The sequence below is a fragment of the Periplaneta americana genome, chromosome 3, assembly GCF_040183065.1.
Source record: "Periplaneta americana isolate PAMFEO1 chromosome 3, P.americana_PAMFEO1_priV1, whole genome shotgun sequence".
Lineage (NCBI taxonomy): Eukaryota > Metazoa > Arthropoda > Insecta > Blattodea > Blattidae > Periplaneta > Periplaneta americana.
This window is the reverse complement of record NC_091119.1, coordinates 60,279,186-60,398,750: the sequence shown is the minus strand read 5'-3', so window position 1 is coordinate 60,398,750 and position 119,565 is coordinate 60,279,186. Positions and strand designations below refer to the sequence as shown.

The 119,565-nt window shown below is 36.6% G+C and overlaps 1 protein-coding gene and 1 non-coding gene across 2 annotated transcripts; one reads left to right on the top strand and one right to left on the bottom strand.

The window, feature by feature from the left end:
- Window positions 1–8,949: 8,949 nt before the first annotated feature.
- Window positions 8,950–85,979, top strand: LOC138696071 (lipase 3-like). Its single transcript, XM_069820596.1, has 8 exons — window positions 8,950–9,428; window positions 13,197–13,395; window positions 19,731–19,845; window positions 24,559–24,805; window positions 26,684–26,836; window positions 33,876–33,960; window positions 43,538–43,680; window positions 84,463–85,979. Exons 1-8 carry the CDS (start codon window positions 9,303–9,305, stop codon window positions 84,610–84,612), a joined length of 1,218 nt encoding a protein of 405 aa, XP_069676697.1. The 5' UTR covers window positions 8,950–9,302; the 3' UTR covers window positions 84,613–85,979.
- Window positions 56,488–56,560, bottom strand: TRNAN-AUU (transfer RNA asparagine (anticodon AUU)). The gene has a single exon. It is a non-coding gene; the product is annotated as a tRNA-Asn (tRNA).
- Window positions 85,980–119,565: the final 33,586 nt, after the last annotated feature.

Below are 119,565 nucleotides of genomic sequence, written 5' to 3'. Positions count from 1 at the left end.
GATTCCAGCATATTACATCAGACATTTGTCCCGGGGCGACTCACAGTGTGCAAAAACGAAAATCTAGCTGGACAAAATTAATAACTTCTCTGCATTCTAACGGATTGTCATGAAACTTTGCACAGACCTTATACGTAACACATTTTTTTTGTGTACGAACTCTGATTACGTTTGTGTTAGAGGAATTACCCCTTTATAGGGGATGACTTTAAACAAAATTAATAACTTCTCTCCAATCTATCGATTTTTATGAAATTCCGTTTAGTAGTTATTGGTAGAATATATTTTTGTGTACAAACTCTGATTACATCTACACCCTATATGCTACCTATAATTCTTGTACAAAGTTTCTTAAAAATATACTATGAAGGACAGAGGTTATTAAATTTTTTTAAAGACATTATTGTAAAGGAGCAGTTTCTCTTATAGAAACATAATCAGACTTTGTAGACAAAAAATATATGCTACTTGTAACTTCTGTACAAAGTTTCATAAAAATGTGTTAGATGAGAGAGAAGTCATTAATATTTATTTATTTACTAGGTTATTTTACGACGCTTTATCAACAGCTTAGGTTATTTAGCGTCTGAATGAGATGAAGGTGATAATGACGGTGAAATGAGTCCGGGGTCCAGCACCGAAAGTTACCCAGCATTTGCTCATATTGGGTTGAGGGAAAACCCCGGAAAAAACCTCAACCAGGTAACTTGCCCCGACCGGGAATCGAACCCAGGCCACCTGGTTTCGCGGCCAGACGTGCTAGCCGTTACTCCACAGATGTGGACAAGAGAAGTCATTAACGTTGTCTAAATTCAAAGGGATAGTTTTCTTGAGCAAACATAATCAGAATTTGTACACTAAAAATATGTACCACCTGTAAGGTTGTACAAAGTTTCATAAGAATCCGTTAGAATGCAGAGCAGTTATTAATTTTGTCCAGATGCTGAATTTGCGTTCTGATCCACGATGCGTTCCTTAAGGTCAGACAAAAATGTGTCTAGTGTATTTTGAACCTGATGTTCGATGTCATGTGAATAATTTTGTAGGCTTAAAACACACACGCAGTGATTAAAAACTTCCTCATTCCATAATTCTTTTAAGTCAAATACGGAACAGTTGCCTCCACATTACCGTGTGCCCCACCACTACAAAAAAAAAATTACTGATAAATGCGCAAAAACGCGCAAACTTTAAAACAAGGATTCAACACTCTAAATGATGCTGCATTAAATGGTAAAAGAATTGTTGTAACCGGACGTGATCGACTATACTAATACTCAGATTATATTTGTAGAACTTTAAGGGTTAGGTACAGCTTACAGCAGTAAAATTTTGAAAATGTTCAACATTTTTTTCCTCCATTACTGTATCCTGTACAATAATGAAAATTAGTATGTGTAAAACATTGCGCTTCTGCTATACGAAAAAAAAAAATAATATTTTTACGATTTAAAAAAAATTATTTACATTTTTGTTTTCAAAATTCAGTTCACTGTGCACTGATTAAGCGTTTCCCACATAACTCAAAAACTATCCAACAATCTATGATGAAATATATTTTTATGTGTATTTATGCATATCGTATCTACAATATGATGCAAGATCACTTCTCTACCTTTGACAGATTGTCTGATAAAAATAAATTCATTTTTAAAAATGGTCAAATGTCAGTACTTTCTTCAAACAGAAAATAAAACAAAAATATTATTTATTAAGGAATGTAATTAAAAGAGCATGATATTGTAAACATGAGTTTCAGCAATAAAATAAAAGAGAGAGAACACGAAAAAGTTAACAAGTTTACGAGTTGAGAGGGAAACGCTTCATCACTGCACTGTCGGTGACTCAGGAGAAGACGAGAGCGGACTGAGGAGGAAGGGATATGAACAGATAACGTACGACAACACGTCAATATTTGTACTGCTTTAAGCGGAAACATTAGGTCTCCTTCTGTTCAACTTAGCTTTAATTTCCATACGCCTTGTTACTAATGTTTCCTGCACGAGTAATAACCTGGCTACTGGGATGCTTATCTGAGCGATGTTTATAATAATCAGCAGCGATAGTCAAGAATGTCACATTCTTTCCGCTCGTCTTCTCCTGAGTAACGGACAGTACAGTAAACTGCCACCATTTTGAATTTTGAAAAAAAAAAATATATATATAATTTTTGTATCGTAAAAATATGTTTAACATAGCAGATGGATAGTGTTTTACACATACCAATTTTCATTATTGTACAAGATACAGTAATGGAGGAAAAAAATGTTGGATATTTCCAAACCTTTTACTGCTGTGAGCTGTACCTAACTCCTTAAAAAATATTTCTGTCAATTGTATTAAACCATACTGTAATAAGAAAAATAATTTACGAACTTGAAATTGAAGTTAAATTAGTAGAAACGTACATATCCGAACACAATCCATGTCTCAGAACCCAATAAATTACTAACAATTTTAACTTTTTCGCCTGCATTTGTAAACCTCGCTGTCTACAACTGAATCGGAGCGAAAAGTATTAGAAACAACTCATTGTTCATACCCTTCTGAAAATAGTTCGCTGCTGATAAAACAGTAAAAGCTATCCCTCACAACATTATCCAAATGTTAAAGAATATGAATTTATATTCATCTAGCCTATGCCTAACTAAATCACCCGAAATTTGATTTTTGTCCACTGTGCGACTGTCCGATGTAGCATGCTGCAGCGTCATAAGAATGCGTGTAATCGCCGTCACATTGGACGGTCTGAGACAAAACCGTCCTGCTCGAAACAGAATGTCCGATGCAGTATGCTACCGACCTTGCTACAATACTCGTACGACTCCAATACAAAAGGGATTTGCTGTTATTTTGACAGTCCTCTATCACACAAATACCTATTTCTACTTGTTTCCGTAACAGCCTATACATTCAATGAATTATTTTAATTTTCCTGATTGGAGTGTAGGCCTAGGCCTACTTGCTTTACGTCACTCACCCAAGCATCCCCACTCTAGGAGGAACGTGCCGCAATTAGGTTATATACAATTTACTGCCACAGCATTGCCATTGATGCACCATGCAAGGTGATCTACAACGCACCAAATGGAGCAATGCTTTCACCAAACATCGTCTCTATCCACAACAAATTCTACTTGGATCAACTCTGTTACCAGCGAGGAAAGCCTACGCGCTAGAGCAGTCGTGTCAACTGATGCCCACAGGCGCAAGCGCGCGCTTTACAACGGAAAGGAAAGAGACAGACGAAAGAGGTAGTATATGCCGCTTGGTCGAACTATATGCAGGGATGGCCAGCACTGATTCAATGGATAATGGGAAGAGAACTTATTAAAACTATATCCATGTTAATTTTTATATTTGTCTGAGAAGTATAAGTGCATTATAAGAGTGTAAGTTTTAATTCTAATGGTCATTTTTCACAAGTTTGCTTTTTATTCAAAAGGAATATTACAGAAAAGTGAAATTTTCAGATATGTTTATTTAGTAGCGTTACAGGTACTGAAACAATGTTTTTGTGAATCTAATATATTGTAAATACGTAATATTGAAGATAGTATATTGAAAAGTTTGAAAATATTCGCATGGAAAATGTTTGTAAGGAAATGAATTAACAAAGCAACTACTGTTACATCATAAACAAAAGATATGTGCCCATGTGTTGTAAAAAGGTCAGTTCTATAGCTTCAGCAGATTTCGAGAAAATAATCTAATATTCTGATGATAGGAAGTTGCGCACCAATATCACATTAAAAGCATAATGCGATAAGAGTTTTGTTATGTAATATTAGTTACAGTTAAAACATATACTTAGATAACTTTGCTTTACGTATACTATAATATTGTTTTGATTAGTTTATTGATTACTTTTATAAGGCTAAATATACCGTCAATATCAATTCCATTACCATGACATACTTAATCTCTTTCTTTGGGATACTATTTTCTTTATTTTTCTTTATTTTTTTAGTTTGTTATTTAACGACGCTGTATCAACTATGAGGTTATTTAGCGTCGATGAGATTGGTGATAGCGATATGGTATTTGGAGAGATGAGGCCGAGGATTCGCCATAGATTACCTGGTAATTACCTTACGATTGTAGAAAAATCGGAAAAAACCCAACCAGGTAATCAGCCCAAGCGGGTATCGAACCCGCGCCCGAGCGCAACTTCAGACCGGCAGGCAAGCGCCTTAACAGACTGAGCCACGCCGGTGGCTCACTTTCTTTATGAATGATGTGTTTCATTCACTTAGTATAGTATAGTTGTACTACTATGGAATTTATGTGAATATTCCTCCTTAACTCTTTATTATGTTATCAACGTTTAAAATACAAGTGCAATATTAAGAAATTAGTGTTAGTACTTTTGTTTTACATACAATAAATAAAATATCAGACAGAAAGAAGCCATATAAAAATAACGACATAAAATTTCACGTTCCGTTTGAAGTTTGTGCACCACTGTTTTCTTAATCCAACAGGCTGCTTATTCATACACATAATTCTTCCTCCGTTCATACCTAGCGCTTGATGCCCGCGCACGACGTCAAGGTCAGAAAAATGTGCTTGCTTTGACATCACTGCGCTAGAGGCTAGTCATTCGGATAATGGCGAGTCTTATTTTGAATCCTAAAACTTCAGGGTTTTTATTTTACACTTGAACTTTCCATAGCCGAGTCTTTCTCTAGCTGATGTTATCAAAATGTTGCAGTTCGTCTGGCAGAAGGAGGTATTAAAGTCGAGATTTATATCTTAATGCGAAATAAACTATCTACTGCGTGTCCTTACGTACATCACAGTAAATATCATACGCTGTAATTCTGCTTGTTTTTGTAAGAATGTCAGGTTTAGTTCATGGTCGTCTACGTTCTAACTAGTCCCTGAACACACCTAAAACGGATTCTCTAACCTACTCGGTATATAAGTATAGTTAACATTTGAGTTGCTTTGTCGGTAAACTGAGAGAATGCGAAATGGATATTTCCTACTCAAAGTCAAGATGAAGACGAAGTTTTTCATACTTTGTCCACTGACAAAAAACGCGAATCATTACCGTAATCGCATCTGCAACTGAATTCTGTAATGAACATGTACTGCTAGAAAGAGTTTCAAGTCCTAACCAGCCAATTCAAAGTCATCCTGGACATTATATACACGTGCAACTTGTAAACATAGCCACGACAATACCGTCCCGTTACCATGGTTACGCATCTCTCGTGATTGGTTCATTTGAATGGTTGTCATGGTAACATGCTAAAGGCGCCATTTGTCAGGTCGGAAGTAGTTTTGGACACACCATACAACCTGTAGTACCCCACCCTCTACTTCACCTATACCGGCAGGGTTTGTTGACATGCTTCAATGTGCACACTACTTGGCTCAACACTTGGTCGCACTGAGTTGCTTGTCTTGCATCTTGATAATAATAATAATTATATCCATAAGCAGGCTTATGATAAGATGTGTAGTTCCTACGTGATTGATTGTTGTCAGATTGCCGGTGATAATACATCAATATCATTTTCTTTGCTTCTTTATACTTTAAAACGTATATTCGTATTAAAGTAATTATATTTTGTGAGGGGAGATAGAAGTTATCCCTGGTAGGGATGTTAATATGAATTTATGAGAGGGGGATAACTGTCCAACAGGTTGGGAAATCCCCCCATCCACCCGTTAATTCGCACCCTGCCGAGGCGTGCTCATAATTTCCTGATAAACTGACTGGTAGACAGTGGCGTAGCGTCAATGTAAGCTAAAAAGTTTAGCTTCCCCAGTTAATAATAATTTCATAATAAACCTGCAGTTTATGGACAAAGTTATTTATTAATTTTAATAGAATTTATATTTACGCGTTAAATATTGTGATGTGACAGCTCAGGTTGATTTGTGATGCAGCAGTAAACAAGAAGCCTGCACACACCAGCTTCCAAGCAGACTGGTTTCTTCTGTGTAATCCATCCCGCAGATTTTCCATCCCTTTCTAACTAAACTACCCTAGTCGCAAGACTCGCAAGAAACTAGCTTTAACATTTAAAATAAGTAATTTTAGAGTTATCCCTTTTCGTCAGTTGTGTTCAGTTGAAGTGTTAGTGTGCATTGTGGCTGATATAATAAATAATGAGCGAAATAACAGTTCCTGACACTAATTTACTTGAATTTTAGGACAATTGTATTATCAAGACTGACCTACGAACAAAAGTGCGAGTCCCTTGCTGTCAATGAAGGACACAACCAAAAGAAAGACGCATAGTTACGTAATGATACTAATATTGTGATTTCTCTAAGTATGACAGGGAGTGAGCTAATGTTATACTTATACGTGCCTATTTGTTAAGAGATATGTATAAACTGTGAAATCATACTTTACTACGTATCATTTGAGGTCATGCCTTATTGGTGTTACTTACGATCTTCCAACCAATCTTCGACTGCTGACTTGACATTGACTACTATTTATTTTAAGACTGTATTTTTGTAATACGTTTTCTCATATTGCATGAAAGACAACTTGAGTTAGCTTCCCCCGCTCAAAATTTCATGCTACGCCATTGCTGGTAGATACTGAATATCAACAAAATACGACCATAGTTTATGACAAAATTGATTTACATAAACGGGGAGACAGAAAAACGGTACATTTTTTACCGTAGGCTATATCAGGGATAGGGGAAAAATGTAATCGTAATCACTGGCAATAGTGAAATCGCAGAAGCAGCGCTGTAAACTGTCTTTGCTTCACCCCCTCCCTTCCACTCAACTCCCCAACAACTCCAGTACACCAGCATCTATCAGTGGCGGGTTACTTGCTTAGACTTAGATTGCTTCTTTCTCAAAATCTTCAACGTCTGTTCGGAAACGTGTGTTTAAGGAAGAATGGAAGAAACAGTATATTTCTTGTGCGTATTGTGACAATGTTTACGTCTTTTTATGTTCCAAAAATTCTAATAGGCACTTCTAAATCAAACATCGAGTGACATTACGACACATATCGTAATGATTATCAACGAAATCATAGGTAAACATGGACATATTCAACATAATTTTAAATGGAAATATATTCAGTAGAAAATAAAGATAAAAATAATTTTCTTTTCGGAGGACTGGACGGGGCGAAGTAACTAAACATTTAAAAAATACATTAAAATAACAGTTCCGGTACTAAAATATTATGAAACAAGATATGAGTCAAGGGGAATTCCATACAAGTTATGTTATTGCTTTGGAAATCCCAAAATCAGTGTAGTGTTATAACGAAGAAGAGTGCATTAAAACATGTCTGAGTAAAATTGCTAACTAAAGCCTTGTTTTTTTCTGAACCGACGCATGCGACATGCGAGGTGCGAGGACCGCCTCGCACATATCCGGACTACAGAAGAGATAAGGAGTGGTTTCTATAACTGCGAGGCACGCAGACCTCGCATCTCGCAGTTATAGAAACCACTCCTTATCTCTTATGTTGCCCGGATTTGTGCAAGGCGGGCCTCGCACCTCGCATCTCGCATGCGTCGATTAAGAAAAGACAAGGTTTTACATTGATCTCGAATAATCTGATGTTTTTGACAGTATGAAATTATTCACACGGATAATACAAAGGAGGATAGAAGATATTGAAACACTAGCTGAACGAGAAATAAACTCGAAGATGCATCAGACTGTGGTTTAATTTCTCGCTTTAGATGGAAACACAGATATTGATACGGTAGAAGTAGTAATGTTCCATCGCGGAATTACGAAGAATCTCTCTGTTTAAGAATAATTATTTTGCTCGATGTCACTGCACCTAAAGGAAATACAACAGGAGAGGAGTTATTCCAAGCATGAACAAAATATGTAGAAGAAATGAATCTGAACATAAAGCAACTTTTATCTCGAAATATCACTTCAAAAACATCTACTACTGTAGATGGACTAACGTGTTATTAAGAGAGCTGGAAATAAAATGTTGCCATTGCATAACACACCAGACTAGCTTGGATTTATTAAAAATACTCTCCATAGAAAAATATCTATAGTCCTGTCTTAGGTCACCTGCTGATACCCTACATAGCTGCTATGTTTGGCTCTACAATCGGTAGCGGATATTTACCCATTTGCAGTGTGAATACATACATACACACATGCATAAATGGGAAGTGAACTAGCTAATTATGAACCAGACCCAAAGAACAGTGAAGCCATATGTGACATTTATCTAATAGTGATTATCTAATAGTAATTTAGAATTGTATTGAATGATCAACAAGGCATGCAGTATTGCTAACCTTGTAATGGAATATGCTGTCCAATAAAAAAAAACACATACACACATACATACATACATACATACATACATACATACATACAGTCCACACCTGTGGAGTAACGGTCAGCGCTTCTGGGCGCGAAACCAGGTGGCCCGGGTTCGATTCCCGGTCGGGGCAAGTTACCTGGTTGAGGTTTTTTCCGGGGTTTTCCCTCAACCCAATGTGAGCAAATACTGGGTAACTTTCGGTGCTGGACCCCGGACTCATTTCACCGGCATTATCACCTTCATCTCATTCAGACGCTAAATAGGCTAACCTCAGCTGTTGATAAAGCGTCGTAAAACAACCTACTAAAATAAAAAATAAATACATACACACATAGATTTCCGAATGAAAACCTGTAAAATTAAAATCTAAACAAATATCGTGACTAGCAGACGAAAATTTACGAGTTGTATTAAGAGCGGCAAATTGTGACGTATTTTCCTAGGTTGTTGTGGCACAATAAAAATTAAGGTCAAATAAAATATAATTTGTCCATCAATAAATCATTAATGTGTAGTCTACGTCAGATGATTGAGTTGAGAGTCCGCCACTGGGATCCGAATGGAGTGCTCTATATTTCTCGACCGATATTACTTCATATGTATTGCGGCTTGCGTCCAGTGATGTCAAATTTGCCAATGACCGCCGTATATCACTGATTCTCAAGTATCGCGCGCACCTGTAACTACCACACGGGTTGGTTACACGGGCCACGCGTGCAAGGCTGCAGTCATATAGTTCGCGGAATCATAGACCTTTACAACAGCTTCACACTGCAATCCGTGCAAGCCGGTGGACAACGCAGGAGACGACAGCAATCCAGAGCGCTCGGTTGCCTGATCGTGTGTCGGCTACGATATGGCCCAAAACGCTCCCTGCCTATTAACAGGCAATTAAGAGCATTGCTATCAGATTCGTTTGCAGTATTTTATAAAGACAGTTTTCCTCCAACTTCAAGCGATACGTCCTCATTACATGCAGTGTTTTTAATGAGTTTGTGTATTTAGAATGACATCCGGATTTTTATTTGTGCTTTGCATTGGACACTTTATCTCATCGGAAGGAAGTTCTTTACTAACGCGCATTGAGCAGAAGCCTCCAGACGATTATCTGTCGGATGTTATTCTGTCAACAGTAAGTAACAAGAATTATCGTAAGTGAAGAGTAGAGAAAAAGATGTGGGCACAGAAAGATCCTTGAGCATTACAAACCTGATTATAATCACAGGTAAGAAGTTCGTACCAAAGCAGTAGATTTCAGTTGAGTACAGCGAGGAGCAAAAAATATCACCGCGCCTCGCCCTGCTGCCGTTCGCTACAGATGATGCACAGTATGTTCACAAACAACGTATAGTGGCATTCTGTGTAGAGTCGTGAATAGTTTGGAGAATATTGTTAATTTTTATTAATATTTTAGATTCTGAAGAAAGTGAGCTATTCTGTTGTTATTGTATTATTAACGTACCGTAATGTGAGTGTTATGCATGATTCCAAAAAAGTAAACTCATCTGTTATGAAATAATCATGCAAAACAAGAGTAACGCGTTAATTTTTGTTCTATTATTCTTCGTTAAATGTTGACGTCTCGTGCTGCTATGCATTCGGTTGCGTTACAATCCAAGTTCAACATAGGAATTACGATACGAACTTCCTAGCTGTCATTACAATAGAAACGAAAAAATTTCTTAAAAACAATTATTAATAGGTTTAATATTGTCACACATGCGAGATACACTATTAAATTCACAAAGTAGTTGTTCACCTGATGATAGTACGATATACTGCATCATATTTCAGATTTGCTCCAGTAACGTCTTGTGAAGTAAAACGAATATTTTCAGAGTACAAATATTGTTTTTTTTTTTTCTGGCCCTAAGAGGAATATTTCTGTTGATAAAACGAAACTGTTCATTATTATTTGTTATAATGAGGCTAGAATCATAATTGTACGCTTTGTATGTTATCTTTATATGTATGGGTAAATTAATTTAGATTGAAAGTTATGAACTTTATAATTACAAATAACTATTTTATTATATTATTTTCTTGTTCTATGGCTGTGGATGATTGGAGCACATGTTTGGTTACTAAAGGCTGTACATGTTAGTCATTCTGGTTCACTGACATTAAGAGACGCTCTATTACTTTTCATTCGGTAGAGATGAAGTCCAAGCTCCACAACTTATGAGTTTCGGTACCAACTTCCTAGTTCTAGTTATAATAATTAAATTTTCATCCTCTCTCTCTCTCTCTCTCTCTCTCTCTCTTTTTTCTGCAGGTAGACTTGGGTTCGATTCTCGACAGGCAATTGAAGATTTACCTCTTGGCCAAACCACTTTATCTGAGATAACCGCTTCGATGTTTGTGACAATGTTAGAGAGGGGTTACCAAGTGATAGGGTGAGGTCTGTGATGATAGTTTCGACGTCCGTGACAGCCTTGAGATCTGTGAAATAGTCCTGAGCTCTGCGACAGATAGCCCCGAGGTATGTGGCAGATAGTCCCGAGGTATGTGACATGTAGCCTCGAGGTATGTGACAGATAGCCCCGAGGTATGTGACATGTAGCCTCGAGGTATGTGACAGATAGCCCCGAGGTATGTGACATGTAGCCTCGAGGTATGTGACAGATAGCCCCGAGGTATGTGACATGTAGCCTCGAGGTATGTGGCAGATAGTCCCGAGGTATGTGACATGTAGCCTCGAGGTATGTGACATGTAGCCCCGAGGTATGTGACATGTAGCCTCGAGGTATGTGGCAGATAGCCCCGAGGTTTGTAACAGTCTTCAAGTCCGTGATAGGAGCCCCCATGTTTGTGACCGTCCTAAGGTTTATAACAGGCAGAGCTGAGTTCAGTGACAGATAGTTCCGAAGTCTATGACAGATAGCCCTGAGGTCTGTGACAGGTAGTAGTGATTTCATGGCATTTCTCGCGTGCTGCGAAAGTGCTTACTGCTATTAAAATTTCACCTATTTTTCTCCAATAACAACTGGTCTTGCGTCTTACCTGTGTTGTCTCAAACGTTAGCATTGTGAATGTGTAATCTTGGTTCATGACTCCCAAGAGAGAAGGCAGAACGGAAAGAGTCCAATCCTTTAAGAGCGATGGTGACTATGAAGGCCATCCTCTTTCTATATTTATCATTCTCTATCTATACATCCTCTCTTTATTTCCCGTAGTCTATCCCGTCTAAAATATAAAATTTAACTACACAAAATTTAAATTTCTTCTGTTACCTAGTGCCTAGTAATTTTCCCTCGATCTAGAATTCACATTCTCAGGTACAGTGAGGGCATGTACGACACACAATGGGCCAAGTATAGATTTATTTTTATTTTATTCGGTTATTTTACGACGCGTTACCAACATCTAGGTTATTTAGTGTCTGAATGAAATGAAGGTGATAATGCCGGTGAAATGAGTCCGGGGTCCAGCACCGAAAGTTACCCAGCATTTGCTCGTATTGGGTTGAGGGAAAACCCCGGAAATAACCTCAACCAGTCCAAGTATATATCCCTTCCAGATCCCTTTCACCATCGCAGATTCCGTCTATGGCTCCACATTCTTTATTGCAACAGGTTTCCACGGATTACAGTGAAGGTGGTAATAATCAGAAGCTTATATTGTTTATTCGTGGAAAAGCTATGTCTGGTGCTAGCCCTCAGAAGCCAACAGCCAGTCAGTCAGTTGCACGCTGTGTAATATGTAGGGAAGGAAGTTTTGACACTAAACTTATGAAGTTAACTACGTCGCGCCTTGTGCAAATCGTGTTTACATCAACTCAGGGTAGTATAGAGACTTGTACAGAGCATTACTATGCTTGAACCAAAACATTGCTCGGTATAATCAGGTGACTAAACAAATAGAATATAATACACATTTACTTGTTTCTCTTGTTTATATAAAATGGTGATACATTTTAGATAAAAATGAATTGTGTACTGTAGCCTAGTGTAACTAATTTTGTTGCAATATACAAATTCATACATTCGTAAACCTGTTTCGATTGTCACTCAAACAAGAAAGCGTTGTTTCGTCGGCACACGATGTTATTGTTGCGAATTTGAAATAGTTCTTATTTTATTATAACTTTGTTGTGTTTTATCTTGTGCCTGTTCACTATTTAGTTCTTGTTGCACTTCATAGAGTTTCGAATATGTAGGATCTTTTTCAAGAACATTCTTCAGTTTTGGTTTAACTCTTTTATTGTTTCCAACAACTGATCGTATAGAATTTGAAGTTATTTCATAGGACAAGGGTAAATACTGTGTACGCAATTTTATAAACGTATACCGTACTTTTCAATGCAGCGTTTGAAATAAGGATTCTTAAGTTTATGTAACGGAATATTCGCACTTATCAGCATCAGACACAAGTCATAATGAATAATAGACTGATCCAAAACAGAATCATTAGACAATTTCTGACGTTGAGAGACACAATGTTTTTGTAAATCACGACGCTTATTAACTTTTATGTCTAATTACGCAATTTACACCACACTATATTTTCGTCATTGACTGAAAAATAATCATCTCCTAAGTCTTTACAAGCACAGGCAAGTTGCAGATTTTATTGGTGGCATTTGAATACACCTTCACTAGATCGCAACTGAACTTCTTGCGTAAGGTTTATTTTTTAAACAGAAAATGGGCATGCTGTGTCGAAACAATCTATTAGAATGCAGTAAGCAATACAAAACTCGCACCCATTAAACTTCGAATGAACGGAACTCCCTTCATGTGACGTCTTCCATTTTGCATACGAACCTGAAGGTACACCAGTAAAGTAAACAACTAACGTCATCCTATATCCAGTGTTCCTTAAACCTGTAGCCGCATTAAGCAATGTTTTGGTGTCCAAACTTCGTTCCCTAGTAATATGATACGTATTCTCTCGTCAGCCCCAGCTGATCCAGAAGTACGGATACCCACTTGAAGAGCACACCGTGCAGACAGAAGATGGATATCTACTCACCCATTTCCGTATTCCGTATGGGCGAAACAATCCTGACTTGGCGGGTGGACCCCCGGTCATCTTGCAGCACGGACTGTTGCTAGCGTCTGATATATGGCTCCTTGAGGGTGAAGAGAAGTCTTTAGGTAAGGTGAGGCATGCATCTTCAAATGGAATTAAATCCAAATCAAAATCATATACGGTGATGGTCCCAACTTTATCCCTTATTCCCACGAGAATCTGCCCTGCAGTGTCATTGCTCAAATAAGAAATGGTACGTTCCGTACAACAGTCAACCAATTCGTATTACTCAGAGTATTTCAAAAAGGTGAAAACTTTGGTGGGACTGTAGAACAGGACATTTGAAGCAGTTTGAAATAGGGATTGCATGTCCGCTGCAGCTTCCTTTCAGAGCTACGGCATTGTAAAAGGGTAACCCCTGCAGGTAGTCCACCGCTGTGGTCTCGTGGTAGCGTCTTCGCTCCCGAAGCCAGCGGGTCGGTGTTCGATTCCCCGCTTGGGACGAGTTACCTGGGTGAGGTTTTTTCGAGGTTTTTTCCCCTCACTCCTATGGATGAATATCAGGTAACTTTATCCGGCATATGGAACGCCACTCATTCTCGCCACTTCCTTTCCTTCCTCATCATCCTTCCCTCATCATTCTGGTTGTCTTACTCAGAGCAGTGTATATTAGAGAGTGCCGCATTCTCGGCGGCGGCGGCCATATTTACTCCTTGCTCGGCACAGAAGCATATTCAATTCAATTCAATTTATTTGGCCATTAGACATACTGTTTTAGGCTTCGTCAGAATACATTGAAAAAACATATAAATAGCCTACATTAAAAAAAACACTAATAACAGAAACAGTAAAATTTAAGTAATACAATGAAAACATGAAATAATCTGAAACTTTCAAATTGAAGAAAACTAACTAAATTGCAATTAAATTTATTTATTAAAATACAATTTCGTACAAATTTGTGTTGAAAAACTCAGCAACAGAATAAAAAGGATTATTTAATAACCAATTGTAAAATCTAGTTTTGAAACTATTGATTGGTAATTTATAATAATGACTTGGGAGCTTATTATATAATTTCATCCCCATAATTAAAAAGTTTGTGTTGCTCTTGTGTAATCTACAATATGGAATATTAATTTGTTCACTATTTCTAATTTCATGATCATGTATATTGGCCACTAATGAGTAATTGTCAATATTTTGTCAAGTGTAAAGTACTAGATCATATATATACAAATTTATGATTGTTAAAATCCGTGATTGTCTGAAAAGTGGCCGACAATGTTCTAGATAGTTTGATTTACATAGAATTCTAATGGCCTTCTTTTCTAAAATCAAGACGCTTCCAATTTTGGTTCCATTTCCCCAGAAAATTAGGGCATATCGAATTATCGACTGAAAGAAAGAAAAGTAGGGACATCTTAAATAATTTTGAGAAACGCAAGTAGTGAATTTCTTTAGCAAATATAAAACTCTTGATAGCTTTGTGCATATGTATTCGATGTGCTTATCCCATGTTAAACTGGAGTCTATAAAAAGTCTCAGAAATTTTGTGTAGTTGACTCTGTTGTCCTTATTTATTTGATAGTTTAGGCTGAAAGTTAACTTGATAGTTTTTTTCTTGATTAAGCAAGAAACCAATAGATTCAAACCATAAAGCTATCTGTGATAGAGCAAACAGTAATGCTAGAAGGAAGATCATTAAAGGCGATATCATAATGTTGTTGTGGTTTATTGAATACAGGAGATAAGGATTAACAAAAATTATTGTCATAGTGAAATGACTCATTAGAGATAACACTTTATTATTTATGCTATGTCCATTTCAATAGGTATAACATAAGCAATTTTCTACTGCATTTCTCATGCCAACACTTCGACTGCCACATTTAGCAGATTGTTGTAATGCATTTGCTATAACAGACAATTTTCTTAACAATAAATACATTAAAGTCCTAAAATACAGTGATGAAACATTTTCAAAAATATTATAACATGTTGGGAACGCATGAGTTGAAGTGTTAATGAATAAAGACTTCAAATCCTTTAATTTCAACTCATTTTCTACCAACGTTTCACATTTTTCTGCATATAGAATTATATCAAATACGAATTTACAAGGGTATACAAGTGACATTACCTTATACTACTTGAGAGTCACTAATATAATAATAAAATTTATAGATTCATCCCTGTTATCAGTTATTAGAGATGAAAAACAGTTTCCACAAATAGTGTACTATATAACTTATTTTATTTTGAACAAAACTGTTCCCAACAAATAGTAAAGAGCTTGTTGTTCACTCAAGTCACTATTTATATTTTCAGTTAAATTACAATTTAGCCTAAGATCAATTTCCTTTTACTAACATTCATCTTCACTTGAACTTTCTGTTTCGGATTTACTTACATCTGTACCTAGAAACTCAATTAATTGTTCAGAATCGCAAACTGCGTAATTTGCATGCTTCGTTTTTTGAGAAAAACTGAGAAATCGTAATGCAGTTTTGAATTATTTTGCATCCGGGATTGGATTTATGGAACGGACAGTAGAAAATAAATTTTCTAATGCATCCTGCATGCATCTATCTGGCATAAGATATTTGAAGTTCGCTTTATTAAGACAATTTTCATGAAAATCAAGAACTGTTTTTGTTACCAATATTATACCAGTTCGGGATGACTTCCAACGTCTCCTTTTGCTCACCTGGATGTTTTCAATTATAAATATTTTGTCATTACTTACTTATGACTTTTAAGGAACCCGAAGGTTTACTGCCGCCCTCACATAAGCCCGCCATCGGTCCTTATCCTGTGCAAAATTAATCCAGTTTCTATCATAATATCCCACCTCCCTCAAATCCATTTTAATATTATCCTCCCATCTACGGCCTTCCAAAAGTCTTTTTTTCCTCCGGCTTCCCAACTAACACTCTATATGCATTTCTGGATTCGCCCATACGTGCTACAAGTCCTGCCCATCTCAAACGTCTGGATTTAGTGTTCCTAATTATGTCAGGTGAAGAATACAATGCGTGCAGCTCTGCGTTATGTAACTTTCTCAATTCTCCTGTCACTTCATCCCTCTTAGTCCCAAATATTTTCCTAATTACCTTAATCTCAAACACCCTTAACTCTCCGTTGGACACGTTAAAAATGTTACGTGTATTGGCAAATGGGTCATGTGGTCTCAAATGACCTCACATGCCCAGCGAAGGGTTAATCCTGTTCCTCTCTCAAAGTTAGAGTCCAAGTTTCACAACCATACAGAACAACCAGTAATATAACTGTTTTATAAATTCTAACTTTCAGATTTTTCGATAGCAGACTAGATGACAAAATCTTGTCAACCGAATAACAAACATTTCCCATATTTATTCTGCGTTCCATTTCTTCCCGATTGTCATTTACTGTATATCTGTTACTGATGCTCCAAGATATATGAATTTTTCCACCTCTTCAAAGGATAAATTTCCAATTTTTATATTTCCATTTCGTATAATATTCTGGTCACGAGACATAAATATATAAGTACTTTGTCTTTTCGGGAATTACTTCCAAACCTATCGCTTTACTTGCTTCAAGTATAATTTCCGTGCATTCCCTAATCGTTAGTGGATTTTCTCCTAACATATTCACGTCATCCGCATAGACAAGAAGCTGATGTAACCCGTTCAATTCCAAACCCTCTCTGTTAGCCTGAACTTTCCTAATGGCATATTCTAGAGCGAAGTTAAGAAGTAAATGTGACAGTGCATCTCCTTGCTTTAGCCCGCAGTGAAAGTATTATGTCGTTGAGAAAATTAATCATTGAAGTATAAACTATTCCTCGTCTTGTTTGTGACGTAATGCTAATTTTGTATAAAGACAATTGATTACACATTGATTAACTGCACAACAACACGGCATTCTTCAAGATAGCAAAAGAAATATCACATTAGAAACCTGTCTTCCTATGCAAGTCTTGCGTTGTAACGAGTCTCCGCAGGATATGGCCGCCGCGTCGGCATTTGCCGGATCAAAAGAATGCGGTACTCTCCAATATACACTGCTCTGGTCTTACTTGGTTTTCAGATCGCACCTGCGGTGGCCCTCCGAAGCCGCTAACTCTCTCGGCCGGCCTCCGTGGATATGTCAAGCATGGTAGTTGGTGGCCAGCAGTGGAAGCCACTCCCCTCCCGACGGGAGAGGGCTTACACTTCAGATTGTTGAGGAGACGGGAGAGGGGGTTTACACCTCAGACCGTTTGAGGGAGAATGTGGGGGGGCTGTTGGAGTGGAATGGTACACGAATTTGGATGGAGGGACTGATCGTTAGGGTGTTAGCGGTTGGGTCGGTTTGGCGTAGGTGGGGTCGGTGGGCTTGCAACTCGTCAGCCAGGGGCGTATAATAGACCTCAGATCGCGGTGCACAGGAATTTTCCCCTTCCACCCTCACAGAAAGAGAGGAAAAAAAACCCTGCAGGTAGGTATGTTGCTTGAAGGCTTTTCAGTGCTGGTAGTTGTGTCCATGTTTCAAAAAGGTTGCAAAGACCTTCGTGGGATTGTAGGGCAAGCCATTTGAAGTTGTCTGAGAATGCATGTCCGCTGAATCATCCTTTCAGATCTACGTCATTGTAAAAGTGCTAATCCCTGTAAGTAGGAAAGCCTCTTGGTGCCTAGTAACTGTGTCCGTGCAAAAAAAAAAAACAACAAGCATGCAATACTGTAGGCCAGAATATGGTGCATTTGGGTTGTTGCAGTAGGCAATAGCGCTCCTCGTGTGTCAACAGTATGGATGAGTACGCGTCGTTTCTTACCCTGAGTTGTAGTCTATGTTCACAGTGCACATTGAACGTACCAACATTGCTCGTTCCTACTTCAGGCCAATAAGTAATGGAGAGGCGAAAAAAGAAGAGCGCTACACAGTGAGTTGTTTATATTTCATTTATTACGATCTGAAAGTCTTTAAATGTGTTTAAAATAATTGGAAATGTTGGTTTTACAGCAGAAAAACACTGTACAGATGCTGTGGAAGAAGGCTTCGGCGGACATGCAACACTTGGCATTTCCTATTTCACACCGTTCCAAATGTCCTGTCCTACAGTCCCACGAAAGTCTTCACAACCTTTCTGAAACACACTGTATAATACGAATTGGTTGGCCCTACTGCCCCACAAAGATTTTACGATCTTTTTGGTACGCTCTGTGTATACATATTTTTTTTCCGAAGGTGGGTACTCGACTCTACGTCATTCATTCAAACATCCTCATCTACAAGTGAAATGGCGAATCTCTATAGTCCTTTTTGTCGCCACTTTAGCCTTGCCGTCGGTGTACGGACACGGATTATATAGCACCGCATGATGATTAATGTAGAAAAATCCCACTCAGACCCACACTGAATCGAATCCTGGTTCCTAGCATGGAAAGTCGACATATACAGAGTGTCCCAGAAATTCATAAATTACATTTAATGGATGGTAGAGGAAGCCAAAACAAACAGTTTTTATCTGACAATTTAGGGTCCACGTTGCGCCGTTAGTCCGCCAGATAGAGTTAGAATCCGGAGTGTTCTTTGTTTGGTTGGTCCCGTCATTCTTCCAGCCCGCCTCAACGACGAAACCTACCTTTACTGGAGGAGGTTCCCTTGAGGTTGCAGCATGATGGCCAACCTTTCACACAATGTTCGTGCGTTCCTGGACAATGTCTTTCCAGGCAGATGGATTGACCGTAGCGGACCTGTTGCTTGACCGTCAAGATCGCCTGAGCTCATCAGTCTGGAGTTATTTTTACGGAATAACATAGATATGTTACTGTATTTCACCCCTGTAAATGATGAGGATTAACTAAGAAACAGAATTTTGGCTGCAGCGGACTCCATAATACTATACCTGGAATCTTTGAGAGTCCGACAGGCGTTTCTGTGAGCTCTGTTCACAGTTCAATAGTGCTCTCTTTGAGAACCTCTAATGGTAGACAGGGTAGGCAGACAACAATTTTATTCAGCAGGGTGCCGTGCTTTATATCGGGATAAGGGCGCGACGCCGGCCGTCACTAAGTTGTCTGAAAAAAATGTTTGTTTTAGCCTTTAATGCATAAATTTCTGGTACAACCTGTACATTTATTCGAAGACAGTCATTGCTATCCGAGAGTTCATCTCATGCTCACTGTTAGACGAAAGGTTGCAGTATCAATTTTTCATGATGATGATCCGAGTTCAAATCCCGGTAACCAAAGTAGAATTTAAAATGGACGAAAACGGTGTTAAGGCAGGTTTTCACATTATTTTTCACCGTGTTTCCTTCCATCCCTTCATTACTATTAATAAAATTAAACATACAATGTAATAGTGTCACTATAATGTGTGAAGATGCAGAAACTACAAAATTAATGTAATTTTATTCACTTGTGGACTCGGTTCAAAGAAGCAAGTAATATGCCATATACATAGGAAGTAATCACACTCCTTATTTCAGGATTCGTCATGGCAGATGCTGGGTATGATGTATGGCTAACAAACTCCCGCGGAAACAGACATTCGAATAGACATGTTAACTTAACAACCAACACTGGCAAGTTCTGGAATTTCAGGTACGTATTTTCATACTGTAATCATTATTTTAATCAACTCCACAATCTATTTTAATATAAATTATTACAAAACTTCAGTTTCTAAATAAATTTGACGCACATTACACAATTTTTCGACGCTTTGTACTGTGTGAACTAGGCACGTTAATCCATTCACGTAAGAGTCGGTGCGCACGGTTAAGGCTGGTTCACAATAAACCGGGAACGGAAACGAGAATGAGAACGGAAATTATGTTAAAATAAATGTATTTAAATGTGAGCATTTACAATAGTTAATTGTGAATGCTTACATTTATAGTGCCGTCGCTCTAATTTCCGGCAGCCAATCGCGTTGCAGGTCGGCTACATTTGAACTTGTGCGTCTTGTGATTCGCTGACGAAGACGTTATTCATTTCTTAAGGCTCGATAAATACTTAATATAATCGCCCGCCCTTTTGGCTCTTTCGTTGGCGTTCGCAGAAAGCACACGAAGACGTTATTTGCCGCCCAATTATTTGCTGAATTACAGTGCGTTTGATTTATTAGCCTATCATTGGAGCTACAACATGATAATGTTTAACGGTGTGGCAAATAGATTCATCGTCTGGTAGCTCGGCAACGAAAGAACAAAAATGGCGAACGATACTACCTACCTAGACTTCATAGAGCCTTCACTTCCTATGACGTAAGCAAAGAGGAGGAGTAACGCCGGGAATAACAGCGTCGCGACTATAAATACATTTATTTTAACAATATTTCCGTTCTAGTTCTAGTTGTCGCTTCCGTTCCCGGTTTATTGTGAACCAGCCTTTAGAGCTTCAAGGGGCATGCATACTAGTCTCCTCTCCGAATAATCGCTCGATAAACTAGGTTGAGAACTGTACATAGGGAAGATTGCAGTAGTGTATATATACAGTATTATTATTAAAAGTAGAGCAGAACGAGCGGCAAACAGTTGTCACGATGATCCCATGTCAATCAGATCCCGAAACAGCATGCATCTCTTGTTTGCAAAATGCGGTGAACTATTCTATTAACAATATGCATACTTACATTTGAATGTTAAAAGCATAAAACAGTTATTTGAACACGTTAAAATGAAGTTAAAAATTGTAACATATTTTTTAAAAAATCTGATATATTATGGAGTTGCTTGCGTAGCGAAAATTGCTGCCTTATCTTCAACAGCTTGAACAACTCTGTTAGAGTAAAAAAATCTAAATGTTGCATTTTAAATTTATTGAAATTTTAAATGCAAATAAAATATTCATACTGAAGAATGAAATAACATATTACATCAACATAAATATAGAATAACATTTCAAAATGAAGAAGCTACAAACGTGGGCACTCGCCAAGAGTATGTCGCTGAATGGATTATGGCTGGATGTGTATAGCTTTTGCAGAAGGAAATGAGAATATTCCTCATTACGCGCTAGTTTGTATAACCGCTGTTACTACGATGGTCAAAAGTAAACTAATGAAGGCATCAATAAAATATTTAGGTCGAAAATCGCTTTATCATTGAGATCACAGCATATAAGAAATAACATTCGATTACATTTTTAAAGGGAAATCCGAATAACGATAAATGCAGAATTGTTTCTTTCGATGTCGTCAATACAGGGTGTATCAAAAGGTCAGGTCAATCCTCACGGAGGTGATTCAGGACCTTATTTGCAACAAAAAATCCTAATAGGGGAGACTCGACTAATTTCGCAATATTAAGAAGTGAATCTACCATATTTTTATCAAAATGTTTATTGAAAAATATTATCAAAGTACATAGACATGGATGAAACCTTTCATTACCAAATGAGATAAAGAGACCTATTAAAATGCAAATATATTTAGTTGTACATGCATTACAGTTGAGAAAGAACAACTCGGGTAATTCCGCAACAGTGCGGATAAATCCGCAATTGGTTAATTCCGCAGTAGTAAATAATTATGAAATACATTATGAAAGTAATATAAAAGGAACAATTTATATGTAACAATTTTCACTTTCTTCACAGCTGTGTAGCAAAACACGAAAAACAGCCAACTTTTGATGTTTCACTGTATTGCCCACAGAGATGTCGACCAATATCCTTAATTTTTTTCTATAGCACTGCAGAGGACATGCCTCCTGTTGACAGCCTCTCAAAACTTACGTTCACGCTATTGTAAAGACGCAGTAAAATCATATATGTACTACTGCGGAATTACCCGTACTGCGGAATTAGCCGAGTTTTCCCTACACTTTTTCAATATTCATCCCCGTTTTCGAGTTACACGAATATCACATACCGTATCTATCCCAATTTGATTCTACACCAATGGACCTGTCTGATTGAGAGAAGGTAGGCTAATTGTTATTCTATATTATCTTACTTATAAAACATCTCAGATTTCATACCCCAATTTCTGATGAGGCAGTCAAGTTTATTTAGTGTACAAGTCATCAATCAAGCAAGCATTTTCTTTCCAGTTTCTTTTTGAGGAACAGTGGAATGGACTACTGGCTTTCCACTTTGCTTTTAACACTGAATTTTTAAATGACTAACAAGTGATAAAACTTAAATATTAAGACGCAACAAGTTCAAACATACTTTTATAAATAAATGTAGGTAATCTAAAAGGTGCTGCACTCACTTATTTGAGCTCCAGTTTTTACTCCTTCAGAGAAGAATTACGTTTGTATTTTTGTACATGTTATTTTATTAACAATCTTCTTTTTCTTTTTCGTATCACGTATTAAGCCAGGTGGCCTGTTACGGTTACGGTTGAACACTGGCATTGCTCATTGTTAATGCCTCCTTTACATTTGTTTTAATACGCTTACCTATTGCAATATTTTAGGTCATTATATTTTTCATATAACTCGTAATGAAACTGCATTAGAACACTGCCTTCTTAATTCAGTGCTACACCGTGACGTCATAGGATGCTAGGATGGTCTTTTCCAAACGAACTTCCAATTCAAGAAATTAGATAAAATCTTCTCTCCCATTCTAAGACCATTGTGGGACGAACGTGCCAGATCAGTGTTTGTCTGCACGATAATTTTTTCATATTTTAAATGTATTTTTTATAGATTTTTTGGCATTTTTGATATCTTAGTACCGGTATTTTTATTTTATAAGAGAAATACTAAAAAGTCACTTTTCAGACATAAATATATGTAGTTTCTAGACATTTATAGGAGTTTTGTGTTTCATTTAGAAGTTTTAGGTCCTATAGAATTTTAACAGGAGGATCCTGTGTACAAGAAACGTAGATATATCTGAACAGTATACGTCCAGAACGTAGCAAACAAAATAAATACGGAAGTAGAAATTCTTCCCTAGTCATGAATGTCTTACCATACCGGTACACCTATCATTCTGGTGCGTTTATGTATATCATTAAACAGTGAGCTTTCATATTCACTCCATAACCTTGATTTATTATTATTATTATTATTGTTATTATTGTTGTTGTTATTATTATTATTATTATTATTATTATTATTATTATTATTTCTATCTGATGCTTTTCCAATTCACTGCGGGCTAAAGCAAGGAGATGCACTATCACCTTTGCTATTTAACATCGCTCTATAATATGCCATTAGGAAAGTTCAGGATAACAGAGAGGGTTTGGAATTGAACGGGTTACATCAGCTTCTTGTCTATGCGGATGACGTGAATATGTTAGGAGAAAATCCACTAACGATTAGGGAAAACACGGAAATTATACTTGAAGCAAGTAAAGCGATAGGTTTGGAAGTAATTCCCGAAAAGACAAAGTACTTATATATTTATGTCTCGTGACCAGAATATTGGACGCAACGGAACTACAAAAATTGGAGATTTATCCTTCGAAGAAGTGGAAAATTCAAATATCTTGGAGCAACAGTAACAAATATAAATGACACTCGAGAAGAAATTAAACGCAGAATAAATATGGGAAATGTCTGTTATTATTGGGTTGAGAAGCTTTTGTCATCTAGTCTGCTGTCAAAAAATTTGAAAGTTAGAATTTGTTCTGTATGGTTGTGAAACTTGGACTCTCACTTTGAGAGAAGAACAGAGTTTAAGGGTATTTGAAAATAAGGTTCTTAAGAAAATATTTGGGGCTAAGAGGGATGAAGTTACAGGAGAATGGAGAAAGTTACACAATGTAGAACTGCACGCATTGTATTCTTCACCTGACATAATTAGGAACATTAAATCCAGACGTTTGAGATGGGCAGGGCATATAGCATGTATGGGCTAATCCAGATATGCATATAGAGTTTAGTTGGGAGGCCGGAGGGAATAAAACCTTTGGGGAGGCCGAAACGTAGGTGGGAGGATAATATTAAAATGGATTTGAGAGAAGTAGGATATGATGCTATGGACTGGATTAATCTTGCTCAGGATAGGGACCGATGGCGGGCTTATGTGAGGGCGGCAATGAACCTCCGGGTTCCTTAAAAGCCATAAGTAAGTAAGTATTATTATTATTATTATTATTATTATTATTATTATTCCATTATAATAGAATTTCCATTATTTATACATATTCAGTGTTTATGGAAGAAATGAATTTGGAGTCTGAAGTCTTGTGTACTGACTTCACATCTCTGAAAAAATCCCGTTGTGTCAGCACGTTCCTCACCTTCCACGTCACGGACCAACTCAATTTTATAAAATTTGTATTTTTTATTTCGTATTTTAAAATACAAATAGTATATTATAGCAGATGATAAATAATGTATGTTACAGTTATCATGAAATGGGCTACTATGATATGCCGGCCACAATAGATTACATACGGGCTACTATAGGAGAGCAGAAGGTGCACTACATCGGCCACTCGATGGGCGCCACCATGCTCTTCGTGATGCTGAGCATGCGACCTGAATACAACGACAAAGTAAGGCTAGGAATTTCCCTCGCACCCGTCGTCTTCCTGTGGGAGCCGAAGAGTTTACTTATCAATTTTCTGGTCCCCAACATCAAACAATTGGAGGTACAGCTTATGCAATAAATACTTCTTTGATTTTGACAGTTGAGTCAGGAGATCTTCATCTTTGTGCATATACAGTAGAACCTCGCTAGTCCGAACTAACTGGGGCCAAGGTCTGTTGGGATCATTAACATTTTGGACTAAGTGGAGGACAGGAATATAAGCTGAGAAAGCAGGCCTTGCCCCCTCCCCAATCTTCACTGTCCACCGTTTTCTAGGTTAATAAAGCGTTGGCGGGACATTATCACTTCGTTAAGATTATTAGCTCTTCGTCAGAAGAAGCTGACAAATTATTATAGTAGTATAGAAAACAAACAGTAATTAATTCGCTAGTGATAAAGTTGTACTGTGTATTACATATTTTGAGTTTCTAAATACTGTGGCTTTGAACAGAATTGAGTTTCAGTTCAAATAGTTTTTTTTTTGTCTTCCTCTTCTCTCTTTTGCTCTTCTTGGCATGTTCGGATTATCCGGAATTTTGGATTAGTGAGGTTCAGACTATCGGGTTCTACTGTACATATCATACTCATGGGTTTTAGTTCGAACTTAGGGTTAAGATACAAATTAGATTTACTTTAAATGTTATTTTAAGTGATCGTGCTTCATGTAATTTAGGATGGTACTTATTATTATTATTATTATTATTATTATTATTATTATTATTATTATTATTAATTACTATTACTAGTATTATTATTAATTTATTATTAATTGTATTTTTTATTGATTGTGTTCATTATTAATTGTCATTATTGAGTGTAATTAGTTACCCCACCGGGTATTTACCCATTTGTAGTGTGAATAAATACATACACATACATAGTAGAGACTTGATTACAAATTCGGAAAACTACAGTCATCACTAGAGAATGGTTCTCTAGTCCGTACCTATTTTGTTTGTTATGTCCTAGATTATGTTCACGCATTCTTTGAAATTTGTTTTAATACGTTAATAAGGAAGTCCTGATAATGATCCCCAGTTAATCTCTATGGTAGCACGTATGATCCTATTAATCTATCACCATCTATCATCTATCTGCTCATAAGTTGATTGAGAATCGGTGCTGATGCCTTGTTTCTTCAACTGCATGGGAATTTTCATCAGCCCACACATGCTGATTACGAAAATTCACAACACTATCTCTGCTGAACCCCGCTCATATTCGCAACCAAACTTTTGTTTTCAGTATTCCTTGCGACGTATCAGTATTCCATGCCAAGAGTATCAACTACGGTATGATTTTCTGGTAGTCTACATTCTTTAGGGCAGAGAAATGCATTGCCATGAACGGACGTTACATTGAGCACTTCCTATGAACAAGTGTTCAGATCTCAGAAAGTATGTGTTATAGGACCCATGTTTATCAGACATTATTTTCTTGTTTTGATGCATATCATTATCTCCTACAATATTGGATACGTTTTTTTTAACACACTGTATAGACAACCACCATCATTGCAACTTAAACCATTAACATCAACGTAACATTATCATCATTATCAACACACCATCAAGAAAACTGTACCTCTATCATTACCATTACCATTATTGTAATCTCCGCCATCAGTATTACCCTAACCACCATCAATACCATCCCAGCCCTTTGCAACACTACCATCATCAGTACTATCATACCACTACCACCAGAATAACCAGCAGGCCTACCTCCACAATTACACCAATACCATCATCAATACGATTACCATCACTATCATCATAAGCACACCACCACCACCACCACCACCACCACCACCACCACCACGAGCTCTCGTGTTTTCCAGTCTTGGTAGTAAATTTATTGAAAGAAAGAATTGTAATTTATGTAAGTATTGCAGCATAGGCCAAAGTTAGTGGTACAAGACTTAATTTCTTTGCTTCAGGGTGTATTGAATCTAGCTAAAGTGTGGCAGCTGTTTCCATATAACCAAAAACTAGCAAGAGAGATTGCAAATTACTGTGAAGAATCGTCACATCAGGAAATTTGTCTTCAAGTCTACAAGCTGTACTATGGGGACAACACTCAGCTCAACAAGGTGAGCGGTGCCAGGTGTATGTGAGGTGAGTTTGTTGACACGAAATATTTTCATAGAATCGCAAATGCTAGGTCTCTTCAATTATTAAATAGGCCTAATTAGTCAATCAGACAACAGTCAGTCAATTAATTTGCTTAGTTTTCTTAATAAATATGTTCTGTTTATTTACTTAGTCAGGTAATCACAACTACAGATTCTACCAAAAAGTTTAAGGACGCCTCTTTAAAACAGATGTTTCACTCCTGACTTTATAGTTATGTGAAACCCGTGATCTTTAAACAGGGATCAAATGCCTGTGAAAAATGAAGTTTTTACTTTAAACTCTCTTTCCAGTGCTGTCATGGTATTTTTTTTCTTGACTATATGCTTCCTCCCCATATTTTTCTTCCTTCCGACCATCATTGTTTGTTTGTTATGTTTAGGAAGAAGTAAAGTAATTGTTTTGCTTCACCTTCTAATAATTATTGTAAGACAAGGTTGATATAAAGAAGACCCCATGAAGCTCTCATAGGAGCACACTTATCTTTATGAATTCTGTATGCGCAACACTATGGGGTTTTCAACCATCTTTTTGGTAATTCTCCAGAAAAGCGATTTAGTAATTCCCCAGAAGAACTACACCAAAGAAAACAATTTTCTATTGCTTCACTTGCTTCTGTGATATGGTATATAGTTATAAACACGTGGTTCTGGTTTGCAGCCACAAATACTTTCAACATAAAAATTGTTAAATACTTACGTATACGGTAGGCCTACTGTATATTCTGATGCATTGTTATAGCCCTCTCTCCCACTGTTCCAAAATAACACTCGAGTGGTCCAGGACGCAATGTTACTGAATCAGACTATTTCCCTAGTAATTCGGTCTGGACCTCTCGCATGTTATGTTGGTAATTACTAGCAAATGGGGGGGGGAGGTTTACAGCAGTGCATTAGAATAAACAGATAAGCACCAAACGATTTTATGTTGAAAGTATTTGTGGCTGGAAACTAAAAAAATTGTTGTATAACACTATATCACATAGAAGCCAGTGAAGCTAAAGAAAACTGTGCCTCCTGTGGCGTAGGTTTTCTGGAAAAAAATACCATTTCTTTTCATATGGTTATGGATTCCACCATTATAGAGGTAGACTTTTTATATTTATGAATAGGGACCGGATTTTTATGTAATTACATATTATATTCCTTTCAATCTAACCGTATACTAGTATAAATAACAAATCTTTGCGAATCTTGTAATTAAAATTTGATACTGCATATTTTTACATTTACTCCACATTACATATTATGGATCCGTATTATATAAATCTACATATTTAGGGGTTTTATTCATTTTTACTTCTCTAAAAGGAAAAAAAAAACTTCTGCTGGGAAAGTTTACAATTTCAAATACACAGATTTAAAAAACCTTTTTACCTACCCAAGAAAGGATATATTTCGGGACGAAACATAGCATTCTTAGTTCCAGGAAGTAATAGAGGCACTCACCCCATACCGCCCACTGTAAATATGAATGAACAAAAGGCAACCTTTCTCATACAACTATCTAGTATTGTAAAAATCACTCAGAAAGTAGCGTTGCCTTCATCCGGTGGAGTGGGACGAGGACGACATGATTTGTCTCGAACTATAATTATTCTGCACACGTCTTAACAAGGCATTCCCATACAATTTGCAACCTTACCCACCCTCTTCCTAATCCTTCCAGGGAAAAAAACCCGTGTCAAGTCTGACATGAGTCGCAATAAAGGAGCCGACTTTTGAAAAGAAGCAAGAGTAAAGAAACAAACTGTAATTCATTTCACTCAGTTCTCTAGTTTTAGTAGGCCTACTTACTGTACAGTATAAAGTGCAAGTGAGTTTATCTACTGCTTTTAACTAACTAAAATGGCCCCTGTATCTTCAACCCTAACGACAAAAAAAAATCATGAATTGCGATGGACGAAACTTTCGCTATAGATGGAAAAATAGTAATGTGTCACGTATACTCTATGAAATCACAACTGGAGAGTCTTACCTATCCTATACCTGCCAGATATTGATATTAAATATTTTCGTGATTTTACATATTTTGGTACATATTCAGCTTATTTTTCTTGCATAAATTTAATATGTACATATTTCACATCTTGATATTACCTTATTTATTAACGTCAAAGAAGATATAATGGTACAGCTAGAGAGTCTACAGTAAAATCAGAACAGCTCTCCGTATGAAAATATACAACTCAATGTACAAAGCGTAGGCACCCATACACTGTATGGTTCCGTATAGGCGAAATTTTCTGTTCCCCATACGCTTCATTAAAAAATTCTAGTTTCCTATACGCCGTATGGCCTCGTATGGTTCCCATGACAGGATTGCCTCTTTCTCTAGCTTTCAACTGTGGATTATATAAGAATTTTTCTGCTATGAAAACTTATTGACAAATTACATTTTTTATAGGAAAAAAATAATTACTCCAGAATGAGTGTACTTATATCAATGGATTTTGGGATAGAGTTAAAAATTATCCCAAGTAATTCTTCCACATTACAATAATCTGTTACTTCACGTTCATAACCATTTTTTCTCAAGGAATAAATCTAACCTTACCACACTTGTAACAAACTCCACAACTGTTTATTAAAAATGGAGGGAATAAGTTGACTGACAAGTTTTTATCAACTCTCAATGTTATGATGTAAATGGCAGTGGCAGTCCCTGATCAAATTTCCGCGAATTTCAAATTCAAGAGAATTAAAAAACTGACCATTTTTCTTAAATAAAAGAAAGAAAAAATCTAGATTACAATTCATGAATGAGCTGTAACAAATTTTTAAAATAAAAAGGGATAATTGCACAGAAAACATTTCAGATATGTCTAACTCTGTCCCAAAAAAAGACTCATTCTCGAGTAATTTTTTTCTACAAAAAATGTAATTTGACAATAAGTACCTATAACAGAAAAATTTGTTATATAATCCACAATTTTAAAAATAGAAAGATTGGGTTTAAAGAAAAAACTTCATTTTTCATAGACGTTTGTTTCCTGAATAAAGATCGGGGTTCCACATAAATATAAAGTCGGGAAAGGATGTCCAAACTTTTGGTAGAAACTGAATAATCGTCAATTTAGTTGTTCAGCATTCAATTCAATCGGTCCGGTCTGTCAATCAGTTAGTCAGTCAGTCGGGTTAATTAGTTCGCAAAGTCATTCAGCTTATTAATTCACTCAATTATGATCAAATAAAATAATATTGCAGTCCGAAATGGGAAGGAATAGCTAAGCAAGGAGACTCATATTGTGTTTGTAGCGATAAGGACGTCAGCAGTCGCAATAAAAGTTACAGTAAAACCTTGGATTATGGTTTGCGAGTGTTTTGCAAAACGAGTGAACAATGAGGAAACATTTTTGTTTGATAAACGAGCGATGTCTTGCAATACGAGCAACGCGATTTGTACGTAACTTGCTTTCGCTTGCCGTGCATCACGTGATCAAAACTTTCCCTCAACAGCACAGCGCAGCAGGACCGTGGGATATTATCGCGTTCTCTGTCTCAGTGTGTAAAAAGTGGGAAGCAGTACAAAATTTCGTTCAAATTGCGTGCGATAAATCTGTTTAACGACAACGCAATGTCACATTTCCGCAAAGTCTTCAAAACGAGGCAGAAGTAGGCGTCATTGGATAGGTTCTTAGTCAAAACAAAAGATTTCAGTCAGTCAAGCAGTCAGAAGTGATTGCGTTAGTGATAGTGAAAATATTTTCTTTAAATGTTAATGTTATGTTTTATTTAACGACGCTAGCAACTGCAAAGGTTATATCAGCGTCGCCGGATGTTCCGGAATTTTGTCCCGCAGGAGTTCTTTTACATGCCAGTAAATCTACTGGCATGAGCCTGTCACATTTAAGCACACTTAAATGCCATCGACCTGGCCCGGGATCGAACCCGCAACCTTGGGCATAGAAGGCCAGCGCTATACCAACTCGCCAACCAGGTCGACTTTTCTTTAAATGTTCAAGAAGTTTACTAAGCAGTAAAACAGGTGAAAGACACTCAAAAACAAAATACAGTAAAGTAATTTGTGTTGCAGTATTGTATTAAATTTTACCTAAATTATACTGTATTTTATATGAATAAAAGGTTGTGAAACGAATTAAACTAAGTTTGCATTGTTTTTTTATGGAGAAAGTCACTTTGATATGCGAGTGTTTTCGAAACGAATTATGCTCGTAATCCAAATAGCCTATATTCATTTCGAATGGCGGAAAGTATTGTGGAAGTGTCTATTTCTTTTCGTATTAACCCAATGCATCTTCAATATGTAGTCAACATGTAGAGGCCTCATATATATATACAGAATGGGCAAAATAAAACTGGCCCAGAAATCTGTAAATGAAAACTGAGGATCCAAAAGTCCTAATTTCACTTCACCCAGAAACCACCGGTAGAACTCAACACCCGAAGGTTCGTCTGAACCCTTTAACGCATGCGCAACAGTAAATTTGTAAGGATACAGATGCAGATCCTTTTTGATGTATCAACATGACGTTCTCTTAATTCCCAGTTGCACAGATAAACGACGTCGCGATTTCGTCGGCCTTTGTTCCAGGCTTTCCTGCACTCGAGCAATGTTTTCTGGTGTTCGAACTCTTTTCGGATAGTTACAGTTTTTATTCGCTGCAGAGCCCATTTCACGTCATTTTGCAACTAAGTTTTGCATTGCAGCTTTGCTGGAGGTTTTGCCAAAACACGTCCAGTCTGAAACTCTTGCACAAACAGTTCCCCACACCTTTTCCATGAATTGTGCTTCACATAACACTCGACAATGAACACGCGTTGTTTTATCGTGAGCACCATTTTGTGTTGCATTCAACTGGACACTAAACACGTCTGCTCCTCTCACTCACTCAAACGTAATGACACAGCCATGGATGAGCAACTCGTGCTCACAAAGTGCTAAAAAAAAACCTTGAAAGAGAGGAAGACAGACGGAGCCAGCCGCAGCAGTTACAAGTTGTTTGTAGTTTCGCTGCAAAAGCAGTTCATTGCCACGATGTGCTCTGGCGGCTCATGCAGGCGGTCGTGATATCTACTCCATGATTTGAATTTCAGAATGACGCATGGTACAATAGTTGTAGTAATTTTAGACAGACTGTACCTAAGCACACATAACGAAATTATATTATTTCCTAGCTTTGTAAATTAGTTTAGTACTGGAAAAACAAACTGAATACAACTTTTTCAAATACAACAAACATAACTGCAACACTTATTTATTATTACACTACATGTTAATATTTTTATTATGTCATATTTGAAACATAGAACGCGAGAATTTACAAGTGTTTATGCATTAAAGAGTATTCGCCGGCAGATGAAATAAACTTACTTCTAACACTTCTTTCTTGTACTAAACTCTGACTCAAGCACATAACTTACAGTATATATCGAAGCAAAGAGTATATTTAGAAATTCTGACTTAGACAGCATTACGAACAGTTCGATTCCTGATTTCGCTGGAATCTGAGTGGCGTGCTGCTCTGTAGATTTATCAATTCAAGCTATAAACTTTTAGGATCTTTTATCGGCTGTAAGCCAAAAGAATTTCAGAAAAATCTCGATTCCTTGTCAATTGTCACTGTTTCTCCAAACTTACCAGTGAATTCTGCTGTAGGGCTTGAAGTAGGGTCTTATATTTGATAAGAAGTTTTTCTTATCACTCTTCAAGATAGTTTGTAGTCAAGGAAAATGAAGTTGTCTATGTTCTACATGATACTGTCACATTCCAAATTTATCCATAAACGCTCTTAGCTAGTTGATCATATGTCGTGCAATTCTGTAACTCGCACGCACAACGTGCTAACGATATTTGATATCAGTCCCATCTTGCTGATATCTCATTTTTACCTGTAGCTATTCTAAAGCAGATCTAGACAGTATTTCTTTACTAAAACCTTCACTGTGTTTATTTGTAACATAAAATGTCATGTCCACACCTGTGGAGTAACGGTCAGCGCGTCTGCCCGCGAAACCAGGTGGCCCGGGTTCGAATCCCGGTCGGGGCAAGTTACCTGGTTGAGGTTTTTTTCCGGGGTTTTCCCTCAACCCAATACAAGCAAATGCTGGGTAACTTTCGGTGCTGGACCCCGGACTCATTTCACCGGCATTATCACCTTCATTTCATTCAGACGCTAAATAACCTAGATGTTGATACAGCGTCGTAAAATAACCCAATAAAATTTTAAAAATTAAAAAATTAAAATGTCATGCGTAAGAAAGTGTAATATAACATAATATAAGCTTTACCTCTCTTCTTAATAAAAAAGAATCTTTCTCTTTCGACCCATCACTAAAGGGAAATAATCTGGGGATTATATTGTTTTTCACTTAAAACGAGCCGCCACTTACTGCAGACGCGAGCAAACTTGCTTCCTGTAAGAACCGCATACAGATACAGAGTCCATTCTACCTGCACTAAGGTTGTGTTCACACTTTGAAAGCACGAGTTGCCCACCCATGGACACAGCGAAGCTCGGGACAGAGCATGCGGGAGATGCGCATGCTCGGACTTGTGACAGCAACCCATTGTTGCATCGAAATTATGATTTCCTGCAATGTCAGGGTCATTTCCGCGTCAGTCTTATACATATAAATTCATATTTTTTTTTCCCCGCGGGCCAGTTTTATTTTTCCCACCCCGTACATCTTCAATAGTCATGATTTTGTAACATGTTGAAGTTGTCAATTTCTTTTGCAATCACGGTATATTACGTTGTCTTAGGTAACAATGGTGACGGTAATAATAATAATAATAATAATACACTAAATTTTTTGGCAATAATTCAGTAATAGATACGTCACATTATTTTCACATCAGGAACCCATTCGAATACGTATTCTTTCATGGTAATATTTGTGGTGGACAAGAATGATGGGTTAGCACTAGTACTTCCCCACTTCTGAATTCAATAGCCTAGAAAGGAAATGTCCTGTATTGCACAAATTGCTAAAAATTTGTCTCAACTGAGAAGATATTCTTCTGTGCTCTTCGCAGACTCTCCTGCCTGCAATCGCTGCCCATCACAGTTCAGGAGGTTCTACGAAAACAGTTTTCCACTTCTTTCAGATGTTTGTGACAGGTAAGATTTATGTAGGCTATTATAATGAAATATGTACTAATGACAATAATGTCGTGGAATGGCGTGTGTGCAAGATGCTGCTCATGGTAACTATATTCCAGTAACTTACGTATAGGAAGTGTTATACAAAGTGATTCACGAGGATTTATCGTCCTTTACGGAGATATCCGAAAACATTCTGAGCAAAATATGTCATATAAACATGGGTCCTATTCTCAATATTTACAGAGTTACGTTTCGTTATGGGAACGCATTGCTGTGAACGCGTGATCTTGGTCAGCTTGCAGTCAGCAGCTAGCGCGAGCGCTACGGAAATCAAGTTACGTATGCAGTTACGTAGCGCGACGAGTGCCGTTCACAAGCGTGCGGCGAAGTGTACTCATGCGAACGGTTTTTCAAAATGTGTTGTAAACTCTCCAAGACTGTAAATTAGAATGCAAAATTGAACTCCAAATAATTAAGTCGGTGGAAGTGTTGTGATTTGTAATAATTGTTGTGGTAAGTGCGTAAGAATAATGTAATTTTCTAGTTAAAAATAGAAAAAGATGTCTGTCCGAAGAAACTAAGGAGTTCACAGCACAATTTTAGCTTCATAATACTTGCCGATTAAGGAAATGATACTTCTGAGTGGTTCATCCTCTATTTGTATTATTCTTTTACCTTCAAAAAAAAAAAAACGTATTTTACAAACAACTTTAAATTAGTGTAACTCTGAAAATATTGAGAATAGGAACTATGTTTATATAATATTTTTTGCTCAAAATGTCTTCAGAAATAAGCTCCGTAATGGACGGCAAATCCTCGTGTATATTATCATTACGAGTGATTGATGTACATCAATAGCTATGTCAATTTGAATTAAATTGAATTTTCGAGAGAGATAGTACGACCCCGCACAGCGATATTTCAAGATCTATTGCGCTAACCTTCAAGTTAGGCGCATTCCCAAGCCCACATTGGCTGACTACACTAAAATTCACTGCGTACTAACGTTTCGAGCAGGCACACCGACTCGTCCCTAGACCAGCCATCTCCGTCAGTGCCAATTTAGGCCTAGGCAACCTAGGCAGTTGCCTAGGGCGGTAATTTCCAGGAGAGGGGGCGGCATTTTCTCTCTCTTTTTTATTTCTTTTCCTCTTTTTTACGGTGAAATTTGCTTTTAAAACATTTGTTGGTAAATCTTTTCTAAAGTTTGTTCTTTAACATCTTGTGAAAGTCGGATACTGTTTCGTTATCACATTGTCGCGGTCGCGGCGGGAGTAAAAGGAAAGTGTGCAGCTGCATAGTGTTATATTGTAATGCCGGTATCGCGTTATTTACTATGAAGTTGCTTGTATAAACAAGAATGCATTGTTGAAAGTCAAATTGGGTGTGTTTATTATTTATCGCTATGAATAGTAACCACAGAACTCTCAGTTACATTTCCAATATAGTCGTATATCGTCAATAATACTATTTAATCACTTTCCAGCTTGTGCACTATATGATTCGATAAGCTTATGAAAGGTTTATTCCCCAGGAGTTGGAGTTTATTTTTCAATTTACTTTATATTTAGTTATCGAAGTAAGAAATATTTCTAATAATTATACCACCAACAAAACCAATGCTTAAAAATAGACCACAACCTGCCTTTCACAAATCAATTTTGTTTCAACAATGAATACGTTTGAATATACTCGTATTTCCTTGCATCGAATCTGATGTGCTTCGTCAGATCGACTTTGAAGGACATCATCAATGCTTTCTCTGTGAAGAAAGTGCGAAGGAAATCTTTATAATTCATAAGTAAGGTGCATGTATTTTCATTTCAGTAATTTATTGTTTTCTGAATTGTAACATTTCATTTAAAATTAGTTTAACTAAACAAGACCTGTACAATAGTTGCTCATAAACTGTTTGTGGGAGTTGGGGGCGGCAAATTTTAGCACTGGCTAGGGGCGGCATTATACCTAAATCCGGCCCTGACTTCCGTGTGTTGCCAGCCGGAGTTCGGTGAATGCTGTAGAATGATGACGAATGGAGAGACGTTGAGGGAATATGAGGAAAAGGGAAAATTCCCAATTGCAACCTTGTCCGCCACAAGTGTTACTGTGGATTTTTAAATGAAGAATTCCAGAAACCCGGACTGCTTGCGTGAATAATAGCTATGTGAATAAAAATGTAGCCTCCTTGGAGTACATGGAGTTATGTCAGTAGTTCAGCAGGACATCAATATCAAATGTCAAAGTTAGGTAAAGCAAAACATCACAGCCTTGCCGCATCCACCACTCTCCGCACCTCAGAAACTTGCGATTTCTTCATGTCTCTCAATGAGAAGTCCAGTTTCTCTTCAACACAGGAAGGTATCACAATTAAGACAAGTTCTTCTGTCGACTTGGAGAATGTTTTACAGGACTGCTTCCAGCAATTGCACAAGGCCAGAAAAAATGTAACGTGGTTGGAGAGAAGGTTAGGCCTATTCACGCGAACTGTACACATATTTCTTACATCTTCAGTAATAACTTTTTGTGTCTAACGTTACTCATATAAAATACTATGCTCCCGATTATGAACCAACATACTGTCACATGTCATGTCGCGGATTTTCCTGGTCAGGTATTTTTGATTTTAAACATGTATGTTCGATGTACGAAGAGAAGAATTACGACGTTTTCACATGAAATGTTTACTGTAACGTCAAACACGGTACCATGAAAATATAAGATCAACTTCGCGTCCATCAACTGTAGAGTAACGGTCAGCGCGTCTGACCGCGAAACCAGGTGGCCCGGGTGCGAATCCCGGTCGGGACAAGTTACCTGGTTGAGGTTTTTTCCGGGTTTTCCCTCAATCCAATATAAGCAAATGCTGGGTAACTTTCGGTGCTGAATCCAGGACTCATTTCACCGGCATTATCATCTTCATTTCATTCAGACGCTAAATAACCTGAGATGTTGATACAGCGTCGTAAAATAACCAAATAAAACAAAAAATGGACTTCGTGCTTCATCCTTTTCCATGCTGTCAGTCTCGCTCTATTCTCTAATGTGCCTCGAGATTCCCACCTGGCATCCAACACGACGGATGTTTCCATTAGCCAATATCCAAAATGAGGATGACAAACACGCCTAACCCCAACCAATCTAATATTGTAAAATTCCTTTGCACAACGAAAAGTTTTGATCATATTTGTGCACATTTAAAAGACAAAACTAAAACTGTTTCAATCATTCCTTATAAGCAGGGAACGGATTTATATGGACTAAAAATATATGAAATATGTAAATATATATGTAGTTATTTTTACCAAAATATGGAATTAAATATGGATTTTTACCAAAATATGGAATTAAATATGGACTTAAAATTATAAAAAAATGACTATGTACGTTAAATATTGGTACATTTTAATCAAACTAAACAAAAAATATAATGGACGTACCTTATCTTCCAATGTAGTTTCAACAAAACACAATTTTTATTGTCTGTTACCATAACAATAGGTTACAAACATTTCTTTCAAGTGCTGAAAAGTGAATCTTCTTCTATTGTCTCTGAGGATAGATTTATACTGACTAAAAGAGCGTTCGACGTCACAAGAAGTAACTGGTACATAATTCAATTTCACAATGTCTGCTGGGGATAAGTCCAAGTTAATCTTCACTGTTGATTCACCACTCATCACAGCAACAACCTTTTGTAGTTCTTCATATCCAGGGTTTTTTGAAAGTACAGTGTCCACCTTAGCTCTTACTGCATCTGCAACTTTACCTCTACCACGATTCAGTTGTTCCACAGTACTATTTATAATTTCAAAACTTTCAGATAGTGAAAGGTGCCTATTTTGGAGACTTTTGAGCGTTTTTATGATGCATGAAAATGTATGCTGAATGTGAGCTAAGTCATTCTTCACACTTATGTCACAGGTAACTGTTTTCGCAGTATCAATTGAGACTGCATCTTCAGAGTCCAATGCAAGGAGAACATTGTTAATAGAGTCTATATGTTCGGCATAATATTCAACTGCTTCTAGCCATGTACCCCATCTAGTTAAAATTGGCTTTGGTGGCAATGGAATTTCAGGGTACATTTCTTTCAACACGTTAACTCTACTGGGAGCTTTGAGAAATACTTTTTTCACTGATGAAATCAACAAATCTACTTTAGGGAAATTGTCTCTGACCACTTCTGCCACACGATGAAATGCATGCGCCACACAAGTAAAATGAGTCAATTTAGGATATACAACAGATAATGCTTGTCCAGCTTTGACCATATAAGGGGCAGCATCGCTAATAAAGAATAACACATTATCGTACATAATACCCTTTGGCCACAGGATACCCATAGCTTCGTTGAACAGTTTAACTATAGTTTTGTTATTGCACTTTTCTAGAACATCACAATGTAAAAGAATTCGTTCAGAATATTGTTCACTTAACAAACCGATAACTACATTACCAACAAGTCTACCTTCTTTGTCGGGAGTCTCATCAATGGAAACCCAAATTGAACTATCTTTAATTTCATCTCTTATCTTCTGTATTGTCTCATCGTAGATGGATGGAGCATACGTCTTCCTAAGTGTTGACTCATCCGGGATTGTATGTTGAGTATATTTTTCAAGGAATTCCCTGAAGACCTTATTCTTTAGTTTGTAGAGAGGAATATCAGCAGAGATGAGAGAACGGCACAGGTCGATGTTAAACTCAGATCTTACATTCGATGTTGTTGGTTGTGTTAAAAACAATTGTCTCTGCTTGGAATTTAGTTGTTTGTTGGCCTGATGTTTACTAGTTGTAATGTGTTGTTGCACCAGGAACTTTTGTGTAGATGATACTGCACACTGACACAAATTACAAAATAATATTTTATTGTCAGTTGATAAACCATCTTCTTTAAATTCTGAAATGTAACTTGTTAGTTTTGATTTTAAATTGACTGAATGACGTACTTTTGGCATATTTACCGTCTTTATAGTATGATTTACAAAACTGAACCTATGTGTACTCTGACTGGCATTTAACTGTTGAGCTGCACAACTGAAGTCTGTTAAAAATTTTAAATTAAATTAATACAGTTTTGTAACTTACTTTCCCATTGTTGATAGGACTGCTAATTTTCAAATAACTCTGATGTTAAAGGGATTACTGAACATGTGTTTAAATCTCTATTGTTGAAATGTATTTTTAAAAGTTAATGGAATTTTGTTTTGTTTTATTGTTAAACCTAATATAATATGGACTGTTTTATATGAAATATGGAAAATATATGGAAATTAACGAAAATATGTACTAAACTCTAAAATATGGAAAAATATGGAAAATAAAAGTAGGATTTTTCAACCCTACACATTGTGAAACATAAAGATAATGCAAAATATAAATTATATTAGCTTTATAAGTAAATATGTATTTACATATAAATCCTTTCCCTGCTTATAATTATACACTGCTCTCTTGAATTTACTTAGCATATTGGGAATTAAACCAATGACTTTTCGAAAACACGCTATGAAATATTTATATAAAACAGTTTTCATCTCGGAAAGGAAGCAAAAAGAGCAAAAATGTATTTAACTTTTTTGTTTGAAATGTCTCAAAGAATAACCCCCTGAAATTAATGACATTATTTACGATTCAACCTGTATATATACATTAACATCAAGTATTATTATTATTATTATTATTATTATTATTATTATTATTATTATTATTATTATTATTATTATTATTATTAAATCAATAACTAGTGAATAACTGATAATAGTCATCAAAAGATTAAAAAAGAAATTAAAATGGAGATATGGAATATAATTATTATTTTATCAATCAAGGGAAGATGTAGGCCTAAATATTCAGGCACGTATATAAGAATTATAGTAACACTTGCTGATAAATAATACCTGTTATGCCTGTGTATTCAGCGTAATGCCCTGTAATGTCGCTTCTATATACTACTACTACTAATTGAACCGTTGAGCAAAGCAACATATTACATTTTCTCCGACAGAACAGCGAATAAATTCATCTTCCCATTCTGTACGAAACTTTCTATTCCTGCTCGTAGAGACAGAGATTTTGTAGAGCGACATGGTACCGACACTGCTTACCTTCACTACCTACGTGAGAGAGACAGACAGCAATGTACAGGAAACTCCTCTTATTAGTATGAATATCTTTGATTACACGATGTAATCACGATACCCAGTTTGGTCACCGCTGCTCTAGAACAAATTTCGGAATTTTCTATTATTTATATTTTACTTTTCTTCAGTGCCTATCTTTCAGATCCGTATATGAGGAATGGAATGGCCACGACTTTATAAAATTTGTGTATAAATTTCCTTTCTTACATTTTTTAAAACTGTTTAAAGAAAATACATATTGCCTTTCATTACTTTCATTCGAGTACAAACGTTAATCTAATCATTTCCTTAAATCCCCTGTCAATGTTTAATAGGCTATTAAACGACGCTGTATCAACTCCAGGTTTATCTATCTTCGGTATAGCCGCAGACTGAGAGATGGTAATTGGCGATATGAGGCAGAGGACTAGCCATTCTCCTTACAGTTGGTGAAACCTCCAACCCCAAATCAAATAATGAACTTAAGTGGGATTCTCCTCGCCATGTTTTCAGCACAGCCGATGTCCACACAGTGCAAATAACAGACAGTTGACAGGCACAGCCTTAGAAAGGAGATAATTTTCTCCACTTTTCAGCCGGAAGTGGAATCCGGACCTACAGCATAGTATGTTGCTAAAGACGCTACCATTTGGGTCACTGTGGGGAACTCGGCATAATTTTTTTTTTTTTGTAGTTTTACCACAGTCTAGTATATACAGTCGCGAAGCTTGGGGTGATTTTTTGCATTTCTCGCGATAGTTGCTAGCCGCTTGGAGCGCTGTGTGTACTAGGAACAATAGACTGTCACTGGCATCGTGATCTAATACAGGCCGTAAGGCAGACCATGTGACTCGCTTAACCCGATCACGAAGGGCGGCGTTTCAACTATATAAATTTATTGGAATGCATAAAAAGTAACATATATTTCTCTAAAATGTAGTGTAATTGCATTAATAAAATTTAAAACAATGATTAGGAGACACTTCAGACATAATTCCTTGCGAGTTAAGGTGTAATATTATTTTTGGTGTGAAAATTACGTTGTTCGTATGTGTAATAGACCTACCTGCCTTTATTTCTATTAAATATTGCGAAATTATTGTACATTCATTTATGCAGATTCAATAATTTTCAGTTGCACCGCACGAATATTTAGATATGTTGAAATTATAGGTTATGTTTACTGTCCCAGTTGCCCCTTTCTGTCTTATTTTAGTGGTCTCCAATGCCCTGCCATTCATATGGAAATATTACAGGTTATGTTTACTATATCTTATATTCCTAAATTCGCAATTAAACATTATAATTAAGCATAATGTCATGTATGATACCCCGCACATTCATTTTGTCTGTATTTTAATACTACAATTAAGTATTGAATTATTCTATTTATCTACTACCTAAGAGACGAAGTTACAATCGTACATACACTAATTTCATAAGAGTGGTGTGATGAATTTTCTGTCTGTATCAAGGAAGGTAGATGTGCTATATTAAAATGATAATATAAATTCTTTTCTTATTAAACCTCAAAATAGCTTCCATTCTAAACTTAAAATGTTGATGCGAAAAGATTATTTTAACATGTAAAATTCTCTTCACATTAAAATAACACAGTTTTGTAATTATTTCTGCAACATATTATGCAACAAGAAGTAAAGGGAACTTATGGACACATTACACTAAATAAAACTTAGCTATGATACGCAATAAAGTTATAATATAATAATTCACTGAGCTCCATACACTGAAATAGAAAACCCGAACATATATTACGGCCTGGTCTAGATCGAAAAGGCATTGACTGTGCCGTATTTCGCATTGTTGTGAAAAGTTGTGTAAACTGTGAAATGTTCGTTATCGGTTGTAATAATTGTAAATGGCTAAAATACAATAATTTGAGTAATAATATGGGACAAGGAGACGTTTTTTGCACTATAAATTCTAAGAAAAAGAGGTCAGTGTTATCCTTCGAAAGATCCAGGAAGGTGAGTTTATAAAATATAATATATACTTTATGAAAATAATATATAAACCTTATGTATTTCGTATTTCAATAGTGGAAGGAAGGTGTTAATTTTTCAAAAGTACACGATATCAAACGTACAATACATTTCATCGTCTGCTAGGGAAAGAGTCTGTGATGAGGCGATAGTAGCGATCCTGGTGGCTAGCAACTATTTTTGGATGCATATTTCAACTGTCTATGTTTGCATATTTAGTAAGTATTGAGCTTCGCAACTGTATATACTAAACTGTGGTTTTACTACGCTTTCCTTGACTGACACGCTCTATACCTCACTTCGATTATTGCGACGTTTTGTTCAGTGATCTCAGGATTGATTCCGCTCAGAAACTACAGCGTGTTCATAACGCATGCGTCCGCTTCATTTGTAATGTTCGATACTACGATCATATCTCACCTTCTTTCGAGAAGTTATCATGGCTTAGGTTACATGAGAGGAGAAATCTGCACTCACTTTCTCTCTTATATCCAATTATGCACACTTCATCCCCCTCTTATTTATTCGCTCGTTTTCATACTCTCTCTCGCTATCATAATATTAATACTCGATCACAACGCGATAACACGCTAGAAATTCCACTTCACACATCATCTCTGTATTCCTCATCTTTGACTGTTGTTACCTCTCGTCACTGGAACTCTCTGCCGCCTGAAGTCAAGGGCTGCCAAACATTGAAATCTTTCAAATCCAAGTTAGAAAATTATCTTATGACGAGTTGCCAAACTAACTTACTATTATGACAAGTGTTGTATTGCACGTTTCCACGTATTCAATTTTTTATGTCCTAGTGATATTTAACTTATTTTATATTTTTGTTTTCATATTTTCCGATAATGGTATATCTATAATGTGATAAGTTGAGCTATATATAATCATAATTTTCCTTACTGTGTGTACTTAAAAATATTGTATTCATTGTATACTTTGTACTGCACTATTTTATTATTATTATTATTATTATTATTATTATTATTATTATTATTATTATTATTACTACTAGTGTTATTTATTATTATTATTATCATTATTATTATTACTAGTCTTATTTGTTATTATTATTACTATTAATATTATTATCATTATTATTATTACTATTATTATCAATAATTGTCTTATTTTTTAATACTTTATACTTTGTATGTCTCATTTATTTTGACCTGCTGTTCACATTTTATTATGCTTTTTTCTTTCTTTCTGTATGTTATATATTATGTCTGATTTCTACTTACTTGTTGTTTACATTTTATTATTATTATTATCTTATTCAGTTTCGTGTGTAAAATTGTAGTGTACTTTGTAAATTTGTAGTGTTTTTGTAATGCAGTTTTACTCCTGGTTGAGTGTTAGAGAAGGCCATATGGCCTTAACTCTGCCAAGTTAAATAAATCATTATTATTATTATTATTATTATTATTATTATTATTATTATTATTATACTTGCAGGGTTATTCCAGCAATATGACTATGGACCCCAGGAAAATATAAAACACTACGGGCATCCGGAACCCCCGGCGTACGATCTGCGGAACGTAACAGCGCCCATGTCCCTGCATTACGGAGAGAAGGACTTGTTTGTCAACCCAGAGGTGAGCGCAAACTTTGTGTATCGTATTAAAATACCATTGCTACTGACAGTGATTTCGTAGTTTCCGTAAACCAGACTCGTGCTCGCTTTGCCCGTACGAGCATGTTCTTGCCTCGCGGACAAGGTGAGTTCAGAGTTTGGCTCTCGGATCCAAACTCGCCGCATCAGTGGCGTGCATTGTAGAATTTTATGACACGGAGTATTTTAAATTTGAAGGAATATATCACTAACTTACAAATGTGATCAAACCAGAGCGACGAGATTTAATGCTAAATTCTTAATACATTTCAAAGATCCTCTGATTGAGGTTCTGGCTGATATGTATGTCTATTATCAGTAGGGCTCCGAAGTTGATGATCTTAAAATCATAGAAAAATGACCTATAAAATAACCTTAAATGTTTGAAAATGACATTAAAATTAAGAAAAAATGACCATGATCTTAATAGTAAAATTCTAACAAAATAATAGTATAATTTCATCTGTGGAAAGTGCATTCTCATCAAACTCAGTCGCTAACTGTCGCAAAAAACTTTCTCTGCTTTGTTTTTCTTTCGGCATTTTTACGTCTTCACTTGTGTGATACAATATGGTGACTGCAAGCAGTGCGGTTGCAGTATTTGTTGCGTGGAAGGGGGTGAAGCACGTAACACACGTGATCAGGAGTCAGAGCTTATGCAAAGGAAAATTCTTGTAAGACGAAATGGAATTGCGTAAGCAATCTGCAGTAGGTTCTTGAATATAGACTACAAGTAGCCTATTGTCCGCGCAACTTATCTAGGCACCTGGGTCCCCTAGTGCTCTCTCGCTGCCCCGTAGCTATCTGCTGGCTCCTGACCGTCGCTGCAGCAGTTGTACGTACAGTTACAAAAAGATCATTCAGTATTTAATTTCAGTGCACTCCATTGGATATGGTAGGTGGAAGTATATGGTTTCACAAAAAAACAAACATAAGTAAATTACATTTTTCTTCTTCTGTGTGCTATACAATATGATCACAACTCCAATTATTACAATATTCGTATCTGGCCGTGAGCTATTGATGGTAAGCGATGCATGAAGTCTTTCAACTAGAAGCACAGGTCTGTAGTTGTTGGGTTTCCAAAAAGTTCACTTTCAGTCATTATCAATATTCTTCTTCTTCCTCCTCCTCCTCTTCCCTTCTTCATTATTATTATCATCGTCGTCATCATCATCATCATAGTCATCACTGCCGGTGTCGTCTAGACGTATTATAAAATCCATAAATTATTAGGGAAAACACTTGAAGCAAGTAAAGAGATACGTTTCTAAATAAATCCCGAAAAGACACAGTATATGATTATGTCTCGCGACTAGAACATAGTGCAGAAACAGTAACAAATGTAAATGACACTCGGAGGAAATTAAAAGCAGAATAAATAGGGGAAATGCCTGCTATTATTAGGCTGAGAAGCTTTTGTCATCCAGTCAGCTCTCAAAAAAGCTGAAAGTCAGAATTTATAAAACAGTTAGTATCGGTTGTTCTGTATGGTTGTGAAACTTGGAATCTCACTTTGAGAGAGGAACATAGGTTAAGGGTGTTTGAGAATAAGGTGCTTAGGAAAATATTTGGAGCGAACAGGGGTGAAGTTACAGGAGAGTAGAGAAAGTTACACAACGCAGAACTGGACGCATTGTATTCTTCACCTGACATAATTAGAAACATTAAATCCAGACGTTTGAGATGGGCAGGACATATAGCACCTTTGGGCGAATTCAGAAATGTATATAGACTGTTAGTTGGGATGCTGGAGGGAAAAGATCTTTGGGGAAGCCGAGACATTGATGGGAGGATAATATTAAAATGGATTTGAAGGAGATGGTACATGATTACTGTAGAGACTGGATTAATCTTGCTCAGGATAGGGACCGATGGCGGGCTTATGTGAGGGCGGCAATGAACCTCCGGGTTTCTTGAAAGTTGTAAGTAAGACATTTCTCTTTTGCCTCTTAATCGCAACAAACAACCACTGACCTTATTATCTCCCTCTCCTTACTGTGTACGCTATATTAAAATTAAATTATGGTGTATTTAACGACGCTCGCAACTGCAGGGGTTATATCAGCGTCGCCGGTGTGCCGGAATTTTGTCCCGCAGGAGTTCTTTTACATGCCAGTAAATCTACTGACATGAGCTTGTCGCATTTACACACACTTAAATGCCATCGACCTCGGCCGGGATCGAACCGGCAATCTCGAGTATAGAAGGCGCATATAACCTTGTTGCATCTCGTATTACTACCGGCCATTGCATAAATATGTCTTCACAGAACGCAAAATTACTGTAAGTACAGACCACACTAAGCAAGCAAATGTATTTTACCCGCCTATCAGAACATCCTTCCCTCTCCTGCCCCGCTACCTCTAGAAGCGACCCTCTACACCCCGCGCCTCTCTCTTTTAGCTGCCCAGATAAGTTGCGCGGACAGAACACTGTAAAAAAAGTCCGTTCATAAACAGAAAAGGGCAAAAATGCAATGAATAGTATAATATTTCCTAAGAAATGACCAATATAAAATATAAGACCGAAAAAAAGCAAAATAAAAGTAAGCTATAGGCCTATTAGTTCGTGTTGAAGTGAAACGATTGTATTGCACCCTGCATTGTCTGTGATATCTCAGAAAAAAGATGATATTTCATCAACTTCCGAGCCCTAATTATCAGGCAGTACATCTCACTTGACGATATGTGTCAGAGGAAGAACAATATTGTTTGTATGCATCTGATGTCCCGAAGCCTGACTATTGTAATACGAGTATATACTGTAGCTAGACGGCGATGTATGCAATGGCGGGGGAAAGGAACAGCCCGTCTACTTTAGACAGTTAATATTAATTTTGTGAGAATGGATTTGTGATAACTCATATCGACATTCTAAACATATCACGAATATCGGTTCATGATTTTATATTTCACTTCTGCCTGAATTAACAAACAATCAACATCTCGATAAGGAATTGTGCACTAATTTCTAGCGCATACATTAATACTAGCCAATAAGAAAACACGTATGATTTGGTAAGATGATGTGGAAAATGGCAAAACTCCACCCTTTTGTTTGCCTCAATATTTTTCTTATCTGAGATTCAGTTATAGTTACGTCTTTTTTCGCAGTTTTAAAGTTTTAGAGCATTATTTAACTTATGAGGGTATTTTTCGATCATTTTTAGAATAATAAGGCAAGTTAATTGCTTTTGTCATTTTAAGAAATTGATAATATTTTTTAAAATGTTTTTTTTTAATCTTGAATGTGGGAGTCAAATATAGTTCCGCTCTTTTCCCAGCACAGCCAACGGTTGCACTCGCGACAAATTGAGTCATTTCTGCGTTCATGTCGATAAGGCGTCGGGGCTTCACTGCTCCAGTTGCCTTGCGGACATCACAGCGGGGAAGTCCATAAGCTGTGTTATGTAACATGTGATTGTGTAAGCCTGCATCTCGATGCCTGTTACTAATAAGTGACGTTACAGGGCAGGCAAGGAATACACATCCCTCCTCCCAAGCAACCCTTTGCAAGTACACTGTACAAGCAGCTACGAATGGCGTATCATATAGATAGTTAAGCATGGCTCTGTCCGAAGCTAGGAAACGTGTATTAAGAGAAGAATGGGAGGAGACATATTTTCTAATGCTTATTGAAACAATAGTGTATGTTTATTGTGCTCGAAAGTTTTAAAGGACATTCAACATAATATTTTAATGTCGTTATAATGTAGCCTATGTCATAAAGACCATCAGAAGATCACAGGTATTTATAAACGTTTTAAATCCAAATTGCAGTACGAAGGGCAATAGCAAAACGTAGTAGATATATATGATATGGAGCGATCATTCATTACAATGACATATCTGGAAACCAATTATGAGGGAAAAACAGTTCCATCATTTCCCATGCTACAATCTCTTTCTCATATTTCTGAATCAAATTTAAATAATTATGCTCATTTGTTAGAAAATCTAAAAACAGAATTTCAACAATGGAGATTCGGTGATTTTTAAAATATGGCAAATGATGTCTTACGTTTTGCGAATCCTTTGACCATAGACATAAACAAGATTAAGACAGAAATGCAGTAAGTAGTAGTTGATTTACAGAGTAATACATATATTTACAAACACGATGCAAAGACATGCGTGGTTTAAATTTCTTTAAAATTCTGTCTACGGAAAAATATGCTTCCCTTAGGTTATTTGCCGCCAATATAGCGGCTATGTTTGGTTCCACTTACAGTTGCGAACAATTTTTTTTCAAAATTCAAACTTGCAAAATCAAAACAAAGATCGCGGCTGATAGATGAAAGTTTATTCTCTATCTTGAGATTGGCAACTTGAAAGTTACGGTACAGTAAATAATGAAGTTTGCTACGGCTGCACGCCACTGCTGCCTGAGCGGGTCATCTACCCTACTATACTCAATCATGCGACGTCACGTGTATTGCTGGTTGCATGATTAAGTCGATTTACACTTTGGAGAGAACAATATGAGGAGCTTTTCAGAGCAATAAACTCAATATGCAAATTTTGTGGTTTGGGCCTTTTGTGCGCTGAGTGCCTCAATTATGAAGTAGTAGAAAAAATGATAATGTTACATTTCATGTAAAGTAGTGTTAACATATCAAATGAAATGCAACTCTTTCTTCCTTGTCCAGCTGACCCCAGTTTTGTACAATAGCTTTGTGTACATCCGTCTATAATTTTTCTTTCTTATTTCCGTCACTGTATTCTTTCAAATGTGTGTTATAGAGAGATGACCTCCTCTCAGTTTCGATTATCAGTCTTTCACTGTCAAATAAATCACCCATTGTCTTCGGATATGTCATAACTGCATTACTAGGCGGTTTTTTTGCAGCTCGCGTGCACACATGACACGTGTTTCATAATGCTGCGAAGGTTGGTACTCCGCTCAAAAAACAAAACAGGTTACGTTTTTAAAACCGCTGCTGTAAAATATGCGCTCGTTAGTTCAAATCAATTTCAAGCAATGTGCTTTATCAAAGCGGTTTTGTAACCGCGGGGGATAAGAGGACGGAAAACCGTTCGTGCGCGCAAGGCCTTACAACAGTCATCGCCAGAATTTTACTCACGATGACATCAGGCAATTCTTTTTTTGAATGTTATCTGCTAGACTGAGAACAGCGGTTTTCGTGGACTCACTCAAATCGTATGGGTTATTTTCTGACCGCCGCGGCTAAATAATCAGACGCACAGAAATTCGCGCGCGCAAGGAATAAATGGTCACACGTCACTACTCTTGCAGCGCTGCAGTATAAAATACTCCGCAACTCTCGTACTGTGACGTGTGGACAACGGTGCAACCCAAAAAGAAGCTACTGTCGAACCAGCTGCTCGCTACTTTTTCATGCTGCTCGTAGCTTAAAAGTGGCGACGTATGGACAGGATTCTTAGAGTTGCAGTCGCAGTACTTTTTGTTGAAACTATTGCAGCGGTTGCGAACAGTGCTGCCGCCCAAATGTGCTAATGATACTTCATGTTATTTTAATATAGTTTAATGTTTGTCGTGATGAAAATAAATGATTTATAACAGTAACTAAATATACAGCACAGTGATGATACTGCGTAATTCATTTTTTTTTTCCGTAGCATAGTTTCTAACAGGAGGGTTATCTACATTGCTTACGAGAATATGCTATTGGTTATCATTGAAATATCTTTATAATAAAAATACTATCAAATTCTGAATACTATTTAGGACAGAAAATAAATACTAGACCTATTTGAACCATGAGAATGCCGATTCCCACAACAAAAAGTAAAACACTTTAGAAGAAATTGCTAGTGCTATGCAAATTTGAGAAGACGATGTTATAAATAATTTACTATCCTCGGGAGCAATATAATAAAGAAGGGTTAAAAATAATGATCTCCTTAATACTTGCAAAAAGTTCGTAGGGTGCTTCGTAACGTTAGGGCCTATTCATCCCCTTCTTCGTAGTGCTCAGAGATCGTAATGGTGGATGCAGGAAAGGCGTGAGTAAAGCTTACGCCCTTTTTGCATAAATGAATTAAAATTAATCCTTATAGCAAGGAATAGACCTAAAGTCCAGTTCGCTGAGTTAGCTCTGTGGTAGCGTGTCTACCTCCAGACTAGCCGGCGGGGTCAGAAATTTTAATATAAAATTTCTACCTCGGGACTAGGAGAGATGGCGGTGCATAACTTCTAATCACTAGATTGTGCACCAATATGCTTGGGTTAAATCCCAAACCTCTCCGCAGTGCATATGAAGAGAAGGCATATGTATCTGTTGATAGTGATTCGTCCGTCGGATGGGGACGTTAAGCCTGGCGGCCCCCTTGGTGCTATTCGACAGGAGTAGGCTATGTGCCGGCACCGGGTTTTCCCTTCTCCCGTCCTCATCTTCATCATCACATACACTCCACACGACATAACTCTCCACATATACACATCATGTATATTGTGACCCGCCGAAGTGGTGTACAACTAGAAAATGGGGTCACAGTTCTGCCATCTATCCGCAACATGCGGAACACGAATCACGCAAGTGAAGTGGGTGGGCATTGGATACATACACACACAGACCTGAAGTTCCACCAATTTTTTAAAATCGACATCTCACTTGATGTGAAATTTAAAGATGGAGTAACCTTCCAGTTCACACAGGGATTCTACATGCACAAAAAATATAGTTTGAAAGTAAAAAACACCAGTTAAACTTCACAAAGGAAAGCCACAAATTACAACCCTGAAAAAGAAAACCTGTAAAAAGTGTCCAGTCGCCTTGACTCATGCAGAACGAAAAGACGTACGTGAATTATTACATATGTTACTCGACTCCGAACCTCACGGAATGCAGAAAGAAGAACAATATACTGTTCTCCAACCATGAGATAAACCGTGAAAGGAATGTGCTTACTATTGCATCATCTATTGAAGCGAAGTAGATAGATAATATTAGAGTTATAACGTCAGTTTAAAAATAATGGGCTTTCCTGTATATGTTATTTCCTGTATGGAGGGATTAAAAGACCAGGAGATTAACCGTGATCGAATTTTGTAAGTAGGGTAGTATAAAAATGTGTATATCAGTGTTATTGTTTGTGCTGTGAGAGCTAGAGATACGAGTACCCACGTATGTGGGTACATCTTATGACATCAACATTCATTCACAGCATCACCCCGCTCCGTTTCATTTCCTGGAGACTTTCTCGTGGTTGGAGTACAGTAATGACAACAGTGACCATGACATCGCTGACTACGAATAAATACCATAATTTTATTTGTTTGTAATAGAAGAAAATTTTGTTGGGGAAAAAGTGTTTTATAGCTGGGTCATTTGTAAAATTTGTATAACAAATAGACGATTGAGAACGTCAAAATTAAAGTCCTATTTATTGCATATTTTGCATGTATTAATATAGTGCAATGTCTCTGCCATAGTAATCAGCCACTGTTCATTCACCTTGCTTTACAGCATTCTCTACAAGTATCAATGAATCTTTGATGGTGTGTTATGGGACAAGACAATTAATCTTTTATGGAAATAGAATTCCTTTATTCTTTATATCATATATTCTTTAAACAGTGCATAGGTCTTAAAATAGTAACAGAACTAACTTCAGATCAAAAATGAACAAATATTTTAAATATCTTAATATCAGAACTGTTACCTAATATAAAGATAATTTCTTCAGTAACTAACAAAAAAACCATTCTTTCATTAACAATTATCTTAGTAGATTGCCCTTAAGGCGAAGATATTTGAGCCTTAGTTTCTTTAATGATATATAATTACAAAAAATTAAGACACTGTTTTGAATTATGTAACAGGCATGACATGGAGTAACAGATCTGACAGGTAACAGACATGACAAAGCAAATATAAGCATGTGCTAACCTAAAATTTTTTTGCTTAAAAATCTTCAAAATAGCAACTTACCTACTGCACACGTGTACTATTATGTTCTCTTGATCTTGACTTTATATGTTGTTATTTGTGGAAAACACAACACAAACAGATCTGACAGAGTAAAAATGCACGCTTAGACTAAAACACAAAACAAGAGTATGACACACAAACTCGAGAAATCAAAATGGGTGAACATAGCAGTACAATCAAGATGGCTTTTTGTACATCATCCTGGCTTGTGCTGACATTTTTTGATTTCTTTTTCAACTGTGTATCCACAGGAACAGAATGGTGTAACAGACCTGACTGATTTACTTCACTAGAGTAATTATGCAATCATATATAAACTAAAACATACAGTAAATGAAGAAGTTTTGATAATATCAAATGTTTCTTTAATTTTTTTCTCAATTTACATTATTAAACAAACCTTTATCTGGACATAATCATGTTCCATTTTAAATACTTAACTAGTATGGACACGGCATTTTAGCTATTACAATGAGAATTTTATTTTATTCTTGTGAAGTATTTCACATGAAGGAAATAATTCTTGTGACGTTTCCTACATTAGTATTGAAACTACTCACTGTTAGAAATTGATAACTTTATGGTTATAAATGTAATAATGGGAAGAGTATGACTTGATGGACGTCATTGTTATATAAATTCTGCAAATGACCCAGCTCCATTGAGTCTTTGAAAATATTTAAACACTGATGTGGAATACAAAAAGTATAACAAGATTCAGATGATTTTTTAATAATATTTCTATCCGAAAAAATGCAAATCAGTGTAAGTCCTTTTCTTGTTGTGGAGTACGGCCGAATGAAATAATTTAAAATACATTTTCATCAAAGCACGTATTTGAGTTAGCTCCCATATGATTTCTTATGCATAAGTCATTACTGTATCTAAACACACCTACCAGAAATCACTACGTTAACGCTGAACCAGAGTGTTAAAACTTAACTGTGCCGTCAAGCTTGTTCTCAACAGCGATGTTAAACTTGCAGAGCGTTTTACAACGGTTTTATTACTACTTTAAAACTTCTACTTGCAAAAAAAGCAGAACTGCCTTTAAAATGAATCTTAATGCGCATACATAAACTGGTTAAGCCTTAAAGAAATCAAATGGACTCATTTCCTGATGTAATGACAATTTACTTAAGAACTTTAAAATTACAATAAAATTGTGACATAAAGATCTGCTCAAGTTGGACTGTAAAAGACATAAGACGTTGAAATGAACATCATATAAATAGAAGACGCATCAATGAGACGTTCTTGTAAGCAACTGACTTATATAAACGTGCACTTAATATTCATGTTTATAGTGCAAAATCATTAAATTATCTAGTACAGTGAATAATCATTTAAAACTAAACGTGCACTTTGTCTATCATCTAGGATTAGTCAGCCTACAAATGATCATTTAATTAATATTTTCTGCTAATCTGTATCAATATAACTTGTACGTATGTATTTATTTACACTGCAAGTGGGCAAACACCCGGTAGCAGTAGTACACACAATAAAAACAATATACAATAAAATTACAAATACATAATAGAATTACAAATACACAATAAAATTACAACAATAAAATTACAAAAACAATAAAATTACAATAGGGCCATTCCATGCAAAAAGTATGTTTTTAACCATGAAGTCTCAAAAGTTAAAAATATTGTAGTAGGTTATTTTTTATGTTCTAAATATGAATTTCAAGCAATACTATATTTATATCTTTCATAGTTTGGCAGCAATCAGAATTAAAATTATTGGTTTAACAAAGAACACGGTTTCATTCATTGAAGTTTTCTTACTATGTAAAGGAAGACGGAAAAGTGATTTTAATGCAATTCGAAAAAGGAGAGTCTTGTTTATAAATTCCCTTAAAATGAAAAAAAATATATATAATTTTTTAAATAGTTATCCACCGTAAAATAATTTAAAAAATATAGAACACAAAATGCAATTCATTTTTACAGACGAAAAAATGTGTTTAATTCTTTAGGGTACATTAATTCCACTGTGAAAATTTCAGAAAATTGACTTAAATATCATGTCAGTTTTTAATAAAAATAACTCACCGGAACAAAGGAGCTCAGCATGTAAGCTCTCCCGTTGTACAGAATGTTGCGCGATCAAGGTCAGGGAGACGGATGTTTCAGATTACTCATCGTTACGAAGTCTCGCGAACGCTGCGACCGCCACTCACAGCAAGCGATTTTCAACCGTCGGAACAAAAATTAATAATTTTATTAATTTAATTATTCACAGGTTTTTTGAGATAAAGTCATAAAACTTGGGAGATCGATTAGGAATAAGATTTTCTTTAATACGAATGAAATTCGCATGAATTTAATTTGTTGCATTTGAATATAAAACCATTTTTTTTTCAACGAGGTGTTTTTATGAGCATCCCTTAATATTATTCGGATTAGTCTTAAAGGTATTAAAATATGGTTATTCAGGTTTACAATGACGTCTGTTCAGTTTCGAGGACACTTCATATAGGGTGTCTAGAATATTTTAAATGATGGATAACATATAACTGCCACTCATTTTTCAGTCATCCGTACGACTAAAATATTAATGATATGGCGGTCATAGCTGGCAGTTTAATTTATTTTCATAATAACATTATTATATTAAAAACCTAAAAAAATTCATGACATCGCTGGCATATTCTTAAAATTTTGTATGCAATACACAATGCAATTAATAATAATAATACATAAAATAACCTAATTAATAAGTGAACCTAATTTTACTTTACAACCTACATATGTATAGGCCCTACATGAGTTTCACATTGGTACTGATAATAATCTTTCACTTTACTCTCATCTCACTCATTGTACTGGCACTTTGACACATTTCACTGACACTTTAGAACTTATTTCACTGACACTATAGAACACATTTTATTGACACTATAAATCGGTGGTCCCTAACTCAGAGTACTGTGTCGTCTTCAAGCCTTGCTCGCTCGCCCGCGGAAAGTCGTAACAGGGCAGGTAAGACGTTCAGACCACAATATGAATTTACTGCATAGGTTTATGATTGTTTTCTGATGAAAAAAGATACTGGCTGAATAGAAATAACTAAATAAACTATCTTAAGCGATTTGAAAAAAAAACATTGTAGCCCATTTTCAACAAAGTTAGAAGTTAATAAATTTATAATTACTTTTAGAAATGTAATACACATTTCATGTTAATTATTCGGGTAATGCATGACAATTACTGTAAATGTGTAAACTGCTTCTGTTAAGGAAAATGTTGAACAAAACACATAAAAACCCTAGGAATAGTAATGCAGAAATTTAACTCCATTCAGTTCACTCAACACTGGCATTAGCACTGATTTTTCGGGATTTGTTTAATTCTCTTTTCCCTCAGCAATTTCTCAACGTTTGGAACTATTGTTTGTTTAGTGCATAATGTGACAACACATTTTAAGTTGTGATCCGATACTTGGCTTCCATGACATGGCTTGTTTATCTTCATCATAGGAAAAACATTACTGTTCGCACAGATGTGTGAATCCGAAAATGGATGTCTGAACAATCAGGGAAATCTAAGACATGGAAAGTTCATATAAAAGTCAGATAACTTCTTTTGTTTTGATATTTGTCCTTCAATTCACTATTGTAAAGTAAATCAATAAGTTCTAATTACAAATAATAATAATCGAAAATCAAATTGAAAATTTTCCTAGTCTTTAAATCTCGAATCAAATTCCTGGCGCAGATTGTCATGATGTGTGAATATATTCTTCGAAATCCAAAGTCTTAAGAAACTAGTATGCCTATATCGTTGTTAATTTTGAAAAATGTGCTGTAACTTATCCTTTTAGTTAAGCTAATGTTCCATAATTAGAGGTGGTTTCATTTTAAACGCCTTCACTCTGTCATATAACTATGTAATAATATTGTTGTTACCTTGTAGAAAACAATTTAAAGCATTCAGATAATTCCATTAAGAAGGCAAGTTCACAAATCCATTTTTTTCATTTTTCACTTATGATTCAATCTTTCCTTCTTCCTCCGTGAACGATGATGTTTCCTCCCTCAGTTCAAAGAACCTATTCAATAATTTGCCACGACTTAGTTACCGTACTTTACTATAATATGACAGATCGCCATACTCGCTGTTGCATTCATCAAGAAAGACTTAAATTGACAATGAGCCAGACTTTTCGATATAATTGTGTTCGTGGTTTTTCCAACTGGGCTACTTCTATAACAACATTTTGAATTGTTTTGCACATGAATTCTGTTGGTGTATAATGCAGTGAATAGAAATAACTTCATGGGATACATTAACGCTTTTCACTTCGTCCCTTAGATTCCTTATTACACCCGTTTTACTTCAAACTATGGAAGGAGCACCATTCGTTGCCAAGGATATAAGTTTATTCCAAGGAAGTCCAAAATAATTTCTACAGCCTCTACATGAAAATATCGGAATCAGTAGTAGTATCCTTTATGAGAACAATATATAAGAGCTCTCCTTAATCTGAAGGTTTTTCAATAACGCCTCTTACAAAAATCACCAGTTGGGGATTATCGCTTAGATAAATATTTTCATCTACTGCCAAAGAACAACAAATTACAGACCGACAAATAATTACTAGTTGTACCTGAACGTCCTCGGCTACACCTCGGATGGGATGCATCACGGTGAAAGGAGACAAACTGATAGATTGAAACTCCTACACTTGAGAAAAGTTCTTCAGTTGTAATTAAACAGTCTTCAAATTTTCAATCTTTAAAAGGTTTATAATGTCGTACTATTACAAGTGAAATTTTATAACTGAGTCGCACAGCCGATTTACTAACATTGTGATCTTAAACAATTTCTAGCTCGAATAATTTCGAGAGAAAAATTGTTCCGGGGCCGGGCATCGAACCCGGGACCTTTGGTTTAATGTACCAACGCTCTACCAACTGAGCTACCCGGGAACTCTACCCGACACCGATCCAATTTTTCCCTCTATATCCACAGACCTCAAAGTGGGCTGACAACCGTCAAGCAACCAACTTCGAGTGCACACTAACTCCGCGTGACTTACAGAACTACATTTAAACTAATATCGACTTCAGAAGAAGAAGGTCCTTATTTCAAATTGCGTTTCTTTAATCAGCGTGTATTTATTAGTTTAGGTGGTTTTAAAACCTCACTTGGTATTATATAGGCTGTATCAGGATCTAATACACAAACCTCGAGGAATGGTTTCGGAGGCCAAGACAAACATTTTTGTCCAATAGCATGAGGTCGATGACGCATCGTTATTCAGACAGGAGACCATCAATTTGTTAGCCAGCGCTTAGACTGCGAAAAACAAATGATGCTAGGCATTGCGACTTGCGTAAGTGCTAGATTTTGATTGATCCCATCTTTCTACTGCTGCAGGGACAAATGCTTTCACTTCCTCCAGTAAATGCTCCCTACATTGCCTTAGAATGTGCTTTTCACGTTCAGATGACGCATGCTGTAAAAGCATGATGCAAATCCAGTGGATTTCAGCATTAATATTGGTAATGAGCACCTAACGTATCTCAGACGGTAGACGCGCTTGCCTCCTGCGCTCGGGCTTGAGTACAATACCGACTTTTGCTATCTGGCCGGGTTTTTATCCGAGGTTTTCCCAACTGTGAAGCGAATGTCAGGTAACTATATTGCAAATTCTCGGTCTCGTGTCATCAAATACCATCTCGGAATCACAAATTCAAACGACGCTAAATAAACTAGTAGATGACACAGCTTCGTTAAATAAAGAAGTAATAATAATAATAATAATAATAATAATAATAATAATAATAACAACAACAACAATAATAATAATAATAATAATAATCTGTGGCACTACAGCCCATGAAGAGCCCAGACCGATTAACCGGCTGCTGGTCTCACGTTCACATGCTGATGCAGTGGTGAACGATCATCCAACCAGAATGGAGGTATCGTGTGGTTAGCACAATGATCCCCCCAGCCGTTATACTTGGTTTTCGCAACCGGATCTCGCTACCTATCATAGCTCCCCAGTGCATCACGATGCTGGGTAGGCACCGGTCCCATACACTAGCTGAAATTTCTTCCCCCATGACGATTCAAACCAGCGCGCATTCCGTAACGCGAGTCTTAGGCAGGATGCCTTAGACCACGATGCCACGGCGCGAGACGAAGAAAGGGCATATCGTCAGAAAAATACATTTGTCCTTGAAGTGGATGCAGGGGCACTGGCTGGCTGTGGGCGAGGTAGGTAACATTAGTTGGAGGGTGAAAATTTACAACCGTGTTGATCCGGAGGGTAATAAACTCTCTCACTTCAACTGAGAGAAAGTTTGTAACTGAAAAAGGGATTAGTTGAGTTCGTGCTTTTGGTCTGTGCGGTAGTGCGTGTAGCGACTTCAATTTACAATATAAAAATAAATATATTACATTAGGAAATTGTTTGTCAGTAAAGTTCAGAAGTGTAGTTTATATATTTTTGTTTCTTAAATGAGTTCCGTGTCTATAACTTGCGATCTTATATTGGAAGATTATTTAGTGTTTTATAATAAATGGAATTAAGTATTTACAATCTAAATATTTAACACACGCGGACAGAATTGCTGCCGAAAAACAACAGTCGAAAATGAGCGTTGTTTTTCAACCTTAATCGTATTAAAACATGTTTAAGAAATTCAATTGGAAATGAAAGACTGAATACGTTAGCTGTGGTCTCTCTGGAGAAGAAAGTGACTCGTGACGTTCCTGAATCCAACAACAATGTTATTGAAGAATTTGCTACATGTATAGAAAGGCGAGTTCATCTGATATACAAGCATTAAGTTTTCAGGTACATGTATTAAGATATTTTTGTGTTATTTTCTGCTTATACAGTGTGTTACATGAGGTTTTCTTCGTTTATGTGCTTTTTACGACCCAATACTATGCGATCCTCCAATTTCACTCTTCACGAACCGCCACTGTTCCCGATCACAAATGAATGTGCACTAACCCCTGATATACAAGACACTCGCTTCTCCTCCTACACACAACCATGAGAAGGAAAGTAAATTGTGTGCTAAGAAGCAAGAAATTGCTGTAGGGAGCAAATGTGTACAGGGAGAACTCATTGACATGGTTGTTTCAGAGTAGGGGAGAAGTGGGTACAGTGAGACAGGGAGAACAGTGAGACATTTTTTATTAGATGGTAAATTTTGATGTTGAAATATTTGTAACAGTGGAGTTGAATGTTGCATGAGTAAAGTAACAGTATTTTAATACTCGATTTGATTCTAGTTATAAAGGTGAGTGATGAAAAAATAATTCGTAATTTTTCATTCTAGAAGTAAAATTTTGGTTTGTGTTTAATGAAGGTTATATTGGATATACGAATGAAATAGGAATATGAATGTTTTGTTACGGGTAGCTAATACTATGGTATTTGACGTTATGTTTGGCAAAGTTTTGTCTTTCTTGTCTTGATTTTGAAGTGATGGCGCCATTTTTAAACGAACTATGCGTAAAGGGAACAGTGAGACATGCCATTGAAGGGTACACTGAGACGTCTCACTGTTCCCATTTACCAATGCTTTGCAAAAATAAACTGTAACTATATTGCATTTGCCGATAACTAACATTAAAAATGAACATACTAGTAACCAATTTAGGAACTATAGCTTAAAATAATGGATACATTACATTTTAATGGTTTCTTAAATAAAAAATTATTCACCAAATTTAAGAAAATATTTAAAAAAATAAAGAATTAAATTAAATTCTTATAATTATAAGCTTTGTTGTCACCAAAAATTCATTTTATTTTTTCGCAAAAGTTTGAAAAGTCATGGAAAATTCACTTTTCCAAATGTTCCAGATGTTTCAATGGTTTCGAAGTCAGACATCAAAATGATTGTCCACACCTGTGGAGTAACGGTTAGCGCGTCTGGGCGTGAAACCAGGTGGCCCGAGTTCGATTCCCGGTCGGGGCAAGTTACCTGGTTGAGGTTTTTTCCGGGGTTTTCCCTCAACCCAATACGAGCAAATGGTGGCAAATGGTGGGTAACTTTCGGTGCTGGACCCCGGACTCATTTCACCGGCATTATCACCTCCATCTCATTCAGACGCTAAATAACCTAAGATGTTGATAAAGCGTCGTAAAATAACCTACTAAAATAAAAAAATTAAAATGATTCTAAATAAGTCTACAGAACATGGCAAGATAAAGAGACAGCAAGCTTTATTTTCTTTTGAAATAAATGTAAATCATTTCAATGTCCGTTAATAGACACTGTGGTGTCTCACTGTACCCTCCTGAATGGGAACAGTGAGACATTTGCATTTTTTTGACAAACACGCATTGTATATTATGTCCTTTATCTATTAACATTTCTGCTTATGTATTATTGTACTCCATGTTTTAATGTATATTTCTATTGCATTTGATTTTAAAAAATACTTGAAATTTCACTTTCCGTTAATACATATGTCTTAATATTTTGTGTCTCACTGTACCCACTACTCCCCTATCTTGTTGCAGCGAAATGAAAATATAGTAGAAAGAACGAAGATACAGTGCTCTCATTTCTGAGCTGAGTGACGCGGTCATACACAGCCCGTGGCAATGCTACCTCAAGGTCACTTGGCTAGCCCTCTTCCCTCTGTACAGTAGGCCAAGTAGGGCAAAGTCTCAGTGTGCTGGGTAACTTGCTATTCGACTTCACACCTAGGCCGAGAGTACACACTGTTGTGTCGCGCAGCCCCAAGAAGTGTGTCGCGAAATTTTGGAATTGAAATATAAATTTTATGCCATCCATAAAGTCTCTTTACAACGCATTTTTATTTACAACGAAGTCTTTGATATGGTATGGTACGTTTTATTTTGAGACAGACTTTACCCATGAAACGTGAACACCAGAAATAATGCTCAGTTTCATTTTTCTGCCTGACGATAATTCGAATGAAAGTGAACACCTGCAACAAAGTTAGTAATTAGTTTACTCTTCCCACTTAGTAACAGACAGAGTTTAGAATCGTCAGAACATATTGGTCAGTTCCAGTAAATGCATGTGAGCGGGTGATAGTATGACTATTTTATCAAAAGTGCTTTATTTAGATTTCATCATGGACAAATTTTTCATTCGAAAAAGACGATCTGAATCAAGTTCTGGGTATAGGTGACAGCAGTGCTAATTCAAGTAATGTGAGCGAAAATTTCCTTCAGGGTTCACAAAAGAGCACTGCGTTTCATAAATATAGTGATGAATACTTGCAATATGGTTTTACGTGGCGTGGAGATGAATATAAATGAAATCCCAAGTGTCTTATATCGTCGCTAAAAAGACGAAGTGGCGTAAGCGACAAATGTGTAATTTTACAGGAGAGCAGTTGAAAGAAAAGTGTGTTTATATGCGGACCTACAACTCAGAGTAATAAATTGACACGTCAAAGATAATACATTGATTCAGTTCGTTTATTGTTCCTCTTAATAAGGACTAATGGCAAACTCTAAAATTTTGATACCTTATAGGCCAAGAAAGCCTTAATTAGAGATACGTCTGTTCGAAAGATTTCACTCATAATAGGAAAGCACTTACGCCATACACATGACTGATCGTATAATACTAATTTATGCTATTGCTTTGAGTTGTATTATTCTTTATTTATTTTTTGACTAATTTTATTTATTTTTTATTTTTATTATACATTATAATTATTTGAAAGTCTAGGAAATAAAGAGGATTATAAACTTATTTTAATAACAATAATTTTTTTAATTACATAAAATTAATGAATAATGTATTTATTTGTTTACAAACAATTTTAAGGAACACAAACAAGTATTGAAAATGTTCATGGGTTAATAATAATAATTGTACCCTAGAATTAATGTGGGAGTTCCTTGTAGAACGTTTTATAAACAACATCTCTTATTACTGGTGTTGAGCCTTTGCATAGCTGCTAGAAATCGTTGTACTTCTCAACCGAAATCTTTGGAGAGGTGACATTAAGAAGAGGCAGAGGAAGTTTCAGAATTTCATAAATATTCCGTGATTTCAGAGATAGCTGCTCATAATGTTCGTCCAAATGACTGGTTTTTACAAAAATGCAGTTAGGGTCGTCTTTGGTCACTCTGACTTCTCTGACTGTAGTCCAATCAATCTTATTTCCAGACTGAAATTCTCTCAGAGATCGGATCCGAAGGCTGTCTGAAATACTTTTGTAGTCAAAGAAATATTCTACCCTCATAGAGTGTACTTCATACGGAGCAGCATGTCGAGCAAGTCGCACAATAGGTACCAGCTGGCAAGGTATGAATATGTCTCCTGCCTGAGCCAGAGCTGTTGAGATAGTGCTGTGTGCAGAATCACCTTCGTTTTGACCATGGTTAGGTTCAAAGAAGCACAAATTGATAGACAGTAAATTCTTAGAGTTGCTTGGAATGTACAAAAGCATGGTCACTACAATGGTATTCTTATTCTGGCCACTGCAACCATCAGCAAACAGCCTGACATTCTTTACACCTTTGGCATCTAGTTCTTGGAGGTAGATTCCCACACAGGTTGCAATCTCAGAAGATACCCTCTTGCTGATAGTCTCGTTCCACAGGAAGCAATGGCAGTCTTTGTTGGCAATGTTGTACACTGTGAAGTTATGCACTGACAAACGCCTTCGATAGAAGACTGCACTTTCTTTGGAAATAGGCAGTTGAATAACTTGCTGAAGATCAAATACCGCAGATGCAAATTCCATAGGATTTTCTTTGGCAGCCATTTTTGCATCGTTTTTCTTATTTCTTATAGCATTCTTTTCTTCTGTATGTTTATCGTACATACCCTGCAACTCAATTTTCTTTACATCATCAGCATTACGGTAAGTTGCACACAAACTGCACTGGTCCTTCTTAGGATGGTGGAACGATAGATTTGAAAACTCTGTAATAAGTCTGATAACTAGCCTTGGGCTATGAGATGGTTTCTTCATTATACATAGCATGCATTTTAGACAGTGTCAGGTCTGTGTGTAAGTATTCACGAGACGTGCACTTGCGGCAATAATGGGATTCCATTCGTGGAAACTTATTTATATGAGCGACAACAGAATCTCTGAGCAGCTTATCTTGTAGTTTGAGTCTTTCATTTCGGCCTCCGCGGTTGACGGGAGCAATCATCCTTCGGGAGTCTTCTTTTCAAGTGACGTGCACATTGTCCTCTCTGAAATACCCAGAGAGTTTAGAAACATTGTTTTGCATACGTTAACAGTATCATTATTGTGAGGTAGACTGTAGATCAATGTACTAGACCGTTTTACGGATTTGACTTTCACATGCCGCACAATGAACTCTCGTTGCAACTGTAGGCTTTTCGTTCCGTAGAAACTTGAAAAAATATTTACTCTCTCATCATCTGTTACTTGCTTACATTGCTTACTACACTTTTCATTGCACCGAGATTTTAATTGGCGAGCTGTTACGAGTTTCTTTGTTTTAGTACTGGTGTATGCTTCACCTACAGTTCTTTTCTTGTGTGCCACGTTCTTTTTGTTTTCACGACGAATCTTCTTTAATGGAACTTCTCTCCTTTAGCCCTCCACTGCATAGAGATTTGAAAGATGTGGTGACATAGATGTACTTGGAAGTTCACTATTCCTAACTACCTTAAACAATTTTTTACGTGATGACTGTTGAAGTTGTTGTTCTTCTTCTTCAGAAGATTCATCTGGACGATGGAAAGTGCATTCATTATTGTCACTTGAATGCTTAACACATAGTAAACATTTACAAAGTTTGCAAATATCAGAAGCTTCACTTTTGCATTTGAGAAACTGACACTTTTCAGAATATTGTGGATCACAGTCACTGTCATCATAGTCACTAATTGGCAAGTCCAGCACGCGTCTTTTATTTTCTTCATGACAACACTGCTCCTTTGTAATAGTACTATCAGCAGTTTTAGCTTCTACATCGGCTTCAAAATTGTTTTGTGTGTGGCTTTTCAAAATACTGAGAGGAGCATCCATAGACTCCGATTCTGATTCTTCGTTCGCAGAATTTTCTTTTGAATAATCCACCTGAATCACTTTCCCTTAATAATATTTTTTCTCCGGTAACCAGTACATTTTAATTTCAACTCCTACCTTCAATGTGTCACAATCAATACTTTCAATCTCATTAGATGATACCACTTTAGTAGATCCATCTCTCCATTTTACTATTACGTCCGTGTTTGATATAATGCAATGCCGCTTTAATGAGACTGATATACACTATTGCTTTGCAGATACTGTTTCTTTTTGTGCCAATTTCATACTCCAGACAGCTTAATAATGTTGAAAAAGTTTGTTTGCTCGAATTTATAAATAAATGTTCATTTTTGGCATCACGTGGCAATCCATGGATTATAGGGAGCCTAGAAATACACTGCACACATAGACGTAACGACCAATTTTAAAAATGGTAATACCTAACGAAGAGACGTAAGCGACTTGCGAGTCTGATACTCCAGTTCGTCTGAAAAAGAATGAAAGAGCAATGGCGTTTACGACGATAACACGATGTTCACTGCCAAGTAACCATTAGAGATGGATGTACGCCAGTTCGTCAGAATATAGATATGGTCCAACGAAGTGTGCTGGCGAAGTATCTCCAAATTTTTTGTTTTGGCGCTTATGTCACTTCGTCAGATAAGCGACGATATGTGCAAATTTTTTGTCAAATCAGTCGATGATCCCGAATAAACTAAAAATACATTTAGAACTGCCGTTTTCAACGTCTACTTGTGTGAATCAGTGTTTTCTACCATAAAAAACTGTTGTATTGGCCTGTCAACCATAAGGCCACCCGCTTCTGCTCACCTCTCTGTAAAGGCTAGTGGCTGGGCTGTCTTAACTCTTTTCTGAAAACATTAATGTTATGAAGTGGACGTCTACGTAATATTATACAACTGTTTAAAATAACTCAAATAAAAGGGCCTCTTTAAGTAATTAACTGACACGCGATTTCCCCCCCCCTTTCCACGACCCTGCGACAAAACCATTGGACGGACAGTAGGTAGCATGTCTGAGTAATTTTATCTTTTCGGATCGGGCAGAAGTTAAGACTGAATTTACAGTACGTAAGGTACTCTTTTATAGAGTAGGTACAGAATTATTTCAACATGAGTTACTAGGACGAAGGACGAAACTGGTAATTGGAATTAGGTACAATAGTCTACAGTGCGATAAAATGCACAAAATAACTGAAGCCTGTATCGAAATGAATGGCCAACATTTTCAAAAATGTGTTTAAATATCCATATTATGATTATTTTCCAATTTAACTTCATTCTCTATATTGTACGCTAATGTACTGTAGACAGTATAATATAGATTGCATAATGAATATGTCCGCATGGACAGCTCAGTTCGTGCATAAAAACACCCACTATTAATACTGTACTGTATTTTGATTAAACAAAAACCTAATGAAAGTTATAAAACTCAAAATCGCGATATTTCCTAGTTTACGTAAATGGATGAACTACTTTTCTTCCCTTCTGTACCTAGTAAAGTCATTTGTTTGTATTTTACTCCAGTATCATCGATCTACAGTCGTGGAAGGTGGTAGCAAACGGTGTTTCCGGTTCTCAACCGTTAATCCAAAGGTTAATATTAGAAATGTTAGTAAAAATAAAATGATGTCCCTGTACATACCTTTGGTTTTTTCTAACGCCACTCAAGTTGCTGCTTGGTCCCCCCCCCCCCCGATTGCGTGTTAACATCGACCTATCTACAACACTGAATGTCCGACACTACAAAGAAGTTATCAGTGCTTTTTTTCTGGCGGAACGTGCTAGAACTATGTTTTAATATAATTTTTCTTTGAATTTCGATTAGACCTTGAAAGTCTTAGCTGGACGAAAAAGAGATTATTATTATTATCATTATCATTATTATTATTATTATTATTATTATTATTATTATTATTATTATTATTATTATTACAGCAAATGTGTCGCGATATCGTCGGCGTTCAATAAAGTGTGTCGTCAGGGAAAAAGGTTGGGAACCACTGTAACTTACTGCCTATCCGTTTAATAATATTTGATCGATATTACCCAGCTTAAATCTCGTCACACAGGAAGTTCGGCTTGCAGGAGGACGCATGTTTTTGATCTGTCATTATTCTCCTGTTCCTTTTGCTTCTTATATTTTGCTCCAGTAGATGGCGTAATTCTCGCCAAATTCTTGTACTCTATATTCTCCTGATTAATGGACAGTAGTCCGGCGCGACGAAGTACGAACACGATTCTCTTAGTCATAGGGCGAATTGCGGAGAGTAGTAGGTTACTAATTAAGTTTATTTTTATTGGTCTGAATGTCAAACAAGTTGAAAAATGTACACGTTTTCGTAGATCAGCGGTGACCAAAACTCGAACGGCAGTGATTACACGCGAGAGACAGTCTAAGAAGTAAGGAGACGGGGGAGAGGTACATGGCATGAAAACTACGACCAGTGGTGGTTCATGCACTAACATTGATTTTTTCATCAACCACGCGAATAAAAATAGCACGCTTTGCTGTATCAGTAATGTCACTACTATCATCAAGAGCCCATAAAAAATATAGTCTATACAAATTTTCTTGCTTTTTTAAAATATTCCTCAATGAACACAATCAGAAATTTTCTGAATTCTCGCATTTTTTTTTAATTAATTAACAACTTTCATTGGACAAATTATTTCAGCCATCTTGATCATTACGCTTTTATAAAACATTCCTTCGTTGGAAGGTTTAAGAGAACGAGCTATTTCGTTCGCTACCAGATAGCTGGCTTCCTTACATTTACTTATGTCATCTTTCTCTTCATGACGATGATTGAAGACTTATTTTAGTTCTTGGAGTTTAATAGCTCACTTCATTACTAAACTAGCATGTAATATTCAATGACTTTCCCTATAGTATTATTATTATTATTATTATTATTATTACTATTACTATTACTACTACTACTATTACTACTACTACTATTACTACTACTACTACTACTACTACTACTACTACTACGACTACTACTACTACTGTTGCTAATGATTAAGCTATCAGCAGGCCTACTGTTATTAATATTACTATTTTTAGTATCAGTATTAAATCAATAGCTAGTAAACAACTGATAATAGTTATCACCAGGGAAAGGATTTATATGTAAATACATATTTACTTATAAAGCTAATATAATTTATATTTTGCATTATCTTTATGTTTCACAATGTGTAGGGTTGAAAAATCCTACTTTTATTTTCCATATTTTTCCATATTTTAGAGTTTAGTACACATTTTCGTTAATTTCCATATATTTTCCACATTTCATATAAAACAGTCCATATTATATTAGGTTTAACAATAAAACAAAACAAAATTCCATTAACTTTTAAAAATACATTTCAACAATAGAGATTTAAACACATGTTCAGTAATCCCTTTAACATCAGAGTTATTTGAAAATTAGCAGTCCTATCAACAATGGGAAAGTAAGTTACAAAACTGTATTAATTTAATTTAAAATTTTTAACAGACTTCAGTTGTGCAGCTCAACAGTTAAATGCCAGTCAGAGTACACATAGGTTCAGTTTTGTAAATCATACTATAAAGACGGTAAATATGCCAAAAGTACGTCATTCAGTCAATTTAAAATCAAAACTAACAAGTTACATTTCAGAATTTAAAGAAGATGGTTTATCAACTGACAATAAAATATTATTTTGTAATTTGTGTCAGTGTGCAGTATCATCTACACAAAAGTTCCTGGTGCAACAACACATTACAACTAGTAAACATCAGGCCAACAAACAACTAAATTCCAAGCAGAGACAATTGTTTTTAACACAACCAACAACATCGAATGTAAGATCTGAGTTTAACATCGACCTGTGCCGTTCTCTCATCTCTGCTGATATTCCTCTCTACAAACTAAAGAATAAGGTCTTCAGGGAATTCCTTGAAAAATATACTTAACATACAATCCCGGATGAGTCAACACTTAGGAAGACGTATGCTCCATCCATCTACGATGAGACAATACAGAAGATAAGAGATGAAATTAAAGATAGTTCAATTTGGGTTTCCATTGATGAGACTCCCGACAAAGAAGGTAGACTTGTTGGTAATGTAGTTATCGGTTTGTTAAGTGAACAATATTCTGAACGAATTCTTTTACATTGTGATGTTCTAGAAAAGTGCAATAACAAAACTATAGTTAAACTGTTCAACGAAGCTATGGGTATCCTGTGGCCAAAGGGTATTATGTACGATAATGTGTTATTCTTTATTAGCGATGCTGCCCCTTATATGGTCAAAGCTGGACAAGCATTATCTGTTGTATATCCTAAATTGACTCATTTTACTTGTGTGGCGCATGCATTTCATCGTGTGGCAGAAGTGGTCAGAGACAATTTCCCTAAAGTAGATTTGTTGATTTCATCAGTGAAAAAAGTATTTCTCAAAGCTCCCAGTAGAGTTAACGTGTTGAAAGAAATGTACCCTGAAATTCCATTGCCACCAAAGCCAATTTTAACTAGATGGGGTACATGGCTAGAAGCAGTTGAATATTATGCCGAACATATAGACTCTATTAACAATGTTCTCCTTGCATTGGACTCTGAAGATGCAGTCTCAATTGATACTGCGAAAACAGTTACCTGTGACATAAGTGTGAAGAATGACTTAGCTCACATTCAGCATACATTTTCATGCATCATAAAAACGCTCAAAAGTCTCCAAAATAGGCACCTTTCACTATCTGAAAGTTTTGAAATTATAAATAGTACTGTGGAACAACTGAATCGTGGTAGAGGTAAAGTTGCAGATGCAGTAAGAGCTAAGGTGGACACTGTACTTTCAAAAAACCCTGGATATGAAGAACTACAAAAGGTTGTTGCTGTGATGAGTGGTGAATCAACAGTGAAGATTAACTTGGACTTATCCCCAGCAGACATTGTGAAATTGAATTATGTACCAGTTACTTCTTGTGACGTCGAACGCTCTTTTAGTCAGTATAAATCTATCCTCAGAGACAATAGAAGAAGATTCACTTTTCAGCACTTGAAAGAAATGTTTGTAACCTATTGTTATGGTAACAGACAATAAAAATTGTGTTTTGTTGAAACTACATTGGAAGATAAGGTACGTCCATTATATTTTTTGTTTAGTTTGATTAAAATGTACCAATATTTAACGTACATAGTCATTTTTTTATAATTTTAAGTCCATATTTAATTCCATATTTTGGTAAAAATCCATATTTAATTCCATATTTTGGTAAAAATAACTACATATATATTTACATATTTCATATATTTTTAGTCCATATAAATCCGTTCCCTGGTTATCACAATATTGAAAAAAGAAATTAAAATGGGAAGATGTAGACCTAAATATTAAGGCACGTATATAAGAATTATGGTAACACTGATTATTAATAATAATAATAATAATAATAATAATAATAATAATACCTGTTATGCCTGTGTATTCGGCGTAATGCCCTGTAATGTCGTTTCTATATACTACTACTAATTGAACCGTTGAGCAAAGCAACATATTACATTTTCTCCGACAGAACAGCGAATAAATTCCTCTTCCCATTCTGTATGAAACCTTCTGTTCTTCCTCGTAGAGACAGGGTTTGTAGAGCGACATGGTACCGACACTGCTTACCTTCAGTACATGAGCGAGACAGAGAGCAATGTACAGGAAACTCCCCTTACTAGTATGAATGTCTTTGATTACACGATGTAATAACGATACCCAGTTTGTCACCGCTGTCGTAGATGAAGGAATAGAAGGCCAAAAATAAGTTTCAAAAATTTTCCAACGTCAGAATCCTGTTTTTACTTTGTGAGACAGATTGTACTACTTTCCTGTATAAGCTCTGCCCAAAAATGAAATCGCTAAGCCTTTATTTTAGACTATAATCAAATATTATTGATTTCCCCATGAATCACTTGTTCAAAATCAAGAAAAACAGGACGAGCCGTGAGATTGATTTTAGTCGGTCAGCGCTTTGGATTTTCCCGGTTACCTGTTTACTAGCCCGGTGGAAGACATAATGCGTGGGTTTTCCTTGTTCATTGTTTACACCAGAGTTCTCCAAAAAGTATATCGTCATTCGTGCTCCCGATGCTGCCCACTAGAGTGCTGTAAGGCTAGAGAAGGGGAGAAACTCGTACCTCAACAGATGGGAGCGTTCAGTGGGGAATCGAGGCAACCGTCTGCTTATGTTTACAAATAATATCGAAAGAATAAGAAATATCAAGTGTTTGTATATTATTTTGACATACTATGTAGGCCTAAATAAACAACATTTACGTTACCAAGCTCTCAAGATTAGGGGTGGTTTCATAAGCAGCCAATATTAACTGCGCACGAAGGCTTTCATCTGCCATACGAGATCTTTTACATGATTATATGTTGGTTACTTTCGGGGAAAAAAAACTATTCACAAATAAATGTGGATCCAAACGAAGCTGAGATTCTCAAAGCAAAGGATCTAAAACACGAGTATTTACATGCACCTAAATATCTACCGTATTAAATCTAAATACTGTAACTAAGCATTGCTTTAAAACGATATTGCTCATAAATAGATCTACGTATTAGTTTATTTCTATTTCCAATGACCGAATACATGGGCTATTTTTACTAACGGTATTTTATATAGGCCTACGTTAGAAAATACGTAAATAATTTGTTATACAGTCAGCGTATTCCGAATGTCATCGAACCGGTGGACAACAATGACGTCACGCTGCAGCGAAGTAGGAACAAAACTGCTGGAAGGTTCGATGGCTATCATGGCGGCTGTACAAGTTGTTGTCTGTGCTACGCTAGCAAGAATTTGCGAAATTTCCGTACTGTCATCTCGTTCAAAGAAAAGAGAGCTTAAACAATTTATTTCTTGAACCAGTAGTAATAACTGGTCCGTTGACATGTTCGCTCATAAGTCATTAACATTTTGTTTTTACGTTGTGCTCATTACAAACAATACAGCAGAACACACCGCCATGACACAACAGTGCACGATGTTATTCGTCTGCTAATTCCCGCCTTATACAAGAACCAATCAGATTCACTGATGGATACTGCCGCACCTCTGCAAGCTGATGGAACCGTTGCGACACCGGTGGAGCGTCGTGACATCATCGCTGAAATTCGGAACACCGTGATGCTATCAGATTGCTCAGCGCTGTGATTCAGAATACGCTCAGTATTACAAAGAGGGGGATGTCCCCTAAGAAGATGCCTATATATCCAATGGTACGGTATTTTGCAAACTCCTGACCCATTGTAATAATAATCCTGTGCTTTGAGAATCAGAGGCGATATGACTCTTTAGAACTTTCAACTGGAGGCAATCATTACAGCCATCTCTTTCTTATATCATTCCCTGACAGAATATTCTGAAAATGTGATCGTATGCATTGCTGGCTTTGTTGTTAAATCATTAAGAAAATATTCAGTAGACAATTGCCTTCGGGATTTTATAAATCAAAAAGAATCAACTTAAAAGTGAGACGATAAAGTTATTATGAGAACAGAAAAATATTTAGCTAAGAAGAAACGATTATAAAAACAGATTTACCTATATTTCTCGTTGAAATTTTCAATTGACCGCCTCCGACTAGAAGTAGAGAATGAAGAGCTCCTTACTGTTAAACAACTGCCGCTGCTAGTACGTATTTATGTACGTATATACAATGAAACTAGAGCTGTGCGTTTTCCCTTTCAAGCCTGCCTGCCCTGTGTCATTCAGAATACGTCTGACATTTCCGCTCTTGACCAAGTAAACAGGCCGAGAGCAAGCTTGCCTGGCAGTACCCGCTACTTCTCATACAAGCATAATATGACCCAAGCGAGCCCAATGGGTTGTTACGAAGCCCGTGTGTAGTTTAACTGTACGCTATGGATTCTCAACAAGTGCAAGACAAGTTAAGATGAGGAGAGGAGACTATGTTTTGGTTAATGGAAATAGGAATGGATCTGAAGCCTGGAAAAAATTATCTTGTGTAAATGAAAAAGAAACACTAAAACCAGAGGGTGCTGCGAAATGTAATACGTGTGGAAAGATTTTAAAAGTGAAAACAGGTACCTCAGGCATGTTGCGTCATATATTATGTGAAGTGGAAAGAAATGTTCAAGATAGCTAAATTATTTTGAAAACTGATAAAGAGTTTTTAGTGGAAGGGTGTGTGGAAATGTGCGCGAAAGACTTGAGACCATTTTCTACTGTGGAAGGGAAAAGGATTCTTAAAGTTAGGACAGGACCTATTTTTTTTCTCCTTAAAAACAGCATTTATTTAGACCTATTTAAAAAATTGAAGTTTTACGACAAATAAACGTGGGAATTAACAATAAAATAAAAGGTTAATAGTTATCATAGACACAACTTTTATATTTATTGAATCCAGTACTGACTGTGAAAGCTAACTACACGTAAAACAAAACAGAAGAGGCACGATAAGAGCCTGCCATCCTAGGAGCAAGCTCACGTGGAACTCGATTTACACACAACACAACTCATAAACTTGCTTCTACTGTTGAGTTAAATACACTCTTGCCTGTTCATCAGTCCAAGCAGGTCAGGCAGGCTGAATGTCGCTGTATGCACAGCTCTAAGTGAAACCCCTCTAAGCTCGACACGTACGGTTCAATAAAAAATTGTCCAAGGTAGAAGGACGTACAAGTTATTTTAGCGTGCAATGGAAAGGGAATTACTGTACATAATGTTAAAGACCTCTAGTATTCAAAGATTTTGTCATTTATACAGTTCGCCATTAGCAGTTTTGCGACCTTTTTTTCATCCCTGCTGAAATTTTTTCCCATACATTTAATATTGAGGTCCTATTGTTGCTAATTGTTGATTTAGAAATTCCAAACTCTTCTGCAATTTTCCTACAACTAACACCATAACGCAAATGATCAATAACTTCTCTCTTCCTTTCGGTGGTTAATTTCACCAACTTATGCTTACTCATATTGAGGCACTATACAAACTGCACATAGTGACTCTCACAGGTAAACATCTCAACAGAGACTGAATTCTACACTGCAGGCCCACTGAAATAACTTCGATTCATAAAATTATTTTACTGATATGAAAAATAATGCCCGGTAACTCCATACTCAAATGTAGCCACAGTACACTTACAAAAAGGATAAAGTGGGTAATTCCACAAAAGTAGAAAGAGGTTTACAGTTGCTGTACTATACAAAAAAAGATCTCCTGACATTTCACTTTGTTGATGGTCCTCGTAAAACACAAGGGTTCAATGAAACAACTCCAAACAGGTAGCAGAAATATATAATGGAACAAAAGAATTGTTCTCTAGCTTCCAGGGGCAAGGGGTGTTCAACATAGAGGATATATTGAACATTTAAGAGGCATAGAAATTTGTCCGGTTCCAAGAAAATATGTCTAATATAATGAAATATCTAACATACAGAGGTTTCACTGTATGTATGTATGTATGTATGTATGTATGTATGTATATTCATTTAGTGTTCTGCCCAAGGGCAGGTCTTTCATTGCAAACCCAACTTTCTCCAGTCTTTCCCGTTTTCTGCCTTCCTCTTTATTTCCTCATATGGTCGTCTATCATCTGATATCTTCTTCTATCCCGAACTCTTCTCCGTTTCACCATTCCTTTCAGTGCATCCTTCAGTAGTCAGTTTCTTCTCAGCCAGTGATCCAACCAATTCCTTGTCCTCTTCCTGATCATTTTCAGCATCATTCTTTCTTCACCCACTCTTTTCAGCACAACTTCATTTCTTATTCTGTCTGTCCACTTCATACGTTCCATTCTTCTCCATATCCACATTTAAAATGCTTCTAATCGTTTCTCTTCACTTCGTCGTAATGTCCATGTTTCTGCCCCATACAATGCCACACTCCATACAAAGCACTTCACTAGTCTCTTCCTTAGTTCTTTTGCCAGAGGTCCGCAGAAGATGCTCCTTTTTCTATTAAAAGCTTCCTTTGCCATTGCTATCCTCCTTTTGACTTCTTGGCAGCAGCTCATGTTACTGCTTATAGTACACCTCAAGAATTTGAAGCTGTCCACTTGTTCTACTGCATGTAAGCGCATAGTATGTATGCATTGTGACTTTTAAATTCAAAACAATAATGTTACTTTTATTGTCAGAACAATAATGGCTTTCTATTTCTGAATTTAAACACTCCCGTCAACAATAGGTACTTCACTCCACACAACAACACAGTATTCGTTATTGCACTCCACAGACGACAATGGCAATTCACTTGGATTATTGAGAACAACAATGTACACATAATCTCAACTAATGTTCACAAAGCACTATTTACAAAACAAAACTGTCAGTTCACAGTTCGTTTGCCTTGGCTAGTTCTTCTAGCTCATTCACTCAAATTCACACTATATCGAACCCAAGACTTCCAGAGACAGTCCACTGAATTTCGAACTCAGGTTCCCCAACTGCGGTCCACTGCACGTCGAAACAGAGACTCCGGATACGCCGCACTCGCCTGGACGCTCCAACAGTTGCAGACCCACTCAAGTCAAACCCAAGACTTCTGGGTACGCCGCACTCGCCTGGTCGCTGCCACAGTTTCGGTCCTCCTCGCGTCGAACTCCGGTCTCGAAGGCTGACTTCGTGCTCGTTCACTGCTGCTTCACAAGACTGACTCGCTGTTCTAAACTGAATTGAGCTGAACTTGGCTCTTCTCCGTGTCTTCTATTTATTGCTAAGTAACACTTCGCGAGCCTTCGATTCTGGATGTTTCGTTACAACAATCGGCTCGCGTAGCTTTTCGAAACTTCCAGCTTCCGCCTTTTGCTTCGCGCCACACCGCACCTTCGGCCAGCGTTTCGCAGCTTCCCTCTCACCCCGCGCGCCGCGTCCAGTGCTCACCGACGCTGGCCTTCATCTCTCCCCGCGCGCCTCGTTCCTTCCACGCGCGCCCAACCCTTCTGCGGGACGCGTGCTCGACTCTCGACGCGGCTGTCACAGTATGTATGTATGTATGTATGTATGTTGCCTACTATATATTGTATATTGATGGATGCATGTATAGGCTACATGTTTACTTGTATGCATACGCACAGTCATTTAGACTTTTGACTCACCTAAAAGAAGTTATTCCTCAGGTAAAACTTTAGTTTATGAGAACTAATTTTTAATAAGTATCGTTTTATAAGAATTTCAGTCTTTAAAAAATCGTAGTAATAGTATAAAGTAGGGCAGAAAATAAATATAAAACCCACGAACAAACAGGACGGTGTATAATATTCATTAAGTGGTATGTGCCAGTTTGTAACACGTAATTTTGAAATTTTTCTGAAGCTATACATTCGTATGTGTTTAACTTTGAACAAGTTTATTCTATTACATAATCGTAGGCTATTTTCAGAATAAAATAACTTTTATCTATAAGATATCTCGACTTCGGCGCTAACTGCAGTTTTAGAACTGAGGTAGATTTACAATATATATATATATATATATATATATATATATATATATTTTTTTCTATTAGACGTAGCTACAAGTGTGAGTCGCGCTTGCCAAGTAACTAGTCCCAGAATATGTCCACTCCAGCAATTTCAGTTAAGCGGAGAAAACTGAAGGTCTACGTAATTGCAATCATCGCGTCGCTAGAATTTATACGTCACAGTGTGGTATAATTATTATTTTCTAGTATGTAAGAATAAAAAGATACCTATTCATTCTTTCCTTCGGTAACTAAACATGATTGACCTTAAGAAGCCTTTTTTTAAAGTGGTGCTCTTCTCAGTTGTCTGAAATATATGTGTAGATATTCGAAATCATACACATATTCACACAAAGTCTTTAACTTAAAATGAACGTAAGGAATAAGAACCTCATGTCCTGATTAAAAGCTGTGAATTATTTTGCCTATACAAAGGACATTTGGGAATAACAGTTGGAAATAACCGACGGTTAATAAAATTGATCCCAACAAGTTCGCGCATGTGCAGTCATAGAGAGAGACATGTGTTATTTTGTGAGCTCATATGATTGTCGTTTTCTGTTACTGGTTAAAATGAACAATAAGATCGAGAATTCCACTAGCCGTGATGTGATTCGCGGGCATTCAGAAACAAAACACGTGATCTGTTAACTTCTGGTCTGGCACTGTCCCACGCCCAGTGAGCTCTTGTCCTCGCAACATAGCTCAATCTTGGACTAAGACAGGGGTCGTCAGCGCAGAGCACCCTGGGGCTAGCGTCTCTTAAACGCGGAAAACGCAGTGCACCATGGTGCACTCGTAGCTACTAGCGGGTATGCTCTCTTTCTCTTCCTATTGCACGTCGGTGCACACGGGACGGCATCGCTTACCCTTTGCACATTTCAGCGAGTGCTAACGACCACTGCACTGGTCTAAGCATTTCTACTGGAACTTGTTCGACAACTCAACGTACATAAACTATATGAATTGTAGAAATGACTACTGGTAGGCCTACCTTCTTCTTGCACCTCGAACAGGTTCTGCTGTAACTACTAACTAGCAAGGTCGCAGCTTTTCTTCGACTAGGAAAGACTTCAGAGCAACGATGAGGAATACTGGTCGTAGTCTTTGGCAGCAAATACCTTTCATGAAGATGTTCAAAAACTCGTGCCTTAGTATGACAAATTTCTCAGTTGGCATGATAGTAGCTTCCCTTCACTTCGTCACAATGTCCATGTTTCTACCCCATACAATGCGACAATCGACAGAAAGAACTTCACTAGTTTCTTCTTTAGTTCTTTTTCCAGAGGTCCGCAGAAGATGCTCCTTTTTCTATTAAAAGCTTCTCTTTGCCATTGCTGTTCTCCTTTTGACTTTCCTAGCATCTGCTCATGTTACGGCTTATATCACACTCTGAGTATATGAAGTTGTCCACTTCCTCTACTGCCTCATTTAGAATTCGGCCGTTTACCTTTTTTATTTTTCTTCCGATAACCATGGTCTTCGTCTTATTTACATTTATCTTCATTCTATATTGCTCACAGCTGTCATTTAGCTACAGCAGCATATCCCTTATCTCAGTATTTAAAAATATGTTCGCATTATAGAGGCTGTGACAAGAACATACATTTTTAAATGACACCTCACATATTTTTTTTTTTTTTTTTTTTAACTTTTGGAATCAGTGTTAAATTATAAGTACGAAAAAAAATCCTTTTACCAAATTGTATCAATTTTAAACGGAAAGAGTATTGGGTTTATTAGATCCACATTTTAAAAGAGTTTATATTACAATTACTATCACATTGTGTCCCGCGCCGTGGTGTCGTGATCTAAGGCATCCTGCCTAGGACTCGCGTAATGGAATGCGCACTGGTTCGAGTCCGCATGGGGGAAGAAATTTTCTCATGAAATTTCGGCCAGTGTATGGGACCGGTGCCCACCCAGCATCGTGATGCACGTGGGGAGCCAAATTCGGTTGCGAAAGCCAGCTACAACGGCTGGGGGGATTATCGTGCTAACCACACGATACCTCCATTCTGGTTGGATTGTCGTCCACCTCTGCTTCAACATGTGAATGTGAGGCCAGTAGCTGGCGGGTCGGTCTAGGCCCTTCAAGGACTGTAACGCCACGAATTATTATTACTATCAACAGTAATCTCACTAGAGGTTTTGATTTATCTAGAGAAAATCAAAACTCGAGTGGGATTTAATTGACTATTACAAGATTAGAAGAAAGTATATAAAGATTAGAAGTAACAAAGTACTCCAATACAATAAAATATTAATTGACTTAAGAAAATACAACTGTCTTCAAATGTATTATTGTACCACCTGAACATTACGCTAGATGGCAGTAGTGTATTATGATTAGCTGTTTTCTTGTTATCAGTTGTGCCAACTATGGAATCTTCATTGAACTCTGTGGACCGTTACTAGTCAAGAAGGCTTAGTTGATTCAGTTTTATTTTTATTAAAACATTTGCATTCCACTTCAATCATCCGGATCCCAGTAATCAACGTCACTTGACAGATGAATTTCAATAAATCTTAGTATTAAACAATCTCAGATACGTGACTATCCATAATATCATATAGCAGAGGCTATAACAAACATAACCTAAATAATGTAAACAAGTGTTAGAAAATGTTTAATTAAGGATGATGAAATAAACAAGAAACGTTTTAATTAACGACGATGAAATAAAAAAATAAACATGAATAATTTTAAAAGAAACCATTATAGAAAGTACAATTTTCAAATTTGAATGTTTTAGTGGTTGGTGGTTCAATTGATGTTATATTGGATGTGTGCGTAAAAGAAGTGAACTCGTTGATGTACATGGTGTATCCCTCAACATATTCAGGATTTCCGAATGGTGCTCTTCATTTATTTGTAAATATTTGTTTCAGGGAAGATGCATAGCTATGACCAGTCATCTTTATTAATTCTTGTTCTTGAATGCCAATGCGAGTCATATTTGAAAGTGCTGTGCATCGACTGGAGTGGTTTGTAATTTTCTGTTTTTTGACGTCCCGACCAGTGCAGTTTGAAATGTTGGCAAACAAAGAAACAAATGCTAGGGTAGTGATAAAAATAAACAAATGCTAGGGATACGATAATATTAAACAAATGCAAGGGACGCGATAAAATTGTGCGATAAGCAGCCATGACTGGTTGAAAGACGTCCTTTCGTACCGGTTTATTGGTCAAAAGTAGTGTGACGTAATAAAAGTGTAATAGTTACATAAAAAAAATAAAATCACATTACAATCTTTACAAAAGGTTCTTGAAATAAGTAGGCTGCCGTTCACAGAGAAATAATGTACCAATCTATTTCGAAAACTGAGCGTTTTCTTTCTTACACTCACAGAATTGATTTGTTGCATCTTATCTCAGATTCTTTTCATGAGATATTCAACTTTTTTTAGTTTATCCCGATACGTCCTGCACTTCCCTCCCGCAAGAAACCACGCTAAGGATTTTATCTCCTTTAAATTTCGTTGTCGTCTTTGGTCATGTTCGAACCCGCGAACTTCGGATACGGAGGCTAACATGGCAACCGCTAGCCCACCTAGGAAGACAACAAAGCGTAGAAACTGTTCACACAAAGAGGTCAATGGACAATAATTAGTGGCGCGTTGAGGGTTGTCCTTCGTTACACTGGCGTAACATACCTCAACTTTTATTTTATTGTGCAAGAACTGACTGAACAAGGACAAGGTTGGGTCTCCAAGCATTTCCTGCCCTTCTCAAACTCGCTAACCACTCGAACACGTGGATAACTGGGCCGGTATTATAAAGAAAAGTTAACCGTTCATCAATTTAACTTAATTGAACATTCTTGTAGTTCGCAATATGAACAAAGCGTGTCTTGTTAACAAAATGTCGGAAACAAAAGAAAGCGCTATTTCTGAGAGGCCGAAAATAAGTTGTTTGGTGAAGAAAATTTTATGCATCCACTTCGAAACAAAAAAGGAACATGAAATAGCTGCACCATGTGAGGAATTCAAGGATAGAACCGGTTGTATGCAACGATCAACAAAAAAATCTTAATGCAAGTACATGATAACTTCAAGAAGTGTGCGGAGAAGAAGTTAGCTTTAAGAAAATTGAGACTTACAAAACAGGAGATGGTGTTGCTAAACTATCAACGTACCGTAATACAGATTTCTTTGATAATAAATGGTCGCATAGGTTAAACGGGCTTCGGAGCAGTAAACGTTAGTGATGCAATGTATTATCAACCTGAAAAAATAGTGTATCATTTTATCAACAGCAATCTCACTAGACGTTTTGATTTATCTAGAGAAAATCAAAACTCGAGTGGGATTTAATTGACTATTACACGATTAGAAGAAAGGTATATAAAGATTAGAAGTAACGAAGTACTCCAATACAATAAAATATTAATTGACTTACGAAAATACAACTGTCTTCAAATGTAGACTATTATTGTACCATCTCAACATTACAAATATTACGCTAGATGCAGGCTAGATGGCAGTAGTGAGCAATGCCTTCTCATCGAGAAGTTCTCGATCTATTATACACGATGGCAATGTTACTAGTCAAGAAGGCTTTGTTGATTCAGTTTCATTTTTATTAAAATGCAACATTCCACTTCAATTATCCGAATCCCAGTAATCAACGTCACTTGGCAGATGATTTTCAATAAATCTTAATATTAAACAATCTCTGATACGTGACTATCCATAATATCATATAGCAGAAGCTATAACATAACCTAACTAATATACACAAGTGTTAGAAAAGTTTTAATTAACGACGATGACATAAAAAATGAACATGAATAATTTTAGAAAGAATAATTATTGAATGTACAATTTTCAAATTTGAATGTGGTTGGTGGTTCAATTGATGTTATATTGGATGTGTGCGTAATAGAAGTGGAACTCGTTGATTTAGGCCTACATGGTGTATTCAACTTATTCAGAATTTCCGAATGAATAATTTTAAAAGGAATAATTATTGAATGTACAATTTTCAAATTTGAATGTGGTTGGTGGTTCAATTGATGTTATATTGGACGTGTGCATAATAGAAGTGGAACTCGTTGATTTAGGCCTACATGGTGTATTCAATTTATTCAGGATTTCCGAATGAATAATTTTAAAAGGAATAATTACTGAATGTACAATTTTCAAATTTGAATGTGGTTGGTGGTTCAATTGATGTTATATTGGGCGTGTGCATAATAGAAGTGGAACTCGTTGATTTAGGCCTACATGGTGCATTCAATTTATTCAGGATTTCCGAATGAATAATTTTAAAAGGAATAATTATTGAATGTACAATTTTCAAATTTGAATGTGGTTGGTGGTTCAATTGATGTTATATTGGACGTGTGCGTAATAGAAGTGGAACTCGTTGATTTAGGCCTACATGGTGTATTCAACTTATTCAGAATTTCCGAATGAATAATTTTAAAAGGAATAATTATTGAATGTACAATTTTCAAATTTGAATGTGGTTGGTGGTTCAATTGATGTTATATTGGACGTGTGCGTAATAGAAGTGGAACTCGTTGATTTAGGCCTACATGGTGTATTCAACTTATTCAGAATTTCCGAATGAATAATTTTAAAAGGAATAATTATTGAATGTACAATTTTCAAATTTGAATGTGGTTGGTGGTTCAATTGATGTTATATTGGACGTGTGCATAATAGAAGTGGAACTCGTTGATTTAGGCCTACATGGTGTATTCAATTTATTCAGGATTTCCGAATGGTGCTCTTCATTTATTTGTAAATCGGATTTCAGAAGATGCATAGGTATGATCAGTGATTTTTATTAATTCTTGTTCTTGAATGCCAATGCGAGTCATATTTTGTGCATCGACTGGAGTGGTTTGTAATTATATATATATATTTTTTTTTTTGACGTCCAGACCAGCGCAGTTTCAAATGCTGGCAAACAAAGAAACAAATGCTAGGGACGCGATAAAATTAAACAAATGCTAGGGGCGCGATCAAAGTAAACAAATGTTAGGGACGCGATAAAATTGTGCGATAAGCAGCCATGATTGGTTGAAATACGTCCTTTCGTACCGTTTTATTGATCAAAAGTAGTATGACGTAGTAAGAGTGTAATAGTCAATGATAATGTGTTATATTAAAATTTTCAGCAGCTATATTATTAAGAGAATAAAATGAATAAATATTGAATTCTAAATAAGATAACATCAAATCATTGAAGGTCCATTATTGAAATTATGAATTGTTTTAAGATTAGTTGACTTCAACTTAAATAAGATTAGATAGTGCTACAGTGACGATAATAAGCCTACGACATTGTTACCAGAAAATATACAGTATACATTTCTCTTAATTCTATGTGTGTTTACTTTTAAGATATGAAATAAACATTTAGTTCTACAATAACTTCAGCACATACATACATACACACATAAATACTGTTCTACCCAATCGCAGGTATTTCACTGCAAACCCAGCATTCTCCAATCTTTCCTCTTTTCTGCCTTCTTCTTAGTCTCCGCCTATGATCCATTTATCTTAATGTCGTCTATCATCTGATATCTTCTTCTGCCCTAACTTTGCCGGTTCAAGTCACCTCGCTTCCCAAAAGGTAAATTATCACAAAATTAAAAAAAAAATACATATTAAGGTACGATCATACGTTGCAGCGCTGCAGTATAAAAAAAAACTGCGCAACTCTCGTACTGCGACGTGTGAACAACGGTGCAACCCGAAAAGCAGCGGCTGCCGAACCTGCTGCTCGCTACTTTTTCAGGCTGCGCGCAGCTTAAAAGTAGCGACGTGTGAACAGGGTTCTCAGGGTTGCAGCCGCAGCATTTTCGATATCGGTTTTGTTTAAACTTTTGCAGCGGTTATGACCAGTGTTGCCACCCGAATGTGCCAATGATACTTTTATTGTTTGGATGTATTTTAATGTTAGATATGATGAAAATAAATTATTTGTAACAGTCACTAAATGTATAACACAGTCTGAGTATATTTGCTGACGATATAATTTTTTTTTTTTTTTTTTAAATTTTCCGTAGCGTATTTTCAAACAGGAGGGTTGCCAACATTGATTACATGAATATACTGTTTTTTTTTTAATTTCAGTTGGTTATTTAACGACTCTGTATCAACTACTAGGTTATTTAGCGTTGATGAGATTGGTGATAGCGAGATGGTATTTGGCGAGATGAGGCCGAGGATTCGCCATAGATTACCTTGCATTCGCATTACGGTTGGGGAAAACCTCGGAAAAAACCCAATCAGGTAATCAGCCAAGCGGGGATCGAACCCGCGCCCGAACGCAAGTTCAGACCGGCAGGCAAGCGCCTTAACCGACTGAGCCACGCCGGTGGCTAATATGCTGTTTTTTATTATTTAAGTATATAGACCAGGCCTGCACAAAGTTTGCGCTCTCCGAGCCAGCTCACAGCTCATGAGGGGAATGCAGATATTAGCTGTGCTCTGTATAAGGGTGGACTGGAAAAAGGGGTGATCTCGTACAAAATGTACACTAAAGGAAGTACTATTGCGAATGTTTATGAAATGAATTCCCGTTCAGTGTTTGCGAAACTATCTTGGACTATTATTAATTAATAAAGAAATATTTATTTTACAGAAATAATAGAAATCCTATACCTACTTAAATGTACAATATCATTTTGTTATATTTTTATTTATCAGTACATCAAGACGGGGTTTTATGCTGTTGGCAGCTGAAAGGAACAGTAGCCTACTGATCGTAATGAAACATCAGTTACAGATGTTCGATGTCTGCCTTTATTAAAGTTGATTATAGAAAACAGTTGCTCACAAATATAAATGTTGAGCCAAACATAGCAATCATTTTCACAGCCAGCCTGTGTAGTCGTGTATATTATTGCTAATGTTTAGTCTTGTAAAACTCAACCAGGCTAGTAGTATTATTCAAATTATCTTTAGCCCTTAGGTCACATTGAAGATCAATAAGTTCGAACTGTAAATCGTTACATGTTATGTTCCGCCTTTTAGATTCCTTCATACTGTACTGTAGCAGTAGGTAAGCAACGTGAAACAGTTACTGAGAATAGGCCTACACACTGCACTCCACTAGATAACTGAGTGGTCGTTTCCCTCTCCTCTGCCTGTAGCAAGTCTATGTCATTCTGACGTATCTTCCTCTCCGTTTCGGCGAGCGGTAAACACGGCTCTCCCGCTCCGAAGGAGCGCGCGCACTCGTTGAGCGTTGTTTGTGCAGGTATGATATAGACGTTTTAATAGCGTTATAGTAAAAATAATGCAAATTTCTGAATACTAGTTGAGACAGAAAAGCAAATAATAGATAAGTAAGCTATCACATGAGTTTCATAATAATGCGAACATAGCACAAAATGTATATTGAGAAGTCAACACGGAGTTGGAAACCTGCAGCATGACTGCGGCTGCAAAAGTAGCGCCTTGTGTGTGAACAGACTCGCAACCTCCAGTTGCAAGTTTTGCAGCACTCGGGTTGCGCAGCACGAAAAGTAGAGTGCAGCGCGCTACTTTTGCAGTTGCAGTACAAAAGTTGCGCAGCAAAAGTAGCGACGTGTGACCGTACCTTTACATATGGATGCAATGCACAAATTACGATGAGAGAAAGAAGGAGACTGCGTGTACGGAGATAATATAAGAAATGGTAATAAAGAAGTAGAGGTATAGTGATATCTAGTAACTAATATATTAACTTCTTGAGTAATAGTTGAATGGAAATGAGGTATGTGTGCGGTTCCGGGTACTAGGAAAATACTAATGAACTCTAATGAACTGTGAGATAAAGTAAAGTTTATTTCACAAGTGAAATAAAGTAATGTTGAATAAAAGTCTACTTTAGAAACGTGAAAGTATTTAGTAAACTCATGTTTTCTATGATCATGGATAAAGATTATAATGCTGGAGTACAAAAAAAATATAATTATTATGTTAGCTTTTTTTTTAGACTAGAAGCCATTGATTACAATTTCTATATTCATAGTTGGCGACGTGTTGATATTGGAATGTGATAGTTTTCATAAGGTTTCGTTATAGCTGCCTATATTACTATGATAACTTTGCGGTATTAGTACGGAAAAGTGAATCGTAACAATATTTTTGCCGTACGTGTACAGCAAAGAAGAACTTTCTAACCAATTATGTGTTATGAAAACAGCAGTTTCCATGTATGTGTGTCAAAAAGTAACTTCATTCAATATTTTGTTTAGAAAAGGCTTACTTTTCACAGGTAATACTGTTTAGACCCAGGCTTTTAGTTATGGCAGTGAATAAAAGTAGTTTAACATTCACATGTTCTAAAAATCAGAACTGTTGTTTCATAGAAAGCAGCAATCCTGTGAATATTCTAAAAAATCAATGTAATTGTTTATATTACAGGGTGTGCGGCATTTAGCTGAACAGTTATTCAACGTGGCGGCTATGAGTATGGGTTCGCCGATTTCCTTCAACCACATCGACTTCATTTTGGGCAAAGACGCCAAGGGAAGAGTCTTTGAAGACGTTGTTGCGCGCATGGCTGTATACTAATTGTTACATCACCATTCACAGTCATTAATTGCAATACATATACATATTTTTTTATTTCATACACGTACCCATTGTCTTTCCTTTGAATGTCGACCACCTTTCCAACAGCCCATCTACTGGCATCAAATGGTAGCTTTACTGAAAATTAACCATTACTTAATTCTACTAGTTGAAATAGTTCCAGTGAACGAAATTACATTCAGCTCATTCCCTGATCATACAAGGGAGCGACAAAATAAAATATAAGAATTGAATTAATTATTAATTTCTTTTATGTGAATATACGTAAATGAAAGAAAGACTGATCTTGAAAATAATATAATTTGAAGAGCACAGGGAGAAAAACTTGATAAGTCCAAAATTATCGATTTTCTGTTTTAGATGTCATGTAATAGCTCAGGAAGTGTAGATTTGTGTTGTTTAACTGTACAGAATAACAACCTCATTAGTCCAAAGAAATTTGAAGAATGATAACCTAGAGATAATACAGTGCGATCGAGAAGTCTCTCCTCAGTGCTTGTGTAGCCGAGAATCCTCTAAGCAGAGAATTAAAGTGTATTTGGTAGAGAATTCATGTGGTAGCACTGGGCGTTAAGCATATGCACTGGAGCTGTGAGGAGGTCAAACTGGAATGAATGGGGGAGTGCCAACTTTTTACAGGGGTTTGTTCTAGCGTTGCGGTCGAACTTTTCGATCTCACAGTATAATATAATGGATCTTGAAACTTTTAGCTTGCTGTTCTGTAAAAACAGTGAAACGTTATCAGGTTTTTTCCCCTATACTCTTCATTTATCTTGTAACTACAACGCGCTTAAAAAGTTGTTCTTTATTATGTTCAAATAATAACAATAATAATACTAACGAAATCATTATCATTATTATTATTATTATTATTATTATTATTATTATTATTACTATTATGTAGTAATAGCACCAGTAGCAACCTAGTAATTTATTTTATTCAAAAAGCGTTCAAGATTGCAACTTACTGTTCACAAAAATTTAGAAAAACCTTCATTTTCCACATTATAACATTGAATACAAAAGGAATTTGTATAAATCCAGAAAGACATCAAACAACAAGATTTACTTAAAGTACCTACTTCAAGGAAATATGATAGTTTCAGATAAGATGATGATTTTAATATTCAATGCCTTTGTCCTTCATTTCATGGAATGGTCCTAATCACATTTGTGTATTTCACTTTAGACTGAATTTCTAGGATTTTCAAGTAACGTTTCGTATGTTTTCCTCTGAAGTGTGTTACTAAGTTTTTGTATATTTACTAACATTTCATTTTCCTTCTCATGATTATGTTTCAAGTTACTTTACACTGATTTAAATTATTTAATTTTAAGTAAGACTTACATGAATAATTTCAAGGGAAAAATTGTTCCGGGGCCGGGTATCGATCCCGGGACCTCTGGTTGAACGTACCAGCGCTCTGCCAACTGAGCTACCCGGGAACTCCACCCGACACCGTCTCAACTTTTCCCTTTATATCCACACAACTCGCGTGGGCTGACGAAACGCCAGAGATCCACATCGAGTGCACACAATCTCTGTGTGACTTAGAAATGTGGCTTTCTGAGTAGAGGGTTAACGTACACAGTGACGTATATATTGTGCAAATCTAGTCTTTCAGGTAAAGCTCCCTGTAAAGCAGATTTGAATAATTTCAAGAGAAAAATTGTTCCGGGGCCGGGTATCGATCCCGGGACCTCTGGTACGTTCAAAAGGGAAAAGTTGAGACAGTGTCGGGTGGAGTTCCCGGGTAGCTCAGTTGGCAGAGCGCTGGTACGTTCAACCAGAGGTCCCGGGATCGATACCCGGCCCCGGAACAATTTTTCCCTTGAAATTATTCAAATCTGCTTTACAGGGAGCTTTACCTGAAAGACTAGATTTGCATAAGACTTACATGATTTCCTGCTACTCTATAAACCAATCTTGAAAGTCCATTCTGATGATCTTTGTGATGGCAAAACTTGTAACTATCCTTCACGATTAAATGCCTCCCCTTTTGACTTTCCATCAAATCCATGCACTACGGACATTAACTGCGAACTGAATAGCGACGAGAGTGTGTGTTCTCCGAGTCTGCACCACGTGACTTGCACTTATCCATAAGGTTCTCTATAGATCTCATAGATGACGACAATAATGTAAAGAAATAGGGAGAAGATTAAAGTGGTTGGTTCAAAAACGACCACCCATTTGAATTAAAGTAATTACCATTTAATGGCAAAATAGCAAACCACAGGAACATCATTTTATTCTAACTTCAATTTTTATTGTACCTTCTACCAGTAAACTTCCAACCGTTCTCCACACCGAATCAAGGCTGCGTATGCGGTCATAGTAAGCAGTACTGAGTTAGTGAGTATAGTATGTTCCAGAAATATGTTCGTGTTTTCCAGTGACGAAAAAGCTTTCAATATTGAATCATATTTTCTCACAGGGACTGTCGTCCGTTTACCTATGTCGCACCCCGGTTTCCCCCACTCGCTTCTGCTCGCCCCTCTGTAAAGGTTAGTGGCTGGGCTCTCTTAGCTCTTTTCTTAAAACATTAATTTATTTCTTATTCTAAAACCGTGGACGATTGCAGCATAAGTTTGGTTACCACCCGGCTGTACATGTTTGTCGTTCTGGTTCATTGAGAATGAGAGCTGCGCTACTTCTTTTCATTCGGTAGAGATATAGTCTACGTTCACACAACTTAACAGTTTCGGTACCAACTTCCTAGCTCTGATGATTACGAAATGAAGAAATGGTGACTAAATGATGTAGATGCCTAATATGGGGTAAAACGGGAGAACTCCGGAAAAAAAAAACCCAACTGCGACCTTGTCCGCCACAAGTGTCACTATGGATTTTTCAATTAAATATCCCACACCTGACTGGGACTCGAACTAGGGCCGCCTGCGTGATAGGTTGGAGGTCTGACCACACAGCCACGTCAGGGGTTGTATACGAGTAACATTAAGAAGGGCGGTGAACTTCAGTCTCTCATCAGTGGTTTCAAAAACAAGTCAACCATTTGTCTCATAGTACAGTACGCCTCTGCAGTTCCTTTATTTGAATACATCAAATGCATTTATTTGAAGATAAATGTCGCGCTCCACGTGTTAACACAGGGTTGCAGAACTGGGGAAGAGAGGGGTGGAAACATGGGGAAAGAGTTCTTTCTCCCTTTCACAAGGCCGGAGCCTTCAATGACGTTTGTGTGACGTTTGGCATACACACTGTTCTCTCTTCTCCTCTCCCCATACCGTACAATGACGCGAGAGTTGAAGGGAAGGGATGAGTTACGTGTTCCGGGTTATGACGCGTGCTTCAATTAGAGCACAGTTTTGCATCCCTGTGTTAGCATGTTCCGTGTTTTATCATGCTATCTCCAAAACCTCCAAATCGAATTTTTGGAGTTTTTATTACTCTTTCTGTAAAGAGAAAGTAAAATTGAACGATTACAGAGAACAAAGACTGGATCGACCACCTATGCGATATAGAGTTCAGCATGCTGGTCTCTTACGCAGAGGGCCCTGGTTCGATTCCCGGTCGTGTTGAATTCCCTGGTTGAGGTTTTCCAGGGTTTTTCTTCAAACGTAAGGCAAATGCAAGGAAATTCCGGACACAACATCCCTGAATATCACCGGCCTCATTCATCACCGAAATCATATTCATAACAAACCAGTAATACATATACAGTCGCCATCTAGTTCACAACAAAAGAACCAGTCTCAACAATAGTACACAGGCCTTCGGATTTCACCCAAAAAATTAACCTGAGATATGACCAAAGATGTTAAAGCGAGTATAAATAATACTTACTTACTGGCTTTTCAGGAACCTGGAGGTTCATTGCCGCCCTCACATAAGCCTGCCATTGCTCCCTATCCTGAGCAAAATTAATCCATTCTCTATCATCATATCCCACCTCTCTCAAATACATTTTAATATTATCCTCCCATCTACGTCTCGGCCTCCCTAAAGGTCTTTTTCCCTCCGGCCTCCCAACTAACACTCTATATGCATTTCTGGATTCGCCCATACTTGCTATATGCCCTGCCCATCTCAAACGTCTGGATTTAATGTTCCTAATTATGTCAGGTGAAGAATACAATGCGTGCAGTTCTGTGTTGTGTAACTTTCTCCATTCTCCTGTAACTTCACCCCTCTTATCCCCAAATATTTCCCTAAGCACCCAAGTACCAAATCTCAAAACATTATTCCTTTGCTGTGGTCGTGCGAGAGAATCAGTCCCATTCCGAGGCTTATTTGAAGGATTCGTAACAAGCTGTTTTTTACGGTGAAGGGTTGTTATCCCTTCGCCCAACCCCCAAGCTGGAGGACCACCCTTCATCGGCTGTCCGCGACTGCTTATTCAATATATTCACAGCTATCCTCCATATCTGGAGGCCGTTTACTCGATCCGCAACCTGAGGACGCGCCATGCCGTGGTGATAGGGACCCACAATACATGGAAAAAAAACTGGATCGTGTACAAAAAATGGATGTAATTATAGAACAAAAGGAAATTAATATTTGATATCCAAGAGATACAAGTTTCCAAAAATTAAGACATTACGGACTTTCGGACTCCAATGTATGAAAAAGGGAGAGGAGTTTGTGATAATTATATTCTAGCACTGTTTCGTAGCACTGAATTAACTGAGCACCCTTGATGTCAGCAAGGTTATTACGAACTTTGAATATAAAAAGTAATCTTGGACCATCTAACGAAGTAAATTCCACAGATGTTACGCAAAGAGAAATAGAAAAGACAGAAAGACATTTTATTAACTAAAGAATTCTTACACACAAATGAATTTTGATATTTATTCCCATATCTGGAAGACATAACACCTGTATCTCGGATAACATCAGCATCTTTTTGTCGTTACTCACGAGCGCAGAACGAAGTCTGAAAATGGCGGGCTGACAGTTAATTGCGCCCTTGGGCCTCTGTTTTGTTTATTCACTAACCTCATCACCTCTTCTGTTGAACTTGATGAGAGACAACACAGCAAGATCCTTGTAAGATACCACAGTGAGTATTTATAGTTTAACAAAAAATAATTGCGTAATGAAGCCATTTCTGTAGAACCCTCACCCATAACCTAGCGAAACATACGACGTTGCTTTGTTAGGGAAATAATCTTTTTACATCGCATACCATTTTAATGCAAAGATAGGTTCTATGTAGATAGAAAAGATGTAGTTCGGAGGTTTTCCATTACTGGTGATGGCCATAGATAGGAAGTTTGTACCAAAGCTGCAGATTTCAGTTGAGTACAGCGAGGAATATATACAGATCTCACCTCACACGCGCCTCGCCCTGCTCCCGCTCGCCGCAGACGATACACAGTTCACTTAAACAACGCATAGTATCATTCTGTGGAGCTGTGTAGAGTCGTGAATAGTTTGAAGAATATTGTTAATTTATTTCAATATTTTAAGTTCTGAACAGAGTGAGCTATTCTGTTATTACTGTATTATTTACGTAGTGTTAATATTATGCATGATTCCAAAAAGTAAACTCATCTGTTATTAAATAATTATGCGACCAGAAGTATGTAACACGTTTATTTTTTTCCCTGATTATTCTTCGTTAAATGTTGACGTCTCGTGCTGCTATGTATTCGATTGCGTTACAGTCCAAGTTCATTCAACATCAGAAGTACGATACGAAGTTCTTAGTTGTCATTACATTATAAATGAAAAATATTCTTGAAAATAATTATGGGTTTAATATTATGTGCTACATACGAGATACACTATTAGATTCACAAAGTAGTTGTTCACCTCATGATAGTAAGAAATAATGTATCACATTTCAGATATGCTCCAGTAACGTCTTGTGACGTAGAACCAATATGTTCAGTGTACAAATATTGTTTTCTTTTTTCTGAACATAAAACGAGTATTTCTTTTGATAAAATGAAAATGTTCATTGTTATTTATTATAATGAGGCTAGAATTATAATTGTGTATTTGTATGTTACTTGTATATGTATGTATAAATTATTTTAGATTGGAGTTACACAAGTTTAACTACGAAGATTAACTCCGTACGTCGATGAAGTTGTAGGGGAACATCCGTGCGGTTTTAGGCAAAATAGATCAACTCAATTTTCAGATTTTTTGTATCCGACAGATATTGGATAAAAAATGGTAGTATAAGGGTACAGTACATGAGTTATTAATATATTTTAAAAAGGCATATGACTCGCTTAAGAGGGAAGTTTTATATAATATTCTTATTTAATTTGGTATTGCCAAGAAACTAGTTCGATTAATTAAGATGTATCTCAGTGGAAACTTACAGCAGAGTCCGTAAAGGCCAGTTTCTATCTGATGCTTTTCCAATTCAATGCGGGCTAAAGCAAGAAGATGAACTATCACCTTTACTTTTTAACTTTGCTCTAGATTCTAGAATATGCCTTCAGGAAAGTTCAGGATAACAAACAGGGTTTGGAATTGAACGGGTTATATCAGCTTCTTGTCTATGCGGATGACATGAATATGTTAGGAGAAAATCCACAAACGATTAGGGAAAACACGGAAATTTTACTTTAAGCAAGTAAAACAATAGGTTTAGAAGTAAATCCCGAAAAGACAAAGTGTATAATTATATCTCGTGACCAGAATATTGTACGAAATGGAAACATAAAAATTGGAGATTTATCTTTCGAAGAGGTGGAAAAATTCAAATATCTTGGAGCAACATTAAAAAATATAAATGATATTCCGGAGGAAAGTAAACGGAGAATAAATATGGGATATGCCTGTTATTATTCGGTTGAGAAGCTTTTGTCTTCTAGTCTGCTGTCAAAAAATATGAAAGTTAGAATTTATAAAACAATTATATACCGGTTGTTCTGTATGGTTGTGAAACTTGGACTCTCACTTTGAGAGAGGAACAGAGATTAAGGGTTTTTGAGAATAAGGTTTTTAGGAAAATATTTGGGGCTAAGAGGGCTGAAGTTACAGGAGAATGGAGAAAGTTACACAACACAGAACTGCACGCATTGTATTCTTCACCTGGCATAATTAGGAACATTAAATCCAGACGTTTGAGATGGGCAGGGCATATAGCACGTATGGGCGAACCCAGAAATGCATATAGGGTGTTAGTTGGGAGGCCGGAGGGAAAAAGACCTTTGGGAAGGCCGAGACGTAGATGGGAAGATAATATTAAAATGGATTTGAGGGAGGTGGGATATGATGATAGAGACTGGATTAATCTTGCTCAGGATAGGGACCAATGGCGGGCTTATGTGGGGGCGGCAATGAACCTCCGGGTTCTTTAAAAGCCAGTAAGTAAGTAAGCATAATTAGGAACATTAAATTCAGGTTTTTTAGATTGGCAGAGCATGTAACACGTATGAGTGAATCCAGCATTGCATATAGAAAGTTAGTTGGGGACCTGAGGGAAAAAGACCTTTGGGGAGGCCGAGACGTAGATGGGAGGATAATATTAAAATGGATTTGAGAGAGGTGGGATATGATGTTAGGGACTAAATTAATCTTGCTCAGGACAGGGATCGATGACGGGCTGATGTGAGGGCGGTAATGAACCTCCGGTTCTTTAAAACCTATTTGTAGATAAATAAATAATAAAATTGATAGTGGGGATGGCATGGTGATAGTGGTTATCATTGTGATAGGCCAATGATGAACAAGATAATGGAGATGTGATGGATTTGGTAAGGATAGTAATGACTGTTACATAGAACAGTGGTTCCCAACCGGTGTGTCGCCTCATGGAGTGCGTCGCGAAATTTTGGAATTGAAAAATAAATTTTATACTATCTAGTGAGTCTCTTTAGAACGCATTTTTTTTATTTACAACGAAGTCTTTGATATGGTACATTTTATTTTGAAACAGACTTTATCAATGAAACGTGAACACCTGCAACAATGCTCAGTTTAATTTATCTGTCTGGCGATAATTCGAATAAAAGTGAACACCTGCAACAATGCTTAGTAATTCGTTTACTCTTCCCACTAAGTAGTAAACAGAGTTTAGAATCGTCAGAACATATTGGTCAGTTTCAATACGTGTGAACGGGTGATAATGCGACTATTTTATCAAAAGTGCTTATTCGAAAAAGACTGTAGGAATCAAGTTCTGGGTTAGATGATAGCAGTGCTAATTCAAATCATGTGAGCGAAAATTCCCTTCAGAGTTCACAAAAACGCACCGCGTTTCGTAAATATAGTGATTAATACTTGGAATATAGTTTTACGTGGCGTGGAGATGAATATGAACAAAATCCCGAGTGTCTTATATGCGGAAATGTTTTGTAAAATCAGTCGGTGGTGCCGAATAAACTAAAAATACATCTACCAATCCGTTTAAAATATTCTACACAGAGTTCCACTATTTTTTCTCCAGAAGAAAAGCACTGGTTATTATTATTATTATTATTATTATTATTATTATTATTATTATTATTATTATTATTAACCCATTAAGAACTAGCATACTTTTTTTTTTAAACTGTGGTCGAAACTTTGTATTTATGATGTGGAATACGTACAAATCACTTACATATATTTACATTGCCCAAAAAAAATTGTTTGAGTCGTTTATGGGCCCGTCCTCATTTGAGGACAGTGGGTTCTAATGATAATTTTATGACACATACTACCGTAATTTGGTACAGATATTATTATAGTATGACTGTGATGAGCAAGACTCTTATACAACAACACTACTGTGTTTTTAACTGTCTTTTGTGCAATTTGGCGCTACTGACTGTTAATTTTGCTTGTTTCGAAGATGAAATTCAGAAGAACATAGATCGCATGATGTAGTGTTTTATTTCACACGTGGAGCCTTTCCTCTGACATCATCTCTGTAGATCTCTGTTGCTAAGGAAGTGATGTTTGCCATCGTATTTCACATTCTTGATCGCAGTTGCCACCTGAAATTTTCGAATTATTGTACATGATGAGTAGACATCGGATTTTTAGGCACTAAAAATTGCAGTTTTAGGCGCCTAAAATAAGCTCAAAATTTGTAAAATTAGGCTCTATTTTAATTAAAATAGGCATTTTAGGCACATCAAGGTGTCATACTTATTTCTTTCACTGAAATTTTTAGTTATACACTAAAATACGCACAAAAAAGTATGTTTAAACATTAAAAAAGAATACTATATTATATTTATCAACAGAGCTGCACAAATTTAATATATTGAAACTAATGAAATAATGATTATTGATTTCAAGATTACTCATTTTAAGTTATTGAAATTCACTTCCATGCTCAGACTTTATTATAATTATCTGCACAGTACACCACCAGAATTTTTTCTAAATTCTCCACAGTTAACCTTTGCCTTTTGTCACTGAGAATCATTTTGAAAGCAGAAAAACTTCTTTCAACCGAAACTGATGTGAGAGGCGCAAATTTTAAATTAGGTACAATAGAAACATCAATACTTACTGGAACATTTACACTTTCCCCCGATATCACTCTTGATACTTTTTCCAACAATGAAAATCCTACATTCTTATTTAATACGTTGTCCCACTTATTTTTAACTTTTTTCCCAGTTTCGCCCAAAGCAGAATGTATGTTCACTTGAGCTTCCTTTACTATTGCTATTTGGCTACAAAGAGATTGTTTTTCACGTTCTAATTGTTCAATGCTTGCAGGTATGAAAGAAAAGTTTGATGTTATGTAGGCAATATCGTTTTTCACTCGTGAGTCATTCAGACAATCTTTCACTGCTTTCACACACGCTGCACTATCAGTTTCAGGTAATTTATCAATAACTGTGACCACTTCTTTAAAATAGCTACTTAGAATAATACACCACTGACTGAATCCAGGTTCCCCATCGTGTAACAACCGGCTGAGGTGGGAGTGGGATATCTGGAAAGTTCTCTCTGAATATTGAAATCCTGGATGGGGCTTTACAAAAACATTTTTTTGTGTTAGAAATAAACGAATTGACAAGAGGAAATTCATTCCGGATTGTTTCAGAAACCCTGTGAAGGCCATGTGCTAGACAGGTTACATGCGTGAGGTTAGGATAAAATGTTTTAAGAAGTGGAGCTGCAGCAACCATGTATGAGGCAGCATCAGTACAAAACAACAGAACTTTAGAATCGTCTATATTACCTGAGTATAAAGACTGTAGGCCTTTATTTACAAAATAAGCAATGGCTTGGCTATTCACTTTCGAAAGTTCCTTAACACATACGAGGTGTGGAATCGAAGGTCCATCAGGACTAAGTTTTCCTACTACCATATTTGCTATATACCTATTCATAGGATCTGAGGTTTCATCCACAGAGACCCATATGTAAGAATCACCTATATCCTCCCGAATGGAAGCTAAAGTTTCATTGTATATTCTGTCTAAGTAATTTTTTCTTAGGGTCGACTCAGATGGGATATTTTGTTTGCAGTATTTTTGTAAAAACTGTCTTTAAAACCGGATTTTCAATTGCATTCCAGGGAATGTTAGCAGCAACAAACGCTCTGGTTAAATCAGCATAGAAATTGCTGCTGAGATTGGATGAAGTAGGCTGTGTTAGTAAAGTTTGTTGCAGTTGATTTTTCTGCTGAGCTTTAGCCTTATGAGCCGCTCCTTGCACATGCTGCTTTAGGTGGCACTTCTTTTCTTGCGAAATCTAAAAATGTAAAGTAAACTGAATTAAAATAAAATCCTAATTGTTGTATTGCCGTATTTCTATCACAAAGTTAGTGGGTTCGAACAATCAAAATTTTAATGACCTGCAAATACTTTAACTATCAGAATTTAAAAGGTTAAAGTGTAGTGGTCTTAAAAAGAATTATACCTCAGGATAGCTCAGTCAATGTATAAATATTATAGGCCTACTCATTAAAATTAATAGAATTTATATATTTCAACTATTGTTACATACCTGTTTGCTACAAATCTTGCAGAATATTATTTTTCCATCATAAGTGAATTCTGAATATTCCGTTAGCCATTGCCGGATCAATGTAGATTTTGCACTTATATTTTTCGGCATTATCGCGTTAAACTTCACAGGAAAACACAAATAAGGTGAGGGAAAGAGCAACTGTTAACGAGCATTCAAATGAACCGTTGTTATTGAGATTCAAATGGACAAAAATACAAAGTTCCACTTATTGTTGCATTTCCTGGTAGTGTTAACACTAGGAGGGCCATTCTTTTAAATATTTTGTAACGGTTTACCCTACTAATTCGCAGTTTTACGACTTTTCATAAATATTTCAAAAACACTCTTTCTCCAAAAAATTGTGATTTTGTCACTCTGAAGGGCAGTACAGCTAATCGGTTTCAGACCGAAAACAGTCATTTTTATAGTATAGTATATCTCTGAATCGGTAGCAGCACATGTTGTGATTGTTGCCTGCTTCAAAACTAAGGTTGGTTCTTTGTCGGCATTTATGCCTCCAAACATGTTAAATTCGGTGAAATCTATTGCGAGTGTCGTGAGATTCAAAACATTTTGTTTCCTTTATCAATGGTTTCATGGCCGGTGTGAAGCAAACTTTCCACTTTTTAATGCCTTAAATTTCGCAGTGAATGCATGTATAAATTATAAAAAGTAAGAGTAAAATGCGAAACTTTACAGTGAGTTAGGCATTTTTAGGCGAATATTAACAAATTAGGCTCTAATAACCATTTTAGGGCATTTTAGGGCACTATAAAACTCTTTGAATACCTTTCAATTTCCATGAAACACAAATATTAATAATTATTTTTACTTTTCTCCTAAAGAAACAAAATAGGCATTTGCCCTAGAATCCGATGTCTGATGATGAGATAGATGGTGGTTTCGACTTGATGAACGAAACTGTATATCTCTTCGAAAAGTCAACAAGGACAGTGAATCATTAGGAAGAATCCTCTTACAGAGACACCAAGCATTCACTACAGCCATGTCAAGGATTCTCTTGAGGACCGGAAAGTACCACATTCTACCTCGAACATAGTCATTCTACTTCGAAACTAAAAGTTCATTGGTAGTCAAATCTGAAATCACAAGTTCCCCTTCTTTTCTTCTGAGCCTCTTTATTGCCCTCTAGAGCAGTGTTCCACAACCTTTTTTTACTCACGGTACACCCTAGACCAGGAATGCACAAGGTTTCCGCTCTCCGAGCCGGCTCACAGCTCATGAGCGGAATGCAGATATTATAGTCCCGACGCTGTTATTTCCGGCGTGACTCCGCCTCTTTGCTTACGTCTTAGAAAGTGAAGGCTCTATAAAGTCTAGGTAGGTAGTATCCTTGGCCATTTTTGTTCTTACGTTGCCGAGCTACCATACGAGGAATCTATTTGCCACACCGTTAAACATTATCATGTCGTAGCTCCTATGATAATAAATCAAACGCAATGTAATTCAGCAAATAATTGAGCGGCAAATTGCTTTCTGCGAACACCACCGAAAGAGCTAAAATGGCGGGCGATTATATTAATTGTTTATCGAGCCTTAAGAAATGAATCAGCGAATCACAAGACGTACACGTTTAAATGTAGCCGACCTGCAACGCGATTGGCTGCCAGAAATTAGAGCGACGGGACTATAGCTGCGCTCAGTATAGAGTGGACTGGAAAAAGGGGTGATCTCGTACAAAATATACACAAAAGGGAAGTAGCCTACTAGTACGAGTGTTTATGAAATGAATTCCCGTTCAGTGCTTGCAAAACTATCTTGGACTTATTAATCAATACAGAAATATTTATTTTACAGAAATAATAGAAATTTTATACCTCTTTAAATGCACAATATCATTTTGTTATATTTTTATTTATCAGTACATGAAAACGAGGTTTTATGCTGTTGGCACCTGAAAGGAACAGTAGCCTACTGATAGTAATGAAACATCAGTTACAGATGTTCGATGTCTGCCTTAATTAAAGTTGATTATAGAAAACAGTTGCTCACAAATATAAATGTTGAGCCAAACATGGCAATCATTTTCACAGCCAGTCTGTGTAGTCGTAGATATTATTGCTAATGTTTAGTTTTGTAAAACTCAACCAGGCTAGTAGTATTATTCAAACGATCTTTAGCCCTTAGGTCACATTGAAGATCAATAAGTGGGAGCTGTAAATCGTTAAATGTTGTTTTATTTAACGACGCTCACAACTGCCGAGGTTATATGAGCACACTTAAATGCAATCGACCTGGCCCGGAATCGAACCCGCAGCCTCGGGTATAGAAGGTCAACGCTATACCAACTGCGCCAACCAGGCCCACCTGTAACTTATATGGCATTGTTTCAATTGGTGTTGAAGAATTTATTATGATAACTTTAAACTTCTTTCCAATTAAGACAAGATTTTTAGTAGGTTTATCAACAGCTTATGTTATTTAGCGTCTGAATGACAAGAAGGTGATAATGCCGGTGAAATGAGTCTGGGGTCCAACACCGAAAGTTACTCAGGGTTTGCTCATACTGAGTTGAGGGAAAACCCCGGAAAAACCTCAACCAGATAACTTGATCCGGGAATCGAACCCGGGCCACCTGGTTTCGCGGCTAGACGCGCTAACCGTTACTCCACAGGTGTGGATCTTAAGACAAGATCTTGAACCTTAGAATTAAATTCATATTGAATTTCAATTAATATTTGCACATAATCGTTTAACATGGCTTCATCACGAGCAGTTTCTATCGTTCGAAAGTAAGCCATATTACCTTCCCGAAACGACTTACGAAAAGTGTAAGTTTACGATTGAAATCCCGTAATTTATTCAACATATCAACACTGAGCTGGCTTTTTCCCTGAAGAGAGATATTAAAATTGTTGAAGATTAATATCTTTAGTATCTTTATGTCTGGACTCGTAATGACACATTATGTTATGTTTCTTTTTACCTTTCAAAATGTTGTGGCAGACAAAGCACTGAGCATTTACTCCAGCAGCTATGAAAAAATAAGCATTTTCCCATGCAACATTGAAAGAATTTTCCTGATCACTACTTTTCCGTCTTTTAGATTCCTCCATACCGTACTGTAGCAGCAGGTAAGCAACGTGAAACAGTTACTGATTATATGCACTGCACTCCACTAGATAACTGAGTGGTCGTTTCTCTCTCCTCTATCTATAGCAGGTCTATGTCATTCTAACGTATCTTCCTCTCCGATTCGGCGAGCGGTAAACACAGCTCTCCCACTCGGAAAGAGCGTTGAGCGCTGTTTGTGCAGGTATGCCCTAGACAGACCTAGACTCAACAGAGCACACCAAAATATTAATCCTCTCAAAAATATATGATGTGACTCTCTTAATATAATTACGTAATGTAATCAAATGTATTATTATTATTATTATTATTATTATTATTATTGTCAAACAGAAATCGACTCTCGCATTTATTAACAATTTAAGAACTTTAATTCACTGTAGAAAGGACACATTTCTATTGCCAATATTAAAGTAAATAACTCTACTCACACTTTCAATATGATACTTGAACCTGCTTAGCTGCACACAGGTGGCTGATCCGAGGCGGAATTGTTGACAGTGCAGGTCTAATTTCTTCATCGATGGATTTGAGTCTCTCCCTCTTCAATGTTTTAATTTCAGTTAACGTTGAGAAACCCAGTTTACACATATATGTACTTGAAAATGACAATAACATATTAACTTTTACTACTTCGTGCACCACAATTTTCAGAGGAGATGGCAAAGATTTAGCAACAATGGCTTCGCGTTGAATGAGACAATGGTCGCTCCGTATGTTAGGATATACTTCGCGTACTTTAGCCACGAAACCTTTCATAGAAGCGGCTCCATCTGTAAAACGCTAACGCAATTCTCCCATGTTAATTCATTACGGACCATGGTGGAGAGGTGTGGGACAAGCTGTGCGCGTTTTCGTTCAGTCTGCGCATGACGTCACCTTCACTGCAGGCCGCACTCGAATGACACAGTCAACACAACAGATTGTTGATGGTTAGATCAGCGTCCATAGATTTAAATGAGTAAATAAAAAACATGGTTCGTGTATTCAGTAAATATTTACACTATAGGCTATAATAGGGTCTACCTTGAAGTGATAACATTATAAAATAGTGAACAATAAATTAAATTCAAGAGTCAAGAAATAATGTAATATGTTAGTGCATCGTTAATAATTACCTTCTGTAATATACACGTACTTTTATAATACTTTTATTCTATAAATATGCACAAACTTAGGCCCCTATAACACACACATTAGGCTATATTATACATGAATTCAAGTACAATAGGGACTACCTTGAAATGATAACGTAATAAAATTGTGATCTATTACATATTAAAACAAGTTTCAAAAACAATGTGATATGGCAGCGTGTCATGCCTTCTGTAATATACACATGCTTTTATAATAATTACAATACAATGTGTAATAAATATATACATACTTAGATCTATACAGTGATTTATAACATACATTATTTTATACATGAATTCAAATACTTTTGAAACTTCATTAACATATGTATATGCATTTCTTGGAATAATTTGTCATTATATAGTAAACAAATATTTTTATATATTTAGGCTATTGGAGACATAATATAGTCTACTACGTATATTATTTACCTTACTATTCCACACACGACATAATATAATTTCACAATCTAAATCCCACTCTGTTAAGTAAATACTTCTTCTTATGCAATCTTTTTCACTTTCTTTATAATATTCCTCTTTGAAATTCCAGACATTTTTATTGTTTTATTAATTTCTTTAATTCTAATAAACGTTCTTGTTCTAACTAATGACGTAATTACTTCTGGCGGAAAAGGAGAACTGATTTCTGCTTCGTTTTTCATGGCAGACTTAACCAAATTTACAGTCTTTTTTATTATAAATTTCTCATGACAAACGGAATCTCCGTGTACATCTGAGAATATAATGTCAACATGCATGGCAACGAATTGTAAATCCTCAGAAGGGAGAATTAAGTTTCCACGCGACACTGTAGTAATCCAGTCTTTTTGATTAGCAGAAGCTGACAATTTTATGGGAATTCCAAGATTCGGGTATTGCTCCATATGTTTTGATACAGCATATCCTGCAATATATTTTAATCCTTCCTGGGATGTCTGTTGTCTTGCAGAGATTTCATATATTTTTTCTGGGAGACCTAGGGCTATATTTTCTTCAGGATCTCGATAGTGGGTAAATTTAACCGGTTTCAGAATGCCTTTAAGAAATTCTGCCGTTGCACACAGTTCTTTCTGCAGATTATCATTGACTTCTGATTGGCTAGGACCCACTATTAATGTCTCTTCTTCCGAAAGCAAATTGGAGGTGTTTTTGTTCTCACAAAACTGAGATAATAGATTTCGACCTAGTATGTACCACTTCAGTCTATGTTTAAAATCTAAAGCAGAGGGATTATCGTTTGTTCTACCCATGTTTCTAATTTCCGAAAAAAAGTTTTCTACCAGATCTTGGTTAAGTTTTCTTGTGATGATGTATTCAATTTTGTACTTGCACTTCATTACCTCATACAACACTGTTAATAATTTATTATTTATTAGAATCCCTTCCTGATAAGGTGATTTCCTCTTTGCTCCTCCTACTTTAACTGTGGTCATGAAGTCATTCATTTCTGAGGGTATAATATTCTGATCTTGAAGATTATTTTGTCGCTCCATTCTAGTTGACGCATTTGCTGAATGTTTGCCTCCAGGTATATTTATTGTAGGTATAGCATCAGGTTTAAGTTTCCGTGCACGAACTGGTGAATAGCCTAGCAGTCTCTGCTGCATTGTTTTATCAAAGTCATCATCTTTAAAATTCTGTGAGCATATACATGCTGAAAAGACATAGATATTATAATAATTGAGTGTTACATTTAGCGTCAGTTCTTATAAATAAGCATAGTATGGTAGACTGTACTGAAAACTTAATATCCTTTATTGACATTGTTATGAATCCGATAAGTTAAGAAGTTTCAATATATTTACGATTGGTTTCAGTCTATAACTTAGTAGCTAGGTAAACCCACTCACAAATATATTGAAACATACTATTCTATCAATATCAAGATATAAAGAATATGAACTTACGTGATTTTGGTAGAGGGTCTTGGCGTTTGCAGCAATTCTCCCATTTTTCACGAAGATATTTATCTTTCGGTAATGAAAAATATTTAATATTATTGCCTCTGGTATTTCTATGATGATTACTGCAACCGTACACTGCACAATGACTCATTATGTATTGTAATTAATGTCTAGTTAGTTAGGCTATATTAAAGAAAATGTACTCAACGCAATGAGCTGCGATCGCTGTCTGCAGTGAAGATGACGTCACACGCCTCAGCCGCTATCGCAACACATGCGCAATCCCACACCTTTACTACGTTTCCGCCATGTTACGGACCACATATTTATTAGTTGTACGAAATATTTTTCACTGGTTGCTCGCTCGGGCACTTCTTTGCACAAAGAAAATGCAATTACATCCCCATGAATGTACCGAATCTATACTAATAATAAATCTGTAGCCGAAATTTTTCTGGTAATTTTCGATTTTCCAAAAATAATTGGTCCTAACATATATAATTAACCACCCTGAAACCGAAAATCGCATTTTTGAAATTTTTGTTTGTATGTCTGTCTGTATGTTTGTTACCTTTTCACGCAATAATGGCTGAACCGATTTATATGAAAATTGGAATATAAATTAAGTTCGTTGTAACTTAGATTTTAGGCTATATGGCATTCAAAATACTTTATTTGAAAGGGGGGTTGTAAGGGGGCCTGAATTAAATAAATCGAAATATCTCGCTTATTATTGATTTTTCTGAGAAATGTTACATAACAAAAGTTTCTTTAACAATGATTTCCGATAAGTTTTATTCTTTACAAAATTTTGATAGGACTGATATTTAATGAGATAAGTGAGTTTTAAAATTAAAATAACGGCTTCTAAGACGGTGCAATGAAATAACAAATGACTTCGTCTATAAGGGGCCTTGGGCAACAACAATCGAAAAAGGGGCCTTGGACAGCAACAATCGAAAGCTATTAAACTATTCCTATGCACAGAAAATTTGATAGGCTTTTTTGTACATTCTTTTTCTGTATTTCTTAAAATAATATTTATGTGCACACTCATTTTAATCTCAGAGAATTAATGAACAACGAGAGTGTATTGATTTAGTATGCAGTAATAGTACGTTAGCTTAGCAATCCATTATTTTATAATTCAGATTTTAACTATGCTCAATTGAATCGTGTTAAAATACATAAAATAGACTATATATGCAATAAATGCAATGCAAAAAAAAATTGGGTAATGAGCCAAGCAGATTATGTTGCCCTGTTGTAAAAGTTGTTGCTTCTGAGATTCAAGAGCCCCCACAACAAATTAAAAACTTTCTTATCGGAGTACATCCGTTATCAACGCACTTTTTATATAATATAATATAATATAATATAATATAATATAATATAATATAATATAATATAATATAATATAATATAATATAAAATATACTAATAATAAATATGTAGCCGAAAATTTTCTGGTAATTTTCCCTTTTCCAAAAATAATTGGTGTTAACATGTATAATTATTCATCCTGAGACCGAAAATCGCTTTTTTGAAATTTTTGTTTGTATGTCTGTCTGTCTGGATGTTTGTTACCTTTTCACGCGATAATGGCTGAACGGATTTCGATGAAAATTGAAATATAATTTAGATTTTAGGCTATATGGCATTCAAAATACTTCATTTAACGGGGCCTGAATTAAATCGAAATATCTCGCTTATTATTGTTTTTTTTTTGTGAAAAATGTTACATAACAAAAGTTTCTTTAAAAATGATTTCCGATAAGTTTTATTCTATGCAAAATTTGGTAGGTCTGATAGACTTTTAAAATAATAATACAATACGTTTTCACCGCCGCCTCAGATTGTAGCGTTGTTGTTCCTGTAGTAATTCCCATGTGCAAAATATAAAATTTTTGAGTAGGAAGAAAAAACACATTTATTCATTCCATGGCAATGGTACATAGGAGATCGTGAATTCTTACATTTTCGAAAGAAAGAAATATAATTACATATCACTGTTTATGCTGTATCACTATTTAAGTTATTTGAAGGTTTCAGAACCATAGTGGGCCAAGCGCCATTTACTGAAGACGTAGAAAACAAGGGTTAAAATTAAGTTATTGTTATAATTCAATGGAACCATATAGCAAGTAATATAAAGTATACACAATAAAACTAAATGATATGTCAATCTTCATTAAACTATAGTTGCGTGTAATAACAAATAAGAAACATGTTAAAGGAATTGTCATTGCATCAAATGAGTGGTCTCTGGACCAAAATGATCGCAATTTAATTATTTAAATACAATTTCAATTAAGTAACATATTAAACGATGTATCCTTCTAACAAACACGAATGTTCCCTGGATCAAACGTCCTATTTTAATTATGTAATTACTTTATATTTATTTCTAACAGGTACGGCTAGTGTAGAAATAAAAGAAATTTTGCGTGACCGCTAATATCGTCGATCTGAAGTGAGGACTTCTGACTGCTCTTTATTTTCTCCTTCATAATGTCTTGGATGTCCCTGGACATGTCACTAACTCGACGGCTAATTGTGTCACCAGAGAGAGGAATTTAATTTTAATTAATTTTATTAATTTCTTACAATAATAGGTAAAAGTTCGCGTCACCTTGTGGAGGCACACTGCGGAACACTGTCTAGAGGACATTTCTTCATTCTGTTTTCACTAACCGCTCCTCTGGCCTCGAAACCTATTGAACGAAGCTCGCACATGTGTTCGAAAATTTTGAAAAGTACTTTACGACCATTTCGTTCACTGACAAATGCTTCTCAAAAACCTCAAACATTTGGAAAGAAGAATTTATTATTTCTATCAATGGACGGATTTTGAAATCGTTGTCAGGATTTTGAGCCTCTAACAGTGCAATATCATTCAAATGCAGATAAGATTTCAGCTTCTGGAAGAATATTTATGCGTACCACCTGGCTCCAGTAGACTTTTGTTTCCTTTAGCAGTCAATGCTTCGGCATTGCCACTATTACGTAAAACAAGGGGACGTCATTTTGAATCGTTCCTGTAACGCACGGTACTACACGTTTTCACTGGACCCTACATGAATGACTGGCTACCCAACACTAAAGTAACTCTAGCACTGTTACCGATGCAAAGTCAGGACACACACTGCTGACTAATAAATGTTTGTTTTAGTACCTCTGTCTACCAAATTCTTCTGTAATCCAAGTTCTGCACCATTCTCTGTAATATATAATATATCACATCAGTGGCAACAATCAAAACAAATATTTTAAATTCACTACTCCAATGGAAATATTAGCATCAAAAGAAATCCATTGTAGTTCAGGTACCCAGTGTCCTCAATTGAGGACAGCTATTTTTATACCAGTAAAACAGGCGCTGAAATATTTTTTTCGCAAATATTTGTACATTTTCCTTATTTGTAACTCTTACTTACTTACTTACTTACTTACTTACTTACTTACTTACTGGCTTTTAAGGAACCTGGAATCTCACATAAGCCCGCCATTGGTCCCTATCTTGAGCAAGATTAATCCAGTCTCTATCATCATATTCCATCTCCCTCAAATCCATTTTAATATTATCCTCCCATCTACGTCTCGGCCTCCCCAAAGATCTTTTTCCCTCCGGCCTCCCAACTAACACTTAATATGCATTTCTGGAACTCATACTGTTCACAATTATCAACTTTACCGTGAAATTACAGAACTTCTATTGTATGTGATAATTTGATTATTACTGTGTAGTTGCGTTAAATAATATGAAAAATTTTAAATAAATTACATGAAAACAAACTAAAATCAAGTTCATTTTTATTTCTGAAATAGTGTTTAGTTAATTTCTCAAGGTTCGAGAACTAGAAATAGATTTCTAACCATTATAACATAAAATAATAAAATAAATCTATACTGTCCTCGTTTGAGGACAGTGGGAATAAATAGGTTAAAAACAAGTAAGTGTGTCGCGATATCGTGGGTGTTCAGTAAAGTGCCTTCAATCAAAACAGGTTGAGAACCACTGACATAGATAGTGATAGAGATTGTGATGATGATGATGATGATGATGATGATGATTATGATGATGAGGAGGAGGAGGAGGAGGAGGAGGAGTAGGAGGAGGAGGAGGAGGAGGAACAAGAAGAAGAGGTTGAAGTGAAAAAATATATATTCGCTACCGAGTTCGAAGCAGCCGGATGTGAATTCAGTTCCAATGTCAATGTTCAGGTATGAAAGTGAAGGTTAAGGTCCATGGCCGCGTCTGAGTCGAATGGCAACAACCCAAAACCATATTTTACGACAGGATGTGAGCAGCTTGCTAGCTGAGCTGACTTCGTCTTCCCACGAAATTATTCACCGACTTAATAATATCACCCTGACGTGAAAGTGAATAAAGACACCCAACATATGTAACACAGCAGTTTTATTGGCGTTATTTATAAATATATTTAGAAACCTCACGCCATTCCAGTGGTCGAATTTACCTCCATCTTCAGGTTGAGGAAACTAAAACTAAATTGAAGGTCGACGCCAAAAGTGTGAGATAAATTATATGAAGCTTTGCGCTGCCTTGAAATTGTAATAAACTTGTAATTGACCTACGATTAAGACTTTTTTTTTTTAGTATTGCCTTGAAATTCTAGCGCAACATATGGTTAGAATAATTATTTTTCTGAAGCGTTGTAAGATTTGACCACTCTACAAAGTTTTATTTACGTTACAACAGAAATCCCCCAGATCTGTCTAATTTCTATAGAACAGATGAACATGTTTTTCAGCTTGTTGAGACTATATAAAACAAACATTTGAAGTGTTTTATATTTGTTTCTTGAGAACTGTAATGTTTCTTATGCTTAATCTCAAGCACAACATTTATATAAAGAGTGAAATAAGACCTTACGAATTAATTTATAAGGATAATGTAATCTGTAATTTGGACTAAAATATCATAAACTAATCATCCTAACAACTACTACATTTGGGCATTATCGTATCGTAAAAATAAATTAACGTAATTGCAAAACCGCAGCAGTGATCAGAGCTTCACACATCTGAACACGACAGGCGAGTTGTAAACACCACCAAGCTACAACCCTCAATTCAACCTGCTTGCCCGATTAAGTATGTGCTGTTGTCAGCTCCTCCAATGGTATTAGTAGAATTATTAATATGTTGAGTAAATTTTGTAACCACGTACTGCAAGTAACTCCTCAGCTTTATATTTTAGAAAAAGAAATATTATCTTCATATTATATTGGAATTAGAAAGTGTCACATTATTATGTACAAACTTCATCATAAAATTAATTCGTCTTCTAGATATGCAGCACGAAAGTTGGTTCAAAGAGTATTTTTTGTCGAAAACCACAAAGAAACGAAATGCCAAAGAACTCAATGATTCATCGCTGTAAGTAAATGCATAAGTTGTCATTCCAACCTGTATAATAAAGTCTAGTTCGTACATACTGTATAACAGCCGTGGCGAAAATGCGATTCACGAGCACCTTGTGGCTCGCAATGATATCTGTGCATTTCTCTTGCTTCTTAACTCCCCCAACCCCCACCCTCTCACTCACTGGAGTCAAATTCCGTTCCATTTGTATTTGTCTCGGACCTGCGAGTGGCGTATCGTCGCAATGTCTCTTTCGAAACCATGTACCTCTACAAAAACGAAAGTTTCAAGTAGGATGGGAGGACGCATTTTTTTGCTGCCAATATGGTGAGAATATTAAATGTACGATTTGTTCACAAGTATTACGAGGACAACGGTTGTATAACATGAAACAGCATTATACTACATGTGACTCATGAAACATTAAAAGGTTAAATATTATTATTATTATTATTATTATTATTATTATTATTATTATTATTATTACTATCATCATCATCATCATCATCTCTGTACATCGATCCTTTTTTCAGCAGATGTACGAATAATGCGGTTAGGTCTTCAATTTAAACTCACAGATTTACAATGTAATGTTACAATGAAAGCTAGATGTAAGGACTTGACAAATGTTGAACTTTCAAATCTTTGCCAAAAAATAAATATCCGAAGTTTCGTTCTTTCGCTTGCTCTGTTGAACCCATGTTCGCTACAACTTACGTCTGTGAAAAATTATTTTCAACAATGAAAATAGTAAAACCCAAATTTAGATCACGACTGACAGACAAATATCTTCGTGATCAACTACGACTGGCAGTAAGTGACTTAATTCCTGATTTTGAAACTCTGTCGCAGAGACATTCTGAAGACAGTTAATTTTAGGTTGTGATAATTTGACCTATGTTTTCTTGTTCATTTCTTTCTTCGTTACACGTACTAAACATTAGTTTGTAACCTTATACTGTATAAAATTATATTTAAGAGCTTGACGTAAGGAAAATGAAAATCCGTTAATAAGTCAAACAGTTGCTTCACTTCCCCTTCGGGTGTCCGCCTCCCTCCATAGGTGCTATGCACGTTGAAGGTTACACAATGGCTCGGCGCACAATTACATTTTCGCCACGGCTGCTGTATATTATTCAGTATATGCACTGAACACATAACTCTACATATCACAAAGTACCGATACCTTGCATGTGCACAATAGTTTCCAACAGTGAGAAGCAAGTTAGATAGAGAATTTACTGTATGCAATAGATTTCATAATGCACGTTGGAATGAGATTCTGTACATTTATTTTCAGTGATGAATCGTTGAAGAAATAGAAACAAAAAAGTTTTTCTAGTTGGTTATTTAATGACGCTGTATCAACTACTAGGTTATTTAAGCGTCAATGGAATTGATGACAGTAAGATGAGTCCGAGAATTCGAGTGTGATTATATCAAGTACACAATTAATTAAAATGTGTCTCAGTGATACTTACAGCAGAGTCCATATAGGCCAATTTCTATCTCATGCCTTTCCAATTCACTGTGTGGTAAAGCAGGGAGATGCACTATCATCTTTACTTTTTAACTTCGCTCTAGAATATGCCATTAGGAAAGTTCAGGGTAACAGACGGGGTGTAGAATTGAACGGGTTACATCAGCTTCTTGTCTATGCGGATGACGTGAATATATTAGAAGAAAATTCACAAACGATTAGGGAAAACACGGGAATTTTACTTGAAACAAGTAAAACGATAGGTTTGGAAGTAAATCCCGAAAAGACAAACTATATGATTATGTCTCGTGACACGAATACTGTATGAAATGGAAACATAAAAATTGAAGATTTATTCTTCGAAGAGGTGAAAAAATTCAAATATTTCATTTTATTGGGTTATGTTACGACGCTGTATCAACATCTAGGTTATTTAGAGTCTGAATGAAATGAAGGTGATAATGCCGGTGAAATGAGTCCGGGGTCCAGCACCGAAAGTTACCCAGCATTTGCTCGTATTAGGTTGAGGAAACCCACGGAAAAAACCTCAACCAGGTAACTTGCACCGACCTGAATTTGAACCCGGACCTCCTGGTTTCGCGGCCAGACGCGGTGACCGTTACTCCACAAGTGTGGACAAATTAAAATATCTTGGAGCAACAGTAACAACTATAAATGAGATTCGGGAGGAAATTAAACGCAGAATAAATACGGGAAATGCCTGTTATTATTCGGTTGAGAAGCTTTTGTCATCTAGTCTGCTGTTAAAAAATCTGAAAGTTAGAATTTATAAAACAGTTATATTATCGGTTGTACTGTATAGTTGTGAAACTTGGACTCTCACTTTGAGTGAGAAACAGAGATTAAGAGTATTTGAGAATCAGGTTCTTAGGAAAAAATTTGGGGCTAAGAGGGATGAATGGAGAAAGTTACACAATGCAGAACTACATTCATTGTATTCTTCACTTGACATAATTAGGAACATTAAATCCATACGTTTAAGATGGGCAGGGCATGTAGCACGTATGGGCGAATCCAGAAATGCATAGAGTGTTAGTTCCGAGACCGGAGGGAAAAAGACCTTTGGGGAGGCCGAGACGTAGATGGGAGGATAATATTAAAATGGATTTGAGGGAGGTGGGATATGATGATAGACACTGGATTAATCTTGCACAGGACAGGGACCGATTGCGGACTTATGTGTGGGCGGCAATGAACCTGCGGGTTCCTACAAATTTTGTAAGTAAGTAAATAAGTTAACAATTCGATCACTTTATAAACATTTATAATACAGTGATAAATCTAATGAATTAATGATCTAATGTAAATAAACTACTACTTAATGGTGATAAAACCAGTGCGGTCAAATGTAGCATACGTAAGAGTCCTTGTTTTTCATACAATATTAGATTAAATGCAAATAATCTCAAAGACTGTACAAAGTTTCTTGGTTTGGAGTTGGATAATCACTTGAACTGTAAAACACAAACAGAATATAATACCCCTAAATTAAGCTCTGCCTGTTAAGTATATATTAAAATATTTATCCTCTATTTGTGGTATTTAATTTTTATTAATGGCAGGTACTTGATTGTTCGTCATTCACACATATAGCCAGTTATGTAGACAATTTCCCGACAGTCGTTTCCCAGAGTACGCCATAGAAGGCTAGTCTACACTACACCCACGATGATGGTGGAGATTTGTTGGGAAGCTACAGGGAAACCAGAACTCCCGAAGGAAACCCCTGTGTTACCTGGACCACGGGCATGCTAAACACAAGTTATAAATCGGGTTAAACCAGGGATCGAACCCGGGTCCATGGGATTATAAGCTCAACGCTCTGGCCACTAGACCACTATGAACGTTCTATTAGCAATATAAAGACACTTAAAATGGGATACTTTGCATAATTTCATGTTATAATGAAATGCGGGTTAATATTCTGGGACAACTCTTCTGAAGCTAAATATATTTTTGTTCTACAAAAGAAAGCTATAAGGATATTGACTTATTTGCTTACTTACTTACTTAATGACTTTTAAGGATCCAGGAAGTTTCAATGCAGCCCTCACATAAGCCCGCCTTGTCCCTATCCTGAGCAAGATTAATCCAAGATATTGACGGCTGTGCACAAAATACATCATGTATAATACTGTATAATTAAAGACTTTACAAAATTGGAAAAATTTGCCTTTACCTAGTGAATAAAATCTTTCTCTGATGATATTCTATAATAAAATCTAAGATACAATTAGTACGAATGAAAACATTAATAATTTGAATATTAAAATACAAAACACAAAACAGACTTCTATCTACTCTCTGTTAGCCTAGCCTGTTTAAAGAAAGCAGTTCACTATTCATGAACTACCACTCACTCCTCTCTCTCATTCTCCGATTTCAAGTTAATAATTAGTTAAACACGACTGCTTTCTCCATCAAGGTGTGTTATATTTCATAACAGAATGACTGTTCATAAATATGAATCAAATCAAAAGTGGCCGACCTTCAGGCGAGCGTGTGGCAGGAACATGCTATAATGAGCCCTCTGACCGAAGGATCTTCCTTGTGAACAAGATGGAGATTTGGTTCAAGAAGTAGTAATGGTGCTGGTAGTAGTAGCAGCAGCATCAGTAGTAGTAGTAGTAGCGGTGATGTAGTAGTAGTAGTATTGGTGATAGTAGTAATAGAAGTAGTAGTAGCGTTAACAGTAGTGGAGGTGAAGTAGTATTACTAGTAGTATTGGTAGTGGTAGTATTCGTAGCAGTAGTAGTATTAGTGGTCATGGTAGTAATACAGTGGTAGTAGTGTTGATGGTGGTGGTACTAGTAGTAGTAGTAGTATTGGTTATAGTAGTAGTAACAGAAGTAGTAGTAGCGGTAACAGAGTGGAGGTGAAGTAGTATTAGTAATAGTATTGGGAGTGGTAGTATTCGTAGCAGTAGTAGTAGTGGTCATGGTAGTAGTAGAGTGGTAGTAGTGTTGATGGTAGTAGTAGTAGTCGTCTGTAGTAGTAGTAGTAGTAGTAGTAGTAGTAGTAGTAGTGGTCATGGTAATAGTAGAGTGGTAGTAGTGTTGATGGTGGTGGTGGTAGTAGTAGTAGTAGTAGTGGTGGTAATAGTAGTGGCGGTGGTGGTAGTAGTAGTAGTGCCTGTAGAAGTAACACTAATATTGCTAGTAGTAGTAGTAGTAGTAGTAGGCCTAGTAGTAGCGGTGATGTAGTAGTAGTAGTATTGGTGATAGTAGTAGTAATAGAAGTAGTAGTAGCGTTAACAGTAATGGAGGTGAAGTAGTATTAGTAGTAGTATTGGTAGTGGTAGTATTCGTAGTAGTAGTAGTACAGTTGTAGTAGTGTTGATGGTGGTGGTGGTAGTAGTAGTAATATTGGTGATAGTAGTAGTAGTAACAGAAGTAGTAGTAGCGGTAACAGAGTGGAGATGAAGTAGTATTAGTAGTAGTATTGGTAGTGGTAGTATTCATAGCAGTAGTAGTAGTAGTAGTAGTAGTAGTAGTAGTGGTCATGGTAGTAGTAGAGTGGTAGTAGTGTTGGTGGTGGTGGTAGTAGTAGTAGTAGTCGTCGTCGTCTGTAGTAGTAGTAGTAGTAGTAGTAGTATTCATTAGTGATCATGGTAATAGTAGAGTGGTAGTAGTGTTGATGGTGGTAGTAGTAGTAGTCTGTAGTAGTAGTAGTAGTAGTAGTAGTAATAGTAGTGGTGGTAATAGTAGTGGCGGTGGTGCTAGTAGTAGTAGTGCCTGTAGAAGTAACACTAATATTGGTAGTAGCAGTAGTAGTAGTAGTAGTAGTCGTCTGTAGTAGTAGTAGTATTAGTGGTCATGGTAATAGTAGAGTGGTAGTAGTGTTGATGGTGGTAGTAGTAGTAGTAGTAGTAGTGGTGGTGGTGGTGGTGGTAATATTAGTGGCGGTGGTGCTAGTAATAGTAGTGGCGGTGGTGCTAGTAGTAGTAGTAGTAGTGCCTGTAGAAGTAACACTAATATTGGTAGTAGTAGTAGTAGTAGTAATGGTGATAGTAATAGTAGTAATATTAATGTTGGTAGTAGTGGTAGTAGTAATATCAGCAATAGTGGTAGTAGTACCAATAGTGTGGTAGTACTAGTAATGATAGTGATAGCAGTAGTAGTGGTAAAGGTAACAGTAGTAGAGGTGCTATTAATTGCAGCAGCATTGGTGGTAATAGTAATAGAAGTAGTAATGTTGGTAGTACTAGTAATGATTACTTTAGTAGTAGCAGTGGTGTAAATAATTGTGGTGGTAGTAGTGGTGGTAGAAGTTGTAGTAGCGACATTAACTGTTGGGATACAATGGGAGATGAGGAAACAATAAGAAATGATAAATAATCAAATATTATAAAGCAGTGGTCGTCAGCACTCGCTGAAATGTGCAATGGGTACGCGGTGCCGTCCCGTGTGCACCGTCGTGCAGCAGGGAGAGATAGAGAGCATACCCGCTAGCAGCTACGAGAGCACCATGGTGCAATGCGTTTTCTGCGGGTAAGAGACGCTAGCCCCAGCGTACTCTGTGCTGATGACCCCTGTTCTAAAGGGAAGTGAAATAAATAGAAAAATTAAAAATTAATAGACGAACATATAAGAAGAAAAGATAGAATAACAAAAAGGTAAGGAAACAAAGGTGAGAATACAGAACAGAAGGAAGATAGGAAAATAAAGTAGCGGTAATAAATAAAGAGAAAAAGGTACAAAAGAAAGGTTAAAGAAGCAAAGAGAAGAACAAATAAATTAATGAAGAAATAAAGTGCAAAAAAGTAAAGGAAAAACATACGTCGGAAAAGAGGAGAAGAAAGAAAACGGAAAGAAAGTAAACGGAAAAATACACATAGATATGAGGGAGTGAGAAATAGAGAAGAAAAACTGTGGGGAACATATATATCAGAAGGAAAGAAATGAATGGGCAAGAAAATTAGTAAGAGTAAGCAACAAAAGGCATTTAAAATTAAAGAAAACACAGAAATGATTACCTGATAGCAGACACATCCGGATAGATGGGAAAAGAAAATAAAAATGAAATTGAAAAAGGAAAATATTTATCTACAATATCTCCATCTTCTTTATTCAACTTCTGTGGAGGAAAATTGGATTTGATATCTAGTTAAGTTCATTTGGGCTCATTCTTTTTTTTATGGGATATACATTATGTCCACACTAAAAGTATACAGAAATAACGGCTTATATCGTAACTTGGATAAGGTTTATTAAATAAATTTCTTCTGCATTATGGGAGAGTAACTGAAAAAGTTTTTATTTCCAATAATACACTTCAACATGAGCACCACTTATAGCTCGACAAATACCAAGACGATAATCAACTCTTGTTAGGAGTTCACGAACATATCAGGTGTTAGAAGCTCGACTCAATCAAATTACGAACTTTTCTGCTGTACACAAAATTTTTAATAAATCAGCAAATAAAAAAATCCAAAGGAGTTAAATCCGAGGATCTAGGCGTTTAGGAAGTTGGCCCACCGCTACCAATCCAATTTCTTGGGAAGGTTACATCCAAAAACATTTTAACATTTCGATGGAAGTGTGATAGAGCACCATCCTGCTGAAAGTTAAACCTGGCGGAAATTGAGGATTAGCAAAGTTCTCCAGCATATCAAGGTACGTGATTCCCGTCGCTGTAGACTCCATAAAAAAGAATGGGTCACTACTCTATTTTTGTACATTCCCACCAAAAATTGACTTTTGGTGAGTCCCTTTCATGTTCAATCACTCTGTAGAGATTCTGAGAACCTCATATTATGCGTCAATTATGACGATTAACCTTTCCGCAAACGTGAAAGGTTGCTTTATCACTGAATAGTAACAAATCGACATAGTACCTGGGATCTTCATCGATACGCCAAATCATCTCATCACAGAAATTAGCTCTCTTGCGACAATCATCTGGTTTGAGTTTATGAAGGAGCTGAAGTTTGTAAGCACGCATACGGAGACGTTTGCGTAGAATCTTGTGAATTGTTGAACGAAGAATCTACAGTTCCCTAGCCTGCCTAATTGATGTACGTGGGCTTCTAGCAAATGATACACACATCTGATCCACAGTCATTTCGGCCACATGCTTTTTAGAATGTTTCCCTCTCTCTGAAATCAAGCTTCCATTAAATCGTAGAGTTCTTTCCCACTCATAAATGGATTTGAGTGTAGAAGGATCCACATTCCATTCCCTCCGTATGCGCCGCTGAACACGAGTACCCTAAATTCAATAATTCTGCAAACCAGAGCACACATTGAACTTTTTGCTGTACCGTCCACATCTCTATTGACTCTGCAAACCAGAGCACGCATTGAACTTTTTGCTGTACCGTCCACATCTCTATTGACTCTGCAAACCAGAGCACGCATTGAACTTTTTGCTGTACCATCCACATCTCTATGACTCTGCAAACCAGAGCACACATTGAACTTTTTGCTGTACCGTCACATCTCTATGACTCTGCAAACCAGAGTACGCATTGAACTTTTTGCTGTACAGTCCACATCTCTATTGACTCTGCAAACCAGAGCACGCATTGAACATTTTGCTGTACCGTCCACATCTCTATTGACTCTGCAAACCAGAGCACGCATTGAACTTTTTGCTGTACCATCCACATCTCTATGACTCTGCAAACCAGAGCACACATTGAACTTTTTGCTGTACCGTCCACATCTCTATTGACTCTGCAAACCAGAGCACGCATTGAACTTTTTGCTGTACCGTCCACATCTCTATTGACAAGGAACTAGACTGATAAATGCAAATTTTCATTCATGCAACAATAAGCTTCAAACGAAACATTTCACACAACAATGGCGATGGAAATGGTATGAAACGAAATCTTGGAGAGTTTTTCTATTGATTGAGCTTTATCTTAAGGAATTATAATGTACAGTTGTGAAATTCTAAGCTATTATTCCTATACTTTTAGTGTGGACACGGTGTAAATGCACGACTCTCCCTGAACTGCCTAAAGGCATTAATCCCAATATAAAAATGCCCGCTTACGTAAGAATACCGGCTGAGTAAGGACGAATTTATATTTGTTTCACGTTACAGCATTGCCCTTGACGTTTCGATGTGAGGTAGAAAAACAGACAACCTAAAGACGATCCAAAAAAAAAACTAGACTCCTTATTTCCTTCGTGCTTTGAAAGTTGTAAGTAGACAGTAAAACAAAATCGGATTAAAATAGACTGCTGCTACTACTGCTACTAATATTTTTGTACGCACTGACTATGCAGTATACTTTCTGGCTACAGAACTAACGAATCCGAATTCGATTCTCGGAAGGAAAATGAGATTCATTTCCGTTTGAATGGTAGGTCTCTTATTCTCTTCATGTGTTTGTCTTGTTTGATCTCAAGTGGCAACCTTGGTGGCATATTTGCCTTGTCACAACTTTAGTCGGCAGAACAAGACAAATGACCCAATTCCCGTACAATGATTTATTATTATTATTATTATTATTATTATTATTATTATTAAATTTAACATTATTATATTATTTATATTTATATTATTATTAAATTTAACATTATTATATTATTACTATTATTACTATTATTATTATTACTATTATTATTATTATTATTATTACTTCATCCCTCTTAGCCCCAAATATTTTCCTAACAATAAGGTTCTTAGCAAAATATTTGGGGCTAAGAGCGATTAAGTTACAGGAGAATGGAGAAAGTTACACGACGCAGAACTGCACGCATTGTATTCTTCACCTGACATAATTAGGAACATTAAATCCAGACGTTCGAGATGGCCAGGGCATGTAGCACGTATGGGTGAATCCAGAAATGCATATAGAGTGTTCGTTGGGAAACCGGAGGGAAAAAGATCTTTGGGGAGGCCGAGACGTAGATGGGAGAATAATATTAAAATGGATTTGAGGAAGGTGGGATATGATGATAGAGAGTGGATTAATCGTGCACAGGATAGGACCGATGGCGGGCTTATGTGAGGGCGGCAATGAACCTGCGAGTTCCTTTTATGTAAGTAAGTATTATTATTATCAGATACCGACGTAGTTCAATTGGCAGACGCATTTTTCTACTCATCCAGACCTATCCTAAGGTTCCACTTGGTTGTGTTTTTCCGAAGTTTTTCCGAACTGTGAAACGAATGCTAGGTAGTCTCTGATGAATCCTCGGCCTCATCTCGCAATCACCAATTCCATCGATAATAAAATAACAACCTAGTAGTTGATACAGTGGTTACAAACACAATCATGATTGAATACAAAGTGCAATTTGTAGAGAAGGACGGGGAAGATTCTTCCAAAGATTAAGAACATCTCCACCTATGCCCGTACGCTGCATATTTTACTCATTACGTAATGATGAGAGATTTTGAACTTTCATCAATAATTTACACAAAATTCATATATGTATTATTTATTCACTATTTTCTAATCCTACGATAAACACTTTATTGCTTTTATTTTTAAAAGTAAAGGTAAAGTCAAGCTCATACAGGCCAATTGGCCCAGAGTGTGGCGACGCTGCATATTTTACTCATTACGTAATGATGAGAGATTTTGAACTTTCATAAAAAATGTACACAAAATTCATATATGTATTATTTATTCACTACTTTCTAATCCTACGATAAACACTTTATTGCTTTTATTTTTAAAAGTAAAGGTAAAGTCAAGCTCATACAGGCCAATTGGCCCAGAGTGTGGCGACAAATTAAGGCATTACAGACAATCGGCATTTAATTGCAAAATGAATCTCAGTCCTATGTGCCCGACGGTTTAACCTCAAGGAAATTCCCTTGTTACTCATTTCTATTAAAGGCTGAATAAACCCCAGGGCTGTCCAGCACAGTGGAGTAATGGTTATCACGTCTGACTATGGAAGAAAGGGCCCAGGTTGAAATATGGCTAGGGCAAGTTACGTGATTGAGCAGAATTGCTCGGTAACATTCGGCGTTGGACCTCGGACTCATTTAGCCATCATCATCATCATCATCATCATCATCATCACAATTTTCTCATAGGTTTCGGGCTTGTTCGCCGAACTTCGACCCCGTGGATATGTGGTCATTCGTTGTTGGTGGTAGCGCTATGCAAAGTGGGCTCTCCACTGGCTCATGGTAATTTGTCGGACCGGGGTTGAGGGTCAGCGGTGAGGCATACGCTGAAAAGGTAAAGGGACCATGTAGTCTGTAGGGGGGGTTTGGATGCGGCGCGCAGGTGGATCTGTAGTTTGGGGGGTTTTAGAGCATGCAGTCATGCACACCATTCCATTCAGGGTGTTACAATGGGCTCACCCGAGCGGCCTGCGTGCAATGACAGTTTCAGTACGTCCCTTCCCCTGAAGGATTGATTACAGTACATTTCCTTGAACTGTTATTCAAAAAATATCCTGAATGAAATTATTTAATATTTTGTATGGACAGAAATAAAAATGCGAACTGAATTGCAAACAACACCAATAGGACTCTCTATAGCCCCTATTACCAAATTGAAAAGCGTTATTTAATTTATGAATTGTATGTTTTAAGTAGATAGGCCAGCTCTCGTACATGTCATTAATGCACACTTTTGATTATCTCCGTTAGAGTTCTGATCTTCATACTCGTATACTTCCAGCCCTGCTCAAGCCTGCAGCTCAAGTCCTAGTGCGCTGATTTTCTGTTTAGACGGGCCGGGTTGAATCCCCGGTCAGGTCGTGATGGAATGTAAATGGATAAAACAAACGTTGCAGGCGGGTTTTTCTCGGGTTATTCACATTTTCCTATATCATTTCACCATAGTCTTAAGCAAGTCGCAGGGAAAGCCGGTTCACTTTGTGCAAGTTAGGCGTTGACCTACGAATAAACCGGTGAATAAGTGTGCGTAATAGTGAAATGGAAGACAGTACAGTGAAATTAGATCTAATGGCAATGAAGGAGAGCATGGCAAAGTTAAGAAAGAAGATGGAAGATATACAACTAGAAAACGAAATTTTAAAATGCAAATGGGATCACTTTGAGGAGGGGAAAAGAGGAGGAAAAGACTTCTTATTTTTCGGCATAGAAGAAAAAGAAGAGAAAGAACATAGTATAGATATATATGAGAAGACAATAGGAATGTGTTTGGAGTGTTTTGATATGGACGTGAGCGATGGACAAGTACAGGATGCATTTAGAGCAGGAAAGAAGCAAATCCAAAACTCAGAAAAAGTTAGGCTAATATTAGTAAAATTTAAGAGCGTGATTACTAAGGAGAGAATTTTGAAGAATAGAAGGATGTTAAGGAACACAACGATTAGAATAGATAACGACTGGAGCTATGAAGTGAGAAGTAGAAGAAGAGTTTTAATCCTTTTTCTTAAATCAGCACGAAGGAATGGACAATTCGCGAAACTTATCAAGGACAAAATTAAGATAAACGATTTGGTTTTTAGTGTAGAGGAGTGCCCAGTAAGCTTAAAGGATCCGGATGTAGGCTCAGAAAAAAGAGAAAGAAATAGGAAAATTTAGAAGGAAAAAGTCAAGAGTATCGTTTCGAGGTGCGAGGTTAGTGACACGAGTATGGTCAGTGTACACGAGAACAGTGAAACATATGTGGAAGTGATGAGTTCAGCAAAAGTACCAGAGAAGCAGGCAGTGACGTCATCTGAAGAAATATGATTGACGCGAATTGGAATTCAGCATATGTAACAGAACATGAGTTCAGTGCAATCGAACGAAAATAGTGGACAGTGGCTGGGGGCCATTCCGAATAGAGTGAAGGAGATAAGAACCAAATAGAGGATGTCAAAAAATATAGTAATGGAGGTAGGAGACAGATCAGGAAGCAGTGGTGAAGGAAGAGGGGAATACAAGGGGAAAAATCGGTATGACGTAAGGAAATGGTGTGCAGGAGAAATAAATCGAGAGAAAAGAAAATTAAGACCTAAAATAAAGTAGAAATGTAAAAAAGTTAACAGTGAGATCTAAAAGTGCAAATAGACAGAGATGTGAAGTGAGAGGAAATGTGCCATAGAAGATAGGGATTTAGAGTTATAAGTATAATATTTTGGT

Excerpts from the sequence above, each read along its gene's own strand:
- LOC138696071 (XM_069820596.1), top strand. The coding sequence starts at position 9,303 with ATGACATCCGGATTTTTATTTGTGCTTTGCATTGGACACTTTATCTCA. Across the intron at positions 24,806-26,683 it reads CCAACATCAAACAATTGGAG|GGTGTATTGAATCTAGCTAA; the intron begins GTACAGCTTATG and ends TCTTTGCTTCAG. Across the intron at positions 33,961-43,537 it reads CTTTCAGATGTTTGTGACAG|GGTTATTCCAGCAATATGAC; the intron begins GTAAGATTTATG and ends TTATACTTGCAG.